The sequence below is a fragment of the Clytia hemisphaerica genome, unplaced genomic scaffold, assembly GCF_902728285.1.
Source record: "Clytia hemisphaerica strain Z4C2 unplaced genomic scaffold, Clytia hemisphaerica genome assembly, whole genome shotgun sequence".
In the NCBI taxonomy this organism is placed as follows: Eukaryota; Metazoa; Cnidaria; class Hydrozoa; order Leptothecata; family Clytiidae; genus Clytia; species Clytia hemisphaerica.
The window spans coordinates 1,278,563-1,422,741 of record NW_027104528.1 but is presented as its reverse complement, the minus strand read 5'-3'; the positions used below and the strand labels follow the sequence as shown (position 1 = coordinate 1,422,741).

Sequence of the window (144,179 nt, the reverse complement as noted above, 5' to 3'; positions counted from 1 at the left end):
GGATCATTAATTGGGGAAGGGGAACGTTGTTGGTTACAGATGGCTCAAATGTTGTATGATTTCCAGAGCAATCTTTTCAATGAAATTTTAAAAGCCATCTTCGAACTTTGTCCGTCGGCAAGTCTGTGTTTCCTTTTACTTTACTACAAATCAACCATAAATTAACGAGATAAAAATCTAAATCAGACTATCTTACATTCAAGCGAGAGAGCTAATTTTTATTTGTGTAGTTTTTCATTATCAAATCCATTGGGATATTTAAACGCCTCTCCAAATCCTCACTTTTGAGAATAAAAGGAAGATTAGGGTTGGATATTATATTGACTTGTTATTGGATTAGATACAGTGGTGGTGTAAAGTGGTTGTCTAATATTTGCTGAATTGTAATTTTGTCATAATCAAACAATTTAATCATTTTAAAGATTATTTATATGTAGTATTTTTAAAATAATTTCGGAATGATTTGACTCCGTCACTCTCTTCAAAAATTATTTTACAATATTTTTTTTTCGTCAATCTTCTTTTGTTTAGCTATCTTTATGTTACGATTATCTTAATGCCCGTAATTCTTTTTTGTTTTTAAGATTATTAAAAATCTTAAGCCTTCGTGATGACGGTGATAGCTTTTGATGGAATTCGAATTAGATAGCGGTTTTGTCCTTGTTGAAAAGTCAACCAGGGCAAAGTTTTAATCTGTATTTTTTGACTGAATGATTATTTTTTGATTTTTTTTCTCGCATTTATGACGTTCTAAGATTAAAAAGTTTCTCATAAAAAAATGAAGATCACAGCATTATTCTATAAGAAGTTGATTTTCTTCTTCTCCGTTTTCCATCTTTGTTTTTCGTTTCACTTCGAATTATCTTTTCAACGGGGACAAAACCGCTATCTAATACGAATTATATCAAAAGTTATAGCATTTTTTGTCTCCGCTGCAAATTATATCTCTTTTATAGACTATTATAGACTTTACAATATATTCTTTTTCGTCAATCTTCTTTTGTTTAGCTATCTTTATGTTACGATTATCTTAATGTCCGTAATTTTTTTGTAATAGCTTTTTAAAATGAATTTTTGGGGAGCAGTGAATTCTATATCTTAGGCTGGCAATTTTTAACAACCTCAGCTTACTGCTGTCGGCTGCCATAGATATTTCTGGGACGCTATAATTTTTCAATCTTCAAGAAGTGCACGAGTTTAATTTTATCGTTTCTGTTTCATTTGAAACCATTTCAGTGTTATGTGATTACTGTGTACTGCGTCAAAGAGAGAAACTAGACATGCAGACACAAAAATATTTCTACTTGTAGTCGTGTTCTGACTCAGATCTTTTTTTCGGGACACTCTGTAGTATTTTTTCATTGTACATTGATTGATGTCTAAGAACAAAGGATTATATATAGAGTTTCTGTGGGCACATTTACACTGGAAGGCTTCCTTAATTAACTTTTTATTATAAATTCTTTCATGTTTTACAATATAAAGCGTATACGTAACAAAAAGTCGAACGCTTGCATTGTTACTTTTCATCGACCTTCCTTAAAAAAGAGTCGTAAGCTCTATTGTCTTAGAGGAAGGGAGGGAGGAGCACCCTTTAAAACAAAAAAATTTATTAAGGAAGCATAAACAAAGGATGTGTGCAATGAACAAAAAGTTTTACGTTTTCAAACACGAATGGACTGAGGAAAAAAATTTCGAAGCAGTGTTGTTGATGTGTAAACAGTTTGGGAGTGTTTTTCCACTGACGGCTTTAGCTAACAGGATTAATGTAATTTTTGATAAAATGGTTGCACGTTAATTTTTTCTTTTCAGAAAAATATTCTAATTCCCAAAGGACGTAAGACAGGAAAAAAACCATGAAATCTTTTTTTATTTTGCATGCATTTTCTATAATCCACTAGATACATGGTCGAGGCACAGATATCTGTAAAGCCCGAAGGGTTAGATATGCAACTTGAAGCTTTCTCCAGCAAAAAAAAGTGAAGCAAAAATTTGACTTTTTAAATTTCGTGCCGATGGATAGGATCTAGCATTTTAATTGTTTTCAGAGCGCGAGATCAAAAAAATTAGGCGGCAAACGCTATTTCGCATGTCTCAAACCAGTGAAATTGCTTGTTGTCACGTGATTTCTTTGGTAGGAAATCCTACCAAAACTTGCTTCACTTTTCGATAAAGGCCGCAAATCTAGCCCTTCGGGCTTTACAGATCTGTGGGTCGAGGGCATGTTAGTCCGGTGGCTTAAGCTATCAAGGTTAACGAAACGTGTAATAAAACGCTGAATACATAGCCCAAAACTATTCATATAAGTTGTGGATGAAAAGAGATGGTTACACGTTTATGTTTTCTTTTGAAAAAAATAATTTCATTTGAGTACAACAATTATGTTTACAGATTTCGAGCGTGTATAAGGCAACCTCGTACCCAGGGCGATAAGCTTTCTCATATTAGATAGGACGCTTAGGTGTCAGTGAGCGTAACAGTGAACGTAACAGTGAGCTTCCTATTTGCCTCTCATCTAGACTAGCAACTATATTTTCCCGCGCGGCCGCTGACTGTTCGCCATGGAATCGAGGTTGTGTATAAGGCGACTTTGGAAATATGATAGATCTCGTGAACCTACAAAGAACTGTAATAAACCATCACCATTCATTCATCATAAATCTCTTTATTTTACTTAATGGGTTTAATCAAGGAAACCTTCCAGTGTAAATAAACGCGCCCTGTATCTTTTTCTTGGGTTAGAGTAAACGAATTAAATTTCTATTTTGATTTCAATTGATATTAATTAATTCAATTAATATTTAACAAACACATTACACTTTTGCAATTAAAAATTAGCGTATAGCTTTGTTGTAACTATTTATTTTATATTTTATTCAAGTTTCTAAAATCATTTTCTTAAATGCTTAAATGAATGATCCCCTAAATTTGCAATTCTGTCAAATTTGACGGCAAGTCCTTGTATCAAAAGTGCCGAAGCAATTATTACCACCCCTAATTTAATAGATTAGTGTGAAAAGTAGATTGAGTTTGTTGAGTTTCGACCACCTGGTGCCGAGAAATAGCATTTTAAGGCGAAAAATAGACGTTTTAGGTGTTTTCCGATGACGTTAGCATTTTCCTAGGTGCATTTTCAGAAAAAATCAATCCTACAGCTGGATAGCTGAGTTTTGTACCGGGAGCGCCACAAAAAAGTTTCTCTCTTTGAAACTTATTCTCTCAAAATCTAAAAATCTTAAAAGAGCCATTCCTATTTGATTGGAAAGAAGAAAGATAGACTTAAATTTTGATGGGTCATTTATTAAATTTGATTTATTAGATCAAAAGTTATGCTCAATTGAATAGAAAAGTTACTTTCAGAAAGTGCCCGAAAACGTTAAAAGTCGCCCTATCAAATCAAACAGAAGCATAATTACATGATACATCAGTATTTTCGTTTCAGTCATTAAAAATTATAATTAGCTGTCTAAATGACCTTTTGTTGTATAAAGGAAGGTTGAATTTCAATGAAATGAAGAAAATTCGTCGAAAAAGGCCAAAAAATCGGGTAAAATTCATAAAAATACATCAAATACGGGTTTCGAGGTATATCCAGCCTTACATAGACTTTATCCAGTCTAGAACCAAAAATCTGAGGAAAATTTCGGTAAAAGTGATTTTGATGAAGATTTAAAACCCTTTCGACCCTTCAGTTTCAAAATTTATGTGTTTAGTTACTGAAAAATGCTCTTAATCATGTAAAGGCTATTGTGATTGCCAATTTTAAATTAAAAATTTGATAGGTCGATTTTTAACGATTTCGAGCACTTTCTGAATGTAACTTTTTCATTCAATTGAGCATAACTTTTGATCTAATGAATCGAATTTAGCAAATGACCCATCAAAATTTAAGTTTATCTTTCTTCTTTTCAATGAAAAAGGAATGGTTCTTTTAGAATTTTTAGATTTCGAGAAAATTAGTTTCAAAGAGAGAAACTTTTTTGTGGCGCACCCGGTAGTATCCAAAAATGATATGGTTTGTCAAGTTTCAGTGTCTAGATCTCTTCATTTTTAAGGTGGGTAAATATGATGAAAAACTGCTGACTCAGCAAAAAATGTCGCTAATTTTCAATATTTAAACCAAAATATTTCGAGATATAGACATCGAAAGTTAACAAGCAATAATATTTTTGGATACTACAAGGGTATATCTAAGGGGTGCCCTACGAAGTGACACAATTCACTACCTCGGCCGCTGGTCTATAACCCTAACCCTAAATAACTATGTTGCTAAACGTGTACATTAGTAAAATAACATATGAAGAGCAGTATCTTCAGATATATACGCTTTTTATAGGAAAAACCAGTAAGTCATATGATTCTGGCTGGGCTGCTCTTAAATTTTAAGTTTTTCAGGCTTAAATGTCAATATTAATGAAAATGGAAACATACTTCTCAGTAATTTCTGAAATCTAAGGCTCAATTCTTCTTAATTTGTTCTTAGGTTTTGGCCAAATTTCAGCCTCGTATTCTTATGAAATTGTTCTTATAAAAAACGTGTAAGACAAGGCACGGATGTCACTCTAAGTAGACTGTAAAATCACTCCCTTGACACATTTGTTAGCATTTGAAAGAATTTTGTCTCAGATCAGAGGTCACTTTTAACAAAAATTACTGTAGGGCTAAGATCATTCCTTTTAAACGCAAATTCAACTCTATGAGTCTATGTGTTCGTTTTGCTGCGGTGGCAGAGGTCTAGTTTTCAAAGAGAAAATATTAATTTATTCGCGCTGTGATACTCACGGTAGAAAGTTATGGCTAGTAATAAAAATGATAATTTAGCACCCCACAAAAAAAATCGGGGTTACGGAAATTTTTTTGTTTTACAACACCACCAGCTTGTAATTCAAAGTCACTTGCTGTCGTGTCATGGTGAAATAGAAATCCTATAACATGGGCGGCTAAATCGCGAGCTGCGCTAAGAAGTCCTAGTGGTCAGTGTACAATCGATCATGGTCAAAATCTATTGAGAATTTAGCTTATTTCCTCGTTTTTCGAAATTTGGAGTTCGGGTGAGAAAATCGATTTTGGGCCATCTCTTAAATTTAATCGGCTATTTCAATTTGGCACGGGTTTATATAAATATATAGACTTCCAGGCTTTATTCTGATTGTTCTGAGCCTTATTATTGTGCCATTTTTGAACTTTTGGATTCTTAGATCCTAAGGTCCTCTCAGAGTTAAAACTCTACCCTTCCAACCTAACTTACTTACCTTAGAGCTAATTTTGTCCATTTTTTGATGTTTTGTTTGTGCCCACCGGGGGGGGGGGGGTAACTAGGGATGCGAGCTGACGGAGGAGTGCCCCCCGACTTTCGACCATTGGACCCTTTTACCAGGACTAAAAAGGAGAAAACAAAGGACAATTTTGTGAATTTTACGATCCTTATTATTGGGCCAAATTTAACCAAATTTCGATAAAAGATTTTCCTATTTGTATTTCTCCAGCCCGTATAACTGAGATATGATTTTCTGATTTTTCCAACCCTGAGCGGGACTTATACTCTAGGGGCTGAGTTAGGTCTCGTATGCACATCGGCGTATAGTCATTTTTTCTTTTGATCATAAAAGTATTATAGTCCTTGAAGAGTCAGAAAACGTGTGTGGCGTTATTTGGATCAGGCACAAATTTCCATAATGGCGGATTTTAGATTTTCAACTTTTTGATAAATAACGAGATTGCTCACGGGAATTTTTTGACCCGCATTCCGCGCGATCGTGTTTAATCGCCCGCGCGTGTACGTTCTGTGAATTCTGTCTGCTGTATACGGATACTGTATGCAAGAAAAAGCTCCTCTCTCCTCAGTCTTTTGAGACTTTAAAAAGATTGGAGAGTGTACTAACCCCCCAGATGGAAATTCTACAGGGTTAACAGCCCGTTTGTTGCAGTCCCACTCCCACTAAAGAGTCATGAAAATCCCCTGAAAATCTACCCTGAGTATCAGAGGTCAAGTTTTCAAAGAGAAAATATTAATTTATTCGCGCTGTGATACTCACGGTACTGAAAATCTCGATGAGTGATCGGCTCGTCGGCTCCCGCATGTTGGAAACGATCTAAAATCATTTGTTTAAGAAGTTAATACCTTGACAGGGTAAATAAAATTATACAGATCATGGCAAATCAAATTATGGTCCTATTAATCATTGTTTGGTGCGTGACCGTCAAAGCTTGTGAGTGGCCGAGTGAATAAGGCGACGCGTTTTCTGACTCTTCAAGGACTATACTTTCATGAGGCCCCCCCATCCAGCGGCACCCCTAATCACGCCATCACGCAAAAAAATTTTCTCCATCACGCATCACGAAAATCGCTAAAATTTGTCATCACGCAAAAAATAGCGAAAAATAGCCCAAATCACGCATAACGCCTCAAATTTTTGCCCTATCACGCATCACGCCAAAGTCTTGATCACGCCATCACGCCAAATAAAATCTCTAATCACGCCATCACGCAAGATAAAAGTCCCAATCACGCCATCACGCAAACCGCTGGGGGGGCCTCTTTCATGATCAAAAGAAAAAATGACTATACGCCGATGTGCATACGGGACCTAACTACTCAGCTACTAGAGTATTACCATATGATACCATAAATAGATAATTACTGTGTCATAAAAATCTGCTCTCCTACGCACGTACCCCAGCACCCATTTTGCCTACGTACAAGTCCCCTCCCCCGGGGGTACATGTACATGGCAGTGTTGAATCGCTCCGTTTCCTCATCGTGAAACGTATCCCGAAAGTACTTGGTGGATACGTCCGCAATATAGCCATAACAAAAACATCAAACCTTTTCAAAATTTTGATTACTAATGGCTGCAGGGCTGCAGGCAACAGGTTAGTCAGGCAGTGGAGTCAGGGAATTAAAGTAAGTGTAAAAATATATTTTTATTCCATTACTTTTGACTTTTTGCTTTTTTTAAACTCTTTTTGCTATCTCTAGGTTTGTGTTTTTATCCACATAGTGCAGTATACAGTCAGAGAGTCTGTTTTGAGATTGTGTTTTGAGTATTTTCAGTCTTAACTTCAGGGCACTTACCTACCTTTTTTCGACCATCCGATTTTATCCTATGTCCTAGCTGTAGGTAGATATTTTGCTAGTTATACCAAGGATGTACCTTTTTACATCTTCAGCTCATCTCTGACTTGTATGGTAGAAAATGCCTCCTTTTTTCCTGGTTTTTCCTGTCAAAATTGAAATTTGGGATGTCGCATTTGGCCTTCAAAATGACGCTCCAGAGGCTGCCGTATGTGTACAAAGATTTGATAATGCTCTCTCTCTTGTCTGTGCTTTTGGGGCTGTTTAATTTCAATAATTTTAGATTTTCCCAATATTTGAGATGACTGATGACTGAGGTGAGGGATGGAATACCAAATGAGGTTAGATTTCTGACAGTGTGAACTTCTTTGAGTTGTTGAACATAAGGCTATCTTTCAAAGGTGAGGTGGGTGACCAGATAGTCCAGGTAAGGGCAGACTGGCAGATAGCATTAAGTTGAAGTTTGTACCTACCTACCGTAAGTTGGTCTAATATCGACATCCCTTGTCTAATTTCGACACCCTTCTTTAGAGACAGGAATAATATGAAAGCTTGAATCATTGATTGAAAAATAATTATTCCTCTCTGACCATTAAGCAAAGAAAAACAGTTTCAATCTTTTTATCAATTTCAGCTGATAAAAAGGGTGTCGAAATTAGAGGAGGGATGTCGACATTAGACCAAGTTACGGTACCTGTTTGTACCTGTGTATGTGGCTCTGCTTGAACAGTTCATCCAACTTGTCGAGTCTGATGCTTCGAAATTTTCTTGAGGCTGTTGTATATATACCGTAAGTTGGTCTAATATCGACATCCCTTGTCTAATTTCGACACCCTTCTTTAGAGAAAGGAATAATATGAAAGCTTGAATCAATGATTGAAAAAAGATTAATCCTCTCTGACCACTAAGCAAAGAAAAATAGTATCAACCTTTCTATAAATTTCAGCTGATAAAAAGGGTGTCGGAATTAGAGGAGGGGTGTCGACATTAGACCAAGTTACGGTATGGGACTGGTTGATATCTGGCCTGTATTTTCACTTACCTGCTTACTGTTAAACCTCTTTGACAACAAATTTGTTTCGATAACTCCACCAAGTTTATCAATCATACTTCTTCGTTCTTCTTGGAGTCAGAATGAGCCTAAGAATGAAATAGTGGGCAAGCAGTGGTTTGTCCGGAACAGTTGTGAGACGTTGTGAGGAAGGTGTGCAAGTGTTTTTTGAATACTTTTTTGGGGCAGTTTGTCAAATCTTTTATTGGTCTGGGAAGGGTGTTGAACAATCAAGGGCACTCTTGGGAAAGACTTTCTCCTCCAGATATTTTTGTGTTTAATTTTGACAGCTTTTAGATAGCAATTTATTCTCCCCAATCTCTGACGTGTATGGCAGGAAATGCCTCCTTTTCCTTCATCATAATTAAAATTCGGGACATTGCCTTCAATGATGTTTCAGATGTAAATTATTTAATAATGCTCTCTCCGTCTTTCAAGGCTATACCGTCAACTGCTCTAACTTGGGACGATCGATTGAAACATGGGACTGTTGATATTTGGCCTGTATTTTCACTTACTGTTAAATCTCTTTTGATAACAAATTTGTTTTGATAACTCCACCAAGTTTATCAATCATACTTTCTGTCATAACATATCATGATAACTTTCACTGATAGCGCGCCCTTTTTAACTTTTTTGTTTTCATTCAAAATGACAGGACCGATTGGAGAATTAGAGAACGTCCGCCACCTAACCGCCTACCGTAACTTGGTCTAAATGTCAACATCCCTCATCTAATTCCGACACCCTTTTTATCAGCTGAAATTGATAGAAAGGTAAAGCCTATTTTTCTTTGCTTAGTTGTCAGGGAGGAATAATCTTTTTTCAATCAGTGATTCAAACTCTCATATTATTCCTGTCTCTAAAGAAAGGTGTTGATATTAGACCAACTTACGGTATCGCCCAATGGGATTAACAAATAAAGAGTGTGTAGCTTGCCGCGCGAGTGACGTCAAACGCTCCATCGTTTTGCCAATAATATGGTCTTCTTCGTTCCAGAATTTCGATTTCTTTGACAAATTCCTTGATAGGCAGATTGATATCTTCAAGTGTTGGTAAAAGTTGGTTTGATATTCTATGCTTGTTGTTTGATATTCTCAAATTTTGTTTTTGAAGATCCTGTGATTACTTTTGGAATTAAAAACTATTGGAAGTCAAAAGAGATTATTGTAAGGGTGTTTGTGCCAAATTTCACTGTTCTTTGTCACAGTGTGCTCCTTGACCTTCTAAAAATTGGTACAGTAACCGTCATACCTCAGTTAGGTCAAAACAACAAAACGGGTATGATAAACAGTTACGATATGCAGTTATGATTTTTTACTTTTTGGACCTATCACAAAGGTCCTTTAAATTAACTGATGTTTGCTCCTCCATTTGTGTGTTCATTTGTCTGTTACCAGCTTTTCTTAGGATTGGCTCATTAGTTTTTTCTGAATTTTTGCACATTGATGCAAAGTGGTGATTCCCAAAAAGTGACGGAGCAGGACGGAGCCCGATTTTTTGAAGAAAAAAAATTTTGGGGCAAATTTGGTCCAAAAAGTGCCTGAAAATTGGGTTTTCTGGACGTATGAAATTGCTTCATTAGCTTTTTCTAATTTTTTGGACAAAGTTAGAAGGCAAGGTTCTGTAAAAAGTGACTCAAGCCGTATTTTTTGGTTGTAAAAATTGGATTTTCTTATTTGGGGAAATTCCTTTTTCCCATATTTAGGGAAAATGAGCATTTCTCGAGATTGGCTTGGTATATTTTTCTTACTTTTTGCATAGTGATATAAGATGGTAATGTTTAATAAAAAAATGTTTTTTTGGGCAAATTTGGGCCAAAAAACTTTTTTTTTGGACTTTAGGAAAATCACCTTTTATCGTCAATAGGGAAATCACGCTAAAATATTTATTCACCCCAGTATCTACGACTATAAGTCATGACTTTAAGTATGCTTCACAGGTAGATATTAGTTTGAGCTGTGATACTCACGCAGTAATCTATTCAAGCTACTCACTGCACTTTTTTACTCTGATTGCTATTTGTCTTATATTTATCTGATTTTCGTCATCAGATAGGTCCATTCAGCATGTTGCTTGTTTAATTTGGTCTTGTTTTAAAGGTAATTTCGAGCCGTTTTGAGCTATTTTACAGTATATACAAGTAGTAAGTAAGTAGGTAGTAAGTATTAGTAGTAGGTAGTAAGTGTTAGTAGTAGGTAGTAAGTGTTTTGTACTTTCCGAAATATATACACAATATTAGCGTTTCTTAATGGCCTTAAACATTTAAAAAGTAGTTTATTTTATTTAACATTTTTTTTACGGCTAGTTTGAAACACAGGTCACAGGTCATTAACATAACACAAAAGAAAATGTTTGAAAAACCACTTGTTATTGTCAAAAATATCATACTGAAGGTATTTTATTGATCTAGAACCTTTCTAAAGGTCAAAATATTTCCACTTGCTTACCACTTGCTTTCGTATTCTATGCCGTGCATAACACTGACCTATAATACTTGTATTATATATTACACCTATAACAACATATGTAACATACATATAACATTAAAAGGATAACTGTTATTGTCACGTTATGTAATAAGAGTTATCCTTTTATTATTATTTGTACGTTACATAATGTTGTTATACAAAGTACACGTGTTTTAGATAAAAATATTAATCTCACAACACCTTTAAACAGAGTCCCCTGACAGAAAAATAGCTATTACATAAATTCTTTATCATATCCCATTATATCCTCCTGCATCACATTGGGTATGATAACAAGAATTGATGAAAATCGCACTAAAAGGATTATATTTTATAAATATTTTTGACCATTTTTATCCCCTTCTTTGTATATTTCATAAAAATGATGTCACTATCTTCGTATATCTAAAACAGCTCTCTTGGATCACTTATTGTTTTCAAAACATTTCATATCAACTTGCACTGTCAGCATCCTATTGAGCATGAAAAAAATATTATGTTGTAAATTTGTGTACACACCTCATATTTTGTGATGACGTCATTATTTTCATATTTTCATTTGGGGTTGATTTAAATAGCATATTTTGTATACAATCTTTCCATTCATTACATATAACAATTTCAGATGTTATGAACTTATGTTGTAAATTATATCTTACAATTGTGCGTTACATTTTTCCGGTCTGCAGTTTGTATGACACGTGACCTGTTGACCTGTGACCTGCGTTTCAAACTAGCTGCATTTTTGAGTTTTGTATTAAAAATTTTGCGGATAAGGCCTTTCCATAATATTTTATTCACCCAAATCTCCGAAATGCGCAAGATTTAGTCCCCATGAAATCTCATCCCACTAAAGTATAATATGTTAGAATTGAAGCATTCATCGAAAAATGGCAAACAAAACAAAAAGTATTACACACTTGAAGCGAATGGACTTTTAGTTCTCAATCTTTGTTCTCTTCTCAAGTATTCATCTTTATTTTAAGGCTTTCTTTGATTTCTTTTACAAAAACCTTGACATCTTTTGATTCCAGCTAGGTAGTTTGTTCATTTCATACTTTCTCAACATTGTCACTACTTAAATTTTCTTTTTGAGTCTTTCGGTATTGGTGTTATTGCATCTTAAATGAATTTGGTATTGAAAGACTTTGAGCAAATCTGTATTTGGTAGATTGGAAGCTGGGAACAGTCATAATGAACATCTTGGGAAGAATAACGTTATTATAATAATAATGTTATTAGTATTTATTGACCTTGACAGGGATGCATCTGGATGCATGTATATATAAAACACCGCAAGTTTGGTCAACTAGCTCAGAAAGTTTTGTCTGGAAAGGCTTATGATGATGTCATGGAAAAGCTTTCAGCCGTCATTTTCACATTTTCAGGGCATGTTTCATACCTCCATTTTCATAGCATGTTTCACACCCCAATTTTTATTAGAATGCTTTCTTCCACTGGTATCAGCTTTTGAATATTTTGAAACAAATTTGACTGATAAATTTTATTTTTATTTTTGAAATTAAGTTCCAGACCCTCTGTGTCAATCTATGACCATCTGAACTATTTTTGTGTTAACAGACCTCACTAGAATGAGTATCTGCTATTGTGGAATCATTTGCTCATCATTTTCCTCCTCGATATAATTATCTGTGATTTCCTCAGCTTCAAGGTCAACCATTGGTGGTTTGTCCTGCTTCTCTTCTGGTTCAAGAAATGGTTGTATTTTTAACTTCAAAAATTTTCCAATTTTATTGAAATTTTGCACACTTGATCCTTGGGTGAATCCCTGGGGGCATTTTTTTCAATTTTTCAAAATTCTCATTTTTAAGGGCGTGGTTACGAGTTTTAGTCCCAAAATAAGGCTAAAACTTTGGGGCAGGCTGAAGATTTAAAAAATGGTCGAATTTGGCTGAAATTTTGTACACTTTGATCCTCCCTGGGGGTGTTTTTTTCATTTTTTCAAAATTTTCATTTTTAAGGGCGTGGTCACGAGTTTTAGTCCTAAAATGAGGCTAAAACCTATTTAAGAAATGCTAAAATTTTCGTTAAGCCATTAAGTTTACAATTGGGCCTACGAATGATTTCAAAGAAACTGAAGTTTAGCCAGTGCGGTTAGCACGTTCGACAGTACAACATTCTTCATTTCTTCATTTAGTTCACAGACTTGAAATGGGAGTGATAGAAACACAGAACTGAATTTTGATCTCCTTATACCAGTCCCTGACAAGAACTAGATCTCCTGGGAGTAAGTCCGCTCTATTTTGTATTTTGATGCATTGATTGTATTTTGTTGACTCTTTGCTTATTTTTCCTATCGACAGTTCCCTTTCCTCTTTCATCTCCTCCTCAATGATCTTTGAGGCAAATTATCTTTTAAACTCGCTCGAAACATCATGCTGGTAGGTGGTATCCCTGTTGCTGGGTGTGGAGTCTGACCATAGGTTTTTTAAGTACGTCCCTCACCCTCGTTTTTGGTAGTGCGCTTTTGGACTTTCTTTATTTTACCTTATAAGCTGTAATGATTTCTTTGTCTTCTTGTCTACAAAGATGGCACATTCTTTGCATCCTGACAGAAACTTACTTTATCAAACTTATCGTGAAAGAAGAAGTGAAACCTGAGCTTTCTTTCCATACCACTCAGTCTCTGATGAGAACCTTTGTGCGCCAGCTTCATGACTGTTTTGTGCAAGGACTCTGAAGGAGGATTTGATCATCTTCAAATATTATATCCTTTTAGTGTGGGGCTAAAATTTTTTACCTCCTGTGTGGTGCTACTAGAAATTGTAGAATAGCCTTTTCTCAGATAATCTTTTATTTTGCTCAGAATTTTATCTTTGTTTGTTTCTTTGTTTCCTTTGCTATTTCTACCATAATGTAATGATTTGATCAGGAATTGGTGTTGTGTAGAGTGCATAAAGAAGGTTATTTAGTTTGTTAAGTTGTTTCCTTTGATTGGCTTGTAGGCTAAATAGGTTCTTGGTACGTCTACTCATGTAGTCCTCCACTTGATTAACTGATTCCTTCTATGAAAGTGATATCCTGATAGTTTAGCTTTATACGGATTGTCCTAATTGAACGGGTAAGGCAACTATTAAATATGTGCACCAAGGGTTCATGGTCTATGAAAACCTTGATGACAGTAGGTCAACATATTCTCTGAAAGCTTGACTTGAAATCAGCTTTCTCGCAACAGAGAGTTAGGCTTTGATGTCCTATAATCTTGGGATAGGATAACTTAATGCATTAAGTGTAATACAAATATTCCCATCATCATTTTGTGCAATAGCCATGTTCGATATATCCACAGAGTCTTTTGTCCACCCTTCATCCTCCATCATTCCATCATTCAGATTGTGATAAAAGGCTGACATTTGTCACAGATGACTCTCATGTTGTTTAAAAGTTAATTTTTAACAGTAACATCGAATTATTACAACTGCCAGGTGGCCTGTAGAAAATATTTTTGAAGATATAGATTATTATTATTATAGGAGTATATTTCGCAGGTCTATTGACCTCTATGAAACAATCTTATTCAAATTTACAGTTCATCAATAACGGTCTTTTTACATATTTTCTTAAAGTAGAGCTTAGTCCGAGGGCTACCTCTCACTTTCCATACACAGCATTAATCCTTCTCATTCTTCGTTTTCTCTTTAGCTTTTTCATGCCATTCTTTAATGGTTTCACGTTTTTTCTTGGAGAAGTCATCTGTTACACTGAAATTATCTTCGTTTAGTTTATGGACTGAGGCCATAATTCTTTTCTTGTCTTCTTCATTGGCCAACGTTACTTTCAATGGCCGCCATCTTTTCGTCTTGAACATATCATCCTTTCGAGCACCGATTCGTTCTGCAGTGACAACATTTATCTTTAGATAAATAGATATGAATATCACTCTGAAGAAAATAAAAGTATGGAGCATATATTCAGAATGTTCTATCAAAGGTTGTGAAGGTTCAAAGTCTTTATTGCATGATCATAAGCCTAATAAGCCTTTCTAGGCAAACAGTCAGGTAAAATCCTCGGTTTGTTCTTTAAGAACATAGATTTTTTATAATAACTGACCAATCGCCCAGTAAATGTGAGCTTAAATACCATCTCTGGAGATTGTGAAAGATCTTTTCAGCTCTTTTATTTATATTACGTCTCAAGTATTAGTGCTGACCTCCTGCTCTGTCTGGAACAAAACCAATCATTTTGACCTTGTGTTTATTATACTTCGTAACTATAAAGTTTCACTTCGTTCTATTTTTGTATCTCCTCAAATTACACTCTTAAAGCCACACCAGACTATAGCTTGGAATCTTTATAACACAGATTTTTGTATTATTGAGTGGTCGTGAAGGGTTAGTTTTTGCTGTTTGTAGATTCCATGCATATGGATGATGTGAGTTTCAATATTAAGAGAGATTCTCATAGCTCTTCTCCAGCCTTTAGAATAAATCAATATATTTATATTAGTTGCAATATTTAAAATACTTTTAATTTTTCTTTCTAATGCTAAATTTTAAGCGTTTTTATTTTTAACTGACTGGGTGGAATGGTCGACTAAGAATGTCTTGAATAATGTCTTGAATAAATTAAGGTAAAGTAACTTTTGAGCTCTTCAATTACTCTTGTCCTTGTAAGAGTTCTAATAATTCACTTAAAAGTTAAAGTAAAACTCTTTGAATAGAAACAGCTTTGCATTTCGCTTTTCACAACTGTTTATATTTGTTTAATCACCTAAGTAAAAGTACAAATATTTGAGCTGATGAATAGACATTAAGGAAGTGTTTATAATGTCGAGGTAAAATGATTTTATGTATTTTACAATGTTAGTGTTAAAAAATTAGATGGGTGAGAATTTTCTCTTATTACATTTTGTTTAAATACATTCGCAACCTAAGGTTTATTGGGATTGGTTTCCTAAGATAATTTGGAATTTCTATTCAGTTTTTTTTAAGTAAAAACGTTGAAATCTAATATTTCACTGGATTTAAACTCGTTTTCATAGAGTTTTCTTGGGTATAAGGCATCTTTTGGACGTGTTCTTTGTACTAGTATAAATTGAAACTTATTCAGCAGCGATAGTTACCTCAGATAGCAATCAGTCCTGTAAGTACCTTTAGAGATTTAACCTTTAGAGATTTTTAACAGAATACATAGAACCAAGACAGGTTATATATCGAGATTGCCGTTAGCTGGGAGGATTAATTTTATAAGACTTAATAACTGATTTTTCTATTTCTCTGCATTGCCTGTATTGCCTATATGCTAATTTTAGTTTTGTTAAGTATGTTGTTTATAGCCAATCTAGAGCCCTTAGAATTTTAAATCCCCCTTTGGCTAAACCATGTTTTACCCTTGGTGTGTCCTGATATCAGAATACTACTTGAAGCAGTGATCAAAATCTTTGTCTTATAAGAAATGTGGGTTATACTACCAAGCAAATAAAAAAATAGAGTTAAAAGAAAATATTCCAGGTTGCTCAACGTTGTAAAGGTTGAATTTTTGTATTTGTTTGAATCACACGGTCTTTCTTTTTCTCTCCATTCTGTGCACAAATCGCAAGTGACCACTAATGGTCATCCAATAAAAAGGAAAAATATCTAATAAAGTTTAATATTATATATAAAACATATTCATTGATCAGACACGCATATATAAATGAAAGAGGTTGGTATTACCGGTGAAAATTGTTCATCATTGTTCATGCTTTTTGCTGCTTTGAATTTTCACTCAAAAAGGTAGGTTATGAGCTGCAACTATAATATTGTTTCAAAATTCCAAATTGTTAAAGTGAATAAAAATGAACAATGCTGGATTTTGTTCTTTAAATTTGCTGTAGCATTTTACTATCTCAAAATACTGTAAACAGACTTTCACGAAAGGGGACAGTTTGAACGATTTTAAAGTTTTTGTCCTCTTCTATATGGCTGTTATAAAGGAATTTGAGATCATATCCCACTCCATTTATTTGCACTAATGTAGCTATAGGGAATTGGAAATGATAAAGAATTTTTAAAACGTTATGTCTTCTGATAATGACATTTAGAGAACTAAATAGAAAACTTAAAATGTTGAAGCAGAAAATATGTAAAACAGATAAAATGAAGTGACTGCTTATGTAGGAAAACAAAATAAGTTCTTTTATTAAGATTGTCTTTCTAAAGGAAACGAAAATGACTTTTCAGTGATAGCTTTATTTCTTCATTAAATATCCCTTGGAAATTCATTTGACCTTGAATATCCTTTTGACAACTTGAAGGTCTGATAGAATATAATTTTCTACCAAATCTTTTCTATTCTCTTACTTAAAACTTTCTGATAGCAAACATCAGTTTTTGCTGTCGGACTAACATGTTCTAGATTTTTTGAGTTGTCTGAAGTTTATCCCCAGTTTTCAGGTTTTTTCTATGAAATTCATTTGAATGTCTTTTATCATAACTGAAGCCTAATTGCTACTTGATTAATTAAATATAATCACTGCTAATCCTTCACAGTGATTCTTTTATTAAAAACAGCCTTTAATTATATTAGAATAATGTTTCATAGGAAACCCTGTTGCTTTTAAGATAAGAAATCATTTCAGACTACTTCAACGTATGTATCTTGACTACTGCCTGAGGAACAAGGGTTTCCTGTCTCCGGTCCTTGTGGCTGTTTGTTATTTATTTTACTTGTGCTTCATTGATTCATTCGTTTTCACCTATAACTCTTTTAAACGCCGATCTAAAGTCAGATCGTAGTCTAGCAAGCTAGACGACTAATTTATACATAGTAGAAATAAAGCAAAAAGTAATGAAGGGAACAATTTTAGTTTATACAAACTAAATCCCGTATTATTATTATTAGTATTGGTATTATTAGTATTACATGCATTATAAACGACCCCAGTCCAGTCAGATCGTAATAAATGAGTTGTAGTGGTTGCAGTCAGGCGAAGTGTCGAGTGGCTTAACTAAATAAACTCAGAAATTTTAATTTCTAAACTTCTGATTTTTTTATGTTTAATTTTCTAGGACCACTATAGTTTGGAGTTTGGCCAGCTCGAAGAAGATTATTTTGGATTTGAGTGCTTCGGGTTGGCTTAGAATTATATAAATCAGAAGATGGCAGCAGTTTTAAAAATATGACGAAATGTCGCCATAAATGCATTGCTCTTCTTCTATACTCAGTGGAAGATTTTGTTTACAAAACTCAAGAAAGATCAGTATTGTTTGTTTGCAACTTGGTTTCGAAAAAAATGTTCGAAAATGTTTAGAAATGTGTTTTCGTTGTTAAAATATCTGTTGGAAATGCTTCAGTGCGACTTGTTTTGGTTGAATTTTCATTTTGATAATTTTTACTACTCGTGAAAGGAATTTATCGAATGGCAGATATTTATTCTTCAATTTTTTACGAGTTTCATTCAAAAAATTGATTTATATTACTTTTGTTAGACATACATTAATTACAGGTAGGAAACAATTTTAATTGGTTTGACCTGCTCAGAAGATTTAAATTTTACTTTATTTACTTTAATTTATTCTCTCTCTTTTCAGATAAAAAAACACAAAAAAGAAACACAAAAAATACAGAAACAATATTTACAATATTCGTCCGATACAATGCCAAGATGCCCACAAGGATTTTTAAATTTGCTATTTTAATCGTAGTACTATGGTTTATAGTGTTATGTTACCTTGGTCCGACCATGTTCCAGCTCATGGAAGACTCACGGAAAGCTTCAAATGAACTCAACCGTATAAATAATGCAATAGAACAGTTAAAAACTTCGAATGCTAAAATAAGAAGGCAGTTAGAACCCTCGCAGCAGGGGGCTGAGCCCGAATCAACTGCAAAAACTTTGAGTAAAATAGATCGGTTAAATGCCAAAATTAAAAAAGAACTTTCAAGTAAACTAGAAAATGCTGAAGCAAGTATAACACAACTACAATCAGAACTTAATAAAGCTAAAGAACTGAACAATAAACCAAAAAGGGGAAGTAATTCAGCTAATTACGAAATTCTTAGACGTCGTATAGGAAACCAAATTAAAGAAATGTGGTTTTTAGTATCAGCTTCGTATTCCAAATTAATGAAAACACTACCAGAGACAGCTAAACCAGGTTTTCGTAGCATGCTAGAGAGTTTCGGTGAAATTGAACGAATCACTGAACACGATTTCCAGGAGCTGATATCAATGGACGGACAACAGTACCAACGAGACGAAACAGAACGTAAATTAAGTACACTAATACAAAAACGTTTACATAAATTACAGAACCCTAAAGACTGTTCAGCAGCTAAGAAATTGGTTTGTTCGCTCACTAAAGGCTGTGGGTATGGGTGCCAAATGCATCATGTGTTATACTGTTTTATGGCTGCTTACGCCACCAAGCGGACCCTGGTTATCGATTCTAACGGATGGAGGTACTCCTCCAAAGGTTGGAAGGCCTACTTCCAACCGGTTAGCGATACCTGCACTCACTACGGAGACGCTGCTGAATGGTCAAAGAATCACGAAAAGGAACAAGTTGTTAATTTCCCGATCGTTGATTCTTTATTCCCAAGGCCTAAACAGATGCCTCAGAATGTCCCTAAGGAGTTTTACGAAAGGATACGGCAGTTTCACGGACACCCGTTTGTGTGGTGGATTGGTCAGTTTTGTAAATATATTTTCAAGTATTCGAAACCGATTCAAGAATTGATTGATAAGAAGAAAGAAGAAATGGGATTCCGTGGACCTATTGTTGGGTAAGAAGAAATTTCCTTTTCAGCCAAATTTGAAAAATGATCTTTGTCTTATTTGAGTATTTTTCTGTTTTATTCGAGTTTCAGGCTGTTTCAGGAGTGATTTAGAATAAATTCGATTCCTGCTTAAATTAAAACTCTTTTTGTAAAAACTGTATATTTCTCTTGTTATTAAAGGAATATTCTCCTTAACGGTTTTCATTGTGACGATCCTTAATTGTCTCCATATGAATTTTGTATGCTATACTCTCCTTATGATTACCTAGAAATTTATACTCTGCCTATTCTCAAAACGTTTCAGCTACGCATCCACGCTAGCCTACATTACAGATACCACAATAGTCATTCACTATCGACTTTAAAATTTTCAATTTTCTATTTATATTCAGTGTTCAAGTACGGCGTACTGACAAGATCAATACGGAAGCGGCTTTTCACGGTATTAAGGAGTACATGTATTGGGTGGAGCTGTATTACGAGAGATTGAAACTCCGTCAATCGGTGGAAAAGAAACGTGTTTATCTAGCTACCGATGATCCGACTGTCCTACCTGAAGCTAAACAATTGTAAGTAGAAGATACTCCTGACTCTGTAATCAGTAGTTTAAGTCCATTCGCTTTAAGGGTGCAATCTGTTTTGCTATCAAGTAGAAACCACTCCCAAGCGAACTATTATAACTACGCTGACATGGTTTTCACATTAGCGAGGTTTAGCAATTGTTTATTTAGACCGTTCAATGCGATATCGTAGGTCTGTGCTTAAGATTTCACTTGCATGGTTTGCTTTGGCAAGTTATGTAAGGCTTACGGTATCGCACTTTACGGGTAAAATAAACCCGTGCTTAACCTCGCTGCTGTAGCAAATGAGAGCGGACACTTAAAGCGAATTGACTTTACATTCTGCTCAACTTATATTACGAACTGAAAGCACAACACGGAGGGAGCGGTGATTTGAGCATCGTTTTCTAACTGGCCTTAGATTCTTCTACAACTGCTTAAAGTTTTTCATTACAAGCTAGACATTTCCCATCATACAATGTATCTGTTGAATTGTTTTTTAGGTACCCAGAGTATGAATTTCTCAGTGACAACGACATTTCAAAGAGTGCTGGTTTATCGCAACGATACACTGATCTATCATTACGTGGTGTTGTTACGGACATCCAACTGTTATCAGAAACTGATTTCTTAGTTTGCACTTTCTCCTCACAGGTACTTACACACTCTACACGTCAGAGTTAATTTTCAATGGGGATGACAGAATGAGGCAGGGGCTACATGTTTGGTGCTATATAATTTAAAAACCATAAGAACAAACTATTTTATATAAGCAACTTCAATGAACGAAGTATTAATATCAAACTAGGCGTAACTCAACTTGACTCAAAAAGTTAAGAGCATCCTAATGCTTCCAAAGTTTTTTTTGATGCTTTTGTACGTCATTAAATATTCACCGCGCTCAGTAGTGTATTCGCTGTTTATTTCGACGAGTCTTAGAAATCATCGATATAGCCTTTGGTATTTGAAGACTAATTCGATTTGAAAATTTTGAATTGTAAGAGATTAGGCAGGCGCTATATGAAACCTTCCACTAAAGCTACCACGAAGTGGACTTGGTCTAGTCTTGCAGATGAACGATCTTTGTTCCCACAAGTTAACCATGTATTTTTTCCAATCTCAGGTCTGTAGGTTAGCGTACGAAATCATGAATTATAAGCACACTGACGCATCTCAACGCTTCCGTTCGCTTGATGATATTTATTACTTCGGTGGTCAAGAAGAACACAGAGTGCGCGCTTTATGGTCGAACGAAGCTAAAAGTCCGAGACAACTTAGTTTTGATATGGGTGATATCCTGGGCATTGCAGGTAAATTATGTTTTAACATATACAACAACCCTAGTCTCTCTTACCGTCAGTATCACAGCTCGAATAAATCGTTAATATTTTATGTGAAAACTTGGTCTCTAGTGCTCGGGGTATTTCTGTATGGCACATACAGGTAATGTTACATGAAGAAACTAACTTTCATTATTTATATTGGATGGGTTTACAGAATGTGCCTTTTGAAGAGATCCAACCTTTTATGAAATAACTTATGCATCGATGGAGCTCTTATTTAAAAGAGTGCACCAAGTGAAATTCTATGTTTTTTTTTGGTTTTATGGTTATAGAAATCCCGCTTGTTTATTACCAAATTAGGTAAGGCCCTCTGGTATTCTAACATTGATCGAACCTCGCCCCTTTAAGAAAGGAAAAGCTCGATCAGTGAAGTAATGAGTATGCTTTTTTATTTTCTTTCCAGGAAATCATTGGGATGGCCAAGCCAAAGCATTACATCATCGCTCTGGTAAAGAGGGATTATATCCAGCTTTCAAAGTTGAAGATGTTCATGATGTTGCTGATTATCCCGATTATTCCGATCTAGATGCAGAGACATAACCCGATTTTACCCCGCAAAAATCAAGGTATGACAGTCAGACAGTCAGAGACAGTCTTCGGTGGATGTATTAAAGAATAGACGGTTACAACAATATGTGAGATAACTTGGGTTATCCCTTTTTTGGTGCAAATTGAGTAGCCCGATATTACTGTGATAATCTTGCTAAATGTTCGGTGCATCATCAAAAGAAGACACATTGCTACACAACGAATGCTTGCTTCAATCGTTTTGATCTTGACGAGGAAAATCATTCCGGTATTGAATTACCGTGATTAAAATTAATCTTTTGAGAGGTCTCTCTAGACTGTTTAACTGGCTTTCATTCTATGGTGTATTGCTGGATTTTGATGAGACGGACTATCCACCAATACTTCAGATTGTATGGAGATATTGTTTGCGATGTATTATTTATCAATTAACCATTCACTTTTTAGTACATTTGCCATGTAGTCTCCTCTAGTAGTACTGAGTACTGAATATTTTTGATCAGATTCGTTTATTATGTTGCCATTTTGACTTTGACTTTCAGACCCGAGTGAAGTGTATACTCATTCTGAATAGGTCATTTTAAGACACTGGACACTTGAGGTCATAACTCCTGACCACTTTGAGAGTCAATCAAGAAGATTCGGCTTGCTTTTTTGTAGCTGAATTAGCAAAATAACGTTGCAAGTGACGTAAAATCAGTCAATACGTCACTTTCAACCAATCAGCTGTTGGGTCCGTGGAAGACATTGCAATGGTGCATATCATGAATACTAAAATTTGAAATGCCTAATTGGGCGTTCTTATTGCTTAAGTTTAGCTCATTAGTTTTTTTATTTTTCGATTTTTTTGTAGATATTAGAGAATAAAATGTTAGGTTTTAAATTAGCAGTATTTGTTTGACAAAAAAAAATATTCTCCAATTTGTATGAATCGAAATTTTAGAAGTATTAAAATTGTTTTAGGACCAAATATCTTTTTTATCAGCACATATATCATAGATTTATCATATATATCATAATATAAAAATGTTATGTTATAAATATTGTAGACTTTTATAAAAAAATTATTAGACGTTACTAGTTCATATACAAATTTTTCCGTCAAAGTTAAGTAAGTTTATTTGACTACAACTGAACTTTTCAAAAATGAAACATTTTTTGATTACAATTACCTGTTAAATTATTTTGATGGATGCTAAGTGTTTCGAGAAGCAAACAGTCAAAAAGATTTTATAATGACATCGATTGGTAAAATTACACGTGGATAGTTGAATAGAGAAATATTTGGTTATAATGATTTTGGACAAAACTCGCTAAAATTAGCTCTTCTAGTTTCGCTTAGAAACCTAACCTAACTTCCCCTATAAATTTTATACAGTATAATTGTACACATATAATATTATTATATCATCCATAAAGAAATTTATATATTACGCATGTTATATTTGTCACATGTTAAAAACATAATATATTTGATAATTTCATCACATTTTAAACTTTGCAATCTTTTCTTTATTAGGTTTCAAAATAAAATATTCTATCAGAAAAGTAGTATAGGGTTTAAAAAGGGCCCGTTATGGCTCTCACATACCCAACACCCATTTTACCTAAGTACACCCTCCCCCCCCCGGTGGATACACTTATAGAGGAGTTGGGAAACACGATTTAATGCAACATGCTCCATACACTCATTATTTTTTATAAGCATAACGTTTATAAGCATACTGAAAATTAAGCATATGCTAAGCGTACCTTGAGGCTCAGCCAAAGAATCATAAATAATCCCTATAAATAACTAACTATAAATAACTATAAATATCAAACAGCACCAAGTCAAGAGAGTGTAGCAGTCTGTTTTTGAAACACGAACACAACACTATAAAGATTCGAAATCATATGGTAAACATTATTCGAAAACAATAGAATGTCTTCATTTCTCTCAAGATTAAAGAGAGGGGAAAATGCGCGAAAATTTTTACCCCCCCCCCCTCATAATTTTTTTTACCAACCATAGGGTTAAGCATAAGTCGAGGCTCAAAATTGAGCTTCACTTAAGCCATGAACATATAAACTACTGGACATCCATCTCCTTTGTCTTTTTGAAGATAACAGTGCTAGCTTCGTTGCCGCCTCGTTAAAAGCATAAAAAGAAACAATAGATTTTGATGATATACCACTTGGGAGTACCTTGATAACAACGTCAAAACTTCGATAAAAGTCTCTGTTGTTCTACTGTTCTCAAACTTTTATCTATATCATAACAAAGATAACAGAGGCTAATATTTCTAAATTTTGACTTAAAAGTGTCTAATAATTTTAGAGAGTGTCGTATTCTAATTTTGATATTCTTATGGCACAGGCTCTAAACTTTGGCAAGCTATTTTTTTCAAGTCATAAAAAAAATTATTGGAGTGACAAAAGGGATTCAAAAGTATACACGCAGTTGAAATTCTGCATTTTAGAGTTGAAAATGTTGATAAAATATATTACAAACTTGTGAAAAAATTCGAAAATATTTTTTTTGTACATTAGGAGCATAGTATAAGAAAGCCGATACTATGTTAGGAGTAATGTTCAAGCTCTATCAATCTTTTTACTTAAATATTTCAAAGAAATAAAATTATGACGGAATATTGTCGGATTTTTCTACCAATTTTGAAATACAGGCGGCAACGAAGCTCGCTTCAAAGAGACAATAAAAGATAGATGTCCAGTCGTTTATATGTTCATGCTTAAGCATAGTGAGCTTCAGTCGAAATTTACCGTATGCTTATAAAAGAAAATGATGAGTTTATACTCTTCTCGAAAAATGTGTCAAAATCATTGCAAACAATGATTCTGTCTAAAGACGTTGAAGTACCTTAGCAACAATATTTGAAAACGAGATCTTTCCGATCCCAGCTAAAACGCTTTCCATAGGGGGGCTATATAATTCGTACGATTTAACCTTCCTCCCTGCATGCGACATGCCGTGGTATTCCGCTTCCTTTCCATACACTGCGCTGCCTTATTTTTTACTATCCGGTTATTTTTTACTCCCGGGTATGCAAAACAACGGTAATAACCAAATACCTTGCTGCTTCCACTGGGTCCGCACAAATATGGATGATATGTTTTGAAATTTCGAAATTTTTGAGCACGTGGTCTGGTGGTGGTGTTGGGCTGCTGGTCTCTCTCTCGATTTGTGTTTTTATAAACATATAATTTATTAGTCTTCAGTGTTTCAACTTAACTTTTCCATCTTTAGACAGTCTTCTAGTCAAATTCTAGCTGCAGAATCCAAGCTCATAATTTTAGAAAAAACAAAAATACCAAAATTTCAAAAAATTGTGAGTAAAATTCGATCACTTTCTTAACAGTGCGTCACAAACAGCCATATAAACAAAACTCAACATTCTCACAAAAGTTGTCTTTTTGATTTCCCAAACATTCGTCTCAAGCGTTCACTTCCACAATGATTTATGTAATTGCAATTTCGGTCAGTCCACAGTCGGCTTCATCAACATATACACGTGTTTTTATTTACGTGACCGAAGTGCCTTCTAAAAAAACAATCCGGGGGTAAATGGCGAAGCAACACAGCAGATTATTCACAAAAAAAAGGAATTAGGCAGGGCAGGGGTGTTGGATTTAGGACCTCTCATGGTATTTCTTTATTTTTCTAATATATTTTGTTTTTTTCGTTTTAGAAGAATACTATTATCTATACAGTGAAGTCAAGTTTGAAGATATTCTTTATTAGAAAAACAGTTAAAAGCAGTCAAAACGCAATTTACCTTACCTCCTGAGTTTGTCTTTGTTATGCTAAAATATAACAAACCTTTGTCATGCTGTCTAATTACAAAAACCTCCAATCACTACTTCTCCGCCATCTTGTTTCACTTTAAATTCCGTGTTTTAAAATTCCTTAGCTACATTATATGTAGGGAAAAGGTTTTCTCCAGGTTTTTTCAATCCCGGGATTAAACTACGAGGGCGGTTCCGCCCGCTTATTTTTCTTTCGGCGTTGAGCGCCCCGGGGATACTTAACAATAAAAGAGATTTTAAGATTAATGTTGAAAAGCATATTTTTTCGATAAATTTAGGCGATACTCAACAAAAAATAAGGTGGTTTTAAACAAATCTTTGACAAATTGGCGTTTCTTTCTGTTCTAATATATGCAAATCACGTCGAAAAAAGAATATATTTCCGCCTTTACTTTCACTTTCGCTTTCGTGTTACGCGATTCCAATTGGATGAATACCGCTCGCTAACAAATTCTGATTGGCTGTAAGTCTTTAGCTTCGGGATTCTGATTGGATCATTTCCCGCGTCACGGTTGAATTTTGATTGGTTGAAAGTTTCTGAGCGTGAATTCTGATTGGATGAATACCTGAAAAGTAAACAATAGTATGTAAGTATTTTGCTTATCAAAACCTAAAGATTTCCAGGGGGTTTTATTTACTTTGCATGACGATAATTAAGCCTACAAAACACCGAGAAAAAAACCCAACATAGAACAGGTGTATTTTGTAATGTAGAATATGATAGCGTGAATCTTTTTGAAATTCTATGTCAGGATTTTTTCTCAATGCCCCGTAACTATGCCCGGGGTACCCGTTGCTAAGACCTTATGTTAAAAACGAAAGCGATTACGGCAAAAAGTAGCGATTTTTGTAATATCTCAAATATTGATACTTGACTGTACTGCTATAAATTTGATGTTTTAAATGCCTATTTCCAGACGATGTCAATCGAACGAATCAAACGTCAAATCAATTGAATGCAATTGAACACAATCGAATAATTGCAATTCGATTGTCGAACGCAATCGAATTGCAATCGAAAATTACCCAGGATTTGCCGTTCGATTGCTTCGATTACGTTTGATTGTATTCGATTTTATTCGCTTAGGTCGATGAAATTTACATATGAGTTTACCGTCGTGAACTTACCCAAAAATAGATGTGGCATGATTTCATTATTCATTATTCATTATTTTCGGGGTTGGACATGAAAACAAAGAACTACCTTAAGTGGATAAATTTTGGCGGGGATTAAATTTGGCAAATTTGGCAAATTGTGCCAAAATTCGCCAAATTAAATCCTCGCTAAAAAAATTTCAAAATTCGGCAATTCGCTAAATTAAATCCCCGCCAAATTTAACAAAAAGAGAATTATGTGAAAAATCACAACTTTTTAGTATATTTTTGAGTAATTTTCACCCATTTCAGTGTGACAAAATTTCCAATTCGCCAAATTAAATCCCCACCAAATTTTACGAAATTGATCTATGGCCAAATTAAATCCCTGCCAAAAATTGTATTTTGGCCAATCGCCAAAATAAATTAATTAAAAGGTAAGTAGAATCGACTTTTTCAAACTTAAAGCAGTAAAGTAGAATGTAAAATATCTTTGTAATCAAAAACTATATTTAACAAATATATTGAAAAAAAAAATAATTTGTTATAAGCAAACAACTTGTGCGGAAAAGAAAGTCTTTATTCATTGAACCCCAGATTTTTCATCGCATAATTTCTACGGGAAATCGAAAATTATTTCATTCGGCTTGTGATGTTTGAGAGCTTCGATGTTGGGAAGCTGCAAGAATAAAGGTAAACAAATTATAGTCTTTTTTCTGAAAGAAGAATTAACATTCTGCTAGACTGACTAGCTTTTCTATGAATTTAATGATATTTCAAACTTTCTCCTAATATCAACCCGACCGGGATTCAAACCCACCAAATAAAAGAATCTCTGAACCCAGCGCGCTATCCGTTGAGCCACACTCGCATAACAGAACATAAAATTTGTAAATAGTTATAGACAGTTATAGAATGACAAAAAAGACAGGGTAATGTTAATATAATATGGGTACCCCTTTTTTAACCTGACGGAAATTCGAGCCGTTACTAGCAACCCTGCAGGGCCCAAGGCGCCAGCAAGTATGCACATGGCACAGTGACAAGCTGTTACTAGCAACACTGACCCTACCTAACTGTTAGTTAATCAATTCTAAACAACAAAACCCCCGGAAACACAAAATCGTAGATAGGAAAAAAAACCATGCTCAACTGACGGTCAATGTTTATCAACTTCCTTATTTCCCAGCCATTTTCCCCATCATTTTGTGTGCCTTCACCCTGGGTTTCCTCAAGTAACTCATATCGCGCATTTTTATTGGTTGGAGAAAACGAAAGTGGTTTTCTATAATTGGCTGAAATAAACTTGGTTTAAGAATATTTTGACATGCTGTTACTGGATTTGGAAACATATTTGATAAAATTGAAGGCTGGAAGGTACTCAATACAATCGACAGGTATCCACAATATGATCGAAGGTAATCGAAAAGTAATCGAAATGATTGAACAAATCGAAAAATGGTTGAAGAAAATGCCATAACCCCCCAAATAACTGCTATGAAAAAAAATTCTATGTTTACAAACATTCCCTCTCCAAGCTGAAAAATAAACTATTGCAAGAAATCTCGAAACAAAACATCTAGTGCATCAGCCACTTTCTAAATGAATCTATGTCTTCATTTTCATTTGTTTTCCTATTTCAGGGTGTCTACGGGACCTTGAAAACCTTGAAAACCTTGAAAATGAACCACCCAACCTTGAAAACCTTGAAAACTATCAATTTTCTGGGAAAAACCTTGAAAACCTTGAAAAATCGTTAAAAACCTTGAAAAGCACTATCCAGTCATTCGAAAAGTAAGAATAAGTAAAAAACCGCCTGCGGCGCTAAACCTTTATAACATTTAGAGAATTCCATATTTCCCTGTTTCTGTTGCGATTCTGTCCCAACGAATGCAACATATTCTTTTATCATTAGCTGAGTTTTTCGTCACTAATTTTCCGTTTGCATGAGCCCTAAGAAATCGAATGTTCCCCAATTTTCAAATCGCTTCAGGGCGTCTTGGAATAATGGCCGTTCATCAATAAAATTTCGAGGATTCCTTAAAACAACTCTTTTGGCAATTGATTTTTGTAAAAAACAAAATCAAAAACAAGGCGTTTTTAACAATTTGAAAGAGTCAAAATCAAAATTTTCTCTCATCGGCACAAACCATGGTTGCGCCTCTTCGGTCACTGTAAACAAATGGTTTTGCTTCTAATTCTTTATTTCTACAGTTGGAAGACTAGGGAGCTGGAGTTTTTCTTTTTCTGGTATTGTTCTCGAGAGGGAGATAGGAATTTAACTGTGGAAGTATTTCCCCGGGCACCAAAAGCGAATAAATTTTATTTGCTGTCCTCTATTTTTCAAAAAAAATTCCTGTAAAGAGCCATATCAACTGAGTATCAAAAAACCTTGAAAAGTGCCAAAGTTTTTGCCAAAAAACCTTGAAAACCACTTAAAAATGACCAAAAAAACCTTGAAAACCTTGAAAATCCCGAAAAAAATCCTTAGACACCCTGTTTCTGCAGAGTCAGCTTTTTCCATAAATTTTGTGCGCGTCATCGAAATAAGTAATAAATGTGGCACCCTTCTTTATAGATAGGAATAATAGGAAGGTTGGAATCACTGATAAACTAAAGATTTTTCCTCTCTGATTGCTAAAGAAAATTAGTTTCAATCAGCGATTCCGACCTTCCTCAGTTCCTATTTTTCATATCTCTAAAGAAGGGTGTCGAAATTAGAAGAGAGATGTCACTATTAGACCAACTTACAGTATGCACAAAATCTGGCCAATCCAACTGAGCCTGCGCATTGCGGGGAAAAATCTCCCTGCAGTTGCGTTACCTATGCCAAACGTTAAACAAGCAGCAAAGATACCATAAGCTAGACTGTGGAAAAAATTTAATTCTAGGCTTTAAGGCTAGTCAAATCCTCCGAAAACAGAACTTTTTTTTAAAAGTTCTGAAAACGGAATGGAACTTTTTTCATCTCTTTTTGATTCATAAAACTAAAAGTTCCATTTACATTAGATGGAGAAGTCATCGGTGATTTGTTAAGGAATGTCTGTGTAAACCACTGTTTTTCAAAAAACTTGTACCAAAAAAAATAAAACATCAAACAAGTTAAAATTGCAATTCTTTCAACAAAAAAACAGTCAAATGAGAAGCAATTTTACTCAACACATGCAAATGTTCTTGTGTCCATCATCTTTAATGCGCTTCAAGTCACGTGATAAAAGTAATTCATGCGCTTAGTCAGCCTGGTTTCCCGTCCTTATTCATCACAAACACACGTTCTAGGCGCTAACACACACCCATATGACCCAAAATCCAAAATCTGCCACAGTATAGGTCTTACTCTTCTTATGGTAAACATATATTTGCTGCACACAAGCACTTATTAAAAGTTTCCAAAAGTAATACAAAAATAGTTTTTTTGAAGTTTGCAAAAAAACGCCACATAAAAGATCTGAATCAGAAAAATCAAGCATTGTACAGTGAGTAACACTGGGTTGGGTCTGGCAGCGTGTCACCCTTGTGTATAGAGCTAGTCCTTTGTAAAATCAAAGAGAGCCTATTGAGATCTAAATACATTCTCTTGGATGTGTTTTCTTAATAAAGATGAGAGTTTTTGCATTTTTGAATAAAAATCTAACGCTGGACTTAAAAAGTTCTTGGTTTGCTGTCACCTGACCCTAAATTTTGGAGGTGGGTTGGTCAGTCTAGAATTTTTTTTTATTTTGGTTATTCATGGAATTTTGTAATTTTTGAAGAAAAAAAATCTCTGCCTCAAAATAGCAATAGTAGGTTGGTAAGTTTTTAGGTCTGCAAGTTTAGAGAAGAGTAATATTTTTTAAGTCCAGCCTAAAACTAGTTTTACTAACTTTTAAACTGTAGTTAAATATTAAAAAAATACAAAAACATGGCTAAAGAAAAGATGGATCCAAGGTTTCAAAGAGTTTTAAAAGACCCGAGATTCAAGGTAAAGTATATATACTCTATAATTTTTTAAGCTTATCAACATTTAAAATTATATACCCAAAACTGATGATATACAGTAAGTATCTATCAAAGTTTTAACACGATCAAGCTTTCATTTTGTAGCAATCTTGAACATAAAATATTAAACAAAGTTATTGTCATTACCATGTTGGTCCAACCGTTGAATTTTACCAAGGTACTTCTAGGGCAGTCTAGGGTATTTTAGAGTAATATACTTTACTTTTACTTCACCTAAAATGTTACGTATCGGTATGTATATATCAAGAACTAAGCAAATTGAAAAAAATGAAAAATTGTTTTCTTCAGAAAGTGCCAAGAAATGAGCGCAAGGTCAAGATCGATTCTCGATTCTCAAAAATGTTTACGGATGAGAGGTTTCACACAAAATGTAAGTTTGTGCTCTTTTTTATAAGAAGAAAATTCAAAAAATCAAAGAAATCCACTGTCTTCCAATATAAATTTTACAATGTTACTGTAATGGGCTCTCCCAGAAAATTTTTACATGGGGGGTGGAGGATATATTGTCCGGGGGGTAGCAAAAAATCATCAAAATTTGCCTTGTCCGGGGGTGATTTGGTGTGTCCAGGGGGTCAGCAGATGCTTGTCCGGGGGGTAAAACCTATTGTCCGGGGGGGCCAAAAGTCACCCTGTCCAGGGGGTAAATCACTTAAAATTATTATATCCTCCACCCCCCTTGTAAAATTTTTTTTTCTGGACATCCCCTTCTTTTTCTGTAGCAACTGTTGATAAACGAGGACGTGTGATTAAAGAAAGTAATAAAGAAGATTTGAGGAAGTTCTATGATGTTGAAGATGAAGAGAGTGAAGAAGGTATTGTTTTGTTTACATTGTTTACATTCTTTATTTGTGTCATTATTATATCAATCACGTGGGAGGTAGCAAAAGACGTTCCTTTTTTTGTTTTATAATATCTGGTTGTATACAAAAAATGCCATGGAATAGTTCCTGATATACCACGACTGCTATAGCATGGTCAAATCTTTTTTTCTTGGGATTTGTTTTCAAATCTTATTTTCTGTCAATTCTATGTCTTTTGTCTAATAGTGTCATAAAACATTACAGAACCTACCACCTCACTCTGGTTAATAAATTATGATAAATAATTTTATGTGTTGTATATCTGCTGACTATATCTGTTATTTTCAGGAGGAGAAACATTTACCCAAGAGGAATTACTAGGGGAAGGGTAAGAAGACAATAAACACTATTTTTTTAGTTTGGTTGGTGCTAAATGTTAAAATTTTTTTGAATTACTGCTTTGTAGGTACTAGTGGATTGAAAACCCAATTAAATAAAAAGCTCATAACATAGATCATTAATTCAATTTTAATGACACAATCAACACTAACACCAGCCTAAAATTTTAGTTAAGAAGCCTGATTTATACTATAGATGGAAAATAAAAACTAAAGAAAAAATTGAATGGCATTTCTGAGGCTCAGCATGATTTTCAAAGAATGCTGCAAATTTGAGCCTTGTGATTCTCATAAAAGGAATTCTTATAAAAAGAAATCGTGTATCTATACCTCTTTAGCTCAAAAGCTGCAAAGAAAAGCAAAGGAAAAGAGAAGAAGCCCAAAGAGAAAGTTCAAGATGAAAGGAAAAAAGCTAAAACCAAGTTACAAGGTGAGGGCTTGATGATTTTGAATACAGACTCTAGTATTTTTTAATCTGAAAAATACCACAACTTACATAAAGCTAAAGAGTTTTCTTGAGATATTCGTTCAATCTTCCTGAATTTTTAAAAATAAGAATTTATCTGAAGTGTCTCTAAACTATTTTATGGTTCTTACCGTGATGTAAAGATTAATATATAATTTCATTTTTCCTCCAAAGAATCTTCAGGCGAGAGCTCAAGTGAAGAAGAAGAAGATGAGAACGATTTCACACCTGATTTCTCGGACATTAGAGGTGAAGGGATCGGACATGATATGAGCAGTGACTCATCCTCAGATGAAGAAGATGAAATTGTTGATTTTGATCAACTCCAAGAGGTTTGATATTTTAACCTTAGTTTTAAAACATAATTTTCTGCATCAGAATATGATATTTTGCCATAAGATTGTATAAAGCCCCAACCGAAGAGTGAAATTTTCGAAATAAATTGAGTTACAACTCAGCCAAAGCAAATATGTTCTTATGAAAAAGAGTGTAGGGTGTATTTGGCACTTGTTCAATGCTCAATTTTGGACTTATTTCACTTTGCTTGTGATACACTTAGGATAGTAGACACCCAAGATGTTTTTAGAGACCCTTAAAGAGACTTTTCTAAAGATTTTGTTACTTTTTTTTGAAAATTATTGGTCTAAGTTTCTGTAATCATGATAGATTAGATAAGCTAGGATGACAGGCATATTTCCAGGCTTTTCTACTACCGGATAACGGTGGCAGAAACTCAATCTTTGTTCGAATTTTGAAACTCAATCCTAAGTTTTGTTCATGAGTCATGAGAATCATGACAAAAATTTGTCCTAGGCCCTTATTAACAGAAAAGCGGAAATTTGACTGGATGATGACTAAATTTTCTCATTCCTGGATCTTTCGGCTGGGTTTTCAGAGTATATTGGTAAAATAAAAATTTCTTTTGTGAACAAGAGCGATGACAATTTACCCTGTAGTCTTAAGACTGACCACCTGACATATTAAAGTTATTTTTTCATCTACTAAAGAGCAGAGTCCTGGCCTTTTTCCGTTGTAAAGAGTCAATAGGAAAATTTTGATTGGAATAAGAAGGTTTATCCTACGGTAGATTGTATAATTATAGCCAAAAAAGGAATATGGATCAAGTAGACATCAGTACAAATGCCTTTATAATCTTTACCATCAGGGCGTTGTCCATGGTTGGGGTGAACTTGATGAGGAAGCAAGACGAATCGAAGATGCTGAAACACCACGGATAGCTGTTTGTAATTGTGATTGGGATCGCATCAAAGCTAACGATTTATTTGGTATGTCAATTCAATATATGAATTTACTTTCATCATTGCCACCATTTGATTGAGATGCTTTGGTGTTCTCCTTATTGTCTCTGATTAAACCATCTTTAAGAGTGTATCTTTAACCTTGAATGTCTGCTCTTTTTTTAGTGCTGTTCAACTCATTCAAACCTACAGGCGGAGCTATAAAGAGCGTCAAAGTAAGTTGGCTATTAAGTTGGGTTTTAGCTTCTAATCTAGCTATGGTTTCGGCCCACTTTTCAGGTGCCCCCATTGAAGGATGGTGCCCCCAACGAGTTAGGTCCCCCATTCAGCCGGTAATCTTTTTGATTTGACACTTTTTGTTCATTTGTCAAAAATCTTAATGATTTTTTGGGGTGGTTTGGGAAAACGAGAATCAAAAGTTGATGGGAAACTGGCCGCTAAGGTAAGAAAATCCAATGATTTGAAAATATTGGAAATTATACACAGAGCCAGAGCCTCCATCAAAACAGTTAGGTACCCCAAATGAATAGGTAACCCCAAAGATTTGCCAAATATTAGCTCCCAACCCCTAACCTGGCTTAAATTTCTAGGGGGGGGGGGTGATACTACGCTAGCGCTTGTGTTGTGTAAATACTACTCGCGTGACCGGAATGGGAAATCCAGCCCTTTAGGGGCTTTGAAATTAACGGGCAGGTCAGTCAAGCAAATTAATGAGAATCAGGCTATTGCTTTTGAAAGCAATGGTTTCCTTTAAGATTTCTGTATGCTTGAGTTTAAATGTTTACATGGTTGTCAGAAGAAGCATATACAGCTTGTCTTTGACTGGAACTGACACAAAACAAACTTTTCGTGTACATTCATAAGATAAGAATAATGTAGGATGTGATTAGGTTATAAAAAAATGGTTTACCCACCTCCCTTTAGCGATTTTCGTATGATAAAAGAGTATACTCTCGACAGTCGGAACCACTACATAGAAATGGCAACTATTGCCTTAACGGGAAATATTTCCCGAACGGGAAGGTGAAAAACTTCCCGAAATGGATAGAGTCTCCGAATCAAGAATTTAACCAGTTTCCCGATCGGGAATGTGACCTCTGCGCACTCCGGAAATGGTCGTGGAAGGTAAATAACTGAAGCCTATTGTAAAAGAGGGTGAATGTATACCTTTCACCGGGTGTTAAGAAATCTACCGGGTAATCGATTCTTGATTCTACTTTCCCCATTCCCAATTAAAAACTTCCCTATTTGGAAACTTTTTCTCGATCGGGAAACAAAAATCTGCTTTGTTTACAAAATTCTATTTCCCATTCGGGAACGATGAAAAGTTCTTGACCAAAACGGGAAACAGAAAACTGATGAAATTTTCAATCTGGAAATAGTTTCCTTTTCGGGTTATTTTCACCTTCCCGTTCGGGAAATACTTCCCGTTAAGGCAATAGTTGTTATTTCTATGTAGTGGTTTCGACTGTCTCGAACTGCTATTTTTCGAATTTTTTTATAACTCAAACTTATGTTCAGTCCCCGTCAGGGAGAAATCCTATTAAAATACTCTCTATAATTCGAATCCCCGGCGGAGTTCGAATTAGCGAGACTCTGCTGTATTTTTCTCTAAGATCTACGTGTCAGACTTTGGGGAAGAGCGGTTGAAAGAGGAGGAATTAAAGGGACCAAAAGAATTACGAGAAAGCAAACAAGATAGTGACGAAGAGGACGGAGACCAGGAAGAAAATGCTGAGGTAAGCTTTTTAATTGTGTCAATTCCTTAGCAGTAGAGAATCATCTCAAAAGACCTACTTTATAGTTTAGTATACAGTGAACAATTGTCCTTTTAATCATTATAACATCACAATGTATCTAGATTTGAATGGATTCTCCCAAAAACGCTCTTCAGAAAATGAAACAGACAAAACTGGGCAAAACGGCTCATTGTGTCGTGCACCCCTCTGCACACACCCATTCCCGACTCTGCAATGGTATCGTTTTATAGATTTATAAATTAACTAGTACAAATTCATTACCCAAAGATTAAGACTTCCGGTCTCATTTTATTGTCTACAACATCACAACACGCTTATGTTCGATTTATTGTATTAAGATCTGTATGTGCCCTTCAAATAAGAAAAAAATCATTTTAAATACAAAATGTACGGATGTTTAAAAAAAATAAGGTTTTCGAGTCTATTGTTACTTACAAAAAACGGTGTTGTATGTATAAATCTAAAGTTATATACCGGGTGCGCCACAAAAAAGTTTCTCTCTTTGAGACTAATTTTCTCGAAATCTAAAAATTTTAGAAGAACCACTCCTATATCATTGAAAAGAAGAAAGATAGACTTAAATTTTGATGGGTCATTTATTAAATTCGATTCATCAGATCAAAAGTTATGCTCAGTTGAATATAAAAGTTACTTTCAGAAAGTGCTCAAAAACGGTAAAAATCGACCTATCAAATTTTTACTTTAAATTTGGCAATTGAATTGCATTAGCCTTTACAGGGCTTTACATGATTAATTTTTCAGTAACAAAACACATAAATTTTGAAACTGAAGGGTCGAAAGGGTTTAAAATCTTCATCAAAATCAATTTAATTTAGTTTTACCGAGATTTTCCTCAGATTTTTGGTTCTAGACTGGATAAAGTCTATGTAAGGCTGGATCTACCTCGAAACCCTTATTTGATGTATTTTTATGAATTTTACCAGATTATTTGGCCTTTTTCGACGGATTTTCTACCTTTCATTGAAATTCAACATTCCTTTAAATAAGAAAAGGTCATTTAGACAGCTAATTATCATTTTTAATGACTGTAACGAAAATACTGATATATCATGAAATCATGTTTATGTTTAATTTGATAGGTCGATTTTTAACGTTTTTGAGCACTTTCCGAAAGTAACTTTTTTATTCAATTGAGCATAACTTTTGATCTAATGAATCGAGTTCAATAAATGACCCATCAAAATTTAAGTTTATCTTTCTTCTTTCCAATGAAATAGAAATGGTTCTTTTAAAACTTTTATATTTCGAGAAAATTAGTTGTAAAGAGAGAAACTTTTTTGTGGCGCACCCGGTACATACATAGAATGTGGTGATTAGTGGATTGGTGTTTTAAATTAAAGAATATCATTAACTTATGATGCTAATTTGGTGATTAAATGCGTCATTTATTCTATAAAAACTTCTATGAAAACAGTATCGTCCATCCAATAGCCTCCATTTGCCAATTTCCCCATACAAATAAACAGAGAACTGACACTAGGGCTTTGTAATGTGTCAACTGCATCGCGAGCCCAAGGTGAATCTTCTGTTCTGTCCGACTGGTTGAGTAATCGGGCTTTCACATTCTTTCGACAGGGCCATTTTAACAAACAATCGTACTCTGTTTTTAACAGTCTCACAAAAAGGGCGAAACATATTCCACGACCATTACAATCCCTATAAGGATGTAACTCTAAGCGAAACTTGTATCCATATTTGCTGGTATAAAAAGCGTCGCTACACAACTGTCTTCCATTGACACAAAGCTGAAGTGACCGTCTTTGCGTAAATCCCTTTCGAATTGGAGTTGTGTTTGCAGTGAGGTTATTGAATCTTCCATAGCCTCACATTTGTGCTTATATTGTCTCAGAAGGTCCTCAGTGTCTTGTAACTTGGTCTTCAAGGATGTTACTTGTTGTCGAAGCCTTTGTAGTGGCAACACAACATCCAACTGCATTGAACTTTGGTCTGTGTTTTCACTTAGATGCTTGTTCATACTATTTTTCATTTTGAATGAAATTGAAAGAATAATACAGAGTTATTACTTGAAGTTTAACTAGTTTACATCCTTCAAAGCATGTGACCTCTTTTTTTCATAAGAGATGAGTGAACATGGATTTCTGTAACGATACAGTTAATAGTCTCAAAGATTTTATGTGTATGAGAATAAATGTCTTGAACTATATAGTTACTGATGAAGTCCGCAAGTAGCTACGTCATAATGACAACGAATCTACATGTTTTTTTCTTTATAAGCATTGCGCTTATAAGCATAACTATAGGCTCATATATGGCAAAAATTTAAGCATATGCTAAACATTACCTTGAGCCTTCAACTCAGAGTTTGTTTCTTTTTGACTGGAATTTTACGAATTTTCGAAATTTCTCTAAAGTTTTGCTTAGGATATAAGCATCCCTCAAAGCATTTTTCAGCTTTGCAAATCTCTCGATCTAAGCATTTCCGAGCCAGCTTTTGGATTTTTGTATGCTTATAAAAAAAAGCTTCAAAAACAGCAAAAAATCAGAAGGGGTTGAAGGTAGGCTTGTACCAGACACCCGAAATTATTTTTGTCCAAATATTGGAAAACCAAATTCTTTCAATTTTAGGGTTCGAAATATGACATGGAAAAGTTGCGAGAATATCAATTAAATCGAATGAAGTATTATTACGCTGTCGTGGAATGCTCCGATAAAGGTAGTTTTTTCAATGGCTTAACAATATAGAAACCCTCAATCATAGACAAAAGGTTGTAGACTTTTCAAAAATTGAGAAAAATCTCTCAAAATGCCCTACTTTCCCCTCTCCCCCTCTGTAATGTTGTAGTACTGGTGCTGGCATCGCTACACGACAATATCAAAACTCATTTTCTATCAACATTGTGGGGAGAGGAAATTTCTAAAAGTCTACAAACCTTTTGTCCATGATTGTTTTTTGCGTGCTTTTCTACTTCTTTTATTGTGTTGGCAATGCATGCAATAAACATACCCCTACTACTTGCCTTCCCTTTTCGCTAATACAGCTAAAACTTCAAATTAACGGTCAATCTAAAAAGTGGACTCTATTCAAACTCTTGAAATAAAAATGTTTGAAAGCAGACACCTAATTAGCAGGGCATTAAATGTGATTAAATTAAATGTGTAATATGCTCACTTTATATACATTAAAGGCGCAAGTGACATCCTTACCATTGATTTTGTTGCCTCTTCAAAATAGATCTTAACGAGTTTTTTGGCCATTAAATCACGAAAAGATGATCTGTTTTTGGTTTGAATGGTTTTTATTTTATTCAATCAAAGTTGAGTCACATTTTTCTAATGACCCCAAAAACGGAGGTTTAGTTTTAGTTTAGTTAATTTTTTTGGAAATATCTTAATCAAAAAGCATAGCACCGATATCAAATTACTGGCAATGTGTATGAAGGCAATGTATTACGATTAAAAAAAAAATTTTACTTTTCTCTTTATCTTACATATAAATGGTTGTTAAAACGGAGCTTAGTGGCCCCCAAAACATCGATTTAATTGAATTAAAATTGTTGGAAATCCGTCACTTAAACATGTTTCGAATTAATGACATCATAAAATATTTAATTTTTAATAATTTTGCAAAAAAAAAGTCTATATCAAAACAATAACTATTTCGGGTCTGGCAGAGTGCAAAATGCTAGTACCTTATCGGGGAAAAAATGTCGGGGTTTTAATTAGTCGGGGAAAAATTTCGTCATCTAGAGGCATTTTCGTCACTTTTCCCCGACCAAGATTTCCAATTCGTCACTTTTCCCCGACCAAATTTACAATTTAGTCACTTCAACCCGACTAAATTGTCCAAATGAAATGGTTTCCTTCACTAGTAGCTCGAAAATAGATCTTGACGTTTAAAGCACTAATTTCGGTTAATAAAGGTGTAAAAAGTTTGGATTTGAATTTTGGTTGAGGGGAAAAAATCGGGTAAAAGTTTTGGTTGGGTAATAAAATGTCGGGCATGATATGAATTTCGTCGGGGGAAAATTTCGTCAGCCCCTCAAAATTTTCGTCACTTTCCCCCGACATTTTTCCCCGATAAGGTAGTCTCTAATGTTAGTTTTTCGTGAAATATTTCGAGTTTCCTGAAAAACTTTGAATTTCTGAGCTGGTATACAAGTATATGTTTATACTTTCCAGCAGATATACCCAGTCTTTAGGGGTTAATTTCGAATCTTGTTTGACTTTTGACAGTTTTAGTCCAAAAAAAAAAGGGATTTTCGACCCCAATTTTTGAAAAAAAAGAAGAAAGAAATTAGCCATGTTAAAAATGAAATTTTGGTATTTTTCTTTTTTCGGACTCAAGAGAAATGTGTTAGGACTGAGTTTGAAGCTTTCCAAGGTTTTAAAAGTCTGTTTAACGACGAATATGTCTCATTGAAGTTAAACCTCCGTTTTGGGGGCCGCCTCCGTTTTGGGGCCCGTCTCCGTTTTGGGGCCATATTACTAGTTAATTCAATTAGTCCTGTTTTCTTTCATTAATTCTTATCAATCACTTCGGTACCTCCAATAAGCGGAAAGTAACCCACTCTTCCTTACACTTTCAGATACTGCAGATAAAATATACGAGCAATGCGATGGCATGGAGTATGAACTGAGCGGAACCAGGCTAGACTTGCGTTTTGTACCAGACGATATGACCTTTGATAAAGAACCGACATCAGAGGCTAATGAATTACCTAACGTCCAAAACTACCAACCTGCTTCGTACGTTTACTGAATTCTCAATCTATTATAAAAAAAATTATATTTTTGTTAAACCAGACTCTCTCGGTGAAAAAAAGATTATCGTCTCGGCTATACCCCTCCTCAATTGCCTTTTCGAGCTCAACCACCTAGAGCTCTAAGATTTCAAAGTTTTCTAAATGAATTACTATTCGATTTTCAATTCAAATATATTAATGATTTTCTCGTTTTATTTACAGTTTTCTAAATACAGCATTGCAGCAAAGTACAGTTCGCCTTACTTGGGATGAAGATGACCCAAAACGACTTCAAAGCACCATGCGACAATTCACAAGAGAAGATCTTGAAAATATGGACTTCAAAGACTACATTGGTGAGTTATATGTTTCCTCAAGAATATTTTTAAAATATTTTTATGGTTCAAAAAGTGCGGGTTCCTGGATACAAAGACACATGTCGCTAAACTATAAACAAACTCTTAAATGATAATTTAGTTCAACCAAAACCATTCAAATACCTTGAATAAATTGAACTAACAACCGCTACCATCAATTATCCCGTCGAACATCATCTTTATATACCTGTGTGCAGATAATCCATGCGTGGGTGCTGAGTGATCTTTTTATGGCGAGATTGACTTTGCATAATTTGAATAAATTAAAACTAGAAAGTATCATCATCATTTGTGATGTTGTTTTGAGGGGCGTCGTAATCTATTTAGACCACCTTTGCCCATTGTGGATTTTGTTTTAAACATCTTAGTTTCCGCATTCAGCTTACTGAGGATTAAAGAATTTATGCTTAAAAAAGAAGAATTAGCGTAAAGCAACAAAGTGCTAAGCATGTATAAAAAAAAATTTTATCAAAAAAAATATTAGAGAGGTATAATAAGTAAGTGTTTTATAATAAAAGCGGATTTCAGAAGATCGTGAAGAGAGCTTGGGTATAAAAATAATAGCCGTTTTGTTGAGTCCAAGTCGACGCAAATTTTGTTTCCGTACATGGACGATAGTATCATCGACGGTCGGAAGTATCACCGACGGTCGGGAGTATCTCATCTTAACGGTCGGGAGTATCATCGACGGGCGGGAGTATCTTAAACTTATCTTAAACCTTGAAATATCGACCCGACCGGGGTTCGAACCCACCAAATGAAAGAGTTTCTGATCAGAAACCCAGCGCGCTATCCGTTGAGCCACACTCGCACAGTAGGACACTTTGGAAATACTTATAGAATGACAAAAAAGACGGGGGTAATGTTATTATAATATGGGTAAAATTGCCCCTTTTTTAACCTGACTTAAATTCGAGCCGTTACTAGCAACCCTGCGGGGCCCAAGGCGCCGAGTATGCACCCGGCACAGTGACAAGCTGTTACTAGCAACCCTGACCTAAGCAATTCAAAACAACAAAACCAAACAACAAAGATCAGATACTCCCGACCGTCGATGATACTCCCGTCCATGTACGGAAAGAAAATTAGCGGCGGTGACTGTCTTCCTTTTGGAGTTCTCGGTGTAAGTCACAGCATCACGGATGACATTTTCCAAGAAAACTTTCAAGACACCACGGGTCTCTTCGTAGATCAAACCAGAGATACGTTTGACACCACCTCGACGAGCAAGACGACGGATGGCTGGTTTGGTGATACCTTGGATGTTGTCACGTAAGATCTTTCTGTGACGTTTGGCACCTCCTTTGCCCGATCCTTTTCCTCCTTTTCCTCTACCAGTCATTGTGATATGACGATGTACACTCAGTAAGCTGAATACAGAAACTGTTTGAATTTGCACTTCAAAAATCATAAATTAAAACTAGAAAGTATTGTTCCGTCTTAGATTAACAGAGTTATTGACATTTCAAAAAGTAGAAGTAAAGGGAAAGTAAAGGGAAGTAAAGTAAAAAGGGGATATACTCTAAAAAAGCTTTCGTATAAAGCTAATATATTCCAAAATATATTCCAAAATTTGATTGCATTATAGCGCAATCTTGTCATTTCTGCATTAATTATGCTAATTTACGCTTTGGCATAATTAATATGTAAATGGACAATAATCATTTTTACCATTGATGTCATTCTGCAAGAGGAAATTCATTAGCTATGAAAATGTAACGTTAACGTTTCGAGCTGGTTTTTTATAGAACATCCTTGTCCCTCTGCATAATACAAAAACAGTAGATTTTTTATAGAATTAATTAATTTTCTAGTACTACTTAAAACTATGCTTTTTTACTTTTTTACTTATGCATATTGGATCGAGACAAAAATACCATTAGATGCTAGTAATTTTTAACTTTCTTTTTAACTTATGTATATAATATGCAGAGCTCTTTCAGCAAGTGGGCTGCTTGTTTCATATCCTAACCATAGCAATACCCTCCCCTCACAATTCAAGCTTTCTTTATAAAAACAAATGGCTTTAAAGTTAGCCTCATCAAAACTTCTATGTTCTAAACGTTATTGAAATATAGTCTACCATCTTCTTTATTCAGGGACTTAGAAGGCTAAAATGATGTAAGCAAAGACTGTGCGATTGTTCTCGATAAGTTCTCAGACCAAAATTTTAGCCTTAATGTTCTCATAAAATTGTTCTTATAAAGAAGAGCGTGATGAATCTTATACCATTATTGCTAAAATCAGGTAAACAAGCTGGAGTAATAATAATTCACCAGCAGTTGTTGAAATCTTGGGCATTAGCTTCTGACACACTCCACCTCACTCCAACGCCCTGGAAAGCTCAATAAATGAATGTTGTGTGAAACTAACCCTTTCCTTCTCAATAGGGGTCAAATATCGGAGAGTGTATCTTTTAGCCATGTTCCGTAAATGAAAATCAATACGTTCTCCGTCGCTTTAAACTTTGAACTCCTTGAGATTTTCTACTGCAAGCTATGTGTTTGCGTAGATTTCTATTCAGTTATGCTCAGAAAAAAATAGGAACTCTAAAGTGAGGTCTTTCTTCAAGCTCCCTGTAACTAGATGACGCAATAAATGTTTATAGTAATTGTGTTTATCATCTGTTAAGAAAATTGATATAACGAGAACGACAGTGTCATTTAAATTCTTTGAAAAATGCCTCAGACACATAATGACGTTTGTAACGACATCGAGATTGTCGACACCTAATCTATCACTACAACACAGTATCAATAGGAGTGGGCTATACAGGGTCATTTTCATTTTTTTCGTCAAATCATGTCAAACTAAATTTTCTTTAGCTCCGTATGGCATATCTAGGCGGGATCAAAAAGAATTTTTGAGATATTTTAGATATAAAAAATGTGGGAGCCCCTTTTCTGGCCCCCTATTAGACTCATATAAAGTATGACAAAAAAATCCCCAATTTGACCTGGAAACCTTAAAAATCATTCAATTTTGCTGCAATTTGGTACAAGTCCTCCTTGAATAACAATAATAACATTTTGTCAGTATTATTTAAAAATTTTCATTATCGGACGTTTTAGGGCGTGGCCAAACCCCAAAAAGGGCAAAAAGGATTGGGTAGCTCTAGAAAACTTTGGAATGATATTTTTGCCCTAAAGTTTTGCATACCTACCCTCGGTTATCTATCTTGACGAATCCTAAGAATATTTCCCAAAGTAAATTCGTTATTTCGTAAATAGTTGTTTCGATGTCCGTAAAAAAAGGGGAAATATAGACGGGCTAGGGCTCATTCATAAATCGTGTAATTCAATTGAAATTCCCTCTAGAAATTGGTATTCTTTATCCAAGAACAGTTTTGAAGCCTTTCAGAGTCGAAATTTATGTAAAAGTTTCAATTTTCCGCTTTCCGCTTTTTACGTCTTCTGAACTTCACTGAGGTAGTGCTAAATTATTAAGGAAAGTGTTTTTATCACATAGAGCAAATTGTCGGCAGTTCTACGAGAATTTACATTATTTCAGATATAAAAGAAGTGCTTACAATTCACAAACATAAATTTTGATGGATTTTCTGTTGTTCAAGATCATAGAAATAAAATGTTGTCAAGTTTTCATATATTTAGGACGAGAAGTCACTCCCTCTAGGTAGGAAAAATAAAAATTTTAAGATTTCACAATTTACACTGACAAATCTTCAGCTGAAGAGGTAATGTGCCAAATTTAAGCAGGAACAAGAAGCCGAAGCGGCATGAAGGCCCAGCTGACGTGGCAATAACCAAATGTCATTTGTATTGGGTATATACCTTAAGAGAACCAATGTTTGCGGAATCGTATTTTTGTAATTTTAGGGTTTGAAAGAAAACATCGAAGCTTAGAATCCTAATGCACACATTTTCGGCAGATATTGAAATACAGAACATTCTAAAAGTTAAAAAAGTTCGAAAATTGGCTGAATGAAAAAAAACAAAAAAAAACAGCTGCCCTGGAAGGTCAGTAATGATAAATGATACACAATATATGTATATAATAGATTTACTTTATGTTTTTGTTACTAGTATGAAAGAAAAAATCGGTTTAAATAAATTCACAAACTTCAAATGTCAAATGTTGACCGTCAAAGTTCAGAAATATCGATTTAACGCGTAGCCATCATGAAAAACATTCCAAACTTATTCAAATTTACACTCACATGATCTGCATTTTAGTATCCTTTAATGAGTTACAGCATAACTTTACTTGAAAAAATTCTCTGTCAGGTTTGAAAAATCCAACCACCGACCGTTTAGAGCGATAGATCGAAAATTGACCATCTTCACGGGTAGTATCATGAAAAACATTCCAAACTTATTCAAATTTACACATGAGCTGCATTTTATATCCTTTAATAACTTACAGCATAAGTTTACGTGGAAAAATTCTCTGTCAGGTTTGAAAAATCCAGCCCACCGACCGTTTAGAGCGATAAATCCAAAATTGACCATCTTCACGGGTAGCATCATGAAAAACGTTCCAAACTTATTCAAATTTACACATGAGCTGCATTTTAGTATCCTTAAATGACTTACAACATAAGTTTATTTGAAAAAAGTCTCTGTCAAGCTGGAAATATAAAACTCCAACATCCAAATGCTCCCTGACCTGACTCCATCCATTTGGCATAAAGAGAATGAAATTTGACTTTACTACCAATTCAATCCAATTTAAGAGTAGGTCAAACATCGTGCGGGTAGGCGAGGCAAAAATTCTAAATCGGCCGCTGGTTTAGCCTGGACTGCTGGACTTGTTAATTTATTGCGCGCACAGGCTCCGACAAAGCCAAAATCTTTTCGACCAGTTGCTTTTTAAAGGCCCACTTGCGCTGCGCGGCTGGGCCAAGAATGTTTTCTCGCCTTTATAGTCAAGCCTTCCTCTTTTTTGCCTGCGTAAAGCCTTTGGGCTACGCCCAAAATGTCCAAAATTATATTTCTCGAATAAATGTTTTGATATACTTTATTTCTGTCCCTGAGGAGTGAATGTGCCAAATTTTAGCGGAATTCAATCACTGTGTGTCTCATTTCCAACATAATTTGGGTAGTTGGGTAGATGGAAAAAGATTGATTTGAGGGCACAAACCTTAGTCTACAAAAAGGCTTCCCACATTTTTTTTCTTCATTTTTGTTCAAAAATTCTATTTGATCCTGTCTACACTTATAATTTAGACCTCAAAAAAAATTAGTTCGATATTTTTTGAAAAATCACCCTGTATAGCCCACTACTAGTATCAAGAAAAAAGGTCGGTACAATAATATTTTATGCATGTATATTAGAGATGAAAGAATAATTCAAAGCTTTTCTTCCTAGATACGGATTAGGAAAAATCTGCAAAAAGATCCGCTCACGAGCTCGTTATCTTAAAAACGAACATTTCAGACACGAAGCCGAGAAATTGAACACGTTTGCCATTAACAAGCAGATTGAAAAACTATTTCATCGTGCCAAAAGACAGGAAACTATAACTCTCAAACCAACTAATAGTGCTTGCCCTACATATAAACTATTAGCACACTTCAAGAAACACTTCAACCCTACCGACATATCAAATCATTCATCACCTGAGGAAAAAAGTCAAAAAATTCCAATATTTGTTGAGGAACTTCAGAACATATTCTGACAGTGCCATCATCAATGACCTTCCACCTACAGACACTGAAATAGAGAAACACATCCGTCTCCTCAAAAACAACAAAGCTAGCAATGGTGTTAAAGCCGAGCTACTGAAAAAATGTTCTCATCCGATAATGATGAAAGTAATACAAAGAATCACCAACAATTTGTGGGAAAACCTAGATCTGCTGAATGCTTGGGATAGCTCCCACCTGAGAACACTCTGGAAAGGAAAAGGAGACAAACAAAATGTTTCCGTCCAAACCGTGGCACTACTGACGGGATTTACACAGTAAAGAGAATACATCAAATCAGTCATCGAAAACAACAACCATTGTACCTATTATCTGAGAACTTGAGAAAGCACACATGATTGATGAAATCCTTTGACCATAAATACCGTATCAGCACTAGCTTCCTTTTGCGAGCAGAAATACGTACGTATATCGATACGTAGAAAGAATCATCAATCTTTCAAGCTCATCAATATTACCCAGGTGTGGTTACGCCGACGATTTAGTTTTATTCTTGAAAGATCAACAGAGTCTGAAAATTGCAACAATTGTTCTCGATAATATTTTCGTCAATTTTAGTTTATCTGTCAATGTTCAAAAGATAAAGACGATGATTCTTAATCATCCAATCAACTCTCCTTATCCAAAATCAATCGTCGAATTAAACGAATGTCAACTATCCAACGTATCCGAATTCAATTACCTGGGAGCCTATCTTGATTGTAACCAACCGAACACTGGTGAAAAAGAAAAACCACTGTATCCAACTAAATTTCAGCAACTGTCAAATTTGATTTGAAATTTTCGAATTAATCTGAAAATTCGCATATTATTCTTGAACAGTTTTGTGCGAAGTAGGCTAGTATATACGCATGTCAGAACTGGAATCTGACTAAAATAACAACTTGATCGCGTGAATTCTGCGTATTGAAATCTTCGACGGATGATTCGTGATGGATTCAAATTCATGAATCCAGATGCCAACGACTATCGATATGCAATCAGTAACGCCCAACTTAATGGCACATTATGTGGTGCATCGGATTTCAGCTTTTTATATAAGATCACAGCAACATCATTACGTCATCCATATAATTCGAATGCCAGTAACACGAACTGTTAAATTACTAACATTCAATGAAGATCACTATACTAAAAGAGGTCGACCAACCAAATCGTTACTGGGCCAAGTCAAAGAATTTTAAAATGTTACTCTGAACCAATATATCACTCAAGCCTTAAGCAAGAAAACTTAATTCGATTATTTTATAAATTATTCCTTCGAACATCATCTTTATATTTGTGTGGGTGTTGGTTGATCTATTTTTATGACGAGATGGCTTTGCATAATTTGAATAAAATGAGTTTTTCGCAAAAACATGACTATTTAGCTGAAATTATTTATTACACTCTAGCTCCTTTGCGTATACATAATAGACCTAAGGTGCTTTTTTATTTCAGGGATTTTGATTTTCGGGGCTTAGTGACAAGATAAAAACTCAGACTTTGCCGAAATTTGGCCTAAAAGGGGCTTTACTTGAAACTTGACTTACAAACTTTTGCGAGCAGAAACTTTCGCGAGAAAACTTATAACTTATAACTTAGAATAAAATATAAGATTTATAGTAAAAGACAAAGGTTTGGATATGATCTAACCATTTTTTTAGTGTGAAAATCTTTATCTTTATATCCTGATTCGCAAAAGTTTATGCTCACGAAAAAGACCTTTTCGTCAAATTCGCAAAAGTAAATGTTGTAAACTTGGCGATTTTTCGACCTCACGAAAGCTTCTGTTCGCGTAAAGTATTTTCTCTGGTTAACTAAAGTCAATAATCAAGGTCAATCTAACCCTCACGGGTGGATTTAAGACAATAGAGCAAGTACGTCGGAAACATTCGAAGGAGTGCAACGCTCGTTAAAAGACAATGAAATTACAAAAAATATTTAGAGTTACATTCTTGTAACTGTTTAGTAGAAATACTTCTTCTGACTTACATATTTCTGAAGTAAACAACTGTTAAGGACCGGCTGAAATTAAAGTAGAAAGTTTCCAAGCCAAATCACTGGTCATAATGCTATTCTTTAATGGGATTAATTTTCGGGGGGATAAAATTCTGCGTTTGAGTTGCACCTGCGAAGTTTTAGATTTTGTGAGGATTTAATTTCGCGGACTACTGTATGAGGTGACAATATTTTCATGATTTTTTGCCTTTTACTGTCAAATCAATCATGTTGGTTGTTGATGACAGTAAACATTCAAAAAGTGATTCTTTGACACTTTTTGAGTTTTGTTTAGAAATGTTTCGCGGATAAGGCCTTTCCTAATTCTGAGAATTCTTTACAACAAAGGCTCAATTGGAGGAGTTTTAATAAAAATGGTTGTTGTGTAAGCTGAACAATGAAGGTTGTGATATATTCAAGCATTAATCACTACATCCCTTTTCCTATAGCGTCTTCGTCGGACGAAGAAGACATCACAAAATCCAGCAACAACAAGAAAGCACAGAAACACAAGCATCCAAAAGAAGTGGAGATTTCTGAAGATGAAGAGAGTGATGAGGATAATTGTGATGAGAAAGAACGAATCAAGAAATATCGGGTTTGTCAAAACATTTCTTTGCTTCTACACCACGCTCATATTTTAATAAAACAAGACAGAGTAGACAGGAATGAGAGGCGGTTTATTAAAATTGCTTTATTCTTCGCCAAGATGGAGCGGTTTTAAATTTACAATTGAACGACTTCTTTGAAATGGTTTAATTGATTTTAAAAAATGAGTTTGGGATTAGTATTTGTTTTGATAAAATTTCATCTATAAGTCATCACTCATTTGTAAACTCGTCCAGGGTTTTTTGTCATAAAACACATTCAGAGGGTCATATCATAAAACACATAAAATGTTTTAATTCCTCATTAGCGAATGAACATTGAAAACCTTTCTGTAATCCGAAATCCATCTGAAACGAAAATCCTTGCTTTGACCACTGACGTTTAAAGAAAATAGCTGCATTTACGAACTATTTTGGCAAGGTGCCAGAAACTGAATTTTCGTTGTCATGCAAAAGATGTTTAATAAGGCATCTAAGACATTTTTCTGTTTTGTTGTATGTCTATCATTTTCAAACACATTTTACATCCTGTTAACTCTCTCCTTAGCAATTAATGGACGAGATCAACGCCAAAGAACGTCAAAATGAAAACGACGACGATGGGGACGGGAATATGGAGGTCACGTGGTCTATGGAGGACCAATCAAGTTTCAAGAAAGCAAAAGATAATGACGAAGACGTTTCTGAAGGTGAAAACTCCACAAGTGGTGAAGAAGAGGCGGAAAGTGACGATGAAGAGGCGTTACGGGCGGATGGTGACGACGACGATGGTTTTGATGATCCGTTCTTTTCACAACCTTCAGAAATGAACGAGAAGATTTCTGCCTCGGTAGACGATGAAAATGAGAATATAATAAACGGAGTTAAGAATAAAAATCAAAAGAAGAAGAAGAAAAAAGCGAAAAAAGATTCTCAAATGACCGAAGAAGAACTCAAACAGAAGGTATAAACATATGATAAATGCGTGTACATAACTAACAAGTAGTTCGCTTTCGATCTAGTTTCTTCTTGAGCATGGGCATGGACATGGGCTCTTATTAAGGTCCAGCCAGACCTACCAGTAAAAGACTAAAAAGTTCCGTTTTAGTTTTCTAATTTCCTTGATTATTTTCGATAAGCTAATTTAATTTAATTCAACATTGATCAGACCCCATCAAGAAAGGTTTGTTTCAGGCTCTATTTACCGAGTGGGAAATAAATTCACTTTTTGTTTTAAACATCATTAGAACGAACTTGAACTGTTACTACTGGGTGACGAAACGACAGAAGAACAGAAGAAACATTTCAGTTTGAAAGGCATCATGGAACAAGAAAAAAATACAAAGAAAAATAACAAAAGAAAGAAACGAAAGCTCAAAGAAGAACAACCGGAAGATGATTTCGTTTTCAATACTAAAGACGAACGATTCAATGCGCTTTACGATTCTCATCTTTTCTCACTGGATCCTTCAGAACCAAATTTTAAGTAAGTTTGACACTTATTAGATCCCTAGTTCCTTCGTTTCTAACTTTCATTTTTCGCACTGTACTTGGCTTCTGTCTACTGTTGTCTTTCAATATGGCGGTAAACTAAGATGATTTGCTGTTAACTTTTTATTGGGTCTATTTCAGTAGGGGTAAACCCTTAGGGCCCGGAACATCTTCTGATGCGACGCAACCAAATCTGGTCCATTTCAAAGAATGAAGTCTGTTTTTGAGTGTTAAAAAAGTTTCCTAGGCCTTAGTAGAAAACCCCCTCGTGAAAAACTATAAATATTTCATTCTTTGAAATGGACCAGGTTTGGTTGCTTCGCATGAAACATGTCCTAAGGCTTCGCCCGGGGGTTCGCCCTACTATTTTCATATTTTAAGCACTTTTCATTTGCTTTTAGAAAAACGAAAGCGACAGAAGCAATCATTGGTGAAGCACAAAAGAGGAGAGAAAATCGCGCTCAAGAACGAACTGAAAAAGGTATCACATAATATTATATCATAATACTTTTGGTACTGGGGCTCTATATTAAAGGTTGTGATCTCGACATAAGTTATGTAGCGTCTGAAGATGAGAAAGTAATTTATTAAGAGGCACTTGATTCCCAAACTCTTGGCGCTGATTTCACTGTGCAGAATCTTTCGTTTTTTCTATTCATGCATTATGTATTTTTCATCGTTTGTGTTGCAAACCGATGTTTGGTGGAAGTGTTTTTTAAAATAGTTATAATTCTTTGGCTTTAGTGAAATACAATACAAACAGTAAAAACGATGTTGAATCAAAATCTAGTTCAACAAAAGATATGAGCAAAGCCAGGTAAGAATTAAATTTACGCGAATTCGAAAAAAAATATTTTTCGCAAGCATAAACACTCGCGAATCAAGACATAAATATGAAAATTTCCATGCTAAAATTGGCTCACAGGGACAGATACTTTTGAATTGGTTTAAAACTTTTGTCTTTTGACTAAGCTATAAACCTTTTATTTTAAGATGGAAGTTTTATAGCTTTTCTATTTTGTCAAGAATTTCGCGAGCATTAACTTTTGCGAATGGCCCTTTCCAGAATTTGCTAAAATTCGCGAAAATCGGAAAAGTTTCTGCTCGCGAAAATTTGTACGTCTAAGTAATGCCAATGTTCGAAAGACTCGACATCCTTCGTAAAGTCAAACGGGGAAATGACCATTGAAGTGTGAGGGGTAGTTACCGAACCTCTTGTAACAGATGATAGATCAATTTCTTGTTTATTTCTTTCAGCTTATCTGCTCTGGTGAAATCAGTCAAATCGAAAACGCAAAACCATCAGGCTCAAAAACAAAAACGAAAACTAAGGTAGCAGGAGAACGGTTTGACTGTGTGATGATTATTGTGACTGGGAAGTTGAGACGATGGAGTAAACAATCGCAATGACTGACTATCAGCTTTGTTGTTAAGGGGAACTCATTATTTGGCTGTGATGATTATGATAGATGTCAAATTTCGGATATGGGACTTTTCGAGAATTGTGTTATACATATAGACTAGATTTTTCTGATCCTTGCACGATGATAATAACTAAAATCCGTCGAATATCTAATTCATCGGACTTTACCATTTGAAATTCCGACAACACGGCGTATGTTGTGAAGCATTTTACTATTGGCACTTCTCAATTACCACCCACAGGAAAAAAATTTCGATTTCCAAGGTTGGAAATTTCAAGATTTCTTAGTTGGAAAATAGATAAAATCCAATGGAAAATCCAACCTGGAAACTTGGGACACTCTCCATTGATGGAAATTTTGCATTTTCCGTGACTTGGGATTTTCAAAAATCCAGGTTGAAAAAAAGCCAAAATCCAAGCTAAAAAAGGTTGGAATTTTCAAAAATCCAGGTTGAAAAAAGCCAAAATCCAAAAAGTGATGACAGAGATGTGGAAAAAGGGATCTTAAACAAGGTTTTTGTTTTTGTGAACAGTCACTCGCTAGCCTAGGCTCGATGGCTCCCGGTCAATCTCTCGTTATTGTTCGCACAGATACGTGGTTGATCTTAGATCACTCACACAGCTCAGCAGGACACCATTTGAAACTATGACATAAGTACCCTATGTGCTTCTCTGTGCGAACTCACTGCGGTTGACCGAGGCCGCTCCGAAGGGATGCCTCACCTGACGGAAACTTACAGCTTGACTGCTCACATTATAGCCTAATATCTAGGTTAGTTATACATCAAAACAGTTCTGTGCGAAAAATCGCTTGTGGTTCTCTCAAAGGACATGCGCAGAAAATGGTACAAAAATGTAATTTTCACATGGATTTTTAACGTTTTCCAAACTGTTTGGAGAAACACAAATTTCCAACCCAAAAAGTCTAGTTTTCCAATCGAAAGAGTTTCAATTTCACAAAAGTGTAATTTCCACATGTATTTTTAACATTTTCCAAACTGTTTGGGAGAAACACAAATTTCCAACCCAAAAAGTCTAGTTTTTCAACCCGAGTATCAAATTTACAAAAATATGTATTTTCACATCGATTTTTGACCTATTTTTCAGTTCCCAAACTTTTTGGAAAATAAAAATTTCCCACCCAAAAAGTCATCCAACCAGCCTTTGAAAATTGTCATTTCTACATTGGTTTTTTCACTTGATTTTTCAAGAGCATTGATTTATTCTACAAAACCTATGGGTAATTTACGTTTTCCAAATCAGCTTAAGGTAAATCGCTCAAATTTCCAACCTTCAATTATTAAACCAAAATTTCCAACCCAAAAATATTGAATTTCCAACCTTGGAAATCGAAAAATTTTTCCTGTGACCATTTTGCCAGGTAATATAAAGAACAGAATTTTCAAAATATCAGAATAGAATTATCTTTATTATAACGCTTTAAGGTTTCTATAATTTTTTTATACATGATTGACAGGTTCTAACTTGGAACAAAGCAAGAAACCCTTAAAAATAGTGTTTTTCAGCCAGAAAGAGCTATTTTGTCCACTTTTTGCACTTTTTGAAGCTCAATACCTCGACAATATATCTCTAATTTTACTTTTTTGAGAGCTTTCCAAAAATATGTGAACAAGTCTCTTTTTTCTCAAGCTAAAATTTTCATTAAATTTTGACCCTGTGATTTGTGTCCGAAAAACACACCAAAGTGTTCGAAAAAAAATTGGCACCCATGTTATTCTGATTCCCCTACCCCTTAGCTTTCCAAAAATGTATAACAAGTGCTTTGACTAAAAAAGTCGAACGATTTTACAAATTTCCCCCTACTACAACTACTTGAATGAATTAAATGTACGTTTTTTTTTTACCTACCCCGGTGGAGGTCCTATAAATTCGTTCGTTCGTTCGTTCGTTCGTTCGTTCGTTCGTTCGTTCGTTCGTTCGTTCGTTCGTTCGTTCGTTCGTTCGTTCGTTCGTTCGTTCGTTCGTTCGTTCGTTCGTTCGTTCGTTCGTTCGTTCGTTCGTTCGTTCGTTATTAGCTTTTCTCGATATTGTTTCATTAGTTTTTTCTGATTTTTCGCACAAAGAGGGGAAGAAAGGACCTTATTCGCAGCAATCTAAAATCTTACAAAAACGAAGTTTTTCAATTTTGTCAGTGGGTCCAATTGACCCTAAAGTGACTAAAGAACGTCACAATACGTCACTAAAGAACGTCACATTCCCGTCTAATCAAAAAAATGGATTTGGCCATCCACAACCCCGACCGAAAAAGTGAGTCCACCCCTCCCGGATTATTTGACTTGGTTCTAGCCATTAAATATCCACTACCGTTTGAAAATTACGCATGCGCAGTATTATGAAATAGAATTGCGAGAAAGGTCCTTACTCCCTGTGCAAAGATGCATAACTATAAACCCTCGAATGTGACGGAGCCCGATTTTCGAAAACAAAAATTTTGGGGCAAATTTGGGCCAAAAAACGGCTAAAAAACGGGTTTTTTGGACTTTGTGAAAAATTGGATCGTTAATTTTTTCTGATTTTTTGCATGAAAGTAGGGTGCCATCATAGGTAAATGATGGCTCAAGCAGATTTTTGCAAAAAAATTTTGTTGGCTCAAAAAACGCATGTTTATCTATAAAAATCACTATTAATAAGCATACATCAATGTTCTTAGTCAAATTATTCAATTTTTTTATGAGATAAATGTTTTTTTTGCTCACGAGGGCTTACTTTTAAAGAATACGTGTGTTTAGACAGGAAATTTTGGTTGCTTGACGTGCTTTTGTAAGAAAACTGGCCAAATTCGATATTTATTTATAAGCACATTATCAATTACTTAGGTATTAGCTTTTCTTTTTGATTTTTTGCACAAAGATGCATAACTATAAACCCTCGAATGTGACGAAGCTCGATTTTTGGGAAAAAATTTTTGGGGTAAATTTCAGCTAAAAAACGGCTAAAAAAGGGTTTTTTAGACTTTATGAAATATTACATCATTGTTTTTTTCTGACTTTTTGCATGAAAGTAGGTAAAAGATGGCTCATGAAGATTTTTGTAAAAAAATAATTTTTCCAGCTCAAAAACGCATCTTTATCCATGAGAATCACTATTAATAAGTATACATTAATGATCTTAAAATTACTGAATTTTTTGATGAGATATCATCAATTATATATGTGTTAAATGCATAACCAGATTACCAAAATTACTGAATTTTTTGATGAGATATCATCAATTATATATGTGTTAAATGCATAACCAGGTAGGTCCATAAAAGTACATCACATCTCCATTACGTCACTTTTTTTATTAATTTGCTGCCTCAGCTTTAGAACAATTTTCTTGTTAAAGGGGAGGTCAGATTAATTTAGATATAGGGACTGTTGTTAGCTGAAATGGGCACTTAGTAGACTTTTATGTCTGTGCACGCTTTCTTTTATAAGAATATCAGGGTGAAAATTGGCCAAATCGTAAGAATATCCTAAGAATAACCTCTAGGGTGAGTTCCACAGAATTTGATAAGAATACAGTCATTTTGTATTTGGTTAAAAGAAAAAAGCTGCTTCCTTTGTTAGACTTGAATTTAAACTTTGAGACAGAAATGTAAAATGTAAATGTTCATTCAAAAGTCCAAAACTCTCAAATTGATCATTTCTCATGTTTGTAAAAAAGTCAAGTCTGAAAAAGTAAGAATACGTTAAGAATATTTCATCCTCAATTTTGGCAATTTCTTAAGAATACTTGACAGTGATTTTATAATGCAAGTGTGTTATCAAGGGCATATCATTAATGTCTAAAACGCACTGAGAAGTAAGTATTAACGACAAACCAATAAAATTTACCTTTAACCCTATTCAAACTAGGGGGGGGGGGGCTCTTTCTGTTCGGAGGTCAAACTATTGGTAACAGCTCCTGAAATAATAGAGCTTTTGCCTTGAAATTTTCTGTAAATTCCTAACTTTTATTTAGCTTCAAAATAAAAAAAAATTTGACACCTAAAAATTTTCACACCTTTAGTATGATGACATTTCTGACAGTAAGGTGTCACAAAAATTGACACTTTTCCAATACAAATTTATTTTTAATGTCAAATATATCGTTTAAACCGTAATTTATTGAATATTTAGGATAAAATAAGCATTTTAACCTCAGACAACTTTTTTCTAAAGCTTTTTTTAGAATACAATAGCTATTTATAAGAACAAAGGAAATTTTTGGTTTTTGCTCACTTTAGGCATGATGAGTGACGTCATCAAAAATTTTTTTTGTCAAAAGTTACCTTACGTGACAAAGATCTTGTGTGTCAAATTTCATCCAAAAAGACCCACTAGATCAAAAGTTAAGGGGTGGTACAGGAAAAGCCCCCCTAGTTTTGAACCGCCCCTAAAAGCCTAGTATGAATAGGGTTAAAGATGCTACATTACTTATTTCTTGATCAACAACAGAAATTCAGATGTTATCATTCCAGCCGCGGCTTTCTATGGTTTATCTGTGAACTGTATATTGGACTTGTATACTTTTTAGCAAAAGAACACGATCTTCTTATTTTTCGTAAGCATACTTACAGTAAGCTCAAATATCTGATAACCAACCGGGTTACAAACTGAAAATCCGTTGCGTAAAATTAGATTTTGTTGAACTTTAGTTTCTGGAGCAATTGCCAGCAATGGTCGTGAAGAGAGTATCAAACTTGGACAAAATGCAACTTTTCAATTACCACTGATGATAGAACGCCGGTTACTTGGAAACACAATAAAGTAAACATCATAGCTGACAACGATAACTTTTGTATTGGAACCAAACCAACTGACAGTTATTGGTAAAGACATATCATTTTCTGGTAATTACACATGCACAGCAGGAGATGGCGACGAAAAGACATTCACTTTCAGTATCAATTGTGAGTTTTTCATGTTTTCTCTTTCAAGCTTTTTCATGGTTAATTTGAGACATTACCACAGATTTCTGTAAAGCTGTGATGTGATGTTGCGCATAGGCTCTTCCAAGCAAAAAAAAAGTGAATGTCGCAAAAAATACTGCTGCTTTTGTTTTCGAAAACCTGCGAGGCTTCTTATTGGTCAAGCGCTGAAATCATATTGTAATGTCACGTGACCTAAGTAGGATTTCCTACCTAACCTCGGCACACTTTTCAGCCAGAGCACGATGTCTAGCCCTTTGGGCTTTATAAATCTATGGACATAACCAAACAAATAGCAAATTAGCCTAAGTAAGACCATGCTGGTTTGAAAGATGTCAAGTTAATAAATGTCAATTTCTGTTAGCCTGCTCCCTCTTGTCTGTGTGTTACAAAGGCCAGTCACCCCTGTCTCGATAGTTTTTTAGGTTAAAAGGGAGGTAAATGAAAAAGTAAGTAGGAAAAATGACCTGGGACTGTGAGATTACAGAACACAGTAATCAAAATAACAAGTGGGAATATTTTACCCCATTAGCATAGTTCGGATCCCCCCTTTCTTAAGGGGGGGATGACACCTTCCAAAAAAGTGAAGAAGGGGGGGGATCAGAATTTTTCATTAAAAAGGGGGGATAGCAATGAGGGGGGGGTCGTTTAAGAAGACATATATTGTAGATTATTTTCCAGCACTGTTATGAAATATGGTCTGCATGAAAGGAAGTTTTTCTGTTTGAGTAGTCTGAGTCCCTTTTTACCATAAACAAATAGAGAGAGAGAAAACAAGGGAATTGATTTTTAGAAGGGGGTAGAAGCCCGGGGGGGGGGCACTGGGTTTGCGGACTGACGGTATGTGCGGGCCAAAAATTGGCTTTTATAATTGCACCCTTATACAGTGCAGCAAAAATCAGTGAAAATCATACCCTTAGAGTGCATTTTCCCCCAGATTTTCGATCCCTTTCGTGCAAAAAATGGTCAAAATTCTAGCATTTTTGGTCAAAATATCTAGATTTTTCAAGAATTTTCTGAAATTTCTACCCTCACAGTGTATCTCTAGTTTTTCCGACCCTTACAGTGCATTTTAAACATATTGGAAAAGGTACCCTTAGGACCCGCACATACCCGTCGGTCCTTTTGCCCAGCTGCCCCCCCCCCGGGGTAGAAGCGAGAAAGTGATTATCGGATCGCACTATACACTATATATTTTCGAAAATTTAGCCCAAATCCCTTGGGGGATAGGTATTTTTAAAGGTTGGGGGGATGCCAAGAAGGGGGGATCGTTTAACAAGAGGGGATCGTTTAACAAGAGGGGATCGTTTAACAAGAGGGGTCAGACCCCTTTCCGCACTATGATTAGTACATTTTAAACTTCTTATATTACAGTTATATGTAGCGGAACATTGAAGAAATGTCAATCAGAAGATAAATGCATCGATAAATGAAATATTTGCGATAACAAACAGAACTGAAGTGATCTTTCTAATGAACAGGTTCGTAGTAAGTAATATGCAGTATATCTGGAACATACTTTTCTTAATCGCCTACGTTATATTATAGGCTAATGTGAAATATTCTAACTTATTTTATTACACAAAATAACAACTTGCCTACCCAGATTGCCCAAATTTTGGTAGACCCTCGTCGCTTCAAGAGACATGCCTTGTTTATGGTTATAAATTGATGAACCGTCCGCTAGTAAACAACCGAAATACTGTCTTTAAAACTTATCATGCGACTTCCTTGTTCTTCACTTAAAATATCAGTTCTATGCATATTTCTTTCAAATTATAAGATATGTACTATATGTTCACTGTTATATTGGGAAAATCATTTGTCTAACCAATCCTGTTACTTTATCTATATTACAGCAGGATCATTGCAAGTCTTCATCATGGGTATCGGACATGTGAACTTCACAACGTTATCAGTACAATATCAGTATCTTCAACGTTCAAAGAACTACACAGTAGTCTTATGCAATGTAAAAGAGGCTGATAGTGGACGACTGGTTACTTCGGACACTGTAAGTGATGCTTTACCCGTTGAAAAAGAATAATAGTGAGCTTATGTATTTGCACTTTTGAGGACGGTAGAATGACTGAAGTGATTTGAAATAACCCGCACTTCTGCCCTGCAAAATCGAGGACGGTAAAAGTGCTTCTAGTCCAATTAGAACCTTACCGTCTTCGTCGCAGAAAAACACACATACACAAACTCGGTGATGTAATAATACAAAGGGAGCTTTTTTACAAAGTTATGCCACGCATGTGCATTTTGTGTAAATTTCAAGCGCTACTTCGTTTGCTCTAAATTGCAAACAGCAGATATAAATCCTAGCACTAGCAACAAATGCAGTGGCTAAAATAGAAAAATAGGGCAACAAAACTTTTAAAAGTATTTAGCTTGAAAAAACGACCCTATTTTAATCGAGACTAATTTTAGCAGTTTAGCGAGTTTTCCCTATTTTCGCAAAAATAAATCTCGCTAAAACACGCCGAATCGACAGATCGCTAAAATTTATCCGCACGAAATTTCTGGTTATATTGCCTTGATACATTTTTATCAATAGGAAGGGTTTCAGTGCAAATAAATATGCTAGAAAACGAATTCAGTCTATAATGTAATACAAGTATTCGCTAAAATTTATGCACGCGAAATCTTTTGAAATCGTGATTCGCTAAAATAAATCCAAAAAAAATCAAGATTTTCCCGACTCGCTAATACAAGCTAAAATTAGTCTCGCTAAAATTTCTACGATTAAAGTATAGCGGAGCCTCTCAATTTTTTTTCGAATTTATGTCATATTCTTTTGAGGTTCCTTATATCATATTTATTCATTTTCTTACAATGGTGGACATATATTTCTAAGTCAATTAACAGCGATGGTTTGTTTGCACACGGTGTCACCAATGGAACCGCATACAACGTTTCCATGCAAATGGAATCAATCGGTGGTGTAAAGGGACCAATCACCACGAAGACATATCGTGTACCACAAAAAAGTCAATTTTTTTCTATGATGTCAAAGATTTGAACCATTTTCTCCCTCAGGGGCCACTGGTAGAAGAATAGAAGGGACAATTAAGATGAAAAATAATGAAATTCTGATTGAAAGTTTTGTCGCCCTCTTTTTTTCTTGATAGTAATTACTGTCATCAGAGGGATCCAATCCGTTGGGAATTATGACTTCAACACCATTTCTGTTACACTGTCAAGTGCTCCATAATGGGAAAAAGGTACGTTTTTCGGTAGTTTCTAGCAACTGAACTTGCAAATCAAAAATCTTTGGTCGTAGTTTTATGGTACCATATTGAATAGTGGTTCGGTGTGGATCATCACTTTTTTTCAACGGGCAATAGCTTTTAATTAAAGTCTCAAAGAGGCTAGTGATGAACTTCTTGACGGGGAATGAAATCATTTATTCCACAACCGAAATGCGTGAATCGTAAAAATAAAGTGTATTACCAGATTTCGAAGAATATGCCGCTTGATCTGCAATTCTGAATTCGGCGAAAAGGCTTCACCTCTTGTTTGGGGAAAGGTTTGAAGATTCCACTCTGAGCCTTTCGTGCTTTAAAAGCAAGTTTTTCTAAGAGCGGGGCAGGTCTGATAGTTACAAACTTAGATCTTGTTCATTTTTTGATGTTTTCTAGTATAATAAACTAAGTAAAACGCTGAAATATTTTTGTCTGAAAATCCATAATGGCAGATTTATGCAAATTTTAAGTTTTTATTCGTGATACAGATGAGAATGTTGGGATTTCTAGGAGATTCGGGTTAAGGTTGGTACTTTTTGTAGACCTAACTAGCTTTTGGCTGGAATTTTTTAACAATAACTTCAAATTGATAGACCAAGGATTGAACTATCGAAAATGTACTAATGTAAAGTACTCTTTTTGATTACAGTATGTGGCCCCCAAAACGGCGATCAAATTTGAAATTTCTCTTAAATCTAGAGGAAAAGAGATTTTACAAAAATTTTTGCTGCATGAAAACCTTTAACATCTCTACTTTATTTCCTGGAAGTTCTTTTTCAAAATTTTCAATTTCAACAATATTTTTCAATCGCTCAAAGATAAGTAGCTTTTTTCTAATGGCCCCCAAAACGGAGGTTTGCAATTTTAGCGATTTCTCGAGATATCTTTAAGATATGAATACAAAATTCTGACCATAGTTTTGAAATATGATTTAGAGGGTTTTGGGCATAAATTTATTTGATAAAATTTTTACAGTATACCCCTGGTTGTCAAAATGCAGGTTTGGGGCCCCCAAAACGGAGGTGTAGCTAAAATCAAATTATTAAGCCCAGTGGTGATAGGGGGGAAAACTATGAACATATTTGTGTTTTCGCATAAATTTACGACCCGATGGATGTAATATTTATGATTTTTATGAAATATTTCAAGATTTTCGATATTGCAAAGTCCAAACTGAAAATTTAGAAATTTTCAAAATGACAATTTTGATTTAACAACGTCTTAATCAAGTTTTTGAAAACAAATCTCTTTTGAAAATAGTTCCATTCATGTATATGGAATAAGCTGTCAAAATTTTAGAACAAAATCTTAACTGAAACTGAAAATATTAAGCTTTAAAGATATTTTTCTCCTATATTTTGCAAAAAAATGACAGAATTTGCTGTTTTTGCTGATTCAGCGAAAATTTTTATATATAATGTTAATTTTTTGTTATAAACTATTAACTCAAGGTGATAGGAATAGAATTCCAAGATTTTTTGCTTTTTCTCATTATTTAGAATTTTCGGTTTTGTCAATGCTGATTCTAGGGCTCCAAAATACTGGTTGACCTTCAAGAAGCTATATATTTTACCCAGCCTCTAAAGTCACAGATGTATTTACATTTTCTGAACGGCATTAGGCATAGAAAGTTTCCTATACCCAGTTTTCATAACTTATTTTCAATATCCAAGGAGCTAGAGTGAGTTATATGCAATTTTTATCTAATTTTGGTGTTAAAATATTTCCTTTAGACGCAAATATGTTATTTTGAATCCGTCTCAAACCAGCAAAAACATGCTCAATTTTAAGTATAACCATCATTCTTTCAAAATAAATAAAAATCGTTTAATTCTGATAAATCTACAAGTCAGAATCTTCATTTTAATGAAAACCTCCGTTTTGGGGGCCGTCTCCGTTTTGGGGGCCATATACTGTAATAAGTACAAGCCAATAAAATGTTCTTAACTTGTTCTTAATATTTTGGCCATAGAAGCCTCATGTTCTTAAATAGCTTGTTCTTATAAAAAACGTGTACTAATCATCAGAAGGAGATTAAAGAAGGAACATAAACAGCCAATCACATCTCACAATAAATCGAAAGAGAATTCGTACAAATAAAAAGAAAGCTTATTTGAAGTGTGATCAGATAAGATGTAAAGAGGGTCTTATCAAATTTTAATACTGGCTTGTTACTTATCCATGTTTTTTTATAAGAACGAACTATATAAGAACATTTGGCTTCGATGGCCAAAATATTAAGAACAAGTTAAGAACATCTTAAGGCTTTACGCACTCTAAAAGCAAGCGATTTCTTATGGGAAAATGGACAAAAAAACTTACGAAATGGTGAAAATAAGAACATGCTAAGGTTTCAAAAGTTTTGGATGTCCTTATAAAAAAACATGTATTTAATTTCCTTCTCCATCTCTCTCTTTCAATCTTTGTCATCCTTGCGCGTCAATTAGGAATGTTTTTTGTTTCGTTTCTATTTGAGAATAATTTTTCCTCATTTAAGAGACTTGATGAGAGGCGATTGATGAGTAAAAAACGCCACAAAAGGAATCATAATAAAAAGGAACCTTTTTTAAGTGAAGTTTACTGGGAGAGGTAAAGAAATGAAGAAGGGAAAAAAGGGTACAGAAAATTTGTTTAAATTGATGGCTAGGCGAAAATAAAGTGCAAAAGAGAAAAGGAGAGAGCGGAGAGAATAAATAACGACACGCAGATGTTTTGATCTTAATTTCTGTTGATTTCATGGACAAATTTTTTATCACTTATTTTCTCCGTGCTATAAACTCTCTCTTCCTTTGATGTTTTCCCCCCTGGATATTCAATCCTTTCCCTGGGGAATTGTATTTCTTTGGGATAGGAAAAGATTGAAGGGTGAGAGAGTTTTTTGAACAATTAAAATGAAAAGACAGAGCCTTCATTTCTTCATCTTTTCAATACGTTTATTATTATTTCCTTAAAAAAAGAGCCAGTAGAAAAATAAAGAGAAAGTCCTATATTATTTTAAAAAAATAAAGAAAATATATTTTTCAATATTTTTCTCTCATTCTAACTTTAAGAAAATTAGAAAGTATGAGAGAGGAAAATAGAGCTTTATGGAAAAAATCTTGAAAAAAATGACCGTTCATAAAATTGTTGACGGAAATGACGCAACTTGACACACTGGTATGATACAATAAGGTTTTATTGGCTTACGATGACGTCATTTTCATGTTTGAAGTATGCTTCCTATAGTAAGCTTTGTATAATATAAATGTCACTATGACAACTCTTGCCTTATTGGCCCCTCCCTTGTTTGTTGCTTTACTTAAAATCAAGTTTTCGAACACCTTCAAAGATTTTCTTCAAATGGTAAACAGATACAAGACCAGGGACAAAACGATTAACCAGTATTACTAATTGCAAAGTACTACCAAGTAATGATCAATAATTACACCCCGGTGAAAGTTTTTCCGACAGTGGGAATAAAATATTCTATCGAAATCCCAAAGGGAATAAATTGTTGTCTATTGTTCCTAAGTCGAAAAATCCAGTGGGGATGGTTTTGGAGTGCAATTTTTACTTTGAAATTTAGAAGGGTATGAAATCAAAGTCAATTTCTCAGTGAGGCTGAAATTGTAGGGTATTTTTTTCCATCGGGGACGAAATTTTGGACAAATTTTCCAGTGTGGGTCTGTGACAGAGTGGGTCTGTGACACAGGGTGTATAATTGTTTTGAACATTGCTTTGAAATAACTTAGATGCCTTTTAGATATATTGAAAATGGCTAATTCAACATATTCAACATCATCATCTCGTCTGACACCTTTCTGTCTGTATCAATTCTCAATTGTAGATATTTTTGAGAGAGGTATAAACTTTTTTAAGAACCAGTACACGCATTTTTTATAAGAATACAGTTTATAAGAATGTACATGATGAAAATGACCACAAAATAAAGAATAATGCTAAGAATATCACCATCATGGAGTTTTGCTACTCAGCTAAGAATGGAATTTTTAGAGCTTTTTCAATTATAAGATGTCAATTATCCCCAAGTACCAAGTAAGGCTCACTCCTTTCACAAAAGTGCCATTTTATGCCTGAGACGTATGTACTAAATGTTAAATCTAGTCTGAATTAGGGTTCTATAACCTAAGAATGCTGTAAGAATATTTTAGGATGATTTTCCCAAAAAAGTTAAGAATATCTATGATGAAATGGATTTACACCATTCTTGTAAAAAAAAGCGTGCAGCTTTTTTTGATGCTACACGCTACACTACACGTTTTTTTTATAAGGACAGTTGCATTATACACATCAACTTTGACTATTTAAACCTTTATATCAATTGAAACTCAGCAATTCAAAGCTCAGTTTGGTTCTTAATTTGAGGCTTGTTGTTCTTAAAATTTGTTCTTATAAAAGAAGAGAATATGTAATGTATACAAGGGGAGTTTCTCATTAGAGATATTGGTTAACCGCAAAGTAGTAAAACATTTGCGAAACTCTTTCAAAAGGTAAAAGATTAATGGAGATAGCTAAACCTCTAAGTTCTGGTGATTTAATCTACGACCTTTTTACTTCTCCTAGTTTGATTAAATAGCTCAAAATATTCGTCAGTATGATGTTTTCATATGTTGCTGAGGTCAAAGGAGAGCTTTGTGACTGGGTGTGCCCGATATGGATTTAATCATTACTCATTAGTCTTGAGTGATTTTGATTGGAATTGCCTCTATGAGAGATGTTTTTTGGAAATGGTAAATTGATGCTCTGAGTTTTTGGTGGTACTTCGTTGATTTGTGGCTTCTTTAAAAGGAATCACTAAATTTTAGTTTTCCTGCATTGTTCTTATTGGTTTCGTGAAAGCTTGGATGTTTTTTAAAAAGATGTTCTTAATATGATGAGTCAATTTTATCAAAAGTATCTCAGTAGTAGTCTCAGTAGTCATAGTAAATTCTGAAATCTGAGACTAAGACTTCCCTTACATTGACTTCAAGCCCACAACAATTTAGTATAATTTTCCATATTTTGGCCGATTTTTCCAATGGGAAGGGTTGCCAGTGGGTCTGTGAGAAGCAACTAATCTCATCAAAACCAGAATATCCATTAGTGTCAGAAATTTTGGTGATTTTTCAAATGGTTCCTTAGTTGAGAAAATGAAATCCCCAATAGAAGATATTTTTTTTCGCCTGACTCGTGAAAATTGCATAGACTACGATAGTAAATCTTCGGATTATCTTGATAAGATTTCGTTTTTCATAATGTCATAGAAATAGATCAATGATTCGAGAAAGATTAAACTCCACTAAAACAGGCGAAATCTTTGAAAAATGCTGAACTCCTGACGATACTTAGATCTTGCCCAAACACGTGTGAATTTTCAAATCTAAATGGACAATATATTGATTGAAAGATATTTGAATATTTCATCACGATTCTTCATTCAATGGTATCTAAGACACCTATCTTAGCCTTATTAAATGACATTTCTAACGAGAATTCATGCTTATCCTTATTCTCGACATGAGCTTTTTAAAATTTCCTTTTGTATTTGAATAACAAATCTATTTATGAAGGATTTAATAGTTTCTTACAAACTTTGCCTGGACATTACCATGGTGACATACAGTAGCCGACCGTTGGCAGTAAACCTTGACGACGAGTCAAAAAATCATGCACGTGTCAATTTTAATGATTTTAAGCTTTTTCTAGACAATACAGTAGATGATTTCTTATATTCCCTCATTAACTCGGTCGATAACGCCCGAGGTCACTTAGACATAAGGGGGTCACTTAGACATCCGAGAGGGTCCCAACTTACTAACTTTCAAGATGTGTATCTGACAGGGTCGATTCGTCTGCATAAGTCACTTTTTTGCCACTTTTCAGGATGAAAATGTGAAAAATGTTCGAGCTATCGTTCTGACAGGGTAATAAATTTTAAACATTCATTCAAAAAAAAGGACAAAAATAGTCAGAATCTCGAACTCTTGCCCCTTTACACAACATTATGGCTTGATTAGGTTAGATAAGAACCATTACATTTTATTTTGGTAGCCTCGTTGGACGATTTTAGTGATATTTATTCGGTAGGGTTTGGAGCTTGATACAATGAAGTTGATTAAGCCGACACAAATGTATACACCCCTGTGTCACAGACCCGTTGGGACCCTATCCAAATTCAAAATTTGGCAAAAATTGCGTCACGGCGGGAAAAATACTCTACAATTTCAGCTCCAGTGAAAAATTAAATTTAAATCCAATTTAAACTTCAATGGAAAAGAATTTTCCTTCAAAATTATCCCCCCTGGATTTTTTCTGTTTTTTGATTTAAGATCAATAAAGTTTCTATCCATCCCCATTAGGATTTTTAGAGAAATTTTCATCCCAGGCGTGGGAAGAAACTCCACCGGGTCCGGGGCTATGAGTTGTTGTTTATATTTTCTCCATTCTCACCTTTTAGCCAAAGTATTTAAGAGCTAAAAAAAATGCCAAGCTTCGGGCAAAATTTACTTGCCGTTATAAAAAAGAATTTTAAAGTTTAAAACTATTAGAGTATAAATATTGTATTTTAGTTGAGGTATAAATCTTACATATGACGTATATATGTTCCTCAAACCGTTTGAAATGACTAAGAAAATAAATGAGGAAAAAATTGAAATTAAAATTTAAAATTATTTATGTTTTGAGTGATGACAGTTAGTTTTGGATGACGTCATTTTTCAGAGCAAGGAGAAGGATTAAGGTTTTTTTTCTCCTCCAAATTTGAATGAATGAAGAAATTTTATATATGTAAAATTACCTGGATTGAGGGGGCAGCTTAACATATGAATACTCAAGAGATAGATAGACCCTTTTTGAATAAAGATTAGTTCATTTTCATATCTTTTTTATTCGGAATCAGTAAATGGGAAAACTTATTTTCTATTTCCAAATATTTTATAATATTCTATTTCTTCGCCAATGAGCCTACATTTTTGTCTCTTTTTTTTCGTTGTTTATTTACAACGATTATTTTTTTTAAGAAGAAAGCTCTTTTTGCTCGTTAATTAATTTACCGATAAATTGAAACTCAAAATAAATCTCAAATAGAATGGTTGATTCATGCTTGAAATATTCAAGGAATTATCCAAGAAATTTAGTTCCATTATCTTCTTGATGACCCAGAGGAGGAGGCTGCAATCTCCCTCGAAATATATTGAGATTTTAGTGTATTTTAACGTTTTTCAGAATTTAAAGTTCGGGCGAGAATTGCTATTTTAGCACTTCCACTTTCTTCCATTGAATGTTTCGATTTTAGAGGGGTTTGGTGGCTTCTAGGCTATATTCCAAGCCTCATTCGAGCAAATTTGAGCTTTTAAATCCTGAGATCCTAAGCTAAGTCTTAAGTCTCATGTTAAAACTCAGAGTTAAAACTCTACTTTCCAACTGTAGTTTAAGGCGCCTAAAAATCAATTGTGGTGTTCAAAATTACACCGGGAACTCCCCTTTGTCTCAAATATTTCTTGAAGGATTGTGGTACTAAAATCTCAAACACTGTTGTTTAGTGACGTGGTAGTATACCCCAAAAAACTTAAATATCATTTTAGTACCAAGGGGTTCTAAAATAAGAAAAAAAGGTGGTGTCCAGACAAAATTTTGAGAAATCTTTTAGTACATAGGTACTAAAATTAGTGAGTTTTTTGTACTTTTTCCCAGGGGATGTGCTTGAGTCATTCTAGGCTCGGGGTCAGTTGTTTTTATGACACTCCCGGGGGAGGGCCATTTGCAAAAGTCAGTAAGCTTGACCAAGGCTTTGGGAAGCGAATTGAAGAAAATATATTTTGAGTGAGTCTTGCATTGCCATTTCTAGATATTCCTAGATTTAACTCTATAAGATAACTATTTTCGTTTATCAATGAAGTGCCATAATGTCAATATAAGGGTTATGCAAAGTATTTACTTTGTTAATAAAAAAGTTATCATTCTTCTGACTACGAGCTTAGTGGTATTTTGTTAAGAAAAAATTATACTCTATCTTTATCTCAGTTGTATAACATACAGTATTGGTGTAGGTCACTATAGTAGCAGAATTGATCATGTCATGATATCTCTTCATTCCTTCATTGTATCTTGCATCTAAGAAGTCTAAGAATTTTTCTCCCCTTCGTTAGCCCGGGGTCCACTTAGAGCTTTTTTATGGTCTTTTTGGCGCTGATAAGTGGCCCGGTAGTATATGGTAATATGGTTTTGCCTAGGCGGACTGTAAAACAGTCCGCCAGATTTTTGTCGTTTTTGCCAGGTAAAAAAAGAACAATGTAATGTTTTTATTTGAAAATAAGTGATTCAAAATCTGTTATTGATGTTTGCTTCTAATGCTTAATTATATTTTTCAACTTCGAGTAGCTTTTTTGTTATTTGGATTTCAAATATTTTTTTTCAAAATGGCGACCTCGCCAAATGCTCCTAGTCTACTTCACTGGACTCAGCGTCATAAAAAATCATCAAAAAGCAAAGTTCAGCCAGAAGTAGACTCTAGTCTACCCCTTCGTGGGCCCTGATCGGGAGTGTCGGGAGCGCCCTTCGGATTTTGACGGTGATTTCCGAAAAAATTATTGTTTGTATACATATTGGTGTTATTTACGTTTAGAGAATTTTGATTTATTTGTCAGCATAAAAGGATATGGGTTTAATTTATCTGAATTGAAAGAGGTCAAATGAAGCCGTTCAAAAAGCTGTCCATTAGCCTAATTTATAGGATTCGTGTTTTGTGAAGATGATATTTTTCTACGTTTATACAGTAATCAACTTTATCTGGTTGGACACACTTTTGCGAATTGAGCTTAAAAGTTTTACAAAGGCAACAACAGTAGCAAAGAGTTTATGAAAGTCAATTGAATGATGACAAAAAATCTATTCTTTTCAACGTCCTTCTTGAAGGGAAATCTGCACAGATTTGTGCATTTTCCCCTAGTTGAATAGAAAAAGGCATGTAACAGATGCACAAATCTTATGAAATAGGCTAATTGACCAATTCAAGTTAACGACCAACTCGAACCTAGGCCTCTTGTGGTGTTAAGGTTAGTACACGCTTTTTTTTTTATAAGAATGGTGTAAATCCATTTCATCATGGATATTCTTAACTTTTTTGGGAAAATCATCCTAAAATATGCTTACAGCATTCTTATTACTTGGGGGTAATTGGCAATTTATAATTTAAAATGCTCTAAAAGTGACATTCTTAGCTTGAGTAGCAAAATTCCATGATGGTCATATTCTTAGCATATTCTTAATTTTTTGGCCATTTTCATCATGGACATTCTTATAAAGTGTATTCTTATAAAAAAAAAGCGTGTATGTGTCTTGAATACAACAATTGTAGCTTTCCTGTTTGGGTTTTGTTATTTTGGTTGTACTCTTTGGTTCTTAGTGTCGATATTTTGTGCAGCACGAAGTAAGTTACAGTTTTTCCCCAATTTCACTTTACATGATCGGGCACATGATCCAAAACTTTTAGAACTTTAATGAAAATCGCAAATTTTATCTTTAAATCAACTTTAATTTATATATATTTATAAATTGAAATTTTCAGCACATCGCTGCAAGCTTACAGTGTAAGCTCACTCTTAGGTTCCAAATAAACGCCCCGCCCCCCACTCGTTAATTTTTCGAAAATTTTCCGATTTGCCTGATTTTAGCCTATTTTTACCTTATTTTTGGGTTTCAGAAGTACAATTTCCAACCCCCCCCCCGGCAATTAGGTCCCCCCCCCGTTTATCAAAATCTAGAAAATTTTCCAACCCCCCCCCGTTTATTCGAACCCCCCCGTTTATTTGGAACCTAAGAGCAGGCTGTTCTGGAGGCAAAGAAACTGGTTTTCTGGCAAAATTGCAGATCCCAGCTGGTTCTAAATCAGATTCTGTCAACGATTTGGACAAAAATAGCACCACACTCCCTGAAGAACTTCGAGTAGTCTTGTGTATGAAGCCTTCAGCATCGGCCTCAAGTCGAGATATGTTCATTTTTCGTGATTTTAAAATGATATTGTTTTTCTTTTCTTCCTACAATGCTCAATTTTTAAGAAAAAAAGACATGTCAAAACGTCATTGTCACCCAACCAAATGTTCATTAAAACGAAGAAACTTTAAAGTTTTTTAACATCTGTATATCTATAGAAATGTTTGAGAGTTGTTTTAAAATACACTTGCTCCTATTTTAATTTGTTTGACGGATGGGGTGATTTTACTGAATTATTTATGAATATCTAGTATTCATCTTCTTAAAATGGTTCACAAAAAAACAACAAAACAAACCCTACTTCAATAATATTTAGCTATCACACACTGTATGCTAATTTTCTTCTCCATCGATAACTTTGCGTGGTGGTTTTTCTTTGAAATCTTTTTCTTCAGGTTCATCTTCTCTAGTAGAGTCTCTTCTTTTTTTCCTCCTCATTTCTCTTTTTCTTTATATTTCTATTTTTTATTTCTTCAATCGTTTTAGTTTATCATCATCATTTTACATTTCTTTCTTCTTTTTTCGTGCTTTTTTTTTCTTTTAAAAACTCCTCTTATATTTTCGAATCAAGCCTACAACTACTTGTTTAAAAGTTTTGTCATTTTTTTGGCTACCATATATGCGAAATTGTGTTTGACCTACTGGAATTTTTGAAAAAATGGTTATTTAGACTGAAACTTTCATTGATTTTTCAGATAATTTTGAAGAGAGTATACAACATGATTTTGCTCTGGTCTGAAATATACGCAAATTTGTTTATTAAATTGCGGCTCCATACGCCTTAGGGTGGATTTGGTCTTAAGTTTATCAGGGTTGGATGACCTCATCGGTCTTATTAAAAAACGTGTATTGGCATTTTTAACCTAGGGTCTTTAAAGACAAAGAAGCGGGATGATGATGATAATAATGATGATGTTGATATATTGGTATTCGACGCTGATAAATTTGAATCCAATCCTCGTGTGGCGTGATTGATTTATTGACTATTATACTCCTGTCTCATTGAAAATTTGACCAAAATTTCGTCCCAGTGGGAAAAAAACTCTACAAAGTCAGGCAGGGGAATTGACTTTGATTCCATTGATTAATTGCACTCCAAAACAATCCCTACCTTTTGAGCTTGGAACAAAATAATCTTTTATCCCCGTTGGGATTTCGATAAAAAATTTTATCCCTGCTACGCCGGGCTGTCAGACAGGGGTGTTTGACTAATGGATGTTTTTGATTTGTCACGGGGGATGAAGTGACATTTATGGGTGTCACAGAAATTTGAACTACAGAAGTAGACACGGTCAAAGTTAGATAACTTTTTCAGTTACTAGCCTTTTACGAGATTTTTGAGTGTTTTTTCTCTTGGTCTTGGACAAAACTTATCCCCGGAAAACCATTCTGGCACAAGTAATAAAGATCATGGATTTAGATGGGTATAAATGTCGGCAGTCTGTATCAGCTATGGATTTACTTTAGAGGCTTTTTTTGAAAATCTGAAGACCATTGAAGACGTTTGCATATTACTTAAGTCTTAGATGAGAATGTATCAAGCACCTATAAGTACACACTTTCTTTTTGAACACTTTCAATTTTGAAAACTATCAGAAAACTTACTAAACAAAAAGAAACCACCAAATTTAATGGGGTAAAACTTTTAAATAAATTCTTGAAAACAGCTCTAATTTCTTGATATTAGTACTATTCCTTCAGAATTTATACAAACACAGTCAAGAACTGAGAAGTGGATTAAAGTGAAGTAAAAAAGGCACTGCGACAGAGAGTTTCATAAAATCTTTGACTTACCATATATGCTCTATATATGGTTATTTCAAAACCTCTCCTCCGTTAAAAATTAGTTTCAAGGTCGTTTAAAGATAATACAAATAGACGTCGGTCAACTAACCTTTGTGGAGCCAAGATATCTAAGGCTTTATTTACATTGACAAATAAGATAAGTCTCACTCCTCCTGTTTGATTGATAACCAAACAAACAAGGAGGGGATTTCTTACTCCGTTTTGTTTATAACCTACACACATTGACTGAAACATGTCTCGTCTATTTGTTGGTTTCGTTTTTCAAGTTTTTCTTCAGTGAATGCTGGTCTGTTTTAGGGTCTGCTTTTTTTTCCATTTGACTTTCTTTATCTGTTAATAAAGCTTTGGTAATGCTTTGGTAATGTTTGATACTGTAATTGGAATTGCATTATTTCAATCTTTGAATTGTTAGCCGGAAACTTTTCTGCACTTTAGTGTCTCACAGTCCCGGTGGAACTTTTTCCCACAATGAGGAATAAAATTCCTATTGAAATCCCTTTGGGGATAAAGATTCTATTGTTCCCACAGCAAAAAAATCCAGCGGGTATGGTTTTGTAGTGTAATTTTTTTCAATTTAACTTCAGATGGGGTTGAAAATAAAGTCAATTGTCTAGTGGGGCTGAAATTGTAGGGTATTTTTGCCACCGGGGCGAAATTTTAACAAAATTTTCCAATGGGTTGGGCCAGGGGTCTGTGACACCGGGCTGTTGTATATAATGAAATGATCTATCTTTCCTTCCCAGTGTCCTCTCATCCTAATCCAACCATTTTTATTTTACAGACATAATGAAATGTCTTCTAAAGTTAATAATATTATTATACCTATCACGTGACACAAGCCATTCACCCTTACAAGGGATATGTCCATCAAGGCAGTATTGCCATTCGTGCCAACGAGGGAATGTCATCTGCACAGTACCTTTCAATAATATCACTGCGCTGCAAACTGGACCATTTGCTAAACCTATCGATAAATTGTAAGTATTTCCTCAAGTTTTATGTAAACAACTCCCTGCCTTTTATGAATTTCTTTATTTTGATTTCGTGTAACATGCATGAAAATTTATCAAGTAAACAATCTCTCTGATTGGCTAGAAAACGTGCATATTAATCATCCAATATAACAGTAGAGAATTCGCTTGAAAAACGTGTGTTTTTAGTAATTTTTTATTGTACTCCTTGCTTAGAACCGAATACTATCTATGTTTTACCCTTTTCGAACTAAGGGGGGCAGCTAAAAATTTCAAGGGAACAATAGTTTTTTGAGCGAACAAAGAAAATTGTCAACAGTTGCCTGACAAGGATCACGTGTGCTATATTTCATTCAAAAAAGACAAACTAGATCAACACTCAAGGGACGTTGCTAGTTAAACGACTTTGCTCTGAAGTACTCGGGCGGGAATATTTTTCAGCTAAGTCGAAACGGCAAATAAAATTTTTCCAATATTCATTCAATATCCATAAGGTTCATGTAAAGCTTGAAAGGTTTTGTGCACCAGAGTAAAATAAAAACTTGTGGGTGATTATTTCAGATGGTGAATATTTTCATTTTGGAGTGTGACATATAAATCATATTGAATAGATTTTTCATTGTTTTCTTCCTCTCAAATTCAGGATACTTGATGGATGTCCCGATAACTTCACCAGTTCAAATACTCAACTTAACGTCACCTCTTTTCACATTAATTGCACCATAAACGATGACTATTTTACATTATTTCATCGATGGAACCTAAAAGAAATCAAAGACATTAATCGCAATGAACTTTATACCCAAGTTAGCCCTGGCATTAATCAAACGTGTCGGCAAGCATGTGGCGACACTAAAATGCCAGTCAATGGGACATCATCTTGTATATGTGTAGGAGATGCAAACGAAGTTGAAGCTGATAACAGTAATTTTTATTATTACATCATTATTGGTGGTGTTAGTGCCTTCACCTTATTGGTCAATTTGATATTCGTCATCGGTATGTGCACCATGGCTCAATCATCTCTTGTCGGCGTCTTCGGGATCGCTTTAATGTTCTTTAATATACTGTTAGCTTTTTATGGCCTTTCTATGGCAATATATTTGACACAAAATCACACCTATTGGCACCATCAATTCTGCCAAGGGTTCACTTCGGTCAAATTATTTGCTCTTGGTGGTTCAGTGTGGACTATGTTGATGTTAACTTTCCACCGAAGTGTTCGTGGTGATATCGAAACTGAACGAGAAGCCATATTCAAAGGCATCGTTTACATTTTAGAAGGGTTAATGCTATCAGGTGTTTTAGCAGTTATGTCATGGATTAAACTTGACAAATGGAATTATTTATGTATTGTTTTTGAGCCTAAAACTACAGTAGACTGGCTTTTAACTGGGATCGAGCTATTGTATTATTTCATGATGCTATGTCTAGTACTCAGGTTCCCCTATCACCAAATAAGGAAGAAGAAAAGGACTGGGAATCAGAGAAGAGACACAAGTTTACCCATATTTTTAATGGTGATAATATGTTTTTTGGTATGGGTTGGAAGTTACGGTGTTACGATGCATTGGTTTGACTACTTGTTTACGGAGAAAATACGCAGGGTCATTCGAGTAGTTGCTATCATTTTCCCTGTATCACTTCAACCAATCATATTCATTTTACGAAACACGTGTTGTTGTTTATGTCGTGATTCGCCATGTTCGAAAAAGAAAGATAGTGATCTGAAAGTATGCGAGTGTATTCCACCCGACCAGTGTGATATCTGTGACAATGAAGATTACGTCATGAGGTATTCAGCCAATGAAACGTACGAGAAAGAACAACCGAATGGTGACGTCAAGGAAATGGTCGATTTGAAGGCCGCCAAGAAAGCGAAGAAAAAGAAAGAGAAAAAAGAAAAGAAGGAAAAGAAGAAAGGAAAAGGTGGTAAATTCTTCACACCGAAATCGATTGAGCGATCACCTGTTACCAAACATAAGGAAACCTCCTTCAATGAGGATGGAGCTGATTCAGACCAAGGTGGAGATGCCGTTGCAGAAACACCTTTGATTGATAAAGACAACAAAACAGAGGAAGCAGACCGTAAAGAAGAGGATACAGCCCAACGAAGGAGTGTAGGTATCCCTACAGATAGTACTCCGCTTCTAGATGATACCGATGGAGAGGCTAGGCAACCACCGAAAGCTACCCCTGATGGAACCCCAAAAAAGTCGGGAGTAGCCCCTGATTATCCTTCCTTCGTACACATGGACTCCGCTATTGACGTGGACAGCCTTCCTAAGGAAAAAGCTCCAATCAAACTGTCAAAATTAGCAGCTACCAACAACGCTGTAAAAGCCAAAAAACAACCACAGCAGCCACAACAACTACAACCGGACCTATTAGAAGAAGAAAGAAAGTCACGCGGACCGACTTTTTTCCCGTTAGCCGAAAAGAAGGATGTCCCAGAACCGAAACCATCCAAAAAGAAAACGAAAAAGAAATCCGATAAATCGAACGGAATGAAAAACGGGGAAAAAGATGCCCCGAAAAAGTCAAAACCAAAGAAACCGAAGAAAAATGAACGTGAAAATGGAGAAAAAGCTCCAAATAGAAACTCTATTGTTAGTTTAGAGTGGGACCATTATTCCGATTCTTCATCAGGATCTGTTTCTCGTTCATCCGATTATTTCCCCGATGATTTGACCGTTGTTCCCGTAACAGAGACTGAGGAGAATAATTCAGATCAAAAGCAAACCACGAACACTCAATCCAATGGGATTTCCCGAACCGGTAGTAAGAAATCCAATAACATGGAATGGGACCCAACCGGGGGTGTCGAATCAAATGATGAACTTTTGAAAAATAATAAAAACAAAAGTGAAATTCCGACAGCAAAAACAAATGGAAAAATAGCGACTGCGGCTTCGTGATGGAAAAGTGATGTTAAGTTTTGCGGTGTTAATCACTTTAGTGTTTTATGCTAGCCGTTGGATGTAAGGAGGGAGATTACGGTTTGAATCTCAGTTTATAACATTTCGACATAAAAAAGGTTCATGGCTTGACTAAACACAGAGCTTTAAATGTGCAGCATATCAAGTTAAAAAGTGAAGAAATTAATCTTGCAATTATGTTACCAATATGAAGTAACTTCATATCAAGAAGTATTTGGGCTAAATGGGGCGAAACTTGGATGGCATCTTTGATTTGAACACCTTGACCTTAAAAAGAAACAAGATAGAGCACTTTTATTTAAGTGGACTGCAGAGGTATAGAGTGACTCTGAGCGAATAAGTGTTTAAATTTAGTATACTTTAGAAAACTTTTTGCTGATTGGTCATAAACAAACTTTAAAGGTCCCGAAACGACTAAAATACCTGGTTGTATTTTAAGAGTATTGATAAACGGGCAAAGTGTATTGAAAGATTCTAAATGATGTGACCATTCAGCAAAATGTAAATTTGTTATAAATAGTTTTAATTTTTAATTTATTATTTCCTATGCTATTTCCTTCGGGAAAACCGTACTACCCTTCTTTATTCCCGGCTTTTTCGGTTTGCCTAGTAGATTTGTTTGTATTTATGATAAATGCGAGCAGAAATTTCTAAAAGAATGTAATGTCTTTCATTTCATAAGCCTTCCAAGTGGGTTGGTAACTAATCAGTCCGTGCATGGAAGAAGAAAAAAGAGGGTAATAAAATAATTGAAATTTCATTCAAAAATAAAAGAATTTTAATATTTTCATTTAAAAAAATTTATTTTTTATATTTTTTGTTAAATTGATAATGATATTAATAATATTATACTATATCAAATACTCTTTTTTCCTTTTTGGGATAGACGTATACTCCGTTACAACCCTCAATTTTCATAATCACCATGACAACCGATTTATCTGTATACCTCATTGATTATGAATAAGTTCGGTTTCTTTTTAAAAGCGGTTTCTTCAAACAATGTTATTCCCACCCATACTTTTTGCGGTCAAGATTTTGCACAAAATATAATCACGATAGCAATGTTAAAATTTTGTCTGAAAGTATTGAGGTCAAGTATTTGTTGTACTGCTGCTGTCAGAAAATCCTAAACTAAATAAAGTTGTATAAAAAAAGTAATACCTTAATTAAATGAATTAATCTTTTTGCCCACGTTGAAAACGAAAAAAGAAATTTGACAAAAAAATTTACATGATGACTGATGGAATGTGCTTGGAGTAATACTCTATTTTGCAATAAACTTTGTGACGTGTTAATGATTTTCAACAGGGGGATTCAACTTTTCGTATTTTTAATAAAAACAGGCCCTGGGGGAGTACTTAGGCAAAAATGGATGATGGGTATGTGCGGACGGTAAGGTTCGGTTTTTTCACCTTTCAAAGTCTCTCTAAGGGTCGGAAAAATCAGAAAGTTTTAAATTAGTCCCTCTAAGGGTCGGAAAATTCAGGATTTTTAGGAAATTTTTTGATTTCCAGAGAAAAAATTGTAATAAAGTCTCTCTAAGGGTATGACTTTTTTCAAAAATCGAAAAAAAAAAATCAAAAAGTCTCTCTAAGGGTCACCTTTTCAGCAAAAATCAGTCTCTCTAAGGGTCGGAAAAATCAGAAAGTGTTAAATTAGTCTCTCTCTAAGGGTCGGAAAATTCAGGATTTTTAGGAAATTTTTTGATTTCCAGAGAAAAAATTGTAATAAAGTCTCTCTAAGGGTATGACTTTTTTCAAAAATCGAAAAAAAAAATTCAAAAAGTCTCTCTAAGGGTCACCTTTTCATCAAAAATCAGTCTCTCTTAGGGTCGGTTTTCAGAGGTCCCGTCCGCACATACCCCTCATTCGCCAACCCTAGTACCCCCCCCCCACAAAAATGTCTTTTTTATGAAACAATAACCACTAATAAAAGTGCCACGAGAAGTAGTAGCGAAAACAAAACGCTACAGGGAAGGGTTTCAGATAGATTTGGGAGAATATTACTTGAGGTCCTAATTTTTTTTTTGGGGGGGGGGGAGAGACATTGAGATACAGAGGTGTGCCAGTGGTGTGCCAGTTTCCGATAAGAATAAGGTTTAATTTTGTGTTTTATGTATGATATTTAGGGCATTCTTCAGATGCCAACCAAACTCCGAAGATCTTTTAGTAATTTAATACGAAATTGAGATTGTTTTAATTTAAGTGATCTTTTCAGGATAAAATAAATAATTATACACTTCTACAAGAAAAAGGAGTCACCTTAAGTGGAGTAATTTTGGCATGGATTTAATTTGGCGATTTGCAAAAACGAAATTTTTGTCGGGGATTTAATTTTGCGAATGATCAATTTTGTAAAAAAAAAACGCGGATTTAATTTGGCGAATGGGAAGGTATGAGTCTCTGGTAAGCTAAAAAATACGTGGTATTTTACTAAGAAATGCATATTCTCCATATAAATACTACCTCAAAGGAAGAAATCTTGGCGGAAAGAAAATTAATTTTTTCCTCCATCCGCCAAATTAAATTCCCACCAAATTTAATTCATTTCACGCATTCCCCAAATTCGTACTATTTCAAGCCTTAAAACAGGTTTTTTTGCTTATTTAATAACGCTTTTGGCCCAAAATATCCTGCAACCGCCAAATTAGATTCCCGTCAAATTTAATTTATACAGCTAGTATCCTCCAAATTAAATTCCCACCAAAATTTTTTCCTTTAAGTTTTCTTTAAAAAATTCGTTAAATTTGTGCAGGGATTTAATTTGGCGATTTTTGACCAAATTCGTCAAATTTGCCAAATTTAATCTCCGCCAAAATTTATCCGCTTAAGGTATATAGATACTAAACACACGGTATAGTATACAGTGTAGTGCGGAAAAAAAGGGAACCGATTTTATGTAGGCAATAGGTTCATATATCTTCTGTCACTGGAGTTATAACAATAGGAATCAAATAATATTTCTTTGTTTAATCTATACATTATTCGCATGGTAATGGAAACATGATTTAAAAAACAACTCCCTAATTCTTTTTGAACGCTTTGTATAATATTAGGTGTTGAGATCCACTATCCAATAAGTTTACTACCAGCAGACGCGATAGATATCACACCGCGGTCTTCAAAACAGATTCCCAAGAGACAGACATATTCAACACTCCCACAACAAACACGACATTGATCGTTCGTTACGCACGATGACACGACACCTGGGATACAGGCTGAGATCGATAAATCGCATATTGATCGCCGATCCAATGTCTTTGATACTTCTTCATCTTCATGACTGTTGATAATATCGTTTTTTTTGACCAGCTCATCATCCTCTTGAATAATACTCTTTAAAATTGTATAGCAAATTGTAAAAAAAGTAGCATCTTTAAGTCTTCATATTATAAATTTAAAAGTTCGTTCACTTTGGCTATGACCATTTTTTGCTACCCTTAAAACAGGGCTTTAAACAGACCCCCGCTTTAAATAAATGAACTTATTTAAGAATGTATCTTTTATTAAATGCAACATCTATGGGTGATCAAACTTGGCAATAATGTCTTTTTGTACGAGGGGTAAATCACTGAAAAAAATCACGTACACCTTTTTGAAAAATCAAAAAGAAATCAAAAAGAAATCAAAAATAAAAAAGAAATCAAAAAGAAATCAAAAATCAAAAAGAAATCAAAAAGAAATCAAAAAGAAATCAAAAAACAAAAAAATCAAAATAAAAAAAATCAAAAAAAAATCAAAAACAAAAGAAACAAAAAGAAATCAAAAAAAAAGAAATCAAAAAAGAAATCAAATCAAAAGGAAAAACAAAAACGAAATCAAAAATCAAAAAGCAAAAAGAAAATCAAAATCAAAAAGAAATCAAAAATCAAAACGAATCAAAAAAAAATCAAATCAAAAAGAAATCACAAAATCAAATCAAAAAGAAATCAAAAAGAAATCAAAAATCAAAAAGAAATCAAAAAAAAATCAAAAATCAAAAAGAAATCAAAAAGAAATCAAAAATCAAAAAGAAATGAAAATCTCGTACACCTAATTTTTAGTGATTTACCCCTCGTTTTTGTATATTATCTTTAAAAAGACCCGAAACCTTGATCAAGGCTGGAAAAGCTCTAAATGAAACTTAGAAAAAAGAAAGAAAAATTACCTTCGAAAATGAAATTGTAACTAAACACATCACGATCAGACAGATAGAAATTGAATCCTTGAAAAATTCCATTTTCTACTTATAACCTCAGATTTAGTCAACTGTTTTGCTTGATATTTTAAATATGAAATCTGCTAAAGACCTCTCTTGTTCTACTTTTGCTTAATCAGTTACTCTGAAGTGAGTTTATGATTCACAAAAATATGTTTTATTTTTTAAGAAAAATCTTCCAAAATTGAAGAAACATATTTGAAGACGTAATTGGGCTCGATTTCGTCAACCTTTAAGACGGCTAATATCTTGATAATACATTTCTTTGAATGTGAGTAAAGAAGGAAGGAATTCCATCCCTTTTTTAACAAGTCACCAACTGTTCGAAGAAATTATTTCGAGAAATTACTTCTCAGAGTACAAGAACACCACCATATCAGCACCCCTGATAGTTTTTGAAAACCACCAAGATGCTTTTGAATCTATTGAAATTGAGCAACCATAAACTTAAGATTAGCCTAAATAGAAAGAAATCGGTACAAGGTGAAAAAATCATTATAATCCAATACCATCTTTGAATTCTTAGGTCATATACAAAACTAGACGATCCTATCGTCTACACAAGATCACTAAAAAAAGAAATAGTTTAGGAGAAGCGGGATAAATTTGAAATCGGTGATTAACCCGGGGCGGAGTAAGCTGTGGTGGGAGATGTTTACAGCGTTTGTTCCAACCTCTACAGCCACTATTTGTTCCCGTAAACCGCCCTGACGCCCTGACTCTGCGCATATGTATTTCCCGCGTTTACTGACCCTCTAAGCGGACGACAGCGGACAATAGCATCAAAACTGAAGACTTTGCAGAAACTGTACAAGTGTCAACCAGACTCTTTATCAAAATAAATACTGCGTACGTTAAAAATAGTTTTGAAAGTCTGTTTAGAGTTTTTATAGATCTTTAAAAGTCTGCAATATTTTTTTCAGTGATGGTATGGGGGGGGGGTACCGTGTCCAAATCCAAAAACTGAAATTTTTTGATTGCTAAAAAAGGAATCGAATCTAAGATTTTGTCGAAGTTTAAATTATTATAACGTGATGATCTTTTCTTTTATTAAATTAAAGCTTTCTAAAATTAATCACGTTAGAGTCTCTACAACACATTCCGTAGAGACACATATATTCAACACTACCACAACACGCACGGCATTGATCGTTTGTTCTGCACGATGACACGACACCTGGGATACAGGCTGAGATCGATAAATCGCAACGAGATGATCGCCGATCCAATGTGTTTGATACTTCTTCATCTTCGTGATTGTTGATAATATCTTTCCTTTTCACCAGCTCTTCATCCTCTTGAATAATACTCTAAATCAGAATGATAATATAACAATAGCGTTCAGTGTGAGGTCGTTGTTGTTATTTTCTGCCCCCGTAGTTTGATTATTCGCCCGATGGTGTCATTTGGCACTAGAGGGCTAATAATCAAACTGCAAGGGCAGAATTAATGACAACTACGAACGAAAAATTGACGCTATTACTATTATTATTCATATCGGACATTCAAACAACGTTTTTTTTCTAGCGTCAACCAAGTCTTTCCGCTTCAATGCAATCTCTTCAAAAAATTTTTAGCACCTTGCGAGCGGGCCGCAAATGACCAAAAAGTGTTTTTTTTCTGACTTTATTTTAGTCTCTTCGCTTTAATACAACGACTTCAATCCAATTCCAAGTAGGCTGCAAATGACGTTATTGCCCTATACCCGGGCGGTTAATGATATTTCAGCCCTCTGAGGCCTGGCGCTTTAGTTTCCTCAGCGTGGGTATGACAATTTGAGTCACAAAACCTTTCAATACCGCCCGTCGTTCGAACCTTTAATGGCTTACTTAATGACCGCTATATGGATAGTAATAATCATCAAACCAATCCTCATTGTAAAATATTATGCGACTTTTCCCTGAATTTATTGACTTGAAAACTATGGAATTGAAATCTGAAGCTAAAATATGGGAATATCAATCCCATCGAGTTTTGGTTCGTTTTTTTTACCTCAACTGGCTAAGAAAATCCTACCGGGTCTGTGAGAAGGGGTGTTTTAAAGGATCTATGATTTACGATAAACATGGCAATGGAAAAAAAAGAAAAATTTCAAAAAAAATTTACCTTCGAAAATGAAATTGTAACCAACAAGATCACAATCAGACAGATAGAAATTGAATCCTTGAAAAATTCCATCCTTTTCTTATAACCTCAGATTTAGTCAACTGTTTTAGTTATAAAGTCTGCCAAAAGTCTTTTTTCCTTTCACTTTACTTTAGTAGTAGTTCAAAATTGTGTGCGAAACTCTCAACAATGTTTTCAAATATGAGAAATATTTGGATATTGGTAGATAATTGGGCTTATTTTCTTCAATCTAAGGTGGCTGATATCGTGAAAACATATAGCTTTTGAATGTGGGAGCAAAATAATAGATCGCATGAACGCAATAAGTTAAGGAGTTGAAGGAGGACCCAACTGGCCAAATTAACAAACTTTCTTTGATTTAAACATTGTTCTAGAATGTTGTAATTTCACTTTTATGACCTGTAAAGTCATGGCTCCTATTTACAGGGTGCTAGATATAACAACTTCAAAAGACTAAGCATGGGAAGTGGGTAATATCATCTTAAAAACACAGCTGTTTGTGGAAATATTTTATTTCATATGAAATTGTCCTCGGAGATGAATTTCTAGGAGTGGCAACTGCCCAAGGAAATTATCTGAAGGATTCTGCCTAAAAAACACCCTTGTTCTACAAAACCGGTGAAGCCCCCAACTCACTGGAAAATTTGGCTAAAATCATTTCGTCCCATCTGGAAAAAATACCTTACAATTCCAGCCCAACTAGGAAATTGACTTTGATTTCATCCTCATTCAAAAATCAATGGGAAAGATTGTACTTCAAAAACATCCCCACTGGATTTTTTGACCTGGAACAATAAAATGTCCAATCCCCATTGGGATTTCGATACACATTTTTATCCTCGTTGTAGGAAAGAGTTCCACCGGGGCTTTAAGACAGGGGGTGTTATAATTAAGATTTTCTAGTTCTTATATAAAAGAACAAAGAGTCTTTTCTTCCTGACTGAAATCGGTGACGGCTAGTTTGATTCTATTCGTACAAGGGGGGGGTCTGTCTCTGTTCGGGGGTCCTGAAATAATATTTGGCATGAAATTTTCTGTAAATTTCTAACTTTTATTTAGCTTCAAAATAATAAAAAACTTTGACACCTAGAAATTTTCACACCTTGCCTAAGATGGCATTTCTGACAGTAAGGTGTCATAATAATTGACTTAATGTAAATATAATTTTTATGTCAAATATGTCGTTAAAACCGTAATTTATTGAAAATTTTTGGATAAAATATTAAGCAATTAGACTCGGGCAACTTTTTCTAAAGCTACTGCTGGAATACAATCGCTATATATAAGAACAAAGGGAATTTTTAGTTTTTGCTCACTTTGGGCATAATGAGTGACGTCATGAAAAATAATCTTTTGTCAAAAGTTGCCTTATATGACAAGGATTATGTGTGCCAAATTTCATCCAAAAGAACTATATTAAAAGTTAAGGGGTGGTACAGGAACATCCCCCCTAGTTTTGAACTGCTCCTAAAAGCCTAGTATGAATAGGGTTGTCGGAACCACTACATAGAAATGAAAACTATTGCCTTAACGGGAAATATTTCCCAAACGGGAAATGAAAAACTTACCGAAATGGATAGTCTTTCCGAATCAGGAAGTTAACCAGTTTCCTGATCGGAAATGTGACCTCTGTGCACTCCAAAAAACTGATGCCTATTGTAAAAGAGGGAGAATAAATACCTTTCACCGTGTAGTTAAAAAATCCACCGGATATTGGATTCTAATTTCTATGTTTTCCCACTTCTAGAGGCTAGAGTTTCCCGATTTGGCAATTTTGGCATTTTTTCATCATTTTTTTTCAGTATTTTTACATCAAAAACTGGCAACTTTTTCTTTGTTTACAAAAATCAACTTTCCGATTTGACTGATCAAATTTGTTTTAAAATTTGAATCTCAAAACAGGCAACTCCGAAATGAGAAGAAGTTCTTTCCTTTTCGGGTTATTTTTAGTTTCCTGTTCGGGAAATATTTGCCGTTAAGGCAATACAGTTGCCATTTCTTCCCATGTAGTGGAAAGACAAGTGTTAAAGACAAGATGAATCTTTTAGTTTCAAAGAATAATTTTTCTAAAATTTAATATCATATATGTTAGTAATAGTATGAAATGTTTTTCCCAGACTTTGTGAGAGGATTCAGTTCCATGTTATGTCTCCACGTACACAGATACCAACTTTATTTCTCGTAAATTTGGACCAAATGAAATAATTTCCAAAATGGCATGTGTAGTCTATACCACAACACTTTAGACAGTGGAGATTTTTGGTACATTTTGATATTCCGGGAATACAAAACAACATAAACGGGCATATCTTAATGGTGAATCCAGATACTTCGATCATAGGGCGTGATTGTTTCGGTGCTTTAATCGCAGAGCGTGGTTGTTTAAATCCATTATCGATAGTATTGGTGGTGTCATTACCGCCATATCTTGAATGCTAAGATTGTAATTTATAAAGAAACTTTTTGGATTATTCCTGCAATAATTTTGACCTGAATATTGTACCAGGCAGTAAACTGCATAAGTGATTGGGAAAATCAAATTTTGCACTCCTTACTAGGACAGGGAGAGCGAAAGAAAAATATTTTGTTCTGAAACCCTGGAAATCCTCTTCGTCGCGTCGGTAAAACCAGGTAAAACTGCTTTTTACTTTTCGTTAGACTTACCCAATTTATTCTGTAGGTCCTGAAGTTTTATATGTTTCTCAACCCCGTCCAACCAAAATTATTGCGTACTTTTTGAAAGGTACCCTATTTTTTGCACTATATTTGATTTGGGTTTTAAATCGCGCTTAATCGAACTTTGATATCGCGTCTTTGACCTCATGCAAAATTAGAATGCAGTGGTGGCTTCTCGGCGAGAAGATTTTTCAAAAAAACTCCGATCAAAGATGGCGGATATAGCTTAGTCAAGGGTTTTATGAGAGGTCAGTACACATAGAGGTTGGATAAAAATATGTCAATTTTTGCCAATGTTTCGGGTGGCCGTGTGGAAAATACTACCGAGTTTATGTATTTGCACTTTTGAGGACGGTAGAGTGACTGAAGCGATTTGGAAAAACCCGCAATTCCGCCCCGCAAAATCGAGGACGGTAAAAGTGCTGATTTACCGTTGTCCTCAGCTGGTCAGGATCTACTCAAATTAGAACCTTACCGTCTCCGTCGCTGAAAAACACACATACATAAACTCGCTAATAGAAGCAAGATAGACAGTTTAATACTGTTTTACAATTTTGTAATTTTCTGGAAGGATAAAACATAAACTGATTTTAATTTTGTATCATTCCAGACATAAAACTAGGAGAAACATGAAACACGTTTAGTCAGGTAGAATTAGTTGAAATTTCACCACAACCCGGACAAAATTGCCATCAAGCTGAAAATTGGCACAGATGTTCTTTAGGGTATACTGAGTTACCAAAAAAAAAGCCCCATCAATCCGGACAGGGGAAACCACTTTTTCGGACAGTTTAAAACCGGACATGTCCGGAAAATATGTCTGAAAAAAAAGTTGTTCAAATATACAAGTATTATATATCAAAAGAAAGAGAATTTCAAGACGAACAAAAAATTTGCTTACAAGAAGTCATGAAAATAAACACAGAAAGAGTTATGAGTATCAGAAAAGACCCTACTGTCCAACTATTTTTGAATTATGTAGTAGTATTCCCTATTCTCAATGGCAGCGAACCTCCATACAGCTTCAAGCCATGTGTTTTTAGACCAGCTTCTGAGTGCCGGGTAGCGCCAACCTAGAGGGGTAGTAACTTTCTATACGATTTCCGTGCTCCTCAACATCCAGTTTATGGAATGAAGAGATAAATAGCATTTTAAGGGGGCTTTTGAATTAGGGGGTCCTAAAAGAGCTCGGGTAAGGAATTACTATTGAGAAGCCGTTTTATGTCAGTAACATCAGCTCATATCTTTTTATCTAAGCCATGGAAATGTCTTGAAACTTGGTAAATATACTCAAAAGAAGTAGTAAAACAAAAACTTCGAAAAATGTTTTCCAGGGGCTCGCAAGGAGAAGAACGGGTAAAAAGAAGCCGTTTTTGCCTATTTTTGGCCTGTTTTGACCCTCTTTAACAAATTACACGCTTTAAAATACTCAAAAACTCGACAAAAACATAGAAAATGTTGGACTTAATCGAAATCGTTAAGAAAATTAAGGTTACGTTGTCATTACTGGCAATTTTCAACGTTTCAGAGGGTAAAAAATGCTATTTTTGCTATATTTCGCCTATTTTGCTTACCTAAGCTAGTTGGAGAGCTCAAGAATGCTCACAAACCTCATAGAAGTGTGGATAATATTGAACTTCAAAACTTTAAAAGAAAAACATCTTTTGAATGAACACCTGGCTTTCAAAAGAGAAGAAAGGAAATCTATCAACCTTTTATAAGGCATTTCCCCTTATCGCTCCTTTTATTTACTTGATTTTTTCTCTCGCGCCAGATTTAATTCGAAACCCGTGTATTATTTTTGTACTGTGAATACTATTTTTAATTCAAAATCTTTTCAACGAACATTTTTATATTGCCGCTAAAAACCATCAACTTTACTTCGATTTTCTTCTTATTTTCCAAAGATTTTCAAAAGAATCTTTGCAGTGCAATACACGCTTTTTTTTTTATAAGAATACACTTTATAAGAATGTCCCTGATGAAAATGGCCAAAAAATTAAGAATATGCTAAGAATATCATCATCATGGAATTTTGCTATTCAAGCAAAGAATGTCATTTTTAGAGCATTCTAAATTATAAATTGCCAATTACCCCCAAGTAATAAGAATGCTGTAAGAATATTTTAGGATGATTTTCCCAAAAATTTTAAGAATATCAATGATGAAATGGATTTACACCATTCTTATAAAAAAAAAAGCGTGTATCGCATCTGAATTATTTAGTTGAATTCATTTGACGCGATCAACCTTCTTTTCACACTTTTTAATATGTTACTCTCTACAATCCTGGACAGAACTGTTTGTCCCCAATATCAGTGTTGATGTTGAGTCTTGTGAACGTGCAAAAATTCAACTCCAACATTGATTTTGGGGGGAGAGGGGGGACTTGTCGGTAGAAAAGGGTTATTGGACACCAGTTTTGACCACGATTGTATGTCATCATAACTTAGAAATGGGCCATTAAAAATGTTTAATGGAGAACGCCTATCTTTTCCCAGCCTGAAGAATTCGTCTCCAGTGACAAAAACACAATCGAATTTTATTATATACGCACAACCAAATAACATCCCCAAAAGGAAAATGGCTAAAAGTTTGAAAATACACTCTTTTTTTATAAGAACCAAAATTCTTTTGATGATACCAAGCTGTCCTTATTCTTATTTGTACTTCGAGCCTAAAATTATGCTAGTGTAAAAAGCTGATATGATTTAGGTATAGTACCCTATTTTTCCTAATTTGACCCTTAATTTGCTTAAAATATAACTCAGCATTGTCCTTTAAATTGTTCTTATTTTTCTTGTTCTTTGATATTTTTGAGTCTCAAAGTTCTTGTAAAATTATATTGTTCTTATATAAAAAGATTCTATTTTCATTGGATCTTTATAAATTACAAGAATTTAGATTCTCCTTAAAGGAAAGTACGGCAGTTAGAACGCCATGTTCCACCGCAGCATTTAGGCCTTCATTTTATCGGACATTTGATATTTTGATTGACTGTGGCATGGGTGTTGACCATAATTTTGGAAGGTCAGCGATTTTGACAATTTAATGGTATTTTACCATATGGACTTGGAATTCATTCCAAGCTTTAGACCAGTTGAGCTTCAAGCAAAAATTTCTGTAGCTAAAGAAAAAGACTTTTCTAATAATTTTGAAATGAGAGACAAATCTTTCGCAATAAAGTCAAATACTATTTCAAGGTTTTTATTGAAAAAAAGATTAGGTGGAAATTTTACTTTTAGAAATATAACGATATACAATCATGGCAAGCTTAGGTCACAGTAAACCAACGTAACACTTTAAGTAATTAAATCTAAGTATAGATTCAACGAACAGTTTGCCGAAGAACTTTTTCCTTCGTGATATTGCCATTCACAGCACAAACATATGTTATCACACTAAATCACTCAGTACTGAGACGGTTGTGCACTGTGAAAAGTAAAGAAAGAGCAGAATGAGATAATTCTCTATATTACGTACTGTATTCTCTTTAAAATCAATTATGATGGTCCGTTACAATACATAAAGTTTTTACCCTGGAAAAAATACTGAAATTTGCCACAGAGGTTCCTGTTTTTCACCATGGGCAACACAGTTTTCTCCGAAATTGACCTGTGAGGACGGACTATAAGAATTTTTTCGCGCATGTCTCAATGATATTTCTGTTCAATGAATCAAAGACGGAGAGCAATATTGTCCCCATGTTAAGCAAGCAAAAGTTATAAGTATAAGTTATATATCATTTCATAGAGTCATGTCCCAAAACAAGCGGACAAAATAAAATCCTCATACAATCATTCTATGTATTATCACAACTTTACAATTATGATACAGTAATCAATGAAATGAGTTCTCTTCAAAATATCCTTACTGACTCCATAGTGTATATAGTAATACATAGTTTAAGACAATTTCAAACACACCCCTGTGTCACCACACTGATAAAATTTGGCAAAGATTTCATCGCCGGCGGGAAAATACCCTGGAATTTCAACCCCACTGAGAAATTGACTATAATTTCATTCCAACTCGAAATTCAATGTTTAAAAAATTGCACTCCTAAACCATCCCCATTGGATTTCTTAACCTTTGAACAATAGAATCTCTTATTGGGCTTCAATAGGAATTTTTATCCCCATTGAGGGAAAAAGTTCTACCGCGGCTGTGAGACAGGTGTATTCAAACCTTCAAGTCTGAAATGTCGAAAGTACAACCAATAATTCATTATACATGTTTAGTCGGAGAGTCAATGATTCACTGTCAAGAGTTCTAGGTGGAAATTGACCTGAATTATTGATAAATTATTAAGTAAAGCCGATTGTTAAATCCATTCGCCATAGTTTATAACAAAACCAAACACGAGAATTTACGGCAATAGGCAATGGAATTTGTTAATGAAAGTTTATCGTAAAGATATATCATGCAATTCAACTTTATCATGATTTTAGTTAGCCTGGGAATCCAAGCTCATAATTTTAGAAAAAACAAAAAATACCTCACCTCACAAAGTTCTAAAATTATAGAGCTTGGTGCAGGTAGATTAGTCTGACACAGAATGTTATAAACAGTCTGTGTGTGAACCCTTGTTGACAGACTTTCTGAACTTTGGAAACCCAGGCAAACACACATAATCAACTTACCATAAAAACTCTTTCTTGTGCTCTAAAGACTTTTAAAACTACTAAAAACCACATCAAAACATCAGCCACATGTATTTAGACTTCCAGTCAACAGCCATTTTGTTTCTAAATGAATCTATGTTTTCATTTTCATTTGTTTTCCTTTTTTCTGCAAAGTCAGCTTTTTCCATAAATTATGCGCGCGCATCGAAATTATCAAAATGCGCGCGAAAGTACTGCTAAGTAATACGCCGAAAGCTGGCCAATCAGGCCGAACCTGCATTGCAGGGGAAAATGCCCCTGCAGGCGAGTTACCTGCACCAAGCGTTAAACCAGCAGCAAAAATATCATAAACTAGACTGTGAAAAAAGTTTAACGCTTGGATTCCCAGGCTAGATTTTAGTAGACACGGACATTTTTCAGTTTTTATGCATCGAAAGTATGCATAATGTAGAAACACTTCATCAAATTGTTGGGCTCTTGCAGTACCCATTAATATTTTAAGAAACAAAAAAGAGATAGCAAAGTATCAAAGGCCAAATATCGAGAGACTAATTATTTTAGGCGTAATGGACTTTTGGGAATTCTCTATCCTGTCTAAAAACAAAACATTTATCAAAGAGATAAAAAGACAATTTTTCAGAAAAAAACTTATAACTGTGTCACTTAATAACGCTATGAGATGAGGTATGGTGTAATCTGCCCAACAGTTTAGCGGAGAAGAGCCAGATCTTTTGGCTACTCAAAACATAACGGGAAGGGGTTTCTACGTGTAACTTGAAATCAATTAAAGAATATTGCTGTAATTGATGTTTTGGTGTTTACACTTATGTGTACATATGAGAAAATGGTTTACTTTTATCTTTATGTACGACCCTCGACACAGCCGTACATTGTACGGTGGTGCTGGTCTTTATTTCCAGAGGACGTGAAAAATCCAAATATTTGTGTTGATACAGGGGCTATTAACACCCATGGTTGTGTTCACCATATGTTACTCTCGTAAAATATTGCAGCGTTTAAAAAAATCTTTGGTGTGTCCTCACAGGGTCAATTTTATAAAAAGTCAAACTTTGATTTGATTTTCATGCAGGCAGGCAAGTAGTAAATTCGAGTTCGGAAAATATGCTTCAAAATATGTCGTTAAATGTATTTTTTGGTATTATCGATTAAGCTGGAGATGGGTGTTGAAACATAATGTTCTATGGTAACCGCAAAAGGAAAATCTTTTCCTGACTGAATTGATTTCTATGTTCTTAAAACTTGTTGGTAAAGGCAGTATATTTAGTCCGGGAGCCAAATCCTATATCTCCTTAAATAAGCACTTTTGCTTAACCCAAGATTCTACAGGATAAACTATACATTTTTGGAATCCTCAACTATCCTAGTTTTGGAAATGGTCGGTCCCCAAAGCTAACTCCTGGTCAATTTTTCATACTGGGCCCGAGTTTAGGGGGTACTTTTTACCCTTTGTAAGGATTTGTTAAGGAAAATGCCATTCCAGGGATGATATAATTTGCTGTATCTAGTCAATCAGTTGACCAATTGCTTTGAAACTTTGCAAAAAGTTTCAAGGTAGGCTGATGATTATTTTCGGCAAAAAATTTTTGTGAAAAATTATTTTTATAGGTTTGTCTGGGGGAAAAAAAGGAAAATTTGGTTATTTTAACTAAATTTTGACCCTTTTTAAGTCTGGGACCTACCCAAACAACTTTTAATGAGACACAAACTAGGTGTCATGATAGACTTTGATGCAATACATCAGAAAAATTTCAAACAGACGGTATTTAGTATTATTTCAGGGCTGCAGGGGGTAAAATTGCCCATTTTTATGGGTTTTTACCTTATTTGAGCAATTTTCACCACTAATCTTGGTTAAAACGTTATCAAAAATAGTTTTAACTTGATTTTTATGTAATATATCCTGAAAGATTACAATGCTGACTTAAAACTAACAAAACCAGGGTGCAAATGGACAAACCAGGGGGTAAAAATGCCCATTTTAGGCGATTTTTATCGTTTTTAGACCTATTTCACCCATAAAGCGGTTTTATGGTGTACCAATTTTATTTCTGACCACTGAAACAAGGATCATTTTGTAGTAGGAGCAATGGGAAAGTTATTTGTGGTTTTCATTGGCTGTAATCAGGGTCACTGTGGGCAAATCAGGGGGTAAATACACCACTTCTTGGTAGTTGTTGCCTGAATTTGGATGTTTTTATTGCATGGTAGCCTCAAATTTATGAAATTTTGAGATGGAAACCAGTTATATACCCTTCAGTCATTTCTTAGTACTTTTGTTGACAACCTACACAAAATAATGACGGATTTAACTTAAGTTATGGCCAAATTATAACATTTTTTGACGTAATTTTGTCAGTTTTTGCTTTGAAATTCCACTATATTGCTATTCAGAGCTAAAAGAAATGACTGAAGAGTATATGACTGGTTTCCATCTCAAAATTTAATAATAATAATAATATTGTTTTACAAATTTCGCAGGCCAACGTGCGGACACATGGGCCTCTATGAATCGCTCATACATTTTGGGTTAATTATTTACATTGTTATAATATAGACAGGTATGCAACAATAGTGACACTTTCAATCATATTCAAACTTTTTAGCTTTCCAGGCCACACTAAGGGTCTCTTTAAATTCTTCCACTGAGGATGAGTTGACTACTTTTGAAGGCAAACTATTCCACTGCTTAATGCCCCGATAGTATAGGGAGTTACTCTGCGGACCACGAACACCATCGTTTTCAAAGATTACTACTAATTCAGAGTCGTGCGTTCTCATAGGTCTCCCTCGCTGGTTACATTTCTTAGGGATGCAAGATTTGTCATAGTAGTTTAGATGTTTAAAGATCTCAAACATGTCACTTACCTCGCGTCTGTATTTTAGACTAGTTATTCCGATTCTTTGCATTCGATTTTCATAGCTTAGCTGTCCACATGTCTCAACTGTTTTAAATGCGCGTCGCTGAACACCTTCTATCAATCTCGCGTGTTTTTTCAGTTTTGGTGACCAGATAACTTGGGCGTATTCTAAGTGTGGTCTGACAAATGTTACGTACAGTTTTCGAAACAGCTCTGGAATTTGATAAATATGAGGCTACCATACAATAAAAACATCCAAATTCAGGCAACAACTACCAAGAAGTGGTGTATTTACCCCCTGATTTGCCCACAGTGACCCTGATTACAGACAATGAAAACCACAAATAACTTTCCCATTGCTCCTACTACAAAATGATCCTTGTTTCAGTGGTCAGAAATAAAATTGGTACACCATAATTAACCGCTTTATGGGTGAAATAGGTCCAAAAACGATACAAATCGCCTAAAATTGGCATTTTTACCCCCTGGTTTGTCCATTTGCACCCTGGTTTTGTTAGTTTTAAGTCAGCATTGTAATCTTTCAGGATTTATTACACGAAAATCAAGTTAAAACTATTTTTGATGACGTTTTAACCAAGATTAGTGGTGAAAATTGCTCAAATAAGGTAAAAACCCATAACAATGGGCAATTTTACCCCCTGCAGCCCTGAAATAATACTAAATACCGTCTGTTTGAAATTTTTCTGATGTATTGCATCAAAGTCTATCATGACACCTAGTTTGTGTCTCATTAAAAGTTGTTTGGGTAGGTCCCAGACTTAAAAAAGGTCAAAATTTAGTTAAAATACCCAAATTTTCCCTTTTTTTCCCCAGGCAAACCTATAAAAATAATTTTTCACAAAAATTTTTTGCCGAAAATAATCATCAGCCTACCTTGAAACTTTTTGCAAAGTTTCAAAGCAATTGGTCAACTGATTGACTAGATACAGCAAATTATATCATCCCTGGAATGGCATTCTCCTTAACAAATCCTTACAAAGGGTAAAAAGTACCCCCTAAACTCGGGCCCAGTATGAAAAATTGACCAGGAGTTAGCTTTGGGGACCGACCATTTCCAAAACTAGGATAGTTGAGGATTCCAAAAATGAATAGTTTATCCTGTAGAATCTTGGGTTAAGCAAAATGCCATTTTTTGGTTTTGGCTCCCGGACTAATTAGTAATTTTCTTGTTAAGCCAACTTTTATCGTCGAGATTAGACAAGTTGAGCACGAAGATTAACGGAAGGTAGATTCAAGATTATGCAGTCTCAAATGATTTATTTTAAACGAGATTAGTAGACCATTAATGCCACTTGTTTTGAAAATTGAGTACTAAAAATTGAAATTTCAGCATGGAAGAGATTTACAGTTTGTACAGCAATAGTAATGCATCGCTGGCAAAGGGTTAAAATTTATCTTTAAGTCTGTCCCAATAAAACTTTAAGCCGAGAGAAAAACGGCTATAACTTTTGGTAGAATTCGAATGATTTAGTGGCCTCTGCTAGTTGAAAAGATGTTCAAGAATGGAATTCTACCAATAAGAAAACAGTTAAAAGTATCAAAAATGAAAGTGGAAAATCAAGAGGAAGAAAATGAAAATCTGATAAAATGCCACAATTAACATTTTCATGAGAGAGATTCTTTGATCTCACAGCATTATGACTGTGGAATTTCTTTTCAAAAATTATATTTCAGTCGCCAGATATAATCGCCGAAAATTTATCAATAATTGATAAAAGTATTCCCCGAAGAAAAAAATTCGAGGTTACTTTTCCCTATATAAAAAAAGACAAAACCGCTGGTACCGCTGTAAAGCACAAATTCGAACGTATTAGTTAGAGGGTGCAAGCAGACTATCTTTTCCCCGGAACGATTTATCGCTTTTCATTTCAACGGATCAATAATATTCAGCTATTTAGAATCAAATCCTGTGCAGAATTTTGACAAACAAATAGCTTTTGCAAATACAAGGGTTGTCCAAAAATATCAAATCAAATAGAAGGTTTAAGCTGAACCGATCATCCTTGAGGATTTATGTCAAGCTATTTTAAGATAAAAATTAAAAATCATAAGATATTTAATTCTAATTGAATACCTATTTTGACATGAATTCAAAGCTCGCATCAAACTTTTGGAGAAGTTATATTACTTGAAATACTGGAAAAATGAATTTTACGTGATTCCTAGATCTGATTATATTCCGCCTCTCTCTAATTCGATATTCAGACTAAGACTTTTTTCGAATTGAAAGAATCGATTTACTTCTTTCCAGCTGAGAGAACCAATGTTTTAGTTCAGATTACAGAAAGATTCAAAGAGAGGTTGGAAATTATTAGATAAGAGAGCTTGTTACCTGCAAATGTTTCCTACGTGCTACCATTATTAAGATTATTCGAATTTCGAAATGGTTGGTACGTGAAAGTAGGTCGGGAAGTAAGCTCTCAATCCAAGCTGATCCAAGATCTTCAAGAAGTTAACTTATAGATTGATGTTCTTAAAGTTCAAGTGAAGATAGAAACCGCGGATGAGTGAATATTTCAACAGGGTTTTGTCGCAGCTTTAGGGTGTTTTTCGATTATTAAATTTCTCTACGATCGAAATCTTTTCCGACTAAGACAAACCTGGCGACCATTTAAGATCTAAAAAAAAGTTTATAGCTTACTAACAACGTAGAACAAAAACTTAAATTTACAATTTAAATTCTGTTATTCACAACAATATGCAATAACTTCAGCAAACGCTATTCTCACAGACCCACTAGGACCCCTTCTCATTGGAAAAATTATCCAAAATATTGTCCCCGGTGGAAAATCATCCTCCAATTTTTGTCCCCACTAAAAATAATCAAATAAACAAATCCTCACTGAAAATTATTATGTTATTTTTCACATCTCCACTGAATTTTCTGATTTGAAAACAAAAGAATTGAAATCCCCAGTCATAAATAACATGGGAATATTAATCCCCATCGAGTTTCAGTCAGGATATTTTTATCCCCCACTGGCTGGAAAAAATCTTACCGGATCTGTGAGAAGGGGGTGTGCTCATTTCAACCTCTTTTTCTCTTATCTATGGCTTTAAAAACATGTATTCAATATCTTTTAAAACATCCCTGTCTCACAGCCCCAGTGAAACTATTTCTTCAGTGGGGATAAAAACTCCTATCGAAATCCCAATGGGCAGAGAAATTCTATTGTTCCAACGCTTAAAAATCCAGTGGGGATGGTTTTGGAGTGCAATTTTTAAACTTTGAATTTCTAATGGGGATGAAATCAAAATTAATATCCCAATGGAGGGATGATACAGGGGTGTTTTAAAGGGCCTTTACAGTTTTACGCCATTCCTTGATGGGCGTTAGCACCGTCTTTTGTGACTGCCAGGAGTCGAGGGAAAAATCACCTGAAAAAAGGTGTACGATACTTTTTGACTTTTTGAATTTTCATTAGACTTTTTGACTTTTAATTGACTTTTTGACTTTTTTTTGACTTTTTTCAAACTTTCATTTTGACTTTTTCCCGAGAAAAACAACCACCGCCTTCGGGCACCTAACACTTTCCGCCCAAATCTGTCCAAAAACGCCAACCTCCCATAAATTTTGCTCCACCCATCCGCCCATTCAAGAAGCAATTTGACTTTTTCTAGACTTTTTTTTGACTTTTATTTGACTTTTTGACTTTTTTCTAAGAATTTTTTACTTTTTCTTTGACTTTTTGACTTTATTTTAGACTTTTTTGACTTTTTTTTTGACTTTTTGTAGAGGTGTACGATAATTTTTCGAGTGATTTACTCTCGCCAGGAGTGATCAGGTTGAGTTGTACCGCAGTTCTGACCGAAATCTTCTTCAATTTGTTATAAAAGGTTAAATTAGTGTCTCACTAACTATTAAAACAAAGTACTTTTAAAATCAAATTTTGAGGATTTTGTTTCGCAACAATTTTATATCTCATTTACACGATATACAATTTCAATGAAACTTAGCTAAACACAAGGATTGAAAAAAACAAAAATGAGATATCCATAACTCGGACTTGAACAAGCGTCTTATCCGCTTAAAATAATATATAGATTATAAAAGAGCTAAGAACGAAAATCAAATTCTGAACTTTGTTTTTCATTGAATTTATTCAAGATACTGTGAGTTTTGGTTAACTTTGTACACCTCTTTCTCACAGCCTCGATGGAACTTTTTTCTTCAGTGGGGATAAAAATCACTATTGAAATCTCAATGGGGATAGAAATTTTATTGTTCCAAGGTTAAAAAATCAAAGTCAATTTCCCAGCAGGGAACAAATTTTTGCCAAATTTTCCAGTAGGTCTGTGACACAGGGGTGTCTTTATACATCTTTGGTCCAGTTTTCCTACGTATTCTAGGACCCTCGGCATGATATCGAAAACGGAGGGACGAAAAACATAATGACTAAGGAGACGTAACCATGGTTTGTGTCGACGGGGGAAAATTTCAATCTTGACCCTGTAATATGCCTTGAGATGACACTATTTTAGACTGACTTTGTTATTGAAAGTTTGAACCGTGATGTTTTAAAAGTAGGATTTCATTTGAAAAAAGAGGGAGGGGCCAAGCCCCCTGCCCCCTTCGTGTGGGCCCTGTATTCGATCGAAACTAGGTAGAAACGAAATACTTTACTCAACAACCCTAAAGATAGATGTTGTAATGCGTAGTTTAACATGACGATGTCATACTCTATCTTTGACTCTTATGATAGCCCCCCCCCCCACAATAGTAATGCCATTGAGGCAGGTCCAATGAAATTATCATTTTCCGTCCCCACAGGCTGAGTTTCAGAGAAAGACAACCATCTAAAGTCAAATACGCCTGGGAATACGCCTCAACCTCAATGTTGAATGAAACAGTTTGATTAAGGAAACTGGTAAGTGTATTAGCAATTTTATTCTCTAGGGCATCTTAGAAAGAGTAAAATGACAGAACAGCAGGACTTCTACTTACCGAACACCCAGAGAAGGATATCATTGACATGACATCATCAAACCTGACAATAGATCATAATTATCAGAAATATTTTTTTCCTTTTTGTATTTTCTTTTTGCATTTTTTTCTTGTTTTATATTTTTAGCTAAGCATTCTTAATAAATTGAATAGCGATTTGAAAATCCTGTTGTCATCAACTTGATGTTGACAAAGTTTTATAAGAACATCTAAGAAGGGTTTAACGTTGGAAATTTTTAGGAATCAATTTCTGGTTTAGCGGAGTATTCGGTCAGTTTGGTCCAGTAGCGAGTTTATGTATGTGTAAATCAGTACTTTTACCGTCCTCGATTTTGCGGGGCGGAATTGCGGGTTTTTCCAAATCGCTTCAGTCACTCTACCGTCCTCAAAAGTGCAAATACATAAACTCGGTAGTATGATAGTTGACGGAACAATCGCTAGTACATCTCCTACAGGCACGACGAAAGTTTTTTAAATCTGGTTTGCTGAATGAAAGATTAAGCGATTTTACCGACGGAGAGGAAAATCTGGTAGGTACTCATGGGTCGTGCCTGCTTCAACAGTATTCTTTACCATCGAAATCCCAAACTTAATGCTTTTGGCAACTGGCGGAGTTGTAATTTCTTTGAACAGCTTCTTCTTAATAACTTTATCATCGTCTGCTTATAAAAAGTGTTAAAAAAAGCGCGCGATTTGAAAACTGGATGAATGGGAGGATAACATTCCAAGGGCAAAGTGAACGTTATAATTAGCTGGCCATAAGTAGAGAAAAGAAAAGAAAGATAGAGAGAGAGAGGGTTTAATAAAATAAAATACTAAGCATTACACAAAAAAAAAAAAGACTGTTAGATGTTAAGTATAGTAAGATAAAAGCTCAAAAGAAAAAGAATGTCGAATAAGCATTGATAACGGATCTTAGTTTTTTTGTATAGTCAATGTTGTTAAGCCGATGTTGTTTGTCATACAAAAGTCAACTTGGTTTGATACTGCACACTACTTTTCTCTCTATTCTAGAATAGACCTTTTGAGAGATAAGGTATACGGGTGGCTTTTTAATACATCTATGAGCACCCTTTATATCTCTCTCTCTTCTAGTAGTCTTATTTGTCTGACTGTCAACAAGGACATTAATAATATTTTTGACTTGACGACTTTCTTTATTGACAAATTGACTTTCTTTGAGAGAATTTTAATTTCGAGAGTTTCAATTTTTTAATTGGAGACGTTACTTGATGTTTCATGGTATTTTAGCATTTTTGTCTTGAATATTTGAAATACTCAGTGTTTGATTTTGGATTGCAATTGACAACACAAAATGACGATCACATCAGATTTTTGGCAAGAGGTGAGCATATTTTTTCGTATAAAATTTCTACATTGATTTTAAATTTATTTTTAATAGGACCTTGCCCAGTGGACACAGGAAGTCCGGAGGACGCCTTTATGATATCCTAATCCAGGTCCGCGCGTCCATGGCCCGTCCCTGTCTGATTACAACGTCTTTGAGAAGTTTAAAGAATTAAGCACGTCTAATAGACAAACACCCCTGTCTCACCGTCCTGGTGAACAATTGATCACGAAACCACGCAAACCGCTTGGGATATCTTCAATGATGAAAAAGTGACAAAAAAGATCAAACTTCAAGCTACATTTTAGAATATATCGAGTCAAATATCGAGCTAAAGAATGCAATTTACTATAAAATATGCTTATAGGTTACATAAATTACGGTTCCAACGATATCTGAAAGGTTGAAGTACATGTGCAAATCAATGAAGTAGAAGCCGAAGGCTAGAAGTCAATCTCTTTGGTAGGATTTAAAGCCAACAAATCCTACCAAAGTTGCGCGGCCTTGAGCGGCTCGCCTGGTTTTTACACAAATGACAGGCAGATTGAAACTAAAATTTACCGCTAAATTTCGAAAAAAATATCAATCGTAAACAAAGGAATTGCTAGACGGCGCATTTTTTAAGGCTTCACTTTTTCTTGCCTGAGAAAGGTTAGAGATTCTACTCTAGCCCTTCGGGCTTTAAACTCAATGGTGCAAATAGGCACGAAATCAAACGAAATCAAAAATACTCTATTCGAACTATCCAACATAAATAATACCCTTATAAACGAGGGAATCTTCTCATTAAAAAAAAGGTGGGTTTTAATTTTAGGAGTACTACATTCCAGCACTCAGGGGTTAAAAGGCCCCACTTAACATTGAACAAAATGATCAATAAATCCCCTACTATTAACACATTACCACTTTTACAATACTCAAAAAGATAATCAATTCTACGGCCCCATTATGATGAAAATTAAATCACGACTGTTATTTGAGGAATGGGCTTACAACTTATCTTACTTAGAACAATCTTTTTGATTGAAAGAAAATGAAATTATCAGCTTATAAGAATCAATGCAGAATACAATTAACAAGCTGTAGTTGGCATTGCTATTAGATATATATGATAGATGTTAAGAAAACAAAGATTTATGTCCAAATCAATCAGGATAATTGGGTAGAATAGCATATGAATTTGGTCCTTATTGAGACTCATCAGCACTGCGTCCTACACCCTGGCTGGCCAGATCGATTAAGCTCTGAACCACAACATAAAAAGTTTATCCCTGTCTCAGAAAACGTTCAAACATTCAAACAGTGTCATGGCACTGAAACGAAATAGAGCTATTCTATTGGCTGGAGATGGCGTAAACATTGAATCTAGCCAATACAATGGCTTCATTTTGTTTCGGCGATGATATGGAACTATGTGACGCGTGAATGTGGTTCTTTAAGAAGGAGTAAGTTTTGGGACCTCTACCTGTAGGATTTTCTCTGGAATACGAGTTTCAAAATCATTGTATTTCTCACGTTCTCAATCTCCAACCACTGCGCTATCACAAAGGAAACATTATGTTTCTTGGAATTCTGATATTGACAGATCATAGGAAGGATAAATGAATGATTAGAAACTGAAAATTAGTTTTTGAATGATTTTTTTTTTAGTTTTGAAGCTATTATGTATGTTGGATGATATTTAGTCGGTTGTTTTTTTTGGTCTACGTATTTAATTAGTTTTGCAAAGTTAGCTTGAAAAAACCTGAAAAAATGCTAGGCATTTAGTCTGGTAGAATTAGCTTAAAAAGAACCCTAACCTTGAAATAAATCATATGTTAAAATTTGGCACAGAGATTCCAAGACCATAAAATTTGCAAACCGACTCCGGGAGCTTTTTGATGTTCCTTGGACACATAAGAAACATTGGCCACAATTTAAACCATTTTATAATTTTTCAAGGTAAAAACCTAATTCTACTGGACTGGCTGCGGAACAATAATAGTTTCAGAAGAGAAAAAATAAAGTTCTTATGAAAAACGATGTAATCTGTGGTTAACATGGCGTGCGTATTAGCCTCCTGCTACACGATAGCAGTGCAGTGATAATCCCTAAGGAAATAAGTAGGAATTTAAATATAAATTAGATGCCCAGTTTAAAGCATTAAGAAAATCTTTTTCTATGTGTACTATAAATCCCTTATCTTATGTTAAAGCTGTTGGAGTAGATGCAAAATGACATTGATAGAGTAAATTGAGTTAGAGTGTGTATTGGATAGATGGTGGTGCAAGTTATGCAGTAGTGAAAGATGGTGCAAGAGCTCTTCCGGTTGTTTGCGCTTATGTCGAAAATTGGCATTGAGGATTTTACACAGAAATTTCTAAACGGAGAATTCAGAAATTCAGGTGTAGAAGAAATGAAAATGTGTTTTTCTGAGACGGAAACGGTTATCTTCTGATTTGTCTTGATATGACTGACACAGGACGATGGTAAATCAGCACTTTTACCGTCCTCGATTATGCGGTTCAGAACTGTGGGTTTTTCCAAATTGCTTCAGTTGCTTTGTCGTCCTTAAAAGTGCAAATACATTAGCCTATTTCATAGTATTCGTGTCTTTTAGTACATGAAATCTTTCTACATCACTACAGTAATCAACTTTATATGGTTGAGCACTTTTTTGCAAATTGGGATATAAGTTTTTTCTATTCGATATGTTTGCACGAGACTACCCTTAACTGCTTCCAATCCCCGTTTTCTAGCTCTATCTGCACTAAAATGATCTCAAATCACACGCGATTATATCACTGGGAAATTTGTAGACTTGCAAACGTCTGCCTTTCTTGGACACAAGAACGCAGAAATTGTGAATTCGAAAAAGAATTCGTATAAAAAATATAAATTATTACGAGAAGGTGCTAAGGAAATTCATGTATTCAGCGGACGTAGTGAGCCTAATGCAAGCGTAAGCCGAAGCGAAATACAACAACGTGAAATTTTACTTGTTCACTTCGTGTCATTGACCTGGTAGTCAAAACTACAAGCACTTTTAAGGGGGGTTTGTACTTTTACAGTGTGACGGGATTGGCCTTTTTTTAGTACCGTATTACGGGATTTGATAGACTGGAGTCGTTTATAATGCGTGTAATACTAATAATACCAATACTACTAATAATAATACGGGATTTAGTTTGTATAAACGACTGGAAGAATCCGGTGTTCCAGCGTTATAGATACAGGGGCTAGCTACGCAGAAACTTGCGTAGCGGGAAAACAATTTTTCAAGCAATAACAAACTCTCAAATAAAAAATCAACTCAAATAAAAAACTTTCAATACACAAATCCACACACATGTTTTTCTCAAGCATTATTTTGAGCGGGAAAAAATTATAATTGCAAATACTGACACTTTTCTTTTATTTGGAGTTAGTGCACAAAGGTTTCTAGACGACTAAAATTGTTCCCTTTATTACTTTTTGCTTTATTTCTACTATGTATCCATTAGTCGTCTAGCTTGCTAGACTAGGGATTTGACGAAAAAAAAAGGTGGGAAAACGGTATTTTAAAATCGGATGGTGACGGTATTTGGCCTTATTTTTTGTCATTATGCCGGTATTTGAGCCTGTATAAACCTTTGTGACGGTGTTATTATTTTTTTCAATTTTCGGGATTCAGCAAAAATTTTGACGGGAAAACGGTATTTCGAACCCCTACAAACCCCCCCCCCCCTTTTCAAAGCAGAGAAATGAAGGTCTTGCTATATTATATTGAGCAATCATAACCAAAACTTTTTCTCATATCAGTTAAGTCTGATAAAACTTATTAAACCGCAAATTCGGTTGCGTGGCTACATTCATGCAAAAGAAGCTTGATATAATAATTCGATTTGTGTTTTGCTTTTGCATCCTACTTACAGCTAAACATTTTTGCATGTAGCACGCGTGCAGAATCATAGTTGACTTATACAACGGCCTTTCATCAGGAGCCACAAATACAAGATCTCAGGGCAGTTAAACGTGCTACTGGTCAGCGTTCTATGAAGGGTGGATCAGTGGTGGATTTGAGAGGGCGGGTTTACAATTTGTTGACGGAAAGCGTTGATTTTATCATATGGAAACAAATATAATAGGATTCTTATGCATATTCTTCGAGCCCTTGTCCAAAGCAGAGGCGCCAACTCTCACACATTGAGTGTGAGACCCACACACAGAAATTCTTCTCTTCCAATTTTCCGATTTTCGGAAAAAAAATTTCCCCGATTTCCGATTTCGGCAAATCGGTCAATCGCGCTAAGGTTTCAGATTTCCCTCAACAGCCTCACTGTTACAGGGAAGGCTGATTAGGCTGTGAAATTCAAATTCTACCCGAGGATAGCTCACACCGCTCTCAAAAAGTGGAAATCGAGGGACAGATACTACTTGCGTAAAATAGAAGCAACCTAGACCATGTTCACACGTTACTGTTTCGTTTCGCTCCGGTATGATTTTCGTTACGGATCGAGTGTGTTTATATTGGTTTCGGAACATTTCGGAGCAAGAAAACGGAGTAGTTCCGTTCCGATGAATAAATTGGAGCGAAACCGTTTCGATCTGTTTTGCTTTGCAACGTCTTCTTTTTTGACGTATCGAATTTCGACGTTCACACTTGTTTCGGAACCGTTTCGAAACCGTTTCGGAACCGTCTCGCAACAAAACGGAACGGAACCGTAACGTCTGAACATGGTCTTAATAAAGGAGATACAAGGAAAATAAGAAAGGAAAGCCTATCATGAGCAGGCACTAAACATAGTGTCATTTAGACAGAAAAGTCAAAATTTATGCTTTGAATGGAACAACCTCCAAAATCTTATGAATAGGACTCTAAAAGAGGAAAAAAGTATTTAGGAAAAAAAGGGATATCATCCATTAAACTTCCTAGTTTTAACTTGAATCTCCTATAACAAGATTGGAAATCATGTTGTTTAATCCGTGATCAGGTTTTTAATGACGTTAAAACATCAACATAATGATCTCAATACCATAAGTTTACAATGTCTGTAAACCTTCCTAGACTTTTTGTTAGACGCTACGGAGACCATAGTAAAGGTTTTGACAACTTTGGAATCACCAAAACTAATGTCTTTAATGCAGTGATGCACTGCGTAAAATCGCAGACTGCATGAGGTCTTTAAAGAAAACTTGTTTATTATGAACGTCAATAGGCTATGTATTTATATATCAAGATTAATGGGTTTAAAGCTAGTCAAAGTTCAATCATTGAATGGAATAAGATAGAGTGATTGATAATCATATGATGGTGATAAAAATTATGGAGGTCAGATGGTATCTGCAGTAGAAACAGAAATCTACCCACTCAAACAATTTGACAGATTACTATAGGATTTATTTCAATTATTAGCAAGATTTTCTGGTACGTGCTTCACTTGGGTTGAATCTTTTGTAATCATATAGATAGGGGAATAAGTTAGCGGTCCATCAGTTGTCGATATGTAAATATTTGAGAGCTAAAAATGACCCTGTCCGTCCCCGGTGGGGAAAATACCCTACAACGTCAGCCCCATTGGGAAATTGACTTTGATTTCATTTTCATTCCAGGGGAGGGGGCACTCGATTCAAAAATGACCGAACGTGTGGTCCAAAAATAGGCTTTTAAAGTCGGACCCTTGCAGCGTAGAGAAAATTTAGCCTAAATTGAGTAAATTTGGGCAAAAATCGACCTTTCCGGTGCATTTTCTTGAACATTTTTGTCTATTTTTAGGCCAAATATGGTCAGATTTTCCAAATTTTACACTATTAGAATGTATTTTTTCTCATCTTGGCTCATTTCGACACAGTGCACTTTAGGAAGTTTGAAAAAGGGACCCCGCACGTACGGTCGGTCGTTTACCTTAATTGCCCCCCGGGTCCCATTCGAAATTCAAAGGAAAATATTGCACTCTTTAAAACTATCCCAACTGGATTGTTCGAGCTTGGAACAAAAGAATGTCTATTCCTATTGAGATTTTGATAGAGATTCTTATCCCTGCTATGCGGAAAATTCTACTAATTCTTTGAGAGAGAGGTGCCTGTAAGACAAGAGTAGCAAATGACGAAATTCTTTGGTCATTTGGTTTGCGGAGACTATGGAATATGAGGATTTACAAAAGGTATCCTATGTGGTAGTCATTCTCTATTCTTGAAGGTATGTGTGTTTAATATTAGAAGTGCATAAGAAGAGTTTATAAGAGCATTATAGGCTTGGCATTAAAAGGTTGAGACCATTGTGAGAATTTTTTTTGTAGCTCCGGAATTTTCTTTTAGAAAAATAATTTACCATAAATGTTTTCAACGTTTTCATAAAGAGATACTGACTGAAAGTTCACCCAAATCATGTATAGCCTGAGGAAAAACTAAGTAACTAACATAGGTAACTATGTATAGAGTCTATACATTCAAAACTGAGTGGAAAGACTATCAAAAAGTTCAATATTTGCAAATTGATGTTGGATCAGCTTAACTGTTTCACAAAATACTCCAAAATTATATTTACCGATATAATACAAACAGAACTAAAAACACGTTTTTTCATAAGAACAAACTTTATAAGAACATAAGGCTTCGATGGCCAAAATGTTAAGAACAAGTCAAGTACGTTTTAAGGCTTCGAGGACTCTAAAATACCCAATTTCTTAGGAAAATGCTCAAAAAATAGTGAAAATAAGAATATGTTAAGAATATTGTTAGGTTTAAAACTCAAAAAAGTTAAAAACATCCGAAAGCTCCAGAAATTTAGGATGCTCTTTAAAAAAAACGTGTACTTTTCCAAAAAAAGAAGAATGAGTAGATAGGTAGAAGAGAAAACAAGAACTTTGAAGTAATCTTAATATTGATGCAAAAGGTCTTTATAAGCTTCACAGTCAATAAGGACATTCGATAAGAGTTTTGTTTACATTTTGGTCAAATTAATCAACAAATACTCAGATTTCAATGAGAGAGTACAAAAAAACTACGTTGCACGCAAAACGTTAAAAAGAGTTACAAAATTTATCAGTGGAGAAGACTCAGAAACGTAGAAGGTTTGATGAGGTGATGGAATATTTTTGTCAGCATTGCCATCAATCTGTCAATAAAATGATAGTGATACTTTGAGATGATATCATTTTTGTTGTATAATTTTGATCGCATGAAAAACAACGCAACAAATTGAGATTTTCTCTTTTTTCGTTATTGAAGGAGAAAATGTTTGCAAAGATATACATGGGAAAACATTTTTTATTCCAACCGGCTATGGCTCTTTCTGGTGAAAGCTATGAATTAAGCATGATAGGGTTGTGTACCTAAAAATTATGCCTAATGGTTTTCTGCTAGATAATAGTCGGTCAGATAGGTGAAATTTTCGTCTCCAGAGTTGAAGTAATCCTAAGCTGGTTTTTAGTCATCCTTGTTATGACAAAAGTTGGTCGACCAGATTAAATTGGTAGCTTAATATGATTTTCAGGCCCAAACGTGTGGCTCGGTGTTGTGAAATTACAGGAAAAAATTCGCTTTTCTAGGGGGTCTGGGGCCTGGCTAGCGTTATTCTTCTACAACTTTTGAACTTATAGCTTTATAGCTTTATAGCTTTATAGTTTTATGTTTGAAAATTGGTAGTTTGGGAAAGGAACAATTCGAACTATTTGAAACTGGCCGACATGGTATAAAAAGGTTTATGGCAGAACACTAAAGGTTGGCAGATCTGAATATATCCTATCACAGCACTGGAAGATATAACAGAGAAAACAAAAATATGATATAATATCAGAGCTTAAAATATATTGAAAACAGTATAGCAGTTAGTTAGCATCTAATTTCCAAAACTGTCGAATAAGCAAATTAGTTAATGACTTGTATATACCTTAATTAGTTGCATAATCACTTTCCAAAGGCTTGCAAAACAAATTAAAACAAAGTTGATTAGCCATTTGAGCTCATTTAAGCTCGTTAATCAAATTGAAGAATAAATTGGATGACTAGGACAGGAAATTGCTGTATCAGCACAAAAATCTTTCATTATAACTCCGGGGCCCGTTCAAGCCGGAAAAAAGATACTACCGTAGAGATGAGGGTCCTCGAAAGCCTTTCGACCTTCTAGCTTTGGGGAATCATATCCACAACAGTAGCGAAAACAGGAGGGGCGCAAAATTTGTGTAGGATAGCAGATTCTTATGACACAGTAATTATTTTTTTATATCATAAAAAGATAATTACAGTGTCATAAAAATCTACTCTCCAACATAAATTTTGCTCCCCTTTGTCTACGCTACTGCACAATACACTTCGCATAAGTAGTAGCCCCAGGCTATTTCACGACTGAAAAGAATCATGGATAATCAGGACCTGCGCGCTCTGATAAGGATTTTCTGTTGGTCTGAAGTCATAGATATTTTTGTGTCTAGCCAGCGAAAAGAAGTTATTGAGGCGCAATTAGTCCGTCCTGACTATAAGAAAATCTACTAAACCGTCTTAAATTGCAGCAAGACAAAAGCTAACTAGAGAGTGAGATGAGGGCTTAACAGCCTGGAGACGAGAACAAGAGGGGGACAATAATATACCTCTTAGAGTATGATTTGCTTTTAGACTGGTGAAGTCGGAAGAAATTTACAAAATGTAGTTGACTTAACTTGCCTAATTATAACACAATGAATAGTGTAGACATCACAGACAGAATTCTTAGGTCATGATTCACTAAAAAGTTATTGAATACTTTAAAGAAGGAATATGAATATAAATCAACATATGCCGTACTAACGGTCTTAGAATGTATTAGAAAATTTTGACTGACTCATTAACAACATGACTTCAACATGACTGGTTGATAAGATACTCTTTAAACACTTTAAGCATCGATGCTACAAGTTAAAACAGAAATAGTGATAGCTATGTATTCAGTATACATACCTCAAAATAGCAAGTAATATGAAGAAAATTGGATTTGAGTTAATAACATATTATCTCTTTAGAAACTTTGTTTTGATATTATTTATAGAGGATGCTTTTATACATGACTCATAAAGTAACGGTTACTAGTCCCAGATTACCCAGTTTGAATAATAAAAATAGCTTATAGTTTAGTAAGTCGAAGTGTGGGCGACTATACCGAGAGGGCTGAGTCAGGTTAAATGTGCCTTGAGTCCTTTCAGTCTTATCTTAAAGCTAAATCATTATTATTGGACTATAAAGCACGTATAATCATACACCACAGTATTTAATTCAAGTACGTCAACCAGCAAAGTTTTCTATAAGAATAAGTTAACGTGAAATCAATGTTTCCTGACACTGTTGAAAAAAAACTAGTTGTTTGATTGAGCGCTAAAAATTCTTCGCTTCCATTTACCTTGAGGATGATAGAGTTCATGAAAAATGTATTGCAAATGGGTTGCATTGTTTAAAATTACGTGTTTTAGGGTTCTTTGGAATGATCAGCATAATTTAATATAATTATTCAATAAATGTGGGGGTACAGACTGGTTTTTATATAGTAATACTTTCCGAAGGGAACCAGGTCCGTCGGTTTTATATCGAAAGTAATAATATAATGATGTCAAAGAGCTGTATATATTTTTTCATCATTTATTAATATGATGGTAGTAAGGTATATGGTCAGGAACAGTGATCGAAGGAAAAACCGGAAAATCAGTTGAAAATATTAACAGCAAATCTTAGCAGGTTTTTTCTATCGTCGTTTTCCATATTTGAAACTGAAAAGGTTTTAAGTTTTTCCTATGGAATAAAATTGTGTCAGATTTGTACATTTGCGAATAAGAATATGTAGTCCTTATTGGCTGTTTCTGGCCAGCCAATGCCATCAAATGACACCCCTGTATCAGTGACAAGATGAGAAAGTTTTTGGCTAAAATTGAGAACAATTTTACTGGGGAGAAAATATTTTACACGGTTTTCGACGTATTATTTTTTAAGTACTTTTAAAATTTGGCAGCGAATAAATCAAGAACAGCGTTTTTCAAAAAAAAATTTGACGAGGTTCAAGTTTTCCAACTGGATTAGAATATCTTCTCATTTTTGAATGTTTCCGAATAGTAGCGCATGGTTGATACAGGGGTGTTAGGAAGAAAGAACACGTTTCAAGATGTCCCAATTCATAATGATTATAAACCTGGTTAAACACTGTTCAAAGGATTTAAGATTTTTAAGGGGGGGGGGGAGAAGAGAGGAGAAGTTGAAAAATATTGAAACATATTGTTATACAAGGGGAATGTGTCTATCGTACTATTCAGTGGTTATTTTCATATTAAAATATTTGTATTTAGCACACACTGGTCTATTTACCTTCAAATTCTCAGATTTTTGATAATCTTTCAAATTTTTTTATTAGCACTTTGAAACAGGTTTAGTCCTGAAATATTCGTCACATCAATATTTCAGGTTTTACTTTAAACTATGGACTAGCTTCGAAATTTTAAAACTAAATAAAATTAAGGAAGGATTGATAAGAATCGAAGCAGACAATTTTATTTTCAAATTTCAGTGAAAATCTAAGCAAGAAGTGCAAGACAAAGCCAATTTTTCACATCAGCCTAAATGACAAACTTTCTTATAATGCAATTGTAAAATTTTTAACACCAAGTGTTGATTTATCCACTCTTGTGACGTCACAATGGAAAAGGACTCTCTAATCAGTAAATAGTACCAAAATATTTTGTGCAATAAAAATTCTCGACACAAGAAATATAAAAATCGTGTATTTTGTTGTGATTTTTTGAAAGCACGTTTTTGTCTGCAGCGGTTTTGTAAAAATTTTGTTCTGTTTTCTAGTGTATATTAAAAATCTAACACCAAACCAACCCAACGTTTCTGCATAAATTAGAATTTAGAAGTCATAAAATGGTAAGAATGTAAAACAAATTAAAAGGTATTTGGTTGTAAACTTTAAGGAATGATTTTGAGCGATACATTGGAGAGAAGGGTAAATCCCTGGGAAATTTATGTCAATTAATCCTTGTAAATAAACCAATCAAAGTGCAGTCTAGTTGCATAATTTTCCAAAGGTCTGAGAATCTGTACTAAAGCGTAATACACATGAATAGCTTTAATGTTTTGAATTAACGAGGCAATCAATACATATAATAGCATTTAGGTAGATTTCCCTATCATTTTTAATGATATAACTTATGGAGTTTGCCACATGATTGATTTGATTATTTTTGATATACAGATATTATTTACAGCAAGTTAATAAACAAGGAATATAATTTCAAGACCTAAATTAAAAATGGAGCTGGTTATACCATATGGATGTGCATATTTGAAGGTCCTTTTGTACTGGTAGTGATTTGGTGTTGGTGAATATAACTTTTATTGTTTGCAGTTACATTTCCGGGTTGTTATTCTTGATATTGGAGAGAACCAAATATGCCAGATAAACTATTGTGCAGTGGTGAAAATGCAATCCTCTTGCTTGAATCTCCGGTAAGTTATAATGAAAAAATGTTTAAAAAGTAGCGACATAATTTTCTTTGAAAACCTTACTTAACATTATTAACCCACCTGTCTTACGGTGTCTTACTGACCGAGCCTGCAACCCTAGAAGACATAAAAGGCCTGAGGCAGGTAATATTGCACCATTAGACCATTATTTTTTAAGGATGGTGCTAAAAATTGAAAGGTTTACAGTCGACAAATCAGGAACGAGAGTAATGCTTTAGGTCTTCTGCTTTTCCGGTTGCTACGCAAGGGTCCCATCAGTGCATCAAAACAGGGGAAGAATTGCATTCAGAATAAGGACATCTAAAGTAGGGGATTTACACCAACGTTTGACAAGAAAAATTGTTGTGAAATTTATGAGTTTTTAATACAGCTTAATGACCGATGACATCGGAAATGAGTAGTAAATCAATGACAAATTTGATGGATATATCAATCAGATCAGATTCCAGGCCTTCTCATAACTCTACATGAGTAGAAATGAGTATCGTCTGAACCATCTAGCTACCCAAGGGGTCCCATAGATGTACCGCTATTTGAGCTATCTATTTCACCTCTTAGTCCTCCCAGTTGTTTCAACACTCATATAGCGCTATATAAACCCTGTGACATTAGATAAAAGTTGAACGTTTTCTGCCAGCTATCCAGGGTCAAAAACACAATAAAAAACACAAATTCAATATTGAAGTAAGTTCGCAAATTCGAATTCGAATTCTAAAAATGCTCTTGCATTTGCAAGTTTAAGAAAAAGACGACTTCTCGATATCGCTAACGTACTCTCGGGTACCTAATAACCGTCCCCCCGCTAATTAATTTTTCGAAAATTTTCCACCCAGGACATTCTTATTCCAACCCCCCGCTTATTAATTTTTGGGAAAATATTTTTGAAAGCTCCCTCTTTTGTCCTAATTCAGCCTCCCTTGCAAAATTTTTCCATCCAGGACATTTTTATTCCAACCCCCCGCTCATTAAGTTTTGAGATTTTTTCCAACCCCCACGCTTATTCCAATCCCCCCGGCTATTAGGTACCCGAGAGTAAACGCTGCAATAAAGTAACGATATTATGTCAATACGTAATTACGTGAATACGGCAATTGTGTATTTTTTTATTGATGATTTTCATGTAACCTTTCGGTATAGCGATAAGCTAGGGTTTTAAATTATATCTGAGAGTTTTTGAATAAAATAAGCTAAAAATAAACAGGCTATAACAAGATAAGAGTTAAAAATAAGGAAATGTTTTTCTTAACATGACACTAATCCGGTATTTAATCAAGGCAGTCAACATTGAAATACTTCAAACTTGAATGCAAACAAATACTTCAAAATGTAGCAAAATCTAAGATTATGGTATTTGCTTATCAGGGGTATAAAGGCATGCAGCATAAAAATACAATAAATTAAGGCTATTGAATTGCATGGATTGGATCACTAAAAAAAGGGCCGAGAAGTAGAGAACGACCTCTACAGCCAAAAAAAAAAGAAAAGTGCGAAATCCACCTATCAATCCGAACGCTTCAAGGAAATAAATTCGAGTTTACCAGGGTCTGTGACTTCACATATCTGTATCTCTGAGTGTGTATTGGTTATTGACATTTCAGATTTGACGCACTATTATTGAATCCTTGAATCCGATCTGCTTTCGTGATATTTTTTGCGCTTGAGATGTTTAAAGTCATTTTTTTCTTCGCTTTTCTTAAATAACTTTGAATTAAAAAAAGTTTCTTTGACCCAGACAGTGTCTTGTTTTGAAAAATGCAGAACTAAGCAAAACTCGTCAGAGCCTAATGCATTGTAGTAATTATAACATGTAAGAAAGGAAGCAATTAAACTTGGAAGAAGCTAACAATTTCTCATCAAAATAAAAACATCCCCTTCTCACAGACCCACTTGGGACCCCTTCCCACTGGAAAAATTATATCGTCCCTCTGGAAAATGGTCCTCCAATTCTCGTCCCCACTGAAAATAATCAAATAATCCAACCCTCGCTGCATAATATTATGCTGCTTTCCCCATCCCCACTGAATTTTCTGACTTAAAACGAAAGAGTTGGAATCCCCAGCCATAGAAATATGGGAATATCAATCCCCATTGAGTTCAAGTCCATTATTTTTATCCCCACTAGCGGAAAAAATCCTACCGGGTCTGTGAGAAGGGGGTATATAAAACATTAACCCTCAAAATTCAGTCAAAATTTTGCCAAAGAAAACAAAAAAAAACAAACAAAAAAACAACATTGAATTCCGAACGGGGTGAAATCAAAGTAAATTTCCCAGTGAGGCTGAAATTCCAGGGTATTTTCCCACCGGGGACGAAACTTTTGCCAAATGTTCCAGTGAGGCTGGGGTCCCAGTGGGTCTGTGACACAGAGGTATTTTCAACGTTCGTTTGACGTTATATGGACGCTGCGAGTATTAGATAAACGTCAAAACAACGTTGTGTGCCGTCTGGGTTGCCAATTTTCCCCACCTTTTTTATCACATGTAGTTTCAAAGCAAGGATTTTGGTATTCCTGCGTAAAAAGGCCGTTAACCAGATATGAGAGCGAGGCAAGGGTGTACTTTGAGTCGAAAGAAAATATAATAATAACAACGTCACTATTCATAGCAGCCGGGAAATGATTGATGTAATGCATTTAAAAGAGCACAGTTAGCTATTGAGCTAGCTTCAAATATTTTCTCAAGAAATTGATTGCGTTTTAAACAACAAAGTCACTTTTCTTTGAGGATGCAAACATTTTACTTTGAATTTCTCATTCTGCATCTCTTAAGAAACTGGTAAGGTTTTTCACTGTAGAAAGTAGGATGGAAATCTCAGAGGCTTGCGTAATTGATTCAAAGGGCTTTTTTTTGCGGTGAAAATGGATGAAAATCTACTTAAAAATCGGAACTGTACAAATAATTGCTGTATCAATTCTTTTGTGCGAATGCATGAATTTTGTGTCTTCTGTGGACCTCATTATAACGTTATATACGAGTATTGAAATAGGGTGACTTGTCAGCTAGGTGAAAGGGTTTTTCTGGTGTCCAGTTTGGAAAGGTTTGTGACGATCTTTCCTGGAATATCTGACACCCAGGTGCGCCTCTTTCCGTAAAGACTGGGTGGGACAACATGGAGTTTTTACAAGCTCTTATATGATTTGGTTAGTCGTTAACCAGTAATAAAACAATTTTGTTACTTTTTCTAAAGAACGCGTCATTATTTTTATTACTTCAAATGATCAATTATTAAAGTATCTTATAAAAACTCCATCTCATCTGGCCTGGGCAGGGAGCAGACTTTAGTACTTCTAGAGAGATTTTTAGATTTCTTGATTGTAGGATGAGTCAATTGATTTCATCATGTTTATCAATCAAAGACTTTCATTTTAGTTGAGGAAGTTTTGCAAGATCTGACTTTTTCTGCAGACCTAAGAATTTGTTTTGATGAAAAACACACACACATTATTATTATGCAGGGTCATTTAATAGAGGATGTAATAGACGTGATCGTGACATCTTGCAAAAACAAAAGTATGGCGTGAGTCACTCTTCCACGAAAACGCTAGATCGACAAAGATACAAAACGAAAGTAAAAAGTCATATGATTCTCTTCCTCCGTAAGCTTTAAGTTAAGGAAACAAGATATAGCTTCACTCAGCACTTTCGGTTTGAATTCATGATATTCATGCCGTAATGTCTTCTACGGAAAGATCCCGGTTTTTGCCAGTAGTGGCAAATTTTATACAACTTTTGTCTAGCTTAAATTTGCCACTGCTGGCTAAAACCGGGGTATTCTCGTAGAAAACATTACGTCATGAATATCAATCTCAAAGCTCGATCATAATCAAAACGCATAAATTAGGTATAAATTATCAAATCCCATATATGCATAATAAATGACTCAACATCAACCATTGCATTGCAGATATTCATTGACGTCATTGCCTAGCGGAGGCCGAGGATAATTTGGAGGCTAATATATGCAGATTACCGTCTTTAATCATGCAAAAAACATAGTTAGTCATAATTTATTACGGTCGTTAAATGCATAACAATGCGATGAAGTAAAGTTGACGTAATGTTTTCTAGTTGCTTCCTCAAGGGAAAAAGTTGACATAGATATATTACCTTTATTAATTCAATCAAAAATCACGACTATTATTATAACGGTTTAAAAAATCCATACAATGGTTACCATGGCAACAATACAATCGTAGGATGAAGTCTTCAAGCAAGTGAGACTATTTCTAGAAAGATGACAACAGGTTAAAGGAATGCAATGAGCGTAGGTTTTTTTTGAAAGAATCAAACAATTGACGGACGGAATTGAAATTGTCTATTAAGAAAGCCCAACCAACGCGATGAAATATATAAAGCGAGGCATTTTGATTTCGTCAAATATATCAGTTGTCATACCGTAAAGCATGGAAACATTTTGATAATAAGATAAGACCTATTGTAAAGTTCATATAAATACACACGGCTTTCTTTGTATTATTAACAACGAGGACAAGACATTATAAAAATACCTTGTGCATTTTGAATGCGATCATAAAACTTTTCATACTCTCATTACAACTGATAGAGTTCGAATAATTGTACAAAGTGCAGATATACAACACGTTTTTTGATAAAATCACATATGTTAAGTTTGAAGAAGACATTATCAAATTTTTCTTTGAATCAAGATAAGAAGATGAGTCCTTCTGTTGTTTTGGAAACTCCAGTAAGTGTTGCAAACAGTTTTCAAGCTGACACACAACTTTCTTTTTAACGTTCATAAATCATTCTATGAACGTTTGGAATCTTAGCTGGACGTTCAAACAACGTTGCGTGGTAGTTGGTTCATGAACGGAATTGAAATTCAACTAAAAACTCGATGCAAAAAGTTGGGCAACTTTATCGAAAGCAAAGATATACAAAGTGTAGATCAACCTATATCTTTAAGCCTTCTTTCTTCGACATTGCAAGAACTATAAAAGGAATGGGATATAAAAAATCAAGAAAATTGAGCCAAGCTATTCAAACCAAAACTTTAACCATTCCAATTCTTTGTATTTTTTCCTTACAGGTGATGGAGAACAAACCGTTCTTGATTCGCGATCCGATGCTAATGGAAGACGCCATCTTCATGAAAGAACAAGATGACGATGATTTCAGCACCGACTCCTGGGAACGAATCTCAAACGAAGAATTAGATGATTTCGTGCAAATCTCCAACACAATAAGCAGTCCACCGACGTCTCCAGCTACTTCCACTGAAAGTATTGGTAATGGCTTCAATGGTGGTTTATTGGGAGGATCTACAGATTCGGAAGACACTTTCAAAGCATTGAGCCAACTTGATGACGATCCACCAATACTGGTAAGATATAATGACACGTTAAAGCAACGTTTATCTAACGTTCATGACATCCATATTTTGTTAGATTGACGTTAAACCAAAGAAGAGCCTGAAGCTAGTACAAGTATACACTCTTTCTTTTATAAGAACTATTTTAAAGGACAATGAGGTTCAAAGTGCCAAAAATAAGAACAGCCAAGCCTAATAAAAACTTTACTGGTTCTTATAAAAAAAGAGTGTATCATGCAAACGATCATGCACGAGAGAAAATTGTCTTAACTTTAGACTTCCAGATTGATTTACTGATAAACTAATTTTATAAGTCTTTCTCTGAGGGTAGAAGATTGATTGAAAAGATAAAAAGCACCCTAATCAAACATACATAAGGGTTTATCAGTGGGAACATTTGACGTCAAAGCTGCACTCTCTAAAATGACTAGTTCTTACCAAAATTTTCAAGAACTATCGTCATAAAGTGACAAGCTTAAAAATTTTCGGACCAAGTTAACAATCAGAGAGATAAAAACATTTTATTTGCATGCAAGCTATTACTCTTCAAAACAAATTTTTGTGTACTTTTTTGACAAATGTTTAATAAAATGTAAACAAACATGGTAGATAGGAGTAGTTGGGAAGCAATTTTAATCCTGCCTGTGACGTCAATCAGAGGAAATCATTGCAACATAGTGTTTATTTTTTACGAGGGAGGATGAAAATGGAGAATGGTTAAAGTTGCAACAGATAAAATTCTTTTCATCATCCGCCCCCTACATAAAGATTAAGGTACACACAAAAGTGTATGCAAAAAATTCTCTAAAATCACTTTTCATCAAATATGGTGTTTGTTGCGAAACGCTAAAATGATTTCAATAGGCTTACGTCAGCAAATTGCAGAAGCTAATATATAATACACGTAGAGCGGTAGAAATGGTATTATTTAATAAACGACCAATAACCACAAAGCATATAACACAGTGATAGGAGGAAGAAAGAAACTCTGATTGATCATTTGAAAAACACATAAAAGAGGGAAGTCTTCATAAGTGAAAAACAAACTTTTCTCAAATCAAGAAAAGAGGAAGAATTCAGTTTATTCGTTGGTGTGTGAATAGGACGACAGAAAGATGAGTCCTTCTCATTTATTTCAGATCAAAATGGAATCAGAGCAATCACCATTAAGTATGTCGACCTTCAGCATGTCATCATCACCACCATCATTCTTGGATACTGCGCCGTCTCCATTGATGAACTCAACCAAACAACAACAGCAACAACAACAAAATCCACTAAATGATACACCAGAAACACGAGCCATGAAGCGGGAGCGTAACCGTTTGGCTGCACGCAGATGTCGACAGAAACAAAAAGATCGAATTGATTATCTCGAAAAGGTAAAAGTCTTTTCTGACTTTTTTTAAAGAAAATTGTTAAGTTTCCATCGTTTATGGGTGTGGCTTATGAATCCAAATATAAACTGCAAGGGTGGAGGTCGTCTAAATTTGAGAGCATTCGATACATTTCAATTAATCCTTAAAACACTTAGTAAATAAGTCTGCGACCGCAGTGTCGCAATCCACACGAAGGTAGGGTAAGCCACTCTTTTTTTCTAGATTACTCCACTTATTAATTGACGCCCATTATATGGGTGCTAAGTGACAAAACACTCGTTGACACTGACTTTTCCAACGACAATCCATTTCAATTTTTCCATCTCTAATTTTGTTATAGGATGTCAAACAAATCGAAACGGACAATTTCAAAGTTGAGAACGAAATCAAATTGTTACGGCAACAATTGAACGAATTACAAAGTGCTTTAATTAACCACGACTGTATGTTAAAGCACGGTCTAACGCCAAGACAACATTACTATTCAGTCAAATTCTGAGCATAAGACCAGAAGAAGATGGCGGACGAATGGCGAATAAGCGCTTATGCCTATCAACAGTTGCTAAGGAACACACTTTTTCCAAAAGATGACAAACGTCATTGCAATATGGTAGCGTAATTATGCGAACCGTTGCCATGGAGATCGTTAACAAAAACAACAAGATGATGGGGGTGCTAAGTGACAAATTACTCGAATTATGCGAAGAATAATTTTTCCGTATTACAAATATGACCAACTTCATGGATGAATGTTACCCATGAGGAAGTAAGCCTTTGGTCCACCCACATGGTTTTAATATCGATGGGTTCTTATTACCACAGAAACATGAATATTCACCTATAGCTTGGCTTTTACATGGAAATAAGACGCAAACAAACGCTTTAAAACTTATCTTTTCACTAAACGTAACGAACTTAGTGAATTAAAGAAAAAAGATAAATTTTCACATACTTTGGCTTGGTAGTATGAATGTTGATCTTTTGATGGTCCGCAAAGCACCATATTCTAGTCAACGCCACGCCACGCCACGGGCGTTCACATCAACTGCCCAATCCACGAGAAGGAGATATCATAATAACATGACATCATTATTGAGTGATGATTCATAAATACACATAAACAAAAGACTGAAAAATAAATAGTACAAATATTTTAATATTTCCACATCCAGTTTGTAAATAATAAAACTTTTTTTTTTAAAGAAATTGTATAAAATAGTATTTTAGTTGTCAAGATTTGTATGTCAATAATTCAAAGTAAAACAAAAAAAAATCACAGTCAAATTTTGTTCGAAATTTGTCAATGTTAACAAAAATATGCCTCTGCTCTGACCCTCAAGTTAATATGAGTTTTTTCTAATCAAAATTTAAAAACTCTATAATTTATTGAAATTTGAGGAAATGTCCTGCATTGGTAAAGACTAGAGATTAGCAACAGCTCTTACGTTGTCACTGAGATAGTTTTGATATGAAAAATTACAATTATTCGAACAAAATATTTCTAGGTAGGATAATAACTTTCTATACGATATTTTTTATGTAAGAGAAGAAAATAATAAATATAATATTTGGAATTTATTTATGTATATTTTGAAAGGTGAAAGAAAGAAGAAAGCATAAAGTAAATGAAATTTCTGAAGATTCGAATTTTTATACCTTTACATACCTTTTTGTGCTAATGGCCAGTTGTTATTTTTTTGTCTCAAGTATAAATTGAGGAACTGGCACTAAAGTGAACCGACTGTTAAAAAATATTTAAAAGTTTGAACAATAAGTTGGAGATAAGGAAAAACTTTGCATGGAAGTACACAAGTTGTTGGAAGGGCTGAATATAGAGAATAAATGATACTTCACTGGTTCCTATATTATAAGAACATCAAATTTTTGAAACCGTCGAATGTTCTTTACTTTTTGAGTCTTAAGCCTAATGTTCTTAACATGTTGTTATTTTTACCATTTTGTGAGTATTCTTTTTTACATTTTTCTAAGAAATTTGGCAATTTAGAGCCTGCAAAGCCTGAAAATGTTCGGAACTTGTGCTTAACATTTTGGCCATCGAAGCCTTATGATCTTATATAGTTTGTTCTTATAAAAAAGGATAGTCTCACGAATTTTTGTTGTATATTTTTCGAAACAATCCGTAACATTTTTGATTAAGATACACATATTTTTTAGATAAGTTTACGGTCAAAAGCTGCAACTTACAATAATCCACGGTGAAAATCTTTCAATAGATTGCAGCTTTCATCTCTCACATAATTTTCATATGTTATGACGGTTTTCAAAATGAAGATAGTGAAATCTCTTTTAATATGTATTTGATGGTATTTTTCCACAAAAATTGATAACAGAAATTTATTACCCTATTTACCCTAATTATACCTGTACATATAATACAAAAACAACAAAATTTTAATTCGTTATAAAAAAGTTCATAAATTGAAACATTTAAATTATAAAAAAAACAAAAAGAATATTCTAACAAAAATATGATTCATTCACTCCAAAATCTGGAATGATGTCTTTCATGAAAAAGACACAAAAATCCATTAACGAGAGGGAAAAAGATTACGCAAATTAACTTTAAAACTTCAATATCTTCAGATAAGATGCCGAAGAACATGGCTAAAGATTGCTCGAAACCCACCAAGATTTATAAATGTAACAATATAATGTATATAAATAAAACAATAAAAACTATCTGTTTTTCCCCAAGGACCTGAGAATCGGACCGGTGTTTTGACGGTCTTTTAAGGGCCGGTAAATGACCGGTGAGAGATTATCAAAAGGCCTCCACAAATATTTGATCGCTACTAGTCCACTCGTAATACCAAGACAGGTCCGATTTTCAGGTACTTTAAATCGCTTGTGGAGTCATACATTTCATTTTTAAAAAATGTCAAAGGATTTTAGAACTGACATGTTTATCCCAAAAAAATGATATCACAACTCAACAATCAAAGCCGTCAAACTTCAAACCCGAAATTTATTTTCACTATAAAAACAAAAGAGCTCAACGGATAACGTGCTTGTCATTAAAAAATTTTAAATTGCAAGGTGTTGTAAAAATTTGCTATGTTTGACCTCACCCTCCATATCTTAAAATTTTCGTTTTTATTTCTTCTTTTGTTCAAAAAGTCCGTTCTTGTCAGCTTTTTCCACAAAAGGACACAAAATGGGCGATTCAACCTAGAAAAGCAAAGTTAACAAATTAATAGAACATTCAATTGAGTAGAAATCACAATCAACCTAACACCTGCAGAATGTCAGCACTTCCATTGCAGTTACGAATACACATTTTTTACAAGAACATCCAAACTTCGAACCCTACATATGTTCTTAACTTTTTGAGTTTTGTTTCAACATGTTCAACTTATTTTCTCCATTTTACAAGTATTTGTTCATTTTCCTATGAAATGGCGTGTTTTAAATTCCGGAAAGCCTTGAAAGGGTTCTTAACTTGTTCTTAAGATTTTGGCTATCGTAAACTTAAACAATGTAAAACGTAAACATCGTAAATATTCTTATAAAGTTTGTTCTTATAAAAATACAATTGTGTACAATTATCAATTACCCTTGATTTCTGGGCTAAGCTAGAGTTTTTACAAGCTCTTATTCGATTTGGTTGGTCGTTAACATGTAGTAAAACAATTTTGTTACTTTTTCTAAAGAACGCGTCATCTCTATTACTTCAAATGACCAATTGGTGAAGTATCTTATAAAAACTCCAGCTCATCCCTGATTTCTTGATTCTTACAGAATTTTAAGTATGAAGTCTATACGTTTACTCACCCCAATTGTATATTGACAAGGATGTGGCTCAGACATGTAGATAGAAAGTTGTTGGCCCTTTCCTTTGATACATCTAAAAAAATGACGGAAATTTTCTTACCATCTCCGAATTTTACAGAATAATGAAAAAAATATCAGTACGTCGGAAACATGCGAAGAAGTGCAACAAACGTTAAAAGACAATGAAATTACAATTAAAAATCTCTTCCTCTGATAAGTTCGACATGGTTTAAAACCGCCTAGAATATGTATTCACATTTTCCAGATATGAATCTGATCAAAGAATAAGGTCTGTCAATATGCATGTTTCCGCCCACTTTAGTCTTTTCGGTCCTTACACTAATTTGAAATACTGTAACTTTTCATCAAGTGCAAGAAACTGACTCAAGTTTATATAACATCTACAATACAATAACTACGTGCACACTTTTCGAAGAGTAATAATAAACTACTCACGTCAAGATGACAAGGGCTGTCCGTGGAGCACCGGTCAAATCACAAATATCTCCACCAGTGTAATAATGCATCACATGGCTAAACAAATGAAGTGTAATATATGGAGTAAGCCACCAACAAGCTCTATTTTTGTAATAAAGCTACTAAAGGCGAGATACACAACCTATATTCTCTATAATAGGTCATTATTCCATAAAGTGCAACTAGCATCCTACGAGATCGCCCATTTTTTCGGTACTGTGCCGGTAGGTCTGAACCTAGGAGCGCCTATAAGATTCATACCACCCATACATTTATAAAATCCCGAAGGGCTAGATAGTGCTTTTGCTGAAAAGTGGGCCGAGATAAGGTAGGAAATCCTACCTAAGTCACGTAACATTACAATAGAATTTCAGCGCTTGACCAATCAGAAGCTTCGCGGGGTTTTCGAAAACAATAGCAACAATATTTTTTCCGATTATATTCCCTTTTTTTTGCCTGTGATGGCTCGAAGTCCGACATCTAGCCCTTCGGGCTTATAAATCTATGATACCGCTTTTCATTTTTAGTTGGCGTGTACACGCGCACGCTTTCAAAATCAACAAGCTGGATGCTGAAATTTAGAAAGCAATATGTGAGGAGAAAAATGAAAAAAATCAGTCAGAAAATAAGCGTTTAGGGAAAATGCATAACATTATGCATTAATTCATCATTGATTGTTGATGGGGGGAGAGGGAAGGGTTGTAGGGAAAAAATAAATAGAAAGTTCTTGTCGCAAAAATCAGTTTTATTGACAATTGAATCATGCTTGATGGTGAGCATTGTTATCAATAATGTTTTTGTGTGAAAAACATAGAAATGTAAGGAAAAATCCAATGAAAATATGCACAAACGGCGATTTCCGGCATTTTCAAATGGAAAAAAAAAATTCTCAAAAATCGAACTCGGCCATATTTTGAGCATTGCGAATACGCATCTTTCTGCTAAAATGCCAAAAAGCAAATGCCAAAAAAAACAGTTTTTCCGGCATAAAAATCGGGCTCCGTCACTTTTTAGGAATCATCATTTTGCATCATTGTGCAAGAAATCAGAAAAAAGTAATGAGCCAATCTCGAGAAAAGCTGGTAACAGACGAACGAACGGACGGACGAACACAGGTTAATTTAAAGGACCTCCACCGGGGTACCCGGAGTTAGGTCCAAAATATATTTAATTCATTTGTTACGGAGTGATGGCACTAAATGTGTTATTAAAGGGGCCGTCCACATAGTACACGCACTAAGGGGGGGGGGGTGGTNNCACTCAATTTTTAGTATTTTCAATGAGCTTTTAAAGCCATGGCCCTAAGTTCCACCACTGAAACAAACCATTTTTAGTTAGTGTTTTGGCCATATTACCTAATCCTAAAATCAAACCCATGTGCTCTAATACCATTTTTGCATAATTTATCTTTGAAAATGTAAGGCAACATAACTTTCTTCAAAGTTCTTTTCTAGGTCTGTGTGTGTAGTATCTATAATGACAAAACAGTACAAAGGTATGAAATGCAAGAAGGGACTTCCCTTCAAAGATCAATTGCAAATAATTTTTAGCATTTGAAAACAAAAAAAAAACAAGAGACTTAGCGTTTTTCCTTAGTGGTGGAAATTTCTTGTCAAAAGCCTAATTTAACCTGGTAAAAGAACCTTCAACTTCTATCCTAAGTACCCCCACTTAATTTTCTCTTAGTATTTCCTCTGCAATAATGTTAAAAACATAAGAATCAATTTGATTTGATTTAGAGTTTTGCAACAAGCATCAGCCAAAGTTGCTTCCTTGTTACCTGTTTGGGGTCTGCTATTTCTGTCTTTGCGACTCTAATTTGCCCTAGAATTCAGTGAAAATTGTGTCCAAGAATTTGATATTGCAATCTAAGATATTTACAATGGTCTGGAACTACTTGGAAACAATTTGGAAATTTTTGATAAAGCTGGATGCCTGGTTGCTAGGGAAAAACAATGCGTTGCTAAGGGAAAAATTGGCTAAGTCTTGATGACTTAAAAAGATTTTCGAAGATAAATTGTGCAAAAATGGTATTAGAGCACATGGGTTTGATTTTAGGATTGGGTAATATGGCCAAAACACTAACTAAAAATGGTTTGTTTCCTTGGTGGAACTTAGGGCCATGGCTTTAAAAGCTCATTGAAATTACTAAAAATTGAGTGAAAAGCTATGTTTAACCGCCATTTTAGGTCGTGGCCTTAAGTGTCACATGAAAATTTTAATTGAATGTTGAAAATGACCATAAAGACTATACAAAACTATCAATGTGACACTTGTGGCCAAGCCAGCTAATTGATCTCAAAATCTATTCCAAATTGGAAATGTTGTGATTTCAGGCAATGATTTCTAGCCATGGGGTCAAAAAATATTTCTCAAAATGCCATTTTTACAAAGTATCCATGGATTTCTTCCAGGAAAATATGTTTTGAAATGAATCTTAAGCTTGATCATGTCTAAAATTGCTCTTGAAGTCTAAGATTTATCAAAAGTGCACTTTTTTGGGAAAATTGGCCCAAATTTTAAAGGCCCATATCTTGGGAACGAAAAAAGATTTTTCAAAAAAATTTTCACAGGATGTTATTTTCATGTATTTGAGCAAAATATCCAAAAATTGGCAAAATCTGACAGGGTGGCCAGCGATTTTAGTCATTGAAAATCAAGTATATTCAAGTACTTTTTGGAGCATTTTTGATTATTTTCAAGTATATCTTTGCTATTTTCAAGTATATGAAGGTGCAAAATTCAAGTACATTCAAGTATATTTTGAACTTTACGTATGGTGCTTCGTTAGAATAGGGATATCCGGATCCTCAATTGCAGAAATTTTAGGGCTTCCTTTCTTAAAAATATTATGACAAAATTGGTGCACAGAATAATGTCACTGATGCCAGATTATTGACATTTCTCAAATTAAACAACAGATCAAAAAATGTGCTATAGAAACTAGTGGATTTATGACACCATGGCGTACTACGCGGTTGTCTAATTTCTAGAATTTTATTCTAACAGCTAACGCAGCAAGGTTGTCAAATCAGAAGATTTGGGTGCGAGTGAAGTGGGTAGAATTTCTTTTGCAATTCTAAGTAGTAGAAAGAAATGTTCCGATATTCCCAGAATGTTTTCTAGAGACTATCAGAAATATTTTTCTTCAAATCAGACTTCAAGACTTTTAAGACATTTCCAGTTCGAGCGACGAAGAAACTGTATACTTAAGAGTGTAGTCAATTCAGTCAAATCAAAAACTTTGCTGAAAAATTGACACTTTCCCAATTTTCAACTTCTTATTTCTAGATCATTTCCCTATGGCTCACTGCTCCCAGAAGTTTATTTTCTAGCAAGAGTTTTTAACATAGAAAATTGGCGAGCACTTTTCATGTAGCACTTTTCATGTCACTACCTTTCAAACTTTTCAAAAATACCACCATCAATTTTAGATAGGTCACGTGTCCTGTTATTAGTGGTTTTCATGATTACTTGGAGGACCCACCATGGTGGGTCCGACAAAGAAAATTTTGAAAAATAGGGATTCAAAGATTGGCTAAAACTATCAATTTCAAGGGACTCTAGAAGAAATTTCCTGACTTTTCCCTGACTTTTGAAGAATTTTACAAAAATTCCCTGGCTTTTCCATGTTTTCCCTGACTTTTTCTAAAAATAGCCCTTTTTCCAGGTTTTCCAGGTTTTCCCTGACCGCTTTAGCATTAGCCTGCACAGCAATTAATTTACCATGGGCTCCATTTTTCAGCAGTAGCTTGATTTGCAAATATCAGATATCCATTTGGTAGAAAAAGAGTGAAAATTTGCACATTGGATATATTCTTTCAATACATGCTCCAAAGGCTAGATTTTTGAAATTCTCAATGAGGGTTATCTTGCAGTAAATAACTTGAGCTGAAGAATATCTAAGATTCTGCTTTTACTTTTTTTCATTTTTTGTATGCCCATTAAGGTTCATCTTTTTTTTAAAAGCCATATCAAATAGGTTAAGTGAATAAGACCAACCTAGAATGTCTAACCTTACAAATAGGGTACAATACATTGTTATCAGGAGGACCCACCATGGTTGGGTCCGAAGAGAAAATTTTGGAAAATTTATACTTCAAAACAGCCTGTAAGAGCCCTGGAAATAGAAGATTTGATTGAAAAAAGAAATTCAAGTATATTCAAGTATTCCAATTTATCATTTTCAAGTATATACTGGAAAAATGGGCATTTTTTCAAAAACTCCAGTATAATCAAGTACCAATATTTTTTTCCAGTATATTCAAGTATTTCCAGTATCGCTGGCCACCCTGTCTGAGGATATCACTTCCTCGACCTGCCTGATTCTGCCTGATTTTTACAGAAAATGGCTCTTAAGCATATCGGACGGTTGCTTCCATAATGAAATAAAGTTACACAGCTTAGAAAAAATATTGAGCCTCGATACGGCTATGACATTTGAAAATACGCTTAAATATAGTGCTTGGTACAGCCTGCGAAAGTGTACAATTAATATTTGGAATTAAGTCAAATGCAAAAATAGGAAAATTCGGGCGTTTGTCGTTATTCAGAAAATGAAATAAACAAAAAAGTAAGAGTCAGGGTTACGGCAGGTTTTCCAAGTTGAAAATAGACGATATCGACTTTATCGAATACTCCCCGATTGATTACCCATGATGCATTGGGCAAAAAAATTCACGGACGATAACCCAAACCCTAACAATGCATCATGGGTAATCATTCGGGGAGAATTCAGAAAGCCGATATCATCTATTTGTTGAGGTTGACTTTCAACATTTATATGAATAGATACAATATGAATAAGAATGGGTAGTTCTCACTTTTTCCCTTTTGGTACAAATACTCCCTCTTCAACCTTCTTGATGTGATTCTGGAGAAAAGTAAAATTGAGTTCAGAACCGAACGAGATCTTAAACAAAAACAACAAACTGTTCAATGGGTTTAAAGGCTTTTCAAAATTCAAACTCCCCCCTACCTTCCGAAAATATGGAGAAGGGGGGGGGATCAGAAATTTTCATGAAAAAGGGTCTGAGTCAAAAAGAAGAAAGAAAAGAAAAAGTTTATTATTTCTCTCTCTAAAGATATTTCACAATATACTTTTGTACAATTATTTTTGTCCAAAATCCTTGGGGGATAGCCATTTTTAAATGTTGGAGGGGGAGGGGGGGGGGGTGATTCCAAGAAGGGGGGTCATTTAAGAAAGGGGGGGTCAGACCCCTTTCTGCACAATGTTTGTGTAGTAGAGAACTACATTAACAAATTGTAAGGTCGATATTTTACAAGTTCTTAGATGCTCAAAAGCAAATCCAGTACCATGGTCTTTGCATCAGAAAGTTTACCCAACTTATAAATTATCTTTACCTGTTTGTTCCAGTAGCCAAGTTTGATGATGGTTTTAGCTTTGCTGGATTCCTGAAGTTACAGAAAAAAATGATCTTATGGATATTATCATTTTTCACGGTTTTTCCCATTTTCTTCATTGAAACTTCGTTAAAGTTAGAATTGACGTTTAGTGGGGATGCTTAGCACGACACATGAGAATAATGCATATGATTCCTTGGCTCTGAAATTTTGCATACTAGCATTAAATCAAATTCAGAAACTTTTTACCGAGGCAAAATTCAAAGATAAATGTTTTATATTCACATTCGACACACAGGATTTGTTATTTGGCCGTTCACTCCAAGGTAGATAGTTCATCATGATCTCTGGTGTAAAGAATCACGGTCACACAGGACAGCTTCTAGATAGATTATAATGAAGCCAAGTGGCGTTGCTCACTGCGTCAGTGGAATTTAGTTTTTTCCATCTTTGAGCCAGACGTATAATATAAGTTACCACACTTACCACGTGGAATTGTTGGACAAACTTTCCATTACAGAACTCATAGCTCCACCATCCAGTGCCCTAAAGAAAGTAAAACTATAGTAACTAATGTCGTTAAATGCAAGTTGGCTGAGGAAGAAAGCCAGTTTAAAAAGCTTTAGTCGGGTCCACAAACACCATGGCTCAGACGGAATGGTCGACACATCTCAAAGAGCGCCTATCATTCCTCCCCGATCCTTTGGATCTTTATAATGGGCGGGTGAGATGCGCCACCAGTCCAAATGTTAATTTCCAGCCTAGAATAACTGAAAGAAAGGTAAATAAAGCTGACCCATCGAAATTGCATACGCCCTCGCATATTCAACCACGTGGAAGCAAGTGACTCAGTCTAATCACGCTGACATGGTTTTCTCATGGTAGCAAAGTGACTGATTTAACTTTACAAGCAACATTATGTGTTTGAATAACAACTAACCCCGATCAAACAATAATCTCCACTAAGAAAATTTTTGTTCAGACTCTCATCATTAGACGGTTTGGTTTCTTGAGGTGGCAGTGCCTTCTTTTGTTCACTGCTGCTCCGTGGTGTCGATGATGTGCGATACTATGGCGAAAGAATCATATCTTCAGATTAAGCTTATGCTAGACTCGAGTTGCTTAGAATCAGTGTAATACAGTAATATTGGTGTTATATAATAAAACAATAATCGTAACGGGATAGAATCATATCTTCAGATTAAGCTTATGCTAGACTCGAGTTGCTTAGAATCAGTGTAATACAGTAATATTGGTGTTATATAATAAAACAATAATCGTAACGGGGATAGTATCAATTTGTATAAACTATATTATCGTTCTTTGCTTAATTTCTGTTATTTCTGAATTAACTCGTCTAGCATGCTAGACTAGGCTTTTGCTCATCCTCTGGCAAAAAGGTTTCCCAATATAAATGTAGAGACGACACATGAAACAAGTTCTTCCTATTTCTGCTCCAACTTAGCTAATAGACGTTTGATGAACGTTACTGTAACATTTTTTTGTCTACTGGAACATTTTTTAGCTTTTAGAATTCTTTAAAAAGGTAACAGGGTAGGGTTGGAGGAACTTTAAGAAGGTTTAAAAGAGAATTACCAAGGAGTCTTCATTGAATTGTTCAATCAGTGAGTTCGGTCGACTGAAGCAAAAAATAGAGAAAATAGATCAAAGTTATGAATGAAAGCAGACGGTTTGAATAGCACATATACAATAAAAGAGTTCGTGTAAGTAAAATGAAACAAAAATCTGATAGCAATGACAAAATGTAATGAGAAATAAAAGAGAGGGATTTTGTTGTGTGATGGCGTGTGATTTAAAAAGCGTGATTGATAAAAGAATCTTTTTGGTGTCATGGCGTGACGAGAGAATATTTTCGGCGTGATGGCGAGATTAGAACTTTAAGGTGTGATTGCGTGATCACAGGAACCCAGCCGGGGGTACTCAATTAAGTTAAATCAAAGAAGCCTAGGGCACTAGGGCATATTAAAAAACCATCCCACTCTTCATTCTGAAGGATTATAATATAAGTATTGGAAATGTTACCTTGGGTGTCCTGGTAAAGCGTGACATTGGATGTCATTGATAGGTTCCTTTTTGACGCTTAAAAAAATAACAAGAAGAAGTTACAATACTGTTCACTCTTCCTTATTCAAACCTATATTATAACTAAGAATCTTTTGTTGCAATTCGAACTAAAACTTTGGTCCCTTCAGCTGAAAAATAGTATAAAATACTCGCTGTAATTTAAATCTTTCTCAAATTCGAGAAAGGATCTCTGGCCCTTGAACATCGAATTAGGGAGAGTCTACTGTATTATATTCGGTTGGGGAGATTAAAATTTGAAAGTGGGTCGAAAGTAAGTAAAATCATTTCTAAAGAAAATCTGATAGATAAGCAGGAATAAAAACTCTTTCCAATCAATTTTAGAAAAAAAATGTTTGTTTGTCGAAGAGAGTTGATTGAGCAAACATGGATAGATTTAGTGATGATTATCTCTTTGCTTGCACGCTCTAAAAACATTTGGTAAAATTAGGGGAAGAACTTACATATAGGCTGGGTTAGCGCAAAGGACACTGGATAGTACGATGATTTCATATTCGCACGTGGTCATTTCTTTCACACTTATCACCTGAAAGGAAAATATTTCATTGAAAGTGGATTTTTGGAAGAAGAATTCATTTAAAATAAGAGTGACTAGATCAACCTCATCTCCGTGTATTCCATGCTTTATTTGCGTTACTGATTTACGGCACAGAATACCCTGGTGTAGGCTGAATAGATCTTTAGCTTTTAAAGAGCACCCTTAGATGATGTCTTTAAAAATAAGCTCTGGGTTAGACGGGCCGTTATAAGCCCTTTTCTGACTGTAAGAGTAGGGAAAAGGTAAGTTGAAAGTTGGCAATTAAATCTTCTTTGAAAAAAAGATAGAGAAAAATCATTTACATGTACGTCAAAAATGGGCAATGGATTGACTTTAGACAGCCAACTTTCTGCAAAAATGTCAAAGTCAAGGTTTCTACTTTCAAATATTTTCACGAGTTGGTTGTTTAAAATTTTTTTCATCTTTCTCTCTAGCTATTCAAATCGGCCAGTAACACATTCGAATAGCATTGTTCTTGTCTACTAGGGGATGGAGGGTCATCATAATGTAGTTCATTTCGACTCTCTGAGCTCTTTTACAGTGAGTCCTGGCGAGTCATTATTATTTTACTAGTTCATCTTTATCTTAGGATTTCAATATTTGCAGGGAGTTAAATATCAATTTGAGCGCTTCTTCGTTAAACTACCTCATTGTTGGCAGACAAGTGGCAGACATAAAGGACATAAGATTTTCTTGGTTCGCCATTGATATCACAGGGTGTACCATCTGTCATTTCCATACTGTAGTAGGGCGTTTCTTGCCCTTCGATCTTCTTCGTTGGTATCTAAGAGAATAAAGATGAATAGTGTGTCCAAAATAAGCTGAAATTTTTTTACATAAAATAAAATCCTCATAATAATTTATGCGTGAAAAATATTCGCATGGATTTAAAATTTTTGTGTGAACGGCAAAATGCACTATCTGCGTGAACTTGAACACGATTACGTGAACACCGGCGGCCTTCTACAGTACTCATAATGATCTCATAAAGGATGTTAATGATGTGCCTCGTGAAAAAAGGTTACAGAATCAAACTTTATTGGTTGTACTTATTGGTAATCGACACACCAACCACCAACTTGAGAAGTGACAAACATTTTTCCGCGTAAAATTTATTATTTTTGATACCTTTTTCTTGTTTTCGTTTGAGCTTGAGTCCGACGAGGCTCGTTTTAAAAGTTCTAAGAAATGAGTGAATAAATTTATTCAAGCGCTAATATTATGTTATAATATACTTTTTGATCCTATGCTGTAGGGAGCGTACGTAAGTTAAAACTATGGGAAAAAAAGTTCGAATCAAAGTTCGAATGAGAAAGAGTTAATTAGGCAATGCCACAAGACCAATGCATCCACAAATCGATTCTTGCACCTTATAATAGCTGCAGTTTCTTAGAGTTCTGCGACTCATTCTAAAACAACCTCTAGTTGTCTTTCTATTGACTTTAATAAGAGATTATGTCATAGAGTTGTATTTTATTCTGTTGCAAATATAGCCCTATGAACTTCAGAACTTCACATGAACTATACTTATCGGTAACGATATAGTGGCGGATAAGACCTTTTGCAGAACTCTTTGTTCATAAACGGAAAACCGGACAAAAGAAAGCTACAAATAATGCTATACCTTGCAACAGTTCATTGCTCATTTTACCCAGAATATATTCGTCACGTTTGATACCCTTAAACAAAAGAAATTATTTCTATGGGTGAAAATTAAAGATTTTGTTCATTTTCAATGAAAATGCCTTAGACCACCTTCAAATATGCTTTAAATTTTAGGAATTTCTTGAGCCTTTTTACACATTTTCTGACACCTGTTATCTGATGGTTAAGGGATACCAAGAGTCATACTTGAGAATTTGTAAGAAAGGCTTTCGAAAACTTTCGTATACTCTCGGGTACCTAATAGCCGAGGGGGTTGGAATAAGCAGGGGGGGTTGGAAAAAATCTCAAAATTTAATAAGCGGGGGGGGGGGGGGGGTTTGGAATAAAAATGTCCTGGGTGGAAATGTTTGAAAAGGAGGCTAATACAGCAGAATTAAGACAAAAAAGGGAACTTTCAAAAACATTTTCCCAAAAATTAATAAGCGGGGTGGGGTTGGAATAAGAATGTCCTGGGTGGAAAATGTTCGAAAAATTAATTAGCGGGGGGGGGTGGTTATTAGGTACCCAGGAGTATGTGTATACTAGGACATATCTTCGAAACAGAGTGGTTTTGTAAGCTTAAAATTGAAGATACCATTGAAAGGGGAGTATGAGTTTTTTGACTGATACTGTATGTCCCGTTCGGGCACTGTTTTCACAAACCTGATCTTAACCTCGCAAGTCTGGTCAAATACACAGTGAAGTCTCTTTAACTGGAGCCTCTATAATTAGAATGTATCCTTAATTCGGATAAGTTTTATGGTCCCTTCAATTAACAAGACCTTACTCCCCAACTCAAAATCTCCACTGTATATAAATTTTCTTTTTAGGAAATCTAAGTAGTGGTTAAACGGCAAGAAGAAGAATATGAGCTAGAATAGAGCTTACCCCATCCTTATCCTTTTCTTCGTGGAATTGAATAACGGATTGTCCATGGCATACCTCATACGTCCAATATGGTTCCAACTGAAAATATAATAAAGAAAAAACTTCATTAATGAGAACGCTCATTGACAGTCTGTTACGACAATGTTAAATTAGTTGTAGCCTCTATACTATTTGACAGATTAATGATGATCGCGTAGATGCAGACAAACGAACCCTCTCTCGGAATTATTCTGAATGGGTAAGTCATCACGCTTACCAGACACCATTGACCCAGTGCTTGCAAATAAAACGAGTCATGGCGTATCGGCGAACTTATTCGAACAAGTGAGTACTTATTCATTTGAGCATTGTCACCATCCAGGATACGGTGTCTGGTATATTACCCCCCATACTCTTCAATCAGAGTAGTGGTACATGAACGATTCCCCTCAAAGATATCCAATAAGACAATCACTCAAAGCCAGGGATTTCAATATTGTGTTCGAGGAAAGTATTGTAAAGTTGCCAGAATTTGATACGACAAAAAATGTATTTCCCAAGACAGAATACAGATGCCAAATATATTGTGAATTACTCTCAATATATTGAAATTTGGTTCACCTACATATTGTGTAGTAGCCTTACCGGAGCAGATTACTTTGAAATAGAATTTACATACTCTATAAGAACATTTCTTTGGAGTGGCTTCTAAGACGTCTGACAACAAAACCTCAGGTGCTGGCCCAAAATCAATATCAAAATCCTATAAAAATATACAATTTGTGAAAAAAGCTATACAATGAAGAGTTATTCATATATCATTTTTTATTAAAACTAACATATTCTAGGCTTTTTTTTAGTAGCGAAGTATACAACTTATAAAACACAATTCAAAACTGATATATACAAGGAGAAATCAACCTCAGCTTCTGTCTTGAGTTGTGGGATAAGACACTGGTATTTTTCATTGTCCTTGGTAGTAATCATTACTCTCTCATGGTGGCTTCCTGGTTCAGTCTGCAAATAAATGAATGTTGGTCGATTTTATTTTTCACTCTTATCAGAGCAAAAGGGTCAAATATCTCTTGTGCATTATTATGCATTGTCCCTGTTCTGGTATACCATAAAATTTCAAAGCCAAAAGAAAGCATTTAATGCATATTATTGTATACCGTAGTGACAAAGATTACCTGTTCTGTGAGCGGACCATTCCAGGAAATATCATATCGAAGATTATCATCAAATCGTTGTGAAGAACACCTAATCACCACCAATAGACAGATAAAACATACAACTCCAAAACACCATTTTCCAAAATTAATCATCATTTGTTTTATTAATACTTCTAGAAAACAAGATGTAAAGGAATTAAAACATGTAAAAATGTTTAATGGTAGGAGGTTGTAGGCTTACATGAGCTCAACTGAGAAATGGTTAATAGTAAACATATCGAGGATTATGAACTAAAATCTTGCATAACTGTGAGTTTTTCAAGCAGGAATGAAATTAGTTAAATTAGTTTCTCAATTAAATCAAGCTTGATAAAATACAAAATATAAAATGCCACTGTTTCTAAAAAAAATACATAAATAGAGGATGATTTAGTCAATAATAAATTTGGATACAATTTAGCTTTTAAGATAAAAAAACTGAGTTTATTAAAAAAAATTTAATTCTCAATTAAAGATATCACGCTGAAAAGCTTGGTAAAGCAAAAACTGACTTGTTTCTTATCTTTTAAATATTATTTACTACACGTACAAGTCATTTTTAAAGAGTGTGCTTGAGGTTAGCATATGCAAAGGCTAACGGTAATACAGATAAAGAAACTATCGTAATTCCTCTATATACATTTTTTAAATAGATATTGAATATCATATCATCCATAAGTGACCTAATAGCAATGTTTTTATCTTTACTATTATCATGGGTACATTCATTTCCATTAAGTGTTTCATTTTGATTTTGGTTAACCTCCTTGATCTTTTCTTTATAAACGCTTTTTGTTCCCCTACGACTATGACAACAACAACAACAGCAAAAAATGACTGTAGTGACTGTCAAAAATGGTAATGTAATATAGGTAAACATAAGGGCTACAACTATTCCAGAAGTCATTCCGTTTGGTGAACGCGATGGTGGATATCCAGAAGCCAAGGTTAAAAACAATGCTATCACAACTATCGCAAAATAAATCAAGGTCATCTTAAATAAGTACATTTTCAACCTTAAAAATAGTCTCAATCTGTTTGTTTCAGCAGTAACTTTTTTGTCTAAAGTATATAATCATGATAAAAAAAGTCACTTTACCCAAGCTTATTTTTTTCTTTATTGCGAAAACAATAACGACAACAACAACAACAAAAGAGCAGAGTAGAGGAGACCCACAAGGGTAAAACAATTACAAGTGACATTTCTGGACCCCATTGCATGCCATTTGGTGAAATTTGCTCACTTTCAAATTGAGATACAAAATAGTAAAGTGCAGCTAAAGTTGCAATGTAAAGAATCAGTATTTCTAACACTGACATTTTGAAATAGCTGTAAAATTAAAACAATTATTAATACTTTTAAAATATTATTAATAAAAAAATCAGTTCAATCTTTTGTAAGGTTGAACTTTTTTAAATTGAAGAAATTCTTAGCAAAGAAACTTTTCCAATTTTCACAATTTCATAAAAGTTAAATTTTATAAAAAACCTTTTGAAAACAGTTGAAAAGCTGATTTAAAATTAAAGTAAAAAAATTAAATTTTTATTAGAAATTATACCTTTCTCATCTGTTCTCATGCATGAAAATTTCTTCAATGTTCAACACAAAAGAAAGTTTTGGAATGGACACTTTATTTTATTGGAACAATTTTATTAAGAACAATACTGTAAGTTTGTCTAATGTCGAAATTAGAGCTGGGAATAGTAGGAAAGTAGTTCGAAAGTTATTTAAAAAAACTTCAAACGATCAGAAAACTTTTTTTCCATGATGTCGAAATTTCAAAATAACTTTCAAACTACTTTTTCAAATCTAATGTATGATAGCTCAAAATTTAAGTTAGAGCATCCTCTATACGATTAAAAAAGCATGAACAAAATATTTAAATCCTGAAGCTCACAATATTTTGACAAACCTGTATACTTTTCCAGACGATCTCAATCGAACGGAATCGGCGATCTAACCAGTCAAACCAAATCGAACGCAATCGACCGATTGAAATTCGATTGTCGAAACGGAATCGAATCTCAATCGAATATTACCGCAATTTTCAGATTCGATTGATATTCGATTGCGTTCGATTGATGAAAAAACCTGACAAATTTACCGACTTTCCGAATTGGGTTTTCTTGTAAATAAACAGTTTGTCGGACGACCTGAATGCAACATATTTTTGATTGCCGCCCAATGTGATTTTATAGCGGGAGTTGGGAACCGGCTAGATTGTGTGATCTGAATGGCTGATTGAGCAAAGGCGGGACTCGACCCAGGACTTTTTACCCGCATTTTAAATGTGTTTACAGCAATGTTTATTCTTTACACTTTCGTTTTCAAAATCTGTTGAACATGGATTTTGGCTTGTGACGATTACCTCGCGTAACATCTGTGGCAGATTTTTTTCATATTTCGATTTAAAAGCCTACTCAGTGCGAAAGAGAAATCATGTATTTTTTAATACGTTGTTCATTAAACTCAAATCAAATGACTTTGGAAGTTCGGTGAAATGGTGGTGGAATGGCCGTCGCATGTTGCGTTGATATTTGGAGCAGATGACAGTTACACAGTTCATTCAGTAATAGGGTGGCACAAGTGTTACGCGTAAGCCAAATCGCGTATTACGAACAACCTCTAAATTGCCGAGTACAGGAGAAAAAAAATCAAAATTCAAAATGGCGGCCAAGCCCACGCTGATAACTATCAAAAATCTTTGTTTTTCAATCAGCTATTGCAGCTCAATAAATCAATGAAATAATGTGAAATAAAAAGTAAACAAACCTTGAACCTTTCATGAATCCAAATAAATAAAAGTACCGTGAGAGGTCCTAAAGCCGACAGCCCAGCTTAAAGCCGATGGGGTCTTTCAAAGATACAAACTAAAATAAAAACAAACCTTTCGCTGTGACGCAACAAAGATACCAAAGTGTCAACTAAACTGAGAGATTTGATACACTGAACCAATTGAACCAAATAACAATAATTCCTTCTTATAACAAAACATATTTTTTTATTGCAATATGCACAACGTCATAAATGACAACAGTAGTAACAGCATCATAAAAAGTAACGAGATGTTTTGATTTTCCAAAGCACACGAAAATATAAAAGAGGTCTGTGTACGAGCGTGCTCATTTTGAAACGTTACGTAATCAAGCCTGGTTTCTATTACTTTACACTGGCACTTGGCTTGATTGCGGGGATAGGACTTTGTGTAAGGATACATATAGACGACGTATATTACATTATATTGTATATTACATGATAAGAATACAAATAGACGACGTATATTACAATTATTATGTATTACATGACACCTTGCTCCTATTCTAGTAAAGATAATATATGTCGTCAAAGAGTACACTTAAATGAAGAGCTGTCCGATTGCGGGCCTTCCGTAAATAAACATCCGGACTTATCGGTGGGTAAAGAGGGCGTTGATAGTTTGCCGCCTCATTGATTCAATGTTTGTTATTCAAATTAGTGCTACCGCATCCGCCCTTTTTTCAACTTCGCGCCATTTTTACAATTTAGTCTGTTTGTTTCTTGATGGAAACCAGTCCAAGTTGTTTCGTATTTTTCCCGCACAAGTCACTTTTATTACAAAACTGTTATCGTTTTAAACATGAGCAACTGATCCAGAATAAAAAGGTAATTATTTTTACAATTTGCACTTTTTAATTACATTAAATTGACATCTTGACATTACAGCTATCTTGTTAGATGTTTTGTTTCGAGAGTTCTAGCAATAGTTTATCGTTCAACTTGGAGAGGGAATGTTTGTAAACATAGAATTTTTTTTCATAACAGTTATTTGGGGTGTCGGAATTAAGCTGGGCTGTCGGCTTTAGGACCTCTCACGGTATTCATCTAAAGTGAAGATTACATTTCAAAATAAAACGATTTCCAAACCAACTTAAAGTCAGTGTCTGCCAACTAAAAATTTCTCTGCGGGGTCACTGGCAAGGAGTTACGACTTCGGACTTTAGATTCCAATTCTTGTATAGGCTGCAACTACACTGCCAAATGATCTGTTTTACAAATACTTCCAAATGGGTCAATAAGTTAAGAAAATGAAATTATCATCTAGCACGGGGTTTTGTTTTTAAAAACAAACTTCAAAATAAAATTGTCAATGAACTTGTTACTTAAAATATCACTTACTTCTGCTTACTTACATAATTTGTACTAGGGTGCATACCATTTAGCCAAAAACCCAAAAAAGTGAAACAGAGGGTTTAGCGAACGCATTGATTCATTTAAAAGTTTACCTAAACAGACGATCAAAGCCAACAGTCTTTTTTCTGTGTTTTCTTCGTTCGCTAAACCGAGGGTTTAGCAAACAAACTGCACCATTTGATTTTTTGTTTTGCTAAACCATTATTCTAACCAAGCACTACACCTTGTTTACGCTGGTTCACTAAGCACACGCATGCATAAGCCCTAAGCTTAAATGTTTTCTTCCGCTGGGCTACCATTTTGAAATTCGTTGCTGTGACTTCAGGCAAGATCCTAGAAATCGAATTAGCAATGTAACAGCTTCTTTATTTAGGTAAACAAACCCAAACCATTTGTAGTTTAGTGAAACAGTTTCAGTTTTTTGGTTTTGAACATTAAAAGGTATGCAACCCTAGTCATCACATGACTTCGAGTGCAATACGAGAAATATTTTACGAGTTCCTAGATTTTTCCGTAATATTTTTCCGAGCCTTTAGGCGAGGAAAAATATTGGTAAAATCTCGGAACGAGTAAAATATAGAGTATTGCACGAGAAGTCGTGGGATAACTAATTTATTGTTGACTCAAAAAAATTGTCCTGTTTTTGTTTTAAAATTTACTTCCGCCTTCTTCTGCTTCTGTGTAGTTTCGAATGTTTTATTCTAAAATCTAATTCGAACGTTAGATTCTAACAAAAACATTTGATAACTTCACACCGAGAATATTCACACAAAAACAAAATAGAGAAGCATTTTTTTATCATTTTCGATCCAGAAGTTTTGTTTTGAAGAGTTGCAGATTTTGTATTTGAAAGTTTCTAGATTAATAATTCAAAATGCAGATGATGTACAGTATTGTTTCGATAGAGAAGTTAAACCCTCCATCATTGGATTAATCAGATTGATAAGCATCCAGTGTCTTTCTATGTTTTTGTTTCAATGACATGGCCATGGGAAAGAATAGCAGAGGAAAGGAGTCCCACAATGGAAATGTATGCTTGTAATAATGGTTAAAGAACAACATTTTTTCAACAGCAAAACAATTTGGATACTTTCTTGATTATCGTCAAGCTTTAAATGTTTTGAACTTTAGAAGGAAGAAGCAAGGATTGTTGAGATGCTTAAAAAGTCAAGGACGTACCCAGACAATCTCAATCGAACGGAATAGACGATCGAACCAGTCGAACCAAATCGAACGCAATCGAATCCCAATCAAATATTACCGCAATTTTCAGATTCGATTGATATTCGATTGCGTTCAATTGATGTTTGATTGCGTTTGATTGTGTTCGATCGTCGATTCATTGACCCCCGGATTGTTCATCGCATAATTTCTATGGGAAATCGAAAGTAATTTCATTCGGCTTGTGATGTTTGAGAGCTTGGATGTAAGGAAGCTGTAAGAATAAAGCCAGACGATCTCAATCGAATGGAATCGACGATCGAACTAGTCAAACAACAATCGAACCAATCGAATATTACCCAGAATTTTTACGTTCGATTGAGATTCGATTGCGTACGTTGTTGTCGAGAACGAGAATTAGGAGACAAGTTTTATAAAAATCACTTGTGATTTGGTTTATTACAAGACATTTCACTAAGCTGAAACCCTCAACTTTCAGATGGTGTAAAGCGCTTAAATGAAAAAATCCACAATCTTGTTAATATGTAAATCACAATTTCTTCTAAGATTTTCGTTGTATTCTCGGGATCCTTCAGATTTCTTTGATTCCATGGAAAATCAGGTTACATGCTGTGGATCGTTGTTTGCCGACTGTTTCACATCGAGTTATTTTCTCCATTTTATTGGATTTTTGATTCATCTGTTTGGATACAGCTTCAGCATAACTAACCTCTTTCCAGGGTTGTCCTCTTTCGCCTCTTGCTTCTTTTTGATTAAGATGTTCTCGATCTTTGTTTCTATCTTCTTCTCGAGTATGCTCATCTTTGTTTCCAGGCTTTCTTTGATTTCTTTTGTAAGAAAGTTCACATCCATCTGATTTCAGTTGGGAAATTTCTTCATTTTGTACTTTCATGATGTTTTCACATGCTTTAATTTCCTTTTGAAGTCCTTCGATTTTGGTGTTTCTGCATGTTTCAACTCGTTCAGTCAGCTCTGGCAAGATCTTAACGCAACTTTGGCATTGAAAACTTCGATATTTAAACGTTAAGCAAATCTGTATATATTTGCAATTTGGTAGATTGGTAGCTCGGAACAATCATAATGAACATCTCGGTGGCACTTCCTACAGGTCAGAGTGTCTTTTGGTGATGCGAAAAAGTATTTAACGTAATTTGAGGGCTTGCGGAAAAAAATCCAGGAAAAGCAATTTGTTCTTTTAAAGTATAGCTTTTTTCTCAATTGCTCTGACGGCCATCGAAAAATTGTTTTGCTCGCGTCACCACCAGCCCCTGAATTACTGGTGGGATTAAAAGAAACCGGGGAATTTTTTCGACCGCCCGTCCGCCCGCATACATTTTTAACACCCGTTGCGACGCAAACAGAGCATTTTTTCGATGACCGCCTAATACTGACAGTATGTCATTTTATCTTAACAATTTTGTAAGCAAGGTCACACTATGCCGGCCATTCTGTAGCAATATTCAATCTTTCGAATATTTAGTTCAATCCAATCCTTAATGCCAATATTTAGTTCAATCCAATCCCCATATTTAGTTCAATCCCTATATTTCGTTCAATCCAATCCCAATATTTTATTCAATCCAATCCCGATATTTCATTCAATCTATTTTTATTCAATCTTTTTTTCATTCAATCTTTTTTTTTATTCAATCTTTTTTTTATTCAATCTTTTTTTCATTCAATCTTTTTTTTATTCAATCTTTTTTTTATTCAATCTTTTTTTTTATTCAATCTTTTTTTTCATTCAATCTTTTTTTTATTCAATCTTTTTTTTAATTCAATCTTACTGGGCACGAGTACTCCTGAACTTCTTTATTCAAATCTTTGCAAGGCGTATTAACATCACTCCAGAATGTTCCTAATGATGAGGAGGAGCTGTTGTATCAATGCCATCGTGTTGACGAGCTTTTAAGATTTTTAAACAATTTATCAACTGACAATATTCTTGAAATAACGACTGACGACATCTCAACAATATCTAACCTGTGTAGTGCATTTACTGACCTAAGGGAACAAGTAACAAGTGTGTGCAGAAATAAGAAGAGAATTGACTCGACAGAATGCACCATTATCTTGACAGAACGTTCAAAAAGTGATATAAGAGGGAGACCTAAGTTTTCAATCCAGAAAGATGTGCTTGAAGAGCTGCGTGGCTTGGGATTTAGCTGGGTAAAAATAAGTGAGATGCTTGGCGTGTCAAGGTGGACTGTTTCCAGGAGAGTTGAGGAATTTGATTTGTCTGAACTACAAAGATTTAGCGACATCAGTGACCAAGAAATTGACAACATTATTAAAGATTTTATCAGTAGACACGGTGCAACATCTGGCTATCGGTTTATTGGAGGTTTTTTTCATTCTAAAGGTATCAAAATACAACGAAGGAGAATAAGAGAAAGTCTACATCGTGTCGATCCAGAAAATGTCACTTTTAGATGGGGTGCCGTAGTATCAAGGCGAACATATTATGTACCGTGGCCTAACTCTTTATGTTATGTCGACGGACACCATTCCTTAATTCGCTGGAAATTTGTCATCCACGGATGCATTGATGTAGGGAGGTCGGGCCTTACGCGTGCGGCAGTAACAAAACATAGATTTTCGAAAAAAAATATTCAAGCTTACATACCTCAAGGAAGGAAACCTCTTTTAACATAAGTATTTTTTCCAAAGTGTAGAGAATTTATTCAGCTTTCTTTTGCAGAAAAAATCAGCACGTCATGTCTTCATTTTCCTTCAAAATTTGAAAATGAGTACTCGCGGGTGAGTTTTTTCAAACTTCTTCTTCGCGGCACGGCAAAATTTTTTATCAGGGGGTTCTAAAATCCAAAGCGCTAGCCACCCGAAACAGCTATCGACCTGGAATTTTTTGCATCGTTCCCCGCGATAGTTTAGCTTTTGAGATGTACCACGTTCGTTGGTTGGAGCAACATATATTTTTCAGGAAGTCAAATTATGTACTTAAAAGGCGTTTTTTTCATTGAAAAAATCAAATTTTTTTATCGAACGTGAATTATTTAGAAAGAACTATGTTTTTTCTTTCCAAATGTGAAAAAAGTAAGAATCAAGCTGTTTCCGGTGGCAAGCGCTAAGGGAAAGATTATGGTGTAATTACCCCCGTTTCAGCTACATCTACGGAAAATAAAACTCGCACCAAACCTCCCGCGCGGAATTTTTCATAAAACATTTTCGCTTTTGGTGCCGTAATGAAGGTACAAAATGGCTGGCGATGCGTGCACGAAAATGCTTCAAAAATTGAACTTCAAAATGGAATATCTTTGGAACTTTAAAGAATTGGAAGGTAAATGACCCCTCATTTTTCTTCTGATGGTTATGGCTTTCCATTAAACTTGGTTTGGTATTCTGCAAGTAAGTTTGAAATTTTCTCTGACCACCCTAATTGATGGGAAATCGCGAAAGATCATGTTTTTACACGTCTTAAATCATCACTTCAAACCATGTGGAAACTGCATTAGGGAGATAATAATTACGCTCGTACCCAGGAAGATTGAATGAAAAAAAAAGATTAAATAAAAAAAAAGATTGAATAAAAAAAAAAGATTGAAAAAAAAGATTGAATGAAATATCGGGATTGGATTGAATGAAATATCGGGATTGGATTGAATAAAATATAGGGATTGGATTGAATGAAATACAGGGATTGGATTGAATGAAATATAGGGATTGAACTAAATATGGGGATTGGATTGAACTAAATATCGGCATTAAGGATTGGATTGAACCTGATTGAACTAAATATTCGAAAGATTGAGAATATTGCTACAGAATGGCCGGCATATCACACACAACCACAAAGCGCTAACTTTTAGTTTTATGACTTGTTCTCACTCATTTGTTTGAGGTAATAAAAAGAAAGTCTTTATTGTGAACTTTGAACATGCTTAAAAATTTTAAGCATGTTCAAATTTTAAGTTAAAATCGAGCGAGGTACTTCCACTAACTAACTGCTATTATCTATGGTCACAAATTTAAAGGAGATTTAAACACAATACCTCTTGATATATCGCAGAAGTTGCAGCTGAATTTCAACCTTTTCTCGGCCAAAAGAAATATGCAAAACATTCTGACATTTGAAACATTAAAAATATTCAAACTCTACATACAAACCCTGCAAAAATTTTACAAAATCTGCCATATTTGTTTTCATTGTATGATTTAACTTACTAAGATTAAAAAGCAGTATTTGTTAACAATGCCGAAAAATGCTCAACTGACCAAGGGTTAGCCATATGGCTTTTACGTCTCTTTATTATCACAGTAAGCGGTCTCTTTTACATGCCATTTTTTAGTGCTGTTTGTTACGGCGGGAAAAGTATATTATGTAGGTAATCAACAGATTACAACAAATTACAACAAATTACAGAAAAATGATGAAAAGTCAGCAAATCTCAAAAACACAGCTGGAAAAAGAAGCATTTCAAGATAGATACAACAGGTGGGGGAGCACAGGTCAATAACATAACGAATCTATGAGCATTGGTCTGATTGATAATGTGGCCCACTTTTTGATTTATCATAAATTCATACCGTGAGATTGGCTAACTTGCATCAGTAGTAGAGCTAGAGGCTAATGACCTCAAATGACTGTGCCGGGTGCATACTCGGCGCCTTGGGCCCGCAGGGTTGCTAGCGGCTCGAATTTCAGTCAGGTTAAAAACAACCCTGCCTATGCCCCGGACAGTCCGGGGTTTTTTTGATGCGTGCCCGGGGTCCGTATTATTTGTTTTTGAGAGACTACCCCGGACGCCCCAGACAGCCCGCGCGGTCGCTTTTTATAGAATCGCTGACCGCGCGGGCTTTTTTCTAATCATACGATATACGTCCGGGGTAAATTTACGGCGCAAAAATTGGAGCCCCGGACGTACTAGTGGTCCGCGGAAAAAGTTATTTTTTTCAGACCCCAGACATTTGCCCCGGACTGTCCGGGGCATAGGCAGGGTCGTGGTTAAAAAAGGGGCACTTTTACCCATATTATAATATTCTTAAATTCTGTAACGAGTTTTGATGAACACAGTTGCATTTTTTGGTATTTTTATGTGTAAAGAAGGTAAGTGCCAAGAGAAAAGTTTGCTCGCTCTCGCTGTTTTTAATGATTTTTTGAAATTTCGACATAAAAAAAATTTAAAAGTTATCTTCCATCATAAACAAAGTAAATAGTACACTACTCCGAGTTTCATGCTTGGGGCCGTCGACATTCGACTTTCGAATTTTTTAACGGCATTTGGCCGTTAAGGGAAGGTCGAAAATCTCTTTAGGGGTCAACTCACCACATATCAATTCTTTTCACCAGAAAATTTCGATTTTTGAGACGTTTATTCCATACAAATGTTACTTTCCATATTTCTTTTCATTCTTTTATCAACTAAGATCTGCTAAAGTCGCATACCTAAAGTATTCACTTCGCTATTTTTTAGAATAATTTTAACCAAAACAAACGACCCGATGTTTATGTCTCGTGTTCCTTTTGTTTAGACGGTCCGCGCGGCCCTTGAATTTCGCAGACGGGCGATCTTTTTTCTTTGAAATGCCGCTTTTCTTTTGGGTATGATTACGGAGATAATTAATTCGCCCAACTTTCGGAAAAAAGTTTCGAAATTATCTCCGTTATTTTTAAAATGTAAACTGAGCGAAGCCGTAGCGATATTAAAGATGGCTGACGAAACAACGATGAAAGTGAAGGAGAAAATTTAGAGTTTCAATTTCATCGATTTTTGACAATTTTTTAACTTAAAAGAATTTGATGGCCGTTAACGTAGAGGGGGGGAGGGGGTCAGAACCATAACGGCCAAATGCCGTTAAAAAATTCGAAAGTTGAATGTCGACGGCCCCTTACTGCACTTGTCAAATATGTACAAATAATAAAATGAATCTGTTTTGAAATTTTGAAATTCTCATTTAAAAAGCTAAAAAATGTTAAAAAGTTGAAATAATTGGTTTGATAAAAAATTGATGCGTGTATAAAAGGGTAATAAAAAGGTAAATAAAAGAAATGTATAAAAATTCTATCATTAGTCCGGTGGGACTGCTTTGAAGTTTTCCAGTAAAAATTTATTTGAATGACGGCATTTTGATACTAATTCCGAACGTTTATTAATCAGGTCAAGTTCTGACGTCATAATGTGAAATTTCTCTTTCAGGCACAAATTACATCGTTTTGAGCCATTTACATAAGGACGGGCGTGGTCAATTATTTCCCAGTTCAATTTAGGAGAGATATCCTTCAATTGGAGGTCCCACACGTAGTTTGAAAGTTTGGTTGATTTCTTCTTGTCTTCATTCCTGAACGTATGTTTGTGGCCATACCAACGTTGTTTGAAAGAATTGGCAGTTAAACCAATGTAGTGTTTGCCTTCCTCTGTATCGACTTTTTTGACGTTACACTTGTAGATGACTTCTTTTTCTAAACAATT

General features: G+C 34.8%; 5 protein-coding genes and 1 long non-coding RNA gene across 8 annotated transcripts; 4 read left to right on the top strand and 2 right to left on the bottom strand.

Annotated features, from left to right (window-relative positions):
* The first annotated feature begins 6,858 nt into the window (after positions 1–6,858).
* LOC136822038 (alpha-(1,6)-fucosyltransferase-like) lies at positions 6,859–23,187 on the top strand. Its single transcript, XM_067078257.1, has 6 exons — positions 6,859–6,904; positions 18,130–19,324; positions 19,711–19,887; positions 20,382–20,532; positions 21,002–21,188; positions 21,625–23,187. The coding sequence occupies exons 2-6, from the start codon at positions 18,204–18,206 to the stop codon at positions 21,759–21,761; spliced, it is 1,773 nt and encodes a 590-aa protein (XP_066934358.1). The 5' UTR covers positions 6,859–6,904; positions 18,130–18,203; the 3' UTR covers positions 21,762–23,187.
* Positions 23,188–30,530: 7,343 nt separating this feature from the next.
* LOC136822114 (ESF1 homolog) lies at positions 30,531–51,862 on the top strand. The gene is made up of 18 exons (XM_067078330.1): positions 30,531–30,612; positions 30,939–31,020; positions 31,370–31,462; positions 31,799–31,838; positions 32,187–32,278; positions 32,489–32,646; positions 33,480–33,600; positions 33,739–33,788; positions 35,190–35,312; positions 37,941–38,028; positions 39,902–40,061; positions 40,280–40,413; positions 48,530–48,678; positions 49,236–49,631; positions 49,915–50,153; positions 50,560–50,639; positions 50,903–50,975; positions 51,416–51,862. The coding sequence occupies exons 1-18, from the start codon at positions 30,553–30,555 to the stop codon at positions 51,492–51,494; spliced, it is 2,217 nt and encodes a 738-aa protein (XP_066934431.1). The 5' UTR covers positions 30,531–30,552; the 3' UTR covers positions 51,495–51,862.
* A 20,442-nt stretch (positions 51,863–72,304) lies between these two features.
* LOC136822123 (uncharacterized) lies at positions 72,305–75,697 on the top strand. The gene is made up of 2 exons (XM_067078357.1): positions 72,305–72,496; positions 73,134–75,697. Exons 1-2 carry the CDS (start codon positions 72,306–72,308, stop codon positions 75,406–75,408), a joined length of 2,466 nt encoding a protein of 821 aa, XP_066934458.1. The 5' UTR covers position 72,305; the 3' UTR covers positions 75,409–75,697.
* A 4,950-nt stretch (positions 75,698–80,647) lies between these two features.
* Positions 80,648–81,971, bottom strand: LOC136822087 (uncharacterized). The gene is made up of 2 exons (XR_010848856.1): positions 81,739–81,971; positions 80,648–80,942 (listed from the first exon to the last, which is right to left on the bottom strand). It is a non-coding gene; the product is annotated as an uncharacterized lncRNA (long non-coding RNA).
* A 16,180-nt stretch (positions 81,972–98,151) lies between these two features.
* On the top strand, positions 98,152–117,599 carry LOC136822122 (protein FosB-like). 3 transcript variants are annotated; one of them, XM_067078356.1, is made up of 4 exons: positions 98,152–98,250; positions 114,742–115,035; positions 116,163–116,405; positions 116,743–117,599. In XM_067078356.1, the coding sequence occupies exons 1-4, from the start codon at positions 98,221–98,223 to the stop codon at positions 116,899–116,901; spliced, it is 726 nt and encodes a 241-aa protein (XP_066934457.1). In that variant the 5' UTR covers positions 98,152–98,220; the 3' UTR covers positions 116,902–117,599. The 3 variants fall into 3 exon arrangements, with proteins under 3 accessions (XP_066934457.1, XP_066934454.1, XP_066934455.1); XM_067078353.1 differs by lacking the exon at positions 98,152–98,250 and adding an exon at positions 109,389–109,674; XM_067078354.1 differs by lacking the exon at positions 98,152–98,250 and adding an exon at positions 114,067–114,396.
* Positions 117,600–118,705: 1,106 nt separating this feature from the next.
* LOC136822040 (endoplasmic reticulum lectin 1-like) lies at positions 118,706–132,528 on the bottom strand. The gene is made up of 17 exons (XM_067078260.1): positions 132,378–132,528; positions 132,109–132,204; positions 131,867–131,950; positions 131,209–131,286; positions 130,301–130,355; positions 129,805–129,857; positions 129,323–129,460; positions 128,582–128,664; positions 128,079–128,135; positions 127,632–127,674; positions 126,976–127,104; positions 126,522–126,581; positions 126,036–126,086; positions 125,495–125,544; positions 120,651–120,728; positions 120,195–120,267; positions 118,706–119,591 (listed from the first exon to the last, which is right to left on the bottom strand). Exons 1-17 carry the CDS (start codon positions 132,513–132,515, stop codon positions 119,517–119,519), a joined length of 1,341 nt encoding a protein of 446 aa, XP_066934361.1. The 5' UTR covers positions 132,516–132,528; the 3' UTR covers positions 118,706–119,516.
* Positions 132,529–144,179: the final 11,651 nt, after the last annotated feature.

Coding starts and splice junctions, on each gene's coding strand:
- LOC136822040 (XM_067078260.1), bottom strand. CDS start 132,515: ATGATGATTAATTTTGGAAAATGGTGTTTTGGAGTTGTATGTTTTATC. Junction 120,729..125,494: donor TTTGTACCAAAAGGGAAAAA/GTGAGAACTACC, acceptor TCATTTGTTTAG/CCATGTGATGCATTATTACA. Junction 119,592..120,194: donor CTTGTCAATATACAATTGGG/GTGAGTAAACGT, acceptor TTGCTTTTCTAG/GTTGAATCGCCCATTTTGTG.
- LOC136822114 (XM_067078330.1), top strand. CDS start 30,553: ATGGCTAAAGAAAAGATGGATCCAAGGTTTCAAAGAGTTTTAAAAGAC. Junction 33,601..33,738: donor CAAAGCTAACGATTTATTTG/GTATGTCAATTC, acceptor CTCTTTTTTTAG/TGCTGTTCAACTCATTCAAA. Junction 49,632..49,914: donor AAGAAGAACTCAAACAGAAG/GTATAAACATAT, acceptor AAACATCATTAG/AACGAACTTGAACTGTTACT.
- LOC136822122 (XM_067078354.1), top strand. CDS start 114,313: ATGTTAAGTTTGAAGAAGACATTATCAAATTTTTCTTTGAATCAAGAT. Junction 115,036..116,162: donor ATGACGATCCACCAATACTG/GTAAGATATAAT, acceptor CATTTATTTCAG/ATCAAAATGGAATCAGAGCA. Junction 116,406..116,742: donor GAATTGATTATCTCGAAAAG/GTAAAAGTCTTT, acceptor ATTTTGTTATAG/GATGTCAAACAAATCGAAAC.
- LOC136822123 (XM_067078357.1), top strand. CDS start 72,306: ATGAAATGTCTTCTAAAGTTAATAATATTATTATACCTATCACGTGAC. Junction 72,497..73,133: donor GCTAAACCTATCGATAAATT/GTAAGTATTTCC, acceptor TCTCAAATTCAG/GATACTTGATGGATGTCCCG.
- LOC136822038 (XM_067078257.1), top strand. CDS start 18,204: ATGCCCACAAGGATTTTTAAATTTGCTATTTTAATCGTAGTACTATGG. Junction 19,325..19,710: donor TTCCGTGGACCTATTGTTGG/GTAAGAAGAAAT, acceptor ATTTATATTCAG/TGTTCAAGTACGGCGTACTG. Junction 19,888..20,381: donor CTACCTGAAGCTAAACAATT/GTAAGTAGAAGA, acceptor ATTGTTTTTTAG/GTACCCAGAGTATGAATTTC.